The sequence below is a fragment of the Hetaerina americana genome, unplaced genomic scaffold, assembly GCF_022747635.1.
Source record: "Hetaerina americana unplaced genomic scaffold, ioHetAmer1.1.p SCAF_10, whole genome shotgun sequence".
Classification (NCBI taxonomy): domain Eukaryota; kingdom Metazoa; phylum Arthropoda; class Insecta; order Odonata; family Calopterygidae; genus Hetaerina; species Hetaerina americana.
The window spans coordinates 6,448,144-6,592,322 of NW_027286070.1; the positions used below are offsets into that span (position 1 = coordinate 6,448,144).

At 37.0% G+C, this 144,179-nt stretch overlaps 6 protein-coding genes and 1 non-coding gene across 13 annotated transcripts; 5 read left to right on the forward strand and 2 right to left on the reverse strand.

Moving 5' to 3' along the window:
- The first annotated feature begins 4,527 nt into the window (after positions 1 to 4,527).
- Positions 4,528 to 4,599, forward strand: TRNAA-CGC (transfer RNA alanine (anticodon CGC)). The gene has a single exon. It is a non-coding gene; the product is annotated as a tRNA-Ala (tRNA).
- Positions 4,600 to 19,129: 14,530 nt separating this feature from the next.
- Positions 19,130 to 38,666, forward strand: LOC139699872 (WD repeat-containing protein 26-like). Its single transcript, XM_071598302.1, has 12 exons — positions 19,130 to 19,545; positions 20,129 to 20,228; positions 20,324 to 20,383; positions 20,515 to 20,651; positions 21,475 to 21,609; positions 26,754 to 26,873; positions 26,970 to 27,108; positions 30,116 to 30,376; positions 31,319 to 31,464; positions 31,794 to 32,002; positions 33,681 to 33,860; positions 36,649 to 38,666. The coding sequence occupies exons 1-12, from the start codon at positions 19,334 to 19,336 to the stop codon at positions 36,714 to 36,716; spliced, it is 1,767 nt and encodes a 588-aa protein (XP_071454403.1). The 5' UTR covers positions 19,130 to 19,333; the 3' UTR covers positions 36,717 to 38,666.
- Positions 38,667 to 44,906: 6,240 nt separating this feature from the next.
- On the forward strand, positions 44,907 to 49,074 carry LOC139699883 (tubulin-specific chaperone C-like). 6 transcript variants are annotated; one of them, XM_071598311.1, is made up of 5 exons: positions 44,907 to 45,010; positions 45,101 to 45,250; positions 45,358 to 45,402; positions 45,501 to 45,720; positions 47,775 to 49,074. In XM_071598311.1, the coding sequence occupies exon 5, from the start codon at positions 47,990 to 47,992 to the stop codon at positions 48,983 to 48,985; it is 996 nt and encodes a 331-aa protein (XP_071454412.1). In that variant the 5' UTR covers positions 44,907 to 45,010; positions 45,101 to 45,250; positions 45,358 to 45,402; positions 45,501 to 45,720; positions 47,775 to 47,989; the 3' UTR covers positions 48,986 to 49,074. The 6 variants fall into 6 exon arrangements, with proteins under 6 accessions (XP_071454412.1, XP_071454438.1, XP_071454416.1 ...); XM_071598315.1 differs by having other exon boundaries at positions 44,974 to 45,078; positions 45,170 to 45,250; XM_071598322.1 differs by having other exon boundaries at positions 44,981 to 45,078; positions 45,156 to 45,250.
- Positions 49,075 to 56,184: 7,110 nt separating this feature from the next.
- LOC139700207 (protein tramtrack, alpha isoform-like) lies at positions 56,185 to 78,953 on the reverse strand. The gene is made up of 11 exons (XM_071598797.1): positions 78,802 to 78,953; positions 78,512 to 78,713; positions 78,238 to 78,426; positions 76,759 to 77,068; positions 76,525 to 76,695; positions 69,750 to 69,824; positions 65,753 to 65,874; positions 65,027 to 65,177; positions 62,590 to 62,744; positions 58,468 to 58,699; positions 56,185 to 56,800 (listed from the first exon to the last, which is right to left on the reverse strand). The coding sequence occupies exons 2-11, from the start codon at positions 78,692 to 78,694 to the stop codon at positions 56,673 to 56,675; spliced, it is 1,716 nt and encodes a 571-aa protein (XP_071454898.1). The 5' UTR covers positions 78,695 to 78,713; positions 78,802 to 78,953; the 3' UTR covers positions 56,185 to 56,672.
- Positions 78,954 to 79,219: 266 nt separating this feature from the next.
- On the forward strand, positions 79,220 to 87,699 carry LOC139698043 (ceramide-1-phosphate transfer protein-like). The gene is made up of 4 exons (XM_071596906.1): positions 79,220 to 79,503; positions 79,586 to 79,800; positions 79,933 to 80,108; positions 86,572 to 87,699. Exons 1-4 carry the CDS (start codon positions 79,373 to 79,375, stop codon positions 86,701 to 86,703), a joined length of 654 nt encoding a protein of 217 aa, XP_071453007.1. The 5' UTR covers positions 79,220 to 79,372; the 3' UTR covers positions 86,704 to 87,699.
- An 11,673-nt stretch (positions 87,700 to 99,372) lies between these two features.
- Positions 99,373 to 107,199, reverse strand: LOC139699931 (uncharacterized). Its single transcript, XM_071598341.1, has 6 exons — positions 107,099 to 107,199; positions 106,685 to 106,902; positions 106,490 to 106,590; positions 106,316 to 106,412; positions 102,936 to 102,998; positions 99,373 to 102,484 (listed from the first exon to the last, which is right to left on the reverse strand). The coding sequence occupies exons 2-6, from the start codon at positions 106,748 to 106,750 to the stop codon at positions 102,308 to 102,310; spliced, it is 504 nt and encodes a 167-aa protein (XP_071454442.1). The 5' UTR covers positions 106,751 to 106,902; positions 107,099 to 107,199; the 3' UTR covers positions 99,373 to 102,307.
- A 21,295-nt stretch (positions 107,200 to 128,494) lies between these two features.
- On the forward strand, positions 128,495 to 143,025 carry LOC139699947 (polycomb group protein Psc-like). 2 transcript variants are annotated; one of them, XM_071598344.1, is made up of 6 exons: positions 128,495 to 128,582; positions 129,232 to 129,356; positions 130,815 to 130,967; positions 131,432 to 131,643; positions 137,281 to 137,466; positions 140,253 to 143,025. In XM_071598344.1, the coding sequence occupies exons 2-6, from the start codon at positions 129,245 to 129,247 to the stop codon at positions 142,407 to 142,409; spliced, it is 2,820 nt and encodes a 939-aa protein (XP_071454445.1). In that variant the 5' UTR covers positions 128,495 to 128,582; positions 129,232 to 129,244; the 3' UTR covers positions 142,410 to 143,025. The 2 variants fall into 2 exon arrangements, with proteins under 2 accessions (XP_071454445.1, XP_071454453.1); XM_071598352.1 differs by lacking the exon at positions 128,495 to 128,582 and adding an exon at positions 128,912 to 129,133.
- Positions 143,026 to 144,179: the final 1,154 nt, after the last annotated feature.

The following is a 144,179-nucleotide window of genomic DNA, read 5'->3' on the forward strand; positions in this document are numbered from 1 at the left end:
CTCGAGGAGCACAGATACCACGTTGAGAGGCGTCATCTGTCCCCACATGAGTTAGAATTCGTAGCTTGGGGCACCCCGCATCCTTGACCTCTGCCTTTCTCGCCTGGTATACACCAAGACGACAAGAATCCAACATCTCCCTCTAGACGGACTCAACCTCGCAGGGGGAAAATTATCACTGTGGAAGAATCTACCAATAGCATTTGCGACCATGGTAGCTCCATCGGTGACGCAAAACAACGAGGGTGGGATATGACGGACCACAACTCGAGGTGACCCCTTTGCGGCGAGTGAAATTCACACAACATAATCATCATCGGTAGATCTACCCATAAAAAGTCAGTTTTTGATGTTTTCTTCGACGTTTTATCTTGACTTCTCCTTCACCTATTTATTAATACCTTCGTCAACCCTTCGTTTTTTTCTACCTGCCTTAATGAAAAATCCAATTTTTTTCTCTTCCTCTCCCTCGCTTGCCCAACAACTCCTGTCTCCGACGGGTTCCAACCTCTGATTACCTTTAAACATCTTCCTAACTGCCTTATTCGGATTTCCCCAATAACTTTCTGTCTTCCCCACCCTATAACTTCATCGTTAGTCTTCTTCATTCAATACAACTTATTTTCTCCATTCTTCTCCAAACCTACATCTCATTATGACTCTAATCTGAGGTTATCCTCTTACCTCAAGGAATAGGCTTTATATCCTTACGCTGTGGTTCATACCATGCTAAAATCTCAATTGATCTTGAATGGAGGAATTGTATTCGCCAAGAAAATACATTCACACGACTTTAGTTGTTGTAATTTTTGAAACTTGGCGTGAACGCATTTGGTGCGACGACCAGTCCATCGCCGCTGAGGTAAAATGTGACCGCTGTTGTTGGTTGCTTGAGGAACCGTCGCAAAATGACTAGGACGTCTCTCTCGCCAGCAGAGAGCGCCAATGGTCGCTTTCATTGCACCCGTCGAAGGCAGATCCCCGAAAATCACTTGCTCTCTTCTAACTATGGCAAGAGTACGCCCTATGGTGCGCCCTATATATATACATACTACCTTGATCAAAAATTTCCCGGAATTTATTCAGAAAATTAAAAATACAAGTTTATTCATCTAAATCTATATTGTCCCCTTCAAAGTAATCCCCATCGACTGCAACACACTTATGCCAGCGCTTGATCCAATCCTCGAAACATTTTTTATATTCGGTTTTCGGTATGTCCATCAGTGCTTCCTGCGATTTTTCCATTACTTCCTCTCGGCTGCTAAAACGCGTTCCCCGTAATGGTTTTTTAACTCGATTGAACAGAAAGAAGTCACAGGGAGCCAAATCAGGTGAATTCGGTGGCTGTTGGATGGTATTTGTTGCATTTTTCGTCAAAAAATTACGAATAATGATAGCACTGTGCGACGGTGCGTTATCATGGTGCAAAATCCACGAGTTTTCTGCCCACATTTCTGGTCTCTTTCGGCGAATTGCTTCACGCAAACGTCTCATAACGCCCAAATAATAATCTTTGTTTACTGTCTGGCCTTCTGGCAAAAATTCATGATGCACTACACCGTTGTAATCCATGAAAACCGTCAGCATTGCCTTCTTTTTTGACTGAAAACGACGTGGTTTTTTTGGTCTCGGCTCATTTGGTGAACGCCATTCACTTGCCTGATGTCTGGATTGCGTGTCGTACTCATAAACCCACGTCTCGTCTCCAGTAATGATCCTTTTGATGAATGTGGGATCGGATTCAGCCTCGCAAATCATGTCTTTTGCGACGTCAACACGGTCTCTTTTTTGCATGAAATTGAGGTCTTTTGGCACCAACTTTGCTGCTACACGACGGAAACCCAAATCATTAACCACAATGTCTTGGGCGGATCCATAGGCAATGTTCAAGTCCTCCGCTATTTCTCTGATGGTTAATTTGCGGTTATTGACCAACATTTCTTTTACTTTATCAATTTTTTCACCGACTTTCGATGTCGATGGTCTGCCACTGCGTTCATCATCTTCGATTGACTCACGACCACTTCTGAACCCCTCGTGCCACTGGTAAACGACCGTTTTTTTTAGAGAATCGTTGCCGAAACACTTTTCCAACATTTCCAACGTCCGTGCGCCACTAAATCCGTTTTTTACGCAAAATTTAATACAAGTTCGTTGTTGCAAATTTAAATCCATTTCTGCAATTGTAAAAAATCGCCAACACACACAGAGATAGATGTACTCTTGGCTACGTAACTTTTGCAAATGTCAAGTTATGACACTAAGATTTAAAGGGAATATCAACAACAGATGTACCAATTTAACAAAAAAAACAGAACTCAAATCGGAACGATGGGAGCGCCACACGGTGGTTATTCCGGGAACTTTTTGATCAAGGTAGTATATATATATCATTCATTCCCTTCTTCCCCTCTTCGCCTGCCCGCTCTCCCAAAGGGCTCCCCTTCCTATTAAGAGCTCCCCTTGTCAGCATCCCACTCCATCACCCAATACGATATTCTCCTTTTCCCTCTTCGGATTTCACCAGCGCCAGACTGCTTCTATACATTCATGCACCATTTTTTTAAACTTCCCTGCTGTTGACCTTTCTCCCTCTGCCCTAATAACTTCTTAATTCTTCTCCACACCCACATCCATCCTCGTCCTCTCTCGCCTCGAAGACCAGGGGTCGAGTCCACGTCAATATACCCTCCATAGTAGTCTTAATTACAGAATAACAGGGTGAGCGGTGTAGTCAATCTTCATGACTTATGCCACTAGGCGTCTCCCACAAAGTTGCAGTGCCCTTCATAGTCTACATTAAGATGATACTGTGCAAGCCACCGCTAGGGGTGTGTGGCAGGGGGTGATTTCATACCAGGCATGAGTCATTGAAGTTGAAGTTTAACTTCGCCTGTTCCCAAGAAATAAGTCAAATAATATGACTAATTTGTAAATGCGCTCGTGGGTGAATGCATTTTTTGCTATTATATAAGCTGCGTTACTATTTATGGAAAAATTACAACTCGACACACTCCGCCACCCCATAAATTGAGGGAAATATTTTCAATCAGTTCATCACGCTGATTAACATCTCTCTACCTGCTTCATGCACTGACTCTTTGAAAAGACACGGCTGCCGGGAGAGAGAGAGAGAGGAGCCGGAAATATAATGCGCCGCTACATCTCGCGGCAGGTCGAGAAAGTGCTAGGACAACTGGCTTGTGAAGACGTGTGGAATGTGTATCGAGCCGTTTAGGGGTTCCAGGGCCACAATGAATACACCTACAATTTGTTGTAAAAGAAAAAATAATATAAACATAATACACAACCTATCTAGAAGAAAATGCAATGAATTTCACCGAAAGAGGAACTTCGCCAGTAACTCTTGAACCTGCCGTGAAGGAACTCAATGCTAAACTAGGTTCGGTGATTCGCCGATGATGATGCTCTGAATCGCGCTAGATGCGAGGCAGCTGTGTTTCTACTGTGCCCAAGGAAGCAGCCCTGGCATGTAAGCCAATGTATAATCAAGGAATTTTCGCAACTTCTCAGTAAAACCCTCCGAATACATAATAACCCTCGTTTGCGAAAAAGTATTCATAAATTGCATTCTAGAACGGAATCTGCACTGTTTATGGGCGCAGGTACCTACCTACTTCGTTAAACAACCAGTACATTATTCAGATTTTGCGCTGTATTCTTTATTTTACCCAGGAAAGCAAAATGAGTGTTCATCCTAGCAACTTGGATAAAAAGAGAGAGTTGCTAATTAAAAGACAATTTGCAAGGAAATTTCGCAGTCATAGTAGATACAGAAATTATTCTCATCGAGAGATTTACGAATGCCAGCAGGGATTGAGGCCGTCCAAACCTCATTTCGAATTCGGATAAACTATGATAAACTTGGATAAATTTCGCCGATAACGTGTATAAATATGCAGGATGCATCACTTCGCAAAAGATAAATACTACGTCAAACCACTAATCTGAATGCCAAATGCTACTATCAGTGCTCTCAAACGTTTTCGTATCAATTATGACTGCGAATTTTCTCGCAAATACTTTTCTTCTAATATGCCATTTGTTAGAAAGGATTAACATGGAAAACTTTATGAACCCTCATTTAGGCATTATTGTTGTTGCCAAAGTACGAAGGTACCTTATTATCTCAAAATAATCGGCGCGTAGTAAGGGCACAAATTTAAAAACGGGCGAATAACTCAATATTTCGAGTTAATAAGCACATGAACTTCATATGTTCAACATTAATTATAATTCTTGAGCTAGAATAACAGTTTAAAAATCCGACACATAAGGTTTCAATCTAGCGCCACCTCACTCGGCGCAGGAATATTCTTAAAAACTGGGTTTAATCCAATATGTCCGCCATAAAGAAAAAAAAGATCCAGCGAGGATGGAATTCTTGGCATCGCACGGTGAGAGTAAACAAATTAAATCAATGACATTGAAAACATTGAAGAATGCTGTGCAAGAGTTTTTCAATTGGTATATATTACTGTTTGACAGCACCTAATGTTCACCGGGGGTGTAACTCAGTGGTAGAGTGTCTGCTTCGCATGCTGAAAGTCCTGGGTTCAAATCCCAGCACCTCCACAATATTTTTTTTCAATTTTTGTTCCACTGGAAGTAATTGACGGCTAATTTATTTCGTTTGCGTTATTTGGGTTCAAGGAAAATGTTTTTCTCTAAAAAAATATCGAATTCATTAATTTTGAGATGGATCACCCTGTTCGCTCGCTGTGTTGAGTTCTTCTGCCACACTGTACACATTGTCGATTGGGAAATTATGATTGAAGCTGGGTAATGAGAAAATAAAATATGAAGAGGAAATATTTTTATTTTGTTTAGTGAAAAGACCACTTTATCCACAAGTTCTTGAAATGAATTCTAGAAGGGCAGCTTCCTCTATTGTTTGAGATTCTCACTTATTATTGTTACCACATGGATCACTAATGACTCTTCAAGTTCATTTAGAAAAATCACGACCACTAGTACTAAAATTTAAATTTTACGTCTTCAATCATGACGCATATCTTAAGACCGGTTTTTCATGGTGACGCCCTGAGCTTAGATGTCTAAAATTTACGGCTACAGCTAAATGATCTCGACATCTCTATCATTTTATACTAGTTTTCCGAACAGATAAGTGACTGAATAATAAAAGAAATTCACTTGCTTGTTGCATTACACATGCAAAAGTAATCCTTAATGTCGTCAGAGCCATTTTAAGTATATTACTATTACTTAAAATGCATTTTTTTATCAAATCGAACCCAATCGAGCAGTAATTAAGAACGTGTAAATTCCAATTTCATTACAAATGCTTAATAAATTCAAATCAATAACCTTGAAAGTGCAGTTATTTTTAATTTGATTCATTTCAAAAGTCAGTTTTCAAATTTACAATATACATAAAACCCTTCCGTTTGGCTAAAAAAGGAACCCTTTTAATGCGATTAACCTACACGAAGCCATCAACAGAGAGAGCATCTGCATAAAAACTTGAGAGGAAGAGCGGCAATTAAATTTTAGCACTTATATTAAAAGAGCTGGCAGTACACGAAAGGATACTGACACCGATTCTTTTTGAGGTCTTTTGAAATAAGTGCTGAAATTTCCATCGACTACTGACATGAAACGCTAATCAACCCGGATGCTGATTTCGATAAATAAACGGCCATGCGGGTAAGGGTCTTCCTGCACCCATGAAATTTCCGCATATTGGGAAAGAGGCGCACTGAGACATCCCGGCAAGTTGTGTTTTTTTCACTATCCGCCTGAATGATTGAACGCAGAGGCTGGACTGGCTGGATTCGAGCCCGGAATTCTAGCATCTGTAGCCAGGCAGGCTACTGCTCTTCGTAGGCGGTCGAAAATATGTCATAACATTTAATGAACGTATTATGAATGACAAATTCATCAATATGTCGACAAAATGCAAAACTATTTCTAATTTCAAATTTGCGCAGTGGAAGTTTAGTTTTGAACTTGATTTTCAGATACTACTGGGCAGCGCGGTTGCCTACACGCAGTAAAATGGGCTCTCGAGTGCATGGCTGTAAACTCGAATCTCAGCTACAACTGGAGGCCAGTGGGGAACTGCGGAAAGGGGGGGGGGTGGCCTTTCTCCATTCGCCTCTGAATGAGCCTATGTATTTAGTAAGCCAGGGGGCGTTTCTAGCGAGAACTGCGGTCGCTCACGCTCTACCAAACGCCAAATCTTACCTCGTGCCGGAGGATGGTTAAGCTGATCAGCGTATGGTTGATTATTTTAGTTCCACATTACATAGTATCGACCGATTATGTTACCCGATAAAAATCGTGTGATTAAAATGATGAAGTAATGGACAATTATGCAGTTGTTCAGCATACACACACTGACGTTTATCAATGATTTGTCATTTTGTTTGTGTCGATTATATGCGCTCAATAGGAGACAAATTTCGAATTCGCGGCTTACCCTCCACATATGGAACGAACTTTTTCGAGTTTCGTGTCATCCACTTGAAGATGCCGCGAAGTGTTGAAACCCGGATCGTGTAAATGTAAATACTATTGTGCAATTCACAATTGTTAATCATGAATTCTCCCCAATATGGAAAGTTTCCATAAAGATTAACCTGGAACTATACGATTCATATTATCATTATTAAAGTACGAGGTGTGTTTAAAAAGTAAAGTGACTTTATATTTGCATGAAAAATATTTATTTATTTTTCAATATTCAAATTGGCCCGTTCAAAGCAATCCCCCTCAGATTTAATACACTTGTGCCAACGCCTTTTCCATTTTTCGAAGCAATTCTAATAAGCAATTTTTAGTATCGCCTTGAGCTCTTCCAGCGATGCAGTCTTATCTCCTCAATCGTTGCAAATCTCCGTTCTTTCATAGGTCTTTTCAGTTTTGGGAACAGGAAAAAGCCACAGGGGGCCAAACCCGATGTATATGGTGGCTGAGGCACGATTAAGGTGTTGTTTTTGGCCAAAAAAGTCTCTCACAAGTAACGATGAGTGATCATGTGCATTATCGTAATGCCAAAGCTATAAATTCTTTTTCCACAATTCCGGACGTTTTTTCGTATTGCTTTTCGCAAACGGCGCATGACTACGAGGTAGAACTCCTCATTGACCGAACAACCATGTGATAAGAACTTCTGATAGACTACGTCGCGGTAATCGAAGAAAACAGTGAGGAAAACCTCGACCTTTGATCGAACCTAGCGTGCATTTATCGGTCTTGGTTCTGCTGGGTTCTTCCATAAGGACGATTGGGCTTTGGTTTCGACGTCATAACCATATACCCATCATTTGTCGACAGTTGTGATCCTTGTGAGCAAATCAGGATCATCATCGACGTCATTCAACAGCTCCTGACCGACGCTCATGCGACTGTTCTTCAGGTCAAAATTAAGCAGTTTCCGTACAAACTTCGCTGACACTCGTCTCATACCCAAAACATCTAAAAACATTGCATGGCACGAGCCAACTGATATGCGAACATCCTCAGTAACTTGAAATGATTCGACAATTTTTCAAAACAAATTTCATCACTGCTTTAACGTTTGCATGTGTTGTTGATGTGCTGGGGCGTCCAGAGAGAGGTTCGTCATTGGCATCTTCCAAGCCATCTTGTAAGATGCCAATGACGTATCGTATACCACTGTCACTATTTCAAGTGTTTTGGAGCGCTTAATTCCATTTTGACACAAAATGTGATGCAAATTCTTTGACCCATTTCTTTTTACAGCAGAAAATCGCCGAGCACACCGAAATACGTTTAACATTTGTATCTGCCAATAACAAACTAAATATACTATATTATTGAAACTGTACACAATTGTTTGGGACATATGTACCAACACAACAAAACAAAAAAATCGAAAATCAAATGTATGTTGTCCACGAAATTTGAAAAGTCACCTTACTTTTAGAACACACCTCGTATACACGTGCAAGTAGACAGTGCCAGCCATCAACAAATCGTTTGCATCACAATCTAGCGTGTCTATCTGAAACAAAAGCATCAAACATCTGGACACTAATATCTATCTCGAAAGAGACATAGCAAATAACTAACATTCATAAAAAAATCTAAACTAAGCTGTACTACGTATTAAGCTATGTAGGTTCAACAGATTACCAAAAAAAATAAACGTAAGTAATACAATAAAAGGGAACCGAACAACAATCTCTATCACAAAAAATTTCATCTCATTAGCAATAGATTCTCATTCAATATTAAATAAAACTTACCTGATACACACAAAGCTAATATTGCAGAAGGTAGTAATTATTTGTTCATTTACTTATCACTAAAAAATTAATTATAATTTAAGAAAAAAATTGCGATACATGTATAAATTATTCGCATTGGGAAAAATCCCTTTACACTGAGTTGAGTTAGAGAATTCGCACAAATGAACAAATGGCGGAGAATTCCCACACATTTTTCATACATACATTTTCCAAGATGACATAATTTATTTGTACAAATAACATACATTTTATTTGTAAAACGAATGTCCGATACTTATTCAAAGATTCACTTGAATTTAGTGACCCAAATTCGATGGACTAGGGAAACTCTCGAAATCTAAACCATCACTGTCGATGCCTAAAACCTGTCCTTCTGAGAGATTTCTTCCATCAGAGGTAATTTTATACGAATAACTATATAATTTGTTATTGATTTCAGAGATATGCGCTTGCCTTGACGTATCTTGAACTATTTCAGTATTTTATGAGTCTCCGTTAAAAGCCGAATATTAACTAACTTGGGGTTGACAAGAAAAAATTCTTAGATTTCCCCAAAAATTCCATCCTCACAAGCTATTGTCACGCAAGAAGTGCGAGTAGCGACATAATTCTTTATGTGGCAGCGTGCTAAGCGACATGTTTTTGGAATTTCTTACCCAAAAATGGTTGCATGGAATAGCACTCACAAGGGGGTAAAATAAATCATTGAGAACATTGTTGTTCGTTGTTACGTTGTTCAATTGACTGTTCAACCGCATTCATTACGCCACAAAATATACACGCTTTTTTATTTGAAAACATCTTTAAAAATTTATTTAGATTTCTTCACTGATGGCGTCAGAATCTGGTCAGCCGACCCCACTAACAAAGTTTAATCATTCAAATGGGCATCGCCGCCAGCATCGCAACTTTTTTTTGCCTTGTTACTACATATGCATTGTATTGCTTCATAATTTGCCAGCGGCCTCCCGTCAAAGCATCGCTCAAAAAATGAAACCTTTCGGAGCAACACTACTGACAGACGTCGTACCTTATGCACAACGAAGGACTATTGACTCTAAAGTAGCTTAGCGAGTTACGTGGATCCTTTTCACCAGAGACCAAGGTTGCCCATACGTAACTCAGACATCAGCGCAATTAGGCGCCGAGTGGATTGTCCGGTAAGGCTAGCAGGTAACGCACAGAGGCGTTGCGTGGTTTAAGAATCCACTTCGAAGGCGAGTGAACTGGCGTTAACATGCATCGCAACCACGCAATTCCATTGTCATTCTCGGAGAGGTTCGACTCTTGGATGGAGCAGGGGTCGTTCCAGTCGCTCTATTCGAGAGAGATAGATTATTTCGGTCAAATCGTCGTCGGATTGGGTAAATAAACAGGGTGTACAGCCCAATTTTATTATTCGTTGGCTTCGAACATTTTAAAAAGCATTAATTAATCCCATTATTAATTTTTAGCGTAACGCTTGAAAAGAGTCGCAGCAGGCCTCAGAGCAGCAACTATGTCGATGGTGATATTGAGCGTGTGTAGATATGACTCCATAAAAATCAATTAATTCGATATAATTCGAACACTATCGAGATCAAAACCAGTTTGATATACGAGCCAACACCTTCCCCGCTTAAAATCGATCGTCGACAGCTCGATGTCGTCGTCGACAGGGTTGCCGAAAGGCGTGGGTGGGATAGAGAGGGGTTCCGAGGCGAAGCACGAGACTCTTTGCGTGTGCGCTGGCGGAAACTCCTCTAAATGTCAAATGAGGGCAGCACTCTTTCTCGCCCTTGTCTCGGAATGCTAATACGGGATTCATTATCGTCGAGTGAGTAATGAATAGGAAGGATGAATGCGCATTCCTCCCCTTCGCCCGATCTCCCTCTCTCTCTCGCTGAAGTGGAATTCCCGCCACACCTGCTCGCGGGGGCCGTCGCTCCGCCTTAGGCATGCGGGAGGGAGGCAAACGTTCTCGCGGGAGCGTTGCATTCAGTGAGGGGGGGTTGGGGGGAGAAGAACTTACTGGCGCACTTCCTTCGCGCACAGGGTGGCGGAGGGAGAGAGACGCAACTTTTTGAAGAGCCAAGGCACGGATGGATGCATGGCAAAACTCCAGCAATTCAAGCGCGCCAAAATAGCTGCGCAAACATTTTTGCGCAATCTCCATGGAGACCGGAGAACTTAAAATGTGAGCGGGAGAGCATTTAACGCGTTTATCTCCCTTCGACGAAAGGCAAGAATGGAAGCTCAGAGGCGAGCGTGGGCAATGGAGCACATGTGACAAATGGGGAGAGCAGAAAAAGCCTCATTCGGAAGAAATTGTAGACTTCGAAGTAGCAGTAGCAGTCGCGAAAAATAAACCTGAAAACCCCTTTCTATTAGCAGTTTTTATGGGGAGTGACCGACAGCAAAGGTCATTTGCGCCATTAGGGATGGATGGGAAAGGAAGGGTGGAGAGAAACACAGCGTCGGCCAACTCTTAACGAAAGGCGCCAAGGGGTCCGCAGCTTAACGTCCCATCCGACGGACGTCGTACCGTCGTAACCCACTCGGTGGGAAGCCTGTGCGCTATCCACCGCACCATCTCGATCCCCAAAATCGTTTCTAATTCCAACTCAATATCTTTCATTACGAGCATTGGGGTCGCAAATGTGCAGTATCTTCAGGATATTGAGGGTGACCACGACAACGAAGGCAGTGCAATTGAGCATATTAAAGTGGAAGCATAAAAAGCGCTCTTTTTTATCGCGAAGTGGTCCGCCATACCACGCCGAAAATGTTTCCTTGGAATAGAAAAAATAGTCGACGAAGATAAGTTTGTCTTAAACGATCATTAAGTAAACGTAAAATCTCCAAATAAGTCATGCGGTAAAATATATATATCAAACTAATGTTTTATTCAAGCCCGATATTGATTGCTACAAGCTAGCGATTTTCCTGCAGTTGGCACCAAAATCGAATACAAAATACTTTTGCAAGTGCTCGACAGTGAAATTTCATTGGAGAAGGTCGTCCTGAGTATGTTCCGAGGATTTTAATACTAAACAAGACGTGGAGAGAGACCACTTCAGAGACCTCCTCATCGGTCGCCGGAGTATTCTGCAGCCTCACAACATACTAAAAAGCATTTCATTGAATATTCTACCGCGAGGACATCAGATACTCCTCGACAACCACATAACTGCAGAGCGAAATCTTATCACCCGAGGAGAACGCGCGGCAGAACTTTTGGTTGTTTGATTTGAACGGGTCGTTCACAGCCAAGTTCATGCATTACCAGTGATTGATCAAAAAATTATATCCAATACTGTTTTCTCAAATTACCAAAACAAAGTATTTGTTCAGAAATAAACGCAAGCAATCAGGGCTAATTGAAATCCTGCGATTTAACATCAAAGGTAAAACGATGAGGAAATCATGCAAAGCAGTAGGTTGTCCTAAATTTTCTCCCACCAAAATCCTCTGTTATCAACCCGAAGGTCGGCTTGATAGGTTATAGAGAGTAGAGCTCACCTAGTACTATGCCCAGCAGCGCGTGAAATTCACACATGAGCTGGGTGTTAAGGGGGGGCAGTTACTTTTCTGGTGCCGCCTATGGTTTTCCAGAAGCATCTGGTCCCTAAAAAGGCACAGGCTGTATGAGGGTGTCCAGTGGCATCACTTGGGATCAGAGACAAGAAGGAACAGCAATTACAGAGCTATTCCCTCACATTGTAAGTTCATGGAACATATAGTTGCTGGTTCGTTAGTGAGACATCTGGATATTCAAGAGTTAATGATGGCAAACCAGCACGATTTACGCTAGGGTAAATCGTACGAGACAAACTTGCGCTTTTTGTTCATGATATCTTTGGTTCAGAATAGAGCAATATTCCAGTGGATGCGGTTATTCTAGGCTTTAAAAAAGCTTTCGAGAAAGTATGTACATCACAGTAAACTATTCACCAATCTAGAAGCCTATGGCATAGATAAAAATATCCTGAGCTGTATCAAAGACTTTTTGAATGGCATACACAGGGTAGTCATATATGGTGTTAGCTCTAATGCAGTCGACGTTACGTCAGATGTTCCCAAGGGAAGTGTAATCGGAAATCTTTTATTCCTACTTTACGCTAATGACATGAACTCCGTGGTTAAGATACGATAAGATTAAGATACGTTTATATGCCGACAATGCAGTGGTCTACGGAGATATCCGTAATCCTGAGGATATCGTAGCTTTAGCAGATGATCTACATGCTATACAACGCTGGTGCAACACTTGGCAATTAGAATTAAACTTAAAAAGGCGCGAAGTGATGAATTGTTGGAATAAAACAGTTCCCTCCCGAACGTCGACTGCATCAGGAATGCCGAAATATGTGAAGACTAGATTAAATGCCTCGGCGTTACCCTCACTCACGACCAATCCTGTGTGAAACACATACGAGGAATATGTGGACAAGTTAACAAAAAATTAGGATTTATTAGAAGAGTCCTCGGTAAATTTGATGAAAAGATCAAAGAGAAATGTTATCTTTCGCTGGTAAGGCGTTATTTAGAATATGCTGCTGGTATATGGGATCCTCGTTAATTCTTGAATTGGATCGCGTGCAAAAGAGGAGCTAGATTTGTAAAACTTTGTTATGATAAACAGAGTAGCGTATAAATATTATTAGCGGAGCTAAGTTGGGATTCGCACAACAAGCGAAAGTTAAATTACAGAGTAAATGTCCTGCGTAAATTGGAAGGCTGTACTTAAGCGATAATTTTGAAAATAAATCATTAGCCCCATCGTACTACGGTAGGAGACATCAGATAAATACAGTGAGAGAGATTAAATGTAGTAAAGATAAGTTTAAGATATCATTTTACTACGAGCGATGAGGGATTGGAAAAAGTGGTGTCTTGCAGGGTTCTATAAGATTATAAAATGAATAACAATAATCAAAACTCCGGTCAATAGCCCAGCGCTTCACCAACTGGACTACCATGTCTTCGTATTTGCTCATACTTAGCAAAATTGGTGACATTACATAAAAGTACATCAATGTACAATAGTGTGGAATACTAAGATGCTTACAATTTATATCATAAGCAATTTAGGCATAAAAATTTGAAGTTAAAACAAAGAAACACGAAAGGGTAGTAATACATTTGTTACAATCTAATAATATGCCTTTCAAAATTCACAGTCCATAAAATGAAGCGGGTATTTAAAGAAGAGGTTCTGAAACAGGTCGTACCATACAACACCAACATGAGAAGCATCTCAATCCCACCGCCTTTAACGTATAGGTAAGCGTCCAAGAAGGGCTGAGATGTCGAGAATGCTTTCCGCTCGCGTCTCGCAGCTTAAATTTTCATACTTACTCGAAAACTATTGCATATTGCAACCTCTTGGAAGCCTACCGGGTGTTGAGGCTACTGACATGAGAGTCCCAAGGTCAAATCCAGGGAAATGCCTTAGGACAAACACATCTAGGCGGTGCGAGTTTCTGACCGAATGGACTCATCGCCAGGATCCCCCGTGAAAGGCGCACGCGGAAATACGCATAGAATCTCTTTTTCATGAATGCCCAGCTATGAAGTGAGCAGATCCACCCGATGACTTGGTTCCCACACTGCTCCACATATCGCGTGTTCCCAAGGTGGAACCTACTATATATTATCTGTCTATAGACAACTTCGGAGAGCAATGAAGGTTGTAACGTAATTGCCACGCTTGCCATGCCGAGCGTTCGTTCTCCCTCGCCAGGTACACAATCATATCGAACCTTAGAGTCAGATTATATTTACTTAAAGACTAAAGTTCACGATTAATTCAAACATATCAATTATTTCATGATGTAAACAGACACATACGTGCGAACGTGCACGAATTATTTTTTGCATGAGCTAATATGTATTAAAATGCAGTTATGAACAAATATTTGTGCATGTATGGCTCGTGTCCCAACATCCCACGTCAGATAACTACGACAGGTCGAAAGCGCAGTACATTTGTTTCGAGTTGCTATATTCAATACCATCTACTCTGCGTAAAATGTCGAATTTTAAGCGCTCGCCCATACCTCCGTGGAGCCTTTAATGAGAGTTTGATATTTTGGAGAAATTGATATTCATTTATGAAATTCAAATGAATTCCTTCATTGAATTCGCTTACGTCTTTGAGCCATGGGCGGCAAGGAGAGCAGGAGACGATCGTCCCCACCTCCCTCTAGGATGTGAGAGGAAGGCCAATGTCCATCACCACTTGCTTCTGTGTGAAGCATCGCTTCATTGGTCGCCATGGAACTAATGCCCATTATGTCAACTACTTTTTAGTTTCCATTTTTAACGTCTTCCCTTAAATTTAGCTTTTTAGAGGAATTATTTATATCGTATGTTTGAAAAATTGTAACAATGAGTTGATAAAAAAAAGTCCTTGTTTTAGTTTGAACACATACTACCTTGATCAAAAATTTCCCGGAATTTATTCAGAAAATTAAAAATACAAGTTTATTCATCTAAATCTATATTGTCCCCTTCAAAGTAATCCCCATCGACTGCAACACACTTATGCCAGCGCTTGATCCAATCCTCGAAACATTTTTTATATTCGGTTTTCGGTATGTCCATCAGTGCTTCCTGCGATTTTTCCATTACTTCCTCTCGGCTGCTAAAACGCGTTCCCCGTAATGGTTTTTTTAACTCGATTGAACAGAAAGAAGTCACAGGGAGCCAAATCAGGTGAATTCGGTGGCTGTTGGATGGTATTTGTTGCATTTTTCGTCAAAAAATTACGAATAATGATAGCACTGTGCGACGGTGCGTTATCATGGTGCAAAATCCACGAGTTTTCTGCCCACATTTCTGGTCTCTTTCGGCGAATTGCTTCACGCAAACGTCTCATAACGCCCAAATAATACTCTTTGTTTACTGTCTGGCCTTCTGGCAAAAATTCATGATGCACTACACCGTTGTAATCCATGAAAACCGTCAGCATTGCCTTCTTTTTTGACTGAAAACGACGTGGTTTTTTTGGTCTCGGCGCATTTGGTGAACGCCATTCACTTGCCTGATGTCTGGATTGCGTGTCGTACTCATAAACCCACGTCTCGTCTCCAGTAATGATCCTTTTGATGAATGTGGGATCGGATTCAGCCTCGCAAATCATGTCTTTTGCGACGTCAACACGGTCTCTTTTTTGCATGAAATTGAGGTCTTTTGGAACCAACTTTGCTGCTACACGACGGAAACCCAAATCATTAACCACAATGTCTTGGGCGGATCCATAGGCAATGTTCAAGTCCTCCGCTATTTCTCTGATGGTTAATTTGCGGTTATTGACCAACATTTCTTTTACTTTATCAATTTTTTCACCGACTTTCGATGTCGATGGTCTGCCACTGCGTTCATCATCTTCGATTGACTCACGACCACTTCTGAACCGCTCGTGCCACTGGTAAACGACCGTTTTTTTTAGAGAATCGTTGCCGAAACACTTTTCCAACATTTCCAACGTCAGTGCGCCACTAAATCCGTTTTTTACGCAAAATTTAATACAAGTTCGTTGTTGCAAATTTAAATCCATTTCTGCAATTGTAAAAAATCGCCAACACACACAGAGATAGATGTACTCTTGGCTACGTAACTTTTGCAAATGTCAAGTTATGACACTAAGATTTAAAGGGAATATCAACAACAGATGTACCAATTTAACAAAAAAAACAGAACTCAAATCGGAACGATGGGAGCGGCACACGGTGGTTATTCCGGGAACTTTTTGATCAAGGTAGTATTTCTAGTTTTAACTATTCATGGTATTCTACCGGTTAAGGTAGGTTTTGGATGAACACAGATTAAACAATTGCACAGCAGTTAATGCACTTGCCTCTCCTATGAGAAGCACAACCTGGCATTAGACACATTCAATTCCGCATACCTGCGAAGTTTTTCCTCAAACCTAAATATGCTCAAACAGAAATTTGAGACCAAAACCAACGAATTAATTTCCTTGCTTTACGGAAACAAAGAAACCACTCAAGTAATTTGAATACCTACATTCCAAAAAAATGGGTTTGATAATTATTCAAATCATTTAGTAGACTGGGTCTCACAGTAGTCTCCTCTCGTCTCTTTCTCCTTCCGTGATTGTCATTCACTCCACGTTGCCCTTGGCCGCAATACCCCGCGGCGTGTCTCGCGGGGGAGTACTTCAGCGGAAGGTAGAGAATGCCGTTCCAAGTGCCCAACCATTAGTGTTCTGATTTCGCCGTTCCTTACGCAAAAATAAAGTTTTAACCATACGCTTAAGTTTAAAAAAAACCGCAAGGTTCCACGTGAAAATTTGTAGGTACGAATTTCTCAAGAAACCTGGAGGAATTTTCTGCGTATGAGCTTGAACCACTAGTGGGAATGTTAGAGCCGTGAAGATATTGCGGCGAGTGGGTCGACACACTAGAATCTCGAACAGTTCAAACGGTGTCGCCGCAGCCATCTGAAGGGAATTATTCCGATATTTTTCGAACGCAACCAACCCCCTTCAGTGCATGTAGATTTGCAACACCTATTAGTAGGAAATGTTGGCTGCTGGCCTGGTCTTGCTGAATAAGAGATCAAGTATGGCGCCTTGTTTTTCGGGGCCTGATAAATAACCAGGAAGGTTTGAGATTTAGAATTTATGCACCAATTTTCTGTGTGACAATTTAAATTAATTTTGCGTTGGTCCAAGTAACTAGACAACACGAAAGGCCGGGAGCTATCAAAACACGCTTCTTCTTATATTTCAATGGTCTCAGTAAACTGGTTCGAGTAGGTTTGCGGATTTTAAGTTCAATGTACTCCGATAAAACGCGATTTCACTGGTTTCATTTTGATATGCTAAAATCCACTCCTGATAAAAAGAAAAAAAAACAAGGGAGCAGTCTTGACATAGATTTGACAAATTACTTAAGCGCAAATGTAACGTAAGTAATAAAATTCGCACAAACTTAACTTGGAATATGTTATATTCAATCAGAATCCTGACGATCCTGGTGCTTATATCATTTACTAATCAATTATCAGTTGAATTTTCCACTTCAGTTTACATCCATTATTTAAAATGAAGAACTATAAAGTGTCCACCATTGATCGTTCAAAATTTCAATGGTTGCTAATCAAACGAGACTCACGTAACCTTAAATAGTGCAATCTTTATTTTTCTGCTGACCCAAGTTTCAGATAGTTTACACGAAACAGTGGCAGAACGACGCGCACCCTTGCGAGTGATTAAAGGCAGTATCCATGAGGAAATCCGCTAAGCGGGCAGAATACCTTGACACCACCCTTATTTATCAACATGAGCTAAATTCACGGCTCAGAAAATCGTTCAAGAGTGGCTGATACAAGCAAACAGAGATGCTAATTGCTATCACTACAGGGAAGGAAAAACAAACCGATGGAAATTTATTATTCTTTAGACCGGTTGGCAATTTAGCTGATACCAGTGGATTTCCATAAGGATAGATACATATTGGAATGATATTTGGAGATCTTGAAATGCTGAAAGCCTAAAAACAGGATTAAAATTTAGTTGAACAATTTACGAGAGATTTCTGAGCTAATTCGTCCATATAATACGACACTTTCAGTTCTTTCTCCTTTCTAGAGCTGCTGTGGTATTTCCCGCATAAAATTGCCGATAGGTACAGATACACAGGTAATAAATAAAAATGTAATAAATGAGACATGGTAGACAAAAAACTAGGGCGTGATGGAAAAGCCTCAAGAAAAGGATCAAGGGGAATGAAATCTAAACGAGATCACCCTGTAGAAAAGTACAGCTTCCACTTGAAATGGTATTGTTGGACAATGCTGTCTTTTTGTACTGCAGTTACATTATTTTAATATTGAGAGACTACCGGAAGCGTTACTTTAGAGAAACTTTAAAGCGTTTTAACATATGGTAAACACAGTGAAAGAAAATACGGAATTAATATCAAATGCAGACACCGTAAGCCCTTAATAAACTATGCTTACTTAAGTCTCACTTAAAATATCTAAATAAATCATTAATTTAACTGGGGTTCTTGTAATATTCCCATAGAAGATTATTGTGATATTAATTTTCGTACCCTACCTTGTGTTTTCTGATTTAAGTTTCCAAGGTTCTTCGATAAATTTTTATTTTTCTATTGGCACCAGATATGATTTGAAATAAAAACCAACTTATTATGTATAATTCAACTGACCTTTGAATAATAAATTCATTCTCCAAAAATCTCAGATGTTTTAGGGTAGCCTTGATGATGATAAACTCCCTTTGTATATCTTGAGCAGTCAAGTATTCTACAAATAGCAATGCACTTTTCACCAATCCATCGGACCTCATTTACTCTTTCTCGAACATTAAACTTTTATACTATAGAGCGCTACTTTTTAAAAATAAGCGAAGGTGGCGCTGCGTTTGAGGTACTAACTCTTGAGCACAGCTGTTGCATTTCTACATAATGTGAATTTGCAGACACTTTCGCCATCTGTTGAGTATTGAGTTAACGATTACCTGATTGTCTTTCAATTTATGTAATAATCGATATTATGTATAGATTTCCTCATGTTATAGAAAAAATTAGTTTTAAAAAAGACTTAAAGGAAAAAATTTTCGCAATGACCAAATAAAATTGTCTTGAAATAAATTTTCATGCTATATGTGAAAGTAAAAGAATGCACTCATTTTTCGCTGCAACTTCAAATAAAGATAAAACACTTTAAAAGAGAAGAAGAAAAAATGCACAATAAACATATCGTTAAATTATAACCATGTCGATTAAATGATTAAACTCGCTGTTTATATTAACCAAGCTCCTTTAAAGGACGTTTTGCTGGTCAGCGATTCTTACTCCCAGGTTTCATCTGTGACGTCATCATCTAAACATCGCTCAGCTGAGGGAAGGTGTCTGTACTGTTGACTCTGTGAGTGGATATCTTGGCAATCGCGCAAGATTTCTTCGGAAAAGGGACTGTACTCCCAAAAATTTCATCACGGCGACCCTTTAGCAAGCCTGGCCTCGAGCGGGGAGTCAGACGACGGTGGGCTAGCTCCGCCACCGCGCAAAAAACAACGTACTTTGGAAGCTACAATGCAGCAGGCAACGAATGGCTGTGCGCAACACAATGGAGCGTCTGAGGGTCAACAAGCATCCTCCAGTCACCAAAATGGATCGGATATACATGGAGCGAATAATGCTGTCAACGGAGAAACTAATGGAGATATTGCCCCTAAGATAATAGACAAAACCAACCAAGACATCGTTCGACTGATCGGCCAACACCTCAAAAGTATTGGCCTTAAGTATGTATATTACCAGTTTTCCATGGGGAAATTTAGGGTACGCCTAAAAATTAATTCAGCTTTTCATGAAAATTTATGTCGTGCAATGTATTGAATAGATATGTGCTAAGTCATCGTTGGTCAATATTAGACGGTATAAAAGCATTTTGTTGACAAGTTTTTTTTTATGGTTGGAAACATTGTATGTAAACAAACATCGAATATTTGTTCGTGTATATGAGTCGAAATTTCCTTCATGTCTATGCGGATAACTGTGGTGAACTAAAGATCTAAACTTGAAAATGTTGTATTTGGTACGTATCAATGATAATTTTTGTTTAGAAGGTATGTGATCATGTGAAGAATATTTTTAAATGCGAGTGTTTATGGCTGTCGAAAATCATGCTTCAGTGTGGCCAAACGAAATAATATGGTTTTAATACCGAAAAGACACCGTTTTCTTGCGTCTCTCGGACTGTCCACAGTTAAACAAGTAATATGATTAGAATATAATAAGCATCCATCACGACATTTCTGGACCTGCATACTTGAGAATGGGTATTGGCATTATGAGTAATAAATGCTAATACTTTGTTTTCATAAGCCGAACTGCCGATCTCCTGATGCTTGAATCTGGTTGTCGGTTGGACCATCCTGCTGCCGCGAAATTCCGTCAGCACGTAATGGATGGCGATTGGACCAAGGTAGGTGCATTGGAAGTGCTTTTCAAAGTACCTATTTTTCGCTGTTTTTTCCTCATCAGAATTATAGACATACAATCCATGGAAATTCTTTACAGGCTGACAATGACTTGAATGAACTGAAGCCGTTACTGGAAGAATCTTCTCACAGTCTTATTGTAAGTCATTTATATTTTGTCATCTTCTGTCATAGCCTAATTATTAACCGAAAGTCAGGGAAAATATTGATATTTTTATATGATTCAATATGAAATTTGTTTTGTGCCTATTTTCCATTTTTATCCAACAGGAAATGAAGTTTTTGCTTTTGGAGCAAAAATATTTGGAATATTTGGAAGATGGCCGTGTTCTTGATGCCTTACATGTACTTCGGTATGAACTGACCCCGTTGCAGCACAACACAATACGAGTCCATGAGTTGAGCAGGTAAGGACTACTCCACCACCTCTTGCCAATTGGCCAAGTTCTCAATCACACCTCATGCCCCTCCATAATTCAAATGTTAACACACTTGTTTCCAACTGTGCCCTGTTCTAGCTCCTGTAAATTAACCTAGAGATGAGATTTGAGGTAAAGAATATTTCTTTTCCCCACTCATCTTCAAATTCAAATGTGATATTGTCCATGCAATGTCACTGGATGATAAAATGCTTCAAAATACACTGGTGAACTTGAATATTTGTATGAGATTTGAGGTAAAGAATATTTCTTTTCCCCACTCATCTTCAAATTCAAATGTGATATTGTCCATGCAATGTCACTGGATGATAAAATGCTTCAAAATACACTGGTGAACTTGAATATTTGTATGTTTTGCTACCGCAGCAATTCCATCAAGTAAGAATCATTCATTCAACTATCTGTATGATAAACCGTACTTTTTCCTCTTAGGAATGTAATTGATTGTTAATTTTATGCGATATATGCATCTCAGACATCTTTTGGATAAAGTGCTGGTCATCAAAACTTCACAAGTAATGGAAAGTGCAGTGCATGAGTCCATTGAGGGACAGCCTTTACAGGGAATGGCTTATCACTTGAGATTATAGATCAAGGATAAATATTTATTATGTTTATTTCAATTGTTTATTTATCTCTATTCAATTTGTGTGAAATAGCTATTGGACTTGATGTTATTGTATATGCATTTTATCCCATGTGCATATATGTGTGTTTTTGTATACATGCATTTGGGTGCCCTCTTTGGGCCTCCCAAATCTCATTTCTTCCCGCAATCACTTTGCTACAGTTACATGATGTGCAGTGGCCGAGAGGAGTTGCAGGAAAGGGCCAGCTGGGATGGTAAGGGGTCCAACTCGAGGGCCCTTCTGATGGACAAGCTGCAGCAGTACTTGCCCCCCTCCATCATGCTTCCTCCTCGAAGGTATAGTATCCCAAGGCATTTCCACCTTCATTCAGTGTGCTTAAGTTTTTTCTGTCCCTCACCACTCCTACCAGACCCTCTCTGTTTTTTGTTCTTTCACTTGGACCAATTTTGTCATAAGGATGGTTGGGAAAACTTTTAAAGTTAAAATAATCGTTTATTAAACACCTGGCAGAATCAAGTGTTGGTTGCATACTTTCAAACCTCGCCTCTCTATTTGGACCGAAGATCACCATCACTTCCAATCCTTGAATCACTCTTATGTAAAGCATCGTTAGACCCCGAGAGCATGGACTGAGAAGGCAGCAATTGCATTCTTTTTTATGTATTATCATGACAATGTTGTGTCAGAATTTAGTGGCAAATGATTTATTTAAATAATTAATGTCGGTTGGTTAATTCACAAGGTTGGAAATATTGCTTAGGAAAACTATTAATTCTCTTCCATCAAGGGTACTGGCTGCTAGAACAATTGCAGAGATGTCTTCAAGTAGGGGCATGGCATTAACTAATTAATACCCTACGATTATTGTCCAGGAGGGGTAGTTATTTTTGTTGTGCTCTAATCCTTTGCTGTGTGTTCATATGGGGGAAGCCCGAGTTTCCCCCCCACTCTGCACCATCACGCCCCCTCTTTACAACTCTTCACCCATCCAGTAGTTATCCTCCTGGTCTAAATGGAAAGGGATTGCCCATTGTTTGATGACAACAAAATCACTTTATTCATCAGGAGTAACAATCTGATCTAGCAGTGATTCTCAGCCCTGATTTCCACCTTTCCCATCTAAATATTTGCTCATGCCCAAGTTAATGGTGTAGTCAATGCAAGCTGGTCACTTTTCTAACTTTTTAATGTGTCTCAAAACCCTGACAAAGGTGTTATCTCCAAAGGGTGGTGCAGTCCATTTTCAAGTGCCTTTGACCTGAGGGAAATGTTGTGAAAGATGAATTACAAATTCATAATATTCAATTTTTAAGATCAGACAATGTCAATGGACTTGCAATAATGTAATGCTGGGATAATATCATGTTCATAGGAATTTTATATTATAGTTGAGGCATTTATTTTAGTTCTTTGTACACTTAAATTTCATTAAGGTTGGTCCTTACTCACCTTGTACTTGTCCAATTCCCTGTGTGTGTGCTTGGAATTATGTTGGTTAAATGTTTAATGGTTTGTTAAATGTTTTGAGACCATCACTTTGATGTGGCAGAAAGACTGCCAAAAAATCAACGGCTGCTTGTCTGATATATTCACGTGAGCCGTCTAGGATCTGTGCTAGGGGTTTAAATGTATATAACTTGGTTGGGGATATATTGAAGTTACTTTGGACCAAGTTACATGCTAAAAGTTTACTTGATCCACCTTGGAGATTTTTGTCTGTACTTGTAAATGTGTACATAGTATGTCCTGTGTTGAGTAGTATGTTTGAATAGTATTTGTTCATACCGATGGCTTGATGCACCATTACATACTCTATGACTCTATATCGATGTAATATGGTTTACAGTTTGCCCCAGGATGCCACATTTCATATTACTCATTAATATGTATCTTGTTGCTGTTTTGGTTAGCATTTAGTGTACTCAGGCCTGCATTGAAAAGTGTTAAATATGATGCATTATGTATGTTTAATGACAATTAGTTAAATGATTTTTTCCCTTTCTGTATTAAGCAGCTGTTGTGCGTATGTATGTGTGTGTATGTTCTTGACTCAGCTGTCTCATGAGCCTCCAAATGGTGTGCCAACACATGGTGTTACATTAGCAGGGCCACAGCGACTCTTTCTCCTCAAATACTAGAACATGGAAGCAATGCTCTCCTCAACCACTCCATGAACAGCCTCAACTCAACCACACCCACATAATGCCTGAACTTATCCGGAGAATAAAGTGCCACCAATCTAAATGAAATCATTGTCGCATTATTTTCAGTACATTGCTGGTAAAGTGAATACTTAATACACAAGCTTCATGCGCATACAAGTGTGATAATTCCAAATGTTAGTGTTGCTGAAGGATTCTCACTAATGAAATGGATTTTTAATGAAGGCAGCATAATTCAGGTTAAAAAAGCCAGTGATGTTATCAATTGGAAAGGTGGTTGTCACATTTTATTGTCCTTAACTAGGCCAAAGTTCTTATAGAACAATATGCTGAGGACAGTAATCAGTACTGATGGCAAGCTAATGCAATTGATTGCTGCAGTAATATTTAATGAAAACAAGATCAAATTTGTATTTTTAAATGATCTAAATCAAGTTCTGATTTTAATATTTATTTGGTAAGAGTGGAGTAGATAATGGAGGAGTTGGGTTCTATGACACAGTTTGAAATAATTGCAGTGCACTCATAGCAGAATCAATGACCCTCTTGTTGATACATTATACCTTTAGAGCCATTGTTCTTAGAGGAATGCTATTCCACAGAAATACATTCTACGTGAAGGTTTGCAAAGGTCATCTAAAGTGGCTCTCCAAACTTGGGTCTCATCTAGGAATCACTGATGTCAGATTCCATTCTCCAGTGTTGCTGTTGAAATTCTAAGTCATATCTCTGATACAGACAGCATTGACTCGATGAATCCACCAAACTCTAAATTTGACTCCTTACTGGCTACATTCGGTACTGGAACACTAAGAACTTACTACCCTGGTGCAGTAGCATGCCGTGGAATGAAAGGGATTGCAGAGCGATTGCTGGCTTCTGTTCCATCACTTCAGCCCCTCCCCCCACATTAAACCAAGCCATCCTATTGACAGCTCTGAAAGAGTTGCGGAAACCATTGGCTGCTAGGTGTTCTAGGTGTTGTGTCTCTTGACAATTGAGAGTGTGCCCCAGGTAGGCAGTCAGTGTCATGAGCAGGAGTGTGCCAATCGCAGAGGGGTGGCAGCTTTTAAGATTTGAGCCACCTACTTCATAGCTGAGTGCATGGGGTAGTTGGCTGCATTAACCAAGGCTCTTTTAGAAATGCAATATCTATTACATTGATGTATAAGCATGACTTTTACATTGCAGAAAAGAGCATCAGGTCTCATTTTCAGTAAGTTTTATGTGAATTCTCAAGCTGAAAAATATTTCAATATAATTCAGCTTCCTTATGGTATGAACAGATGAAATAGTAATGTCATCCATAGCAAAATATCTGATCCTGATTGTTTTATATAAGTATTCTTCCATTGTAAAGGTACAGTTTTACCCTTCTATTGCCTCATGCATATCTTGTGTGTTCCTTATAACCCCAGAATTTTAAAGATCCATGAAAAACTATTGGGAAGATGATTTTAAATGTGGTAATCTTTTCATGAGTGCTTTACTTGCAATTAGCTAGTGTTAAGGTAAGTAGGAAAGGAAATCTATAGGTTGACGATCACTACTCCTGCAGTGTGAAGGTTATTGGTTATAGAAAGGCATTCTTGAGACTTGTTGAAGTGCTTGGCAGATTTCCTGAATCCCCTGTGGGCATTCCTGGCCTTACTTTGAACCTTGGCCATTTCAAGCCTCAAAGAATTCCCTTTCTCTTAGCATGTGTGACCTTGTGGGAATGTTTCTATCTTAATGGTTGATGATAGGTTATAGATACTGGAGGGTAAATAGTAGTGCATACTTGTATCCATTACTGCATATCAGTCATCTTATGAAAGTTCATTTTTGTACAATTATAGGAATCACACCTTATAAATACTTTTGTCGGTTTTTGTCATTAGTTGGAAGTCACATAATTTAGTTGGTCTGGGTATTTTATTAAGGAAATGACTTTTTCATACCTTTGCTTTGTGCTCAAATCGGTGTCATTCGTCATGAAAATCATCATCCCATATTTTAAATGTGAATAAAAGTTGTTGATATGTTACAATTTCACCCACTTTTGGAATTTCATAGAATAGAATTTCTTAGGATATGTGATGCAATAAAATATTCCTATTTCAATCGCACCTCTCAATTTCCATTGAGGTGCTCTAATAGCATTGTGACATTTTGATTTAAGCATGAATTGCCTCATACTGCCTCCAATCAAGTGCCTAATTATTTTCTCTGCATAATCAAAAGTTAACCATATACACTCTGAAGATGCTCGAGAAGATTTTATAGTATTTTTTAATATAGCAAATATTTTTAAGTTTTAAACGCTCTCATTTTAATGAATGCATACAGGGGCAAATGAGTGCAGTACTCAATTCTTGGTGCCATCATTTAAATGTAGATTACGTGAGTGAAAACACTGTTAGGCGCATTTGCATAGAAATGTGGGCCACTCATAGATTTCACCTTAATTCTTTATAATTATGCTTAGTAGCTTACCAACCTTTTTACTTTCAACCATGGAATATTTCAGGACCATGAACACCACAGGTTAATCAGGGATACCTGTAATATAAGCATTAATAAATTAGTGAAAACATATACAAAGTAACCAACCCAAAGGTTGGTTGATGGTAGAGTTCACCCAATACAAAGCCCAACAACGTGTGTAATTCACACATCAGGGTAGGGAGGCCAGGTCCATACTCTGTGCCAGCTGTGGTTCCCTAGTAAGATCTGGTACCCAAAAAATCACATAGCTTGGGCAAAGCTGTAGGTGCCGAGAGACGCTTGCCCAGAATCAAACCCAGTTCTTCCAGTCAGTAGTCCAATGCTGTACCCCTGGACTACCCTGACCCATAATAAATTAGTAAGGACTTTTTTTCACATACTATAAAATTAATTACAGTAATGGATATTGAATCCAATATTACTACAGATTGTATTACTGGCTGTCAGTGCCAACATTGAAAATAAACTGATCTCTGTTGTGCTTTAGAATAGAGGGAGTCATCATATTACTGCATTTCTGCATCACTAGCAAACATTGCTGTCATGTTTACATATTCATATGTTTTCATAAGTGCAATCATTCTTGATATTTTATACCTATGAAACAGAAACTGGGATTAACTAAAAAGTCTATGTAATTCGAGAATTGACGGTTGTATTAATAATTGATTTATTCTTTGCTAGAGTTGTCATTCATGTGGTCATAAATTTTCTTCCTGAGCACTTGTGTGGTTGATCATCATGCAAGTAATCCAAAGCTGTATAATTTTAATTGATAAATGTCATGGTGAATTCATTTGAATGCTTTAACATTGTCTTCTTAACCACAGGTTGCACACCTTGCTCAATCAGGCTGTGGATTTGCAGAAGAACCGCTGCCCTTATCACAACACTCACTCAGAAAGTGGTCTGGAGAATGTCTCTCTCCTGGTTGATCACATGTGCACTAGGTGAGGATGGTTCTTTATTCTTATTCTGCAGTTCTACACTTGCAAATCTGGTGTTTATGCTGATTTTTAATTATGATCCCATTTCTTTTATTGCAGGGAGCAATTTCCTTGCGAGACAATACAAATACTTAATGATCATTGTGATGAGGTGTGGTTCTGCCGATTTTCTCCCGATGGAATGAAGTTGGCCACTGGCTCTAAGGACACCACAGTCATTATTTGGGATGTTGATCCTGTGAGTTTCATTTTGGGGAAAACTAACTACTCAGATGTAAAATCCTTCATAATGTTCCATGTAATGAGCAGTGTGCTCACTCATTCATGAGTTACTGTCAGATTGAAACAGAGGGACTTTCATACCTTCTTTTCAATGTGTTTGCAGTAATTGTTAATTACAAATGCAGAATCATAAACCTAAGCTGCATTATTAGTACTTAAACTGTAATGTTGTTTACACGTGTAAGCCATTGTTACCACTAAGGTATACATCGTGGCCAAAGTCATCCTATAGTGTAAATGAAGGCCTGAGTCAAATTTTTGAGTTCACCCAAGAGAACCGACCTCACTCATTGCAGCCAAGGTCACTTCGTGTTGTGGGTCACACTTTAGCCCCACCCATCATGTGAATGGTCACTTAACTTCATGGTCAGGCATTGACAAAGTTGCGGAGAAAACATGAAATGGAATGAATTTTATGATTATTATTTACCTATCTTCTAATAATTGATGGGTGAAATAACCTAAAACCCCTGGAGGAATATCATCTTTCATTTATTTGAATTCAGGTCCTCCATAATTTCATCCATGATGCCTTTTACAGATTTGATACCATTGTCTTAAGGCCATCCAATGTCAAAAAATCTCTCAAAATCACACAATTGCATCAGTCAAACTGATAATTTGCATTGTTTCAGGCGTGTTATGGTGGAATTCAAACATAATAATGAACAAATAATAACACTCTTCCCCTTGGTAATAATAATGATATATTTATTTGTCCAGCAGACACTATTCAGTTTATAGTATTAAGAATACATGACAGGTGTATGGGACACATCAATGGGATATACATCACATAATTGCTAAATATAAGTATTACATAAATATCACAAAATAAAATAAGTTTTACCTAAATATGCATTTATACTATGATAACACTAGTCTACCAGATATGCAAATAGATTCTTCTTGAATAGTGAGATTCTTGTCTCATTTTTTATATGGTTAGGCAGATCGTTTAACATTTTGTGCCCATTGATTTTGGCCCTTTAGCTACCATAGACAGGTTTGATGTTTTCACCTGTATTTTTTGACATCCTCTGGTATTGTGACTATGATAACTTTTATTCATTGTAAAGTCAATCTTGTTTTTCACGGCATAGGTAACCGCATGATAGATATATATGCAAGAGGTGCAGTTAATATTCCCAAATATTTAAAAAGAGGTCAATCATGTGTGCAATAAGGTTTATTACATATGAGTCTTACCATTTTTTTGTAGACTAAAAATATTTGATTTAATGAGGATGATGTTCCCCAGATTACAATTTCATAAGATGTTACAGAGTAAAGCTAGCCATAATATTACATTTTTAGGACATTAAACTTACAGTGTGTTTTAAAACTGATTTCTGGTAGTAAAATGAATTAATTTTATTAGGTACCTGGAAGATATGTTCATCCCACTTAAGATGTTGGTGGACATGTAACCCAAAACCTTTTAAATTTTCCACCACCATGATATCAGGCATCTTACTCTGGAATTAAAAGTTGTTAGTTACACACTGCCATGGAGAAAACAACATCATTAGTGTATTATCATTGTTAAGGAACATGCCATTACTTTAACACCAGTCATTGTCACCTCATTTATTAGTTGAAGAACACCTGAAGATGGTGTGGTACATTGAAACTGGTTATGTAATAAATCATTATCTAGTGGGAGACAGTTATCATTTGTTCATTATTAGAGTCAAACTAATGTTGGATAGAGATTTTGGTAGGAGACTGGAGATGTGCTATGCTTTTTTGGGATCTTTCAAAAGTTTTCATGTCGACAGAACAAATTCCAGCCCATTGATTTGATTGCTGCATGAAATGAATGTGTGGTAATATATTTTATTGTCACAATGTTTTCGTGAAAATGTATGCCCTATTTACAAAAGAATAGCTAAAAATATAATTCATGACATTAATTGTGAAACTTCCCCTAGCACTGTGAAGCTTCACCACCTATGGCATTTGTATATCACATTCCATAGCCTTATTGAGTTTTTCAGACCAGAAAATGCACATTCCTCTCAAAGTGCCGTGAGGAAAGGCTCAATGGTGAGTGGCGGTGTGAGAGTGTGTCAGTTTAGTTTTAGAATCCTTGTTTCATTAGCAAATGGTGTCTCTGGACACCATTGGCTTAACACATGTAGTTTTACATGATTGCATGGATGCCAGGTCTTTCTGGGAAACTAACGGTGGGGAATACAAGAGGAGGACATGCTCTGCTTTTTGCCACGCCAATGACATTTTGTACCTGGAATCGTTGGGTTGTTGTCCAGGTGATTTGACATGAGCGTTGGTGTTGATGACTCAGAGGGGTGAGGGAATTCTGCCCTCTCAATGGATGGGTTTGGATGAAGGGGAGGGAGGGTCATGTTCTTGAGGATATTAGTGCCCTTGGTGTAGTCACAGGGAAAAGATGATAAAAATGAAGATTTATGGTTTCCATCACAGGAGTCATAGCTGATTAATTTATTTAATTAAATGTTAATTGCTACTTTTAAAGCATGATATTCCCTACTGAATAGCTGTCATAGTATCCCTATTAAAAGATTTGCGCTTTTCCGCAGACTTTATTTTAGAGTACAACATGTTTCTCTGACTTGTGGCATGATCTGATGATAAAGGTGAAACACAATGTATCTTTAAATAAAGTCTATGCTAATGTTGCTTATGAGTTGTCCTATAATCCCCTGAATGACCACAAGGTTTGGCTTGGTTGGTGACTTCAATACTTAAGTGAGGATGAACAAACAAAATGTGGATGAACCATTGTGATAGACAACTTAACTGTAGACGTTTTACATCTCCCATAAGAGGCCAGATCCAAGAGATTTCCTCAAGAACTAGGAGTGCCTGGTAGTGACTGATCAAGTAGTTGAATCAAGTCAAGTATTATGAATGTATAGGTGTTTTCTGAAGTTTGAACTCAATCCTAATGCTCTTAACCTTAATACCTCAAAAAACAGGAAACCTTGGTTTGTAAGAACCGCAAGACCTTGGAGGGCCATTCTTACGGGGTTGCTTACCTGAGCTGGAGCCCTGATAGTCGTCATGTGATTGCCTGCGGTCCAGAGGACTGCCCTGAACTCTGGGTCTGGAATGCTGACACGGGTGAAATTCGTGTCAAAGTATCGCAGTCACCAGAGGACTCCCTCACTTCATGCTCGTGGCATCGGGATGGAAAAAAGTTTGTGACCGGTGGTATCCGTGGGCAATTTTACCAATGTGTAAGTCCAGCTACTGCTATGGCCAACTTGTAATTGTATCTATGGTTTGACTTGTGTTTATATAAATATTTAAAAAAATGTTTTGGACATTAAAATAATTGGAACGAAAGATATTAACCCCAAATATTTACTCTATATGGAGACACAAAGTGTTTTGCCTGCCAAGGAGGCTTCTTCATGTCCCCCTATCTAAGATTTGGGTTGTTAGGGGGGATTTAAGGGATAGTAAGTCAGTTGATCATTGGTTGTTATGAAGGTCAGTGATGGGGAAAAGCTGGTTCAGCATTTGTGTATAATTGGTGAATATAATCATAAATTGATGGTTCTGATTTTATTCATGAGATTATATTCCAATTTACCTATATAATTACTTTCGATGAAAAGGGTAACAGTTGTTAATAATTAGTAATTTGGATAGAAAAGTGACAGAAAGGTTCCATATTCATTTTTCATGAGATCCTATTTTATTTGTAATTTATAATTGCTTTCAAATAAATGGTGATGTTGATTTGCATGTCTAATTATTGCAAATAAAGATGAGAAAATTGATCCATAGTCATTGTTAATGAAATTGTTCCATTTTGTGTGTACGTAAATGCTTTTGTCAAAATCTAGTAGGTAACCTTGGGCATGTCACTGCCACCAAGAAAATTGCCTTAGAATCTTTACCTGATTATGGTTAAGAGAAACATACAGCCATAAAGCTTTATAAACAGGAAAGAGAATAATGCTTATTTTATTTATTAGTCAGTGTCGTGAAATAAATCTTTCTTTCATCTGTGTAGTGTTTCTTGATTTATTTGATAAATGAATTGGTAAAATTTTGGAGTTATTACTATTTTTCAACGTGATTTATTGTAATGTGTGTATGTAATATGTAAAAAAATGTAATATAATATGTAAAAAAAATTTAATTATTATTTTTCAATGTGTTACTTACAGGATCTGGAAGGTAATGTCCTGGATTCCTGGGAAGGGGTTAGAGTCAACTGCCTCTGGTGTCGTTCAGATGGGAAAACAGTCCTCGCAGCTGATACCCATCACAGAGTGAGGGCTTATAATTTTGATGACCTCACGGACTTCAACATGTAAGAATTTTAATTATCACCTTAGTGACTCTTTCATCTGCATGCCTGAGGAAACTTTTTTGAGAAGTTCAAGTGTTCTATCTCGGCTCTTTTAATTAATTAACATTTTTGGGTCACTCATGATGCAATGAAAACCTTTCATTTAATTTGTAAGTTACTCAAAACAGTGTTTGTGAAAGTGAAGCTGCCCTTTGCAGCCTGGGAAATCACCCATGAAACCATTCCTCCTTTTCCCAAATGGGAAAGAGGAGATTCTTGCTGTCTCGGCAAATGCCCTGGACACAAGAAAGCACCTCAATTTAGTACTCATCTCTTTTCTCTCTGTGCAGACTCCAAGAGGATCACCCAGTCATGGCATTTTCCGTTGACCGCATGGACCGGCTGGCACTGCTGAATGTGGCCACACAGGGTGTGCACCTGTGGGATCTCCTGGACCGCTGCCTTGTCCGGAAATTCCAGGGTGTCACTCAGGGCCACTTTACTATCCACAGCTGCTTTGGTGGAGTGAATCAGGACTTTGTGGCGAGTGGCAGTGAAGGTTAGCCCATCCAAAGAGTTTCTTTATCAATTTCTCAAGGATTCCCCTGTGATTGGAGGTGCAAGTACTTAAAACTCGCACCACCTTGTACTTCTTTGAATGTAGGGACACTTGAATGCAGCACTTAAAGGTAGAGCTCATTCATGCACCAGGCTAGCTTTTCCAGGGTAGTGAAGCACCAGATTTGTGAAAAGGGAAAATTAATGCAATTTGGGGGTTTCTCAATTCTTTTGTTGGATAGTGAATGTTGCATCAAAAAGAATTATTTTTCTGAACTCAGATTTTATATAAAATGACATAGCCTGGTAGAATCTTATTTTTATTAAATTTTTCAGTAATTATTTTCATCTCTTTATATGTGTAGTATTCCATGTTTATATTGCTATTTTCAAATTAATGCAACCAATGAATTGTTTATGAAGGTATGTTATAACCTCCTTTTAGACTCCCAAACTCTCTCCTGCGAATAGTGGTGTAATTACTTGCCTGTGATGCATCATTTTTCCCATGTGTGTCTGCAAGGAATGAGTTTTAAATAATAAACCAATCCTTTCCTAACCCCATTTTATGCGACATCTACCCCCCCCCCCTCCCCACTTCCCTACCCTCAAGCCTCCCCTCCCCTACGGATACCACTCATAAAAGTTTGCCTCCCATGCAAAAAAGAGGCAATTGGCTTTGTAAATACAAGGAAATCATTCTGCTGACTTGGTATGAATTATATCAATAAACTAGACACTTCCACCTCATATTAGCTTTCTACATACTGCCGTCATACCCATCTGTACTCTACCTCTTCACTTTCCTCTATTTCCCCATCATTATTGACAACAACATTCACTGGAATTTTAACTGAAATCTTACAATATTTTTATACTAGTATTGTGCTATATTTTACGAAAATGGTTACAATATTGGGGTATAAAATGAGGAATTAAAGAAGTGCTTAGCTTTTTTTTGCAATATTTGATAAGATTTCATTGCTTCTTCAATTTTATGTTTTCATGTTCTGTGTACTGTGGTATTGCATAAAATATACCTCCGAGCACAGCCCTGAAGAAATTGGATTACCAGAACACATTAACCTTCAATCTTATTTTATTTCTTTTGAGGTGCAAACATTGACTCGACTCAGTCTTTTTTTATTACCTGTTCACAATTTGATTGATTCATGTGGGCTCTTGTGTTTCTTTGGCTGGAGACTTTCAACATTTGAATCAGTAGTCCACCAATCATTCTTTATGTTTATAAGGCATGTAAATTTCATTCTAAAAGTATGCCAGAAACAATGGGCGCAATAGATGAAATTGCAAACTGCCTGCAAAAGTATGGAGGATTTCACAAGTTGTTCTAGAGTATGACTCCAAATTATTTACGGAATTATTTAGTATAATGTATGCCAAAAGGCATGTGAAACCATTGCCTTAGCCTCATAGCTACGAAAAAAGTGAAAACACTATTTTTGGTTTTGAAAATGAAATGGCAAGATTATACTTTTATTTCTGCTGCTTTATTTGGTTTCTTCCAAAATGTTATGTATTTTAAAGGACAATGTGAAGTTTTTTCATTAACCTCATTCTTATCAATTTTCTAGATCAATGATGATTTATTAGTAATGGTAATCCTTGAAAATAATTAAGATTTATTTCGGTTAATGTGGTTCCCTTAAATGTTGCAGATAACAAAGTGTATGTCTGGCATATAAAACGTGAGTTACCAATTGCAACACTCACTGGACACACCAGAACAGTCAACTGTGTGGCATGGAATCCAGTTTTCCACCAAATGCTTGCATCAGTCTCTGATGACTGCTCCATCCGAATATGGGGGCCAGCTGAGAAATTCCGGAAAACTAAAGGTATGTTTGTTGTCTTGATTGTGTGAAAATAAAGAAAATATTGATGATATTGCCACTCAGAAAATGCTGTCTGGAAATATCTATGCATGGCCTCCAAGGAGATGTTCTCACACCCTCCTGTTACTTCCTCGCTTATACTAGCTTCGGTGGCTGGAGGGCCATATGAGACTTTGCCTGGCCTCCTTTCCATACATGCACAGTGGAAGTTCAATACAATGAGAGCTCATGAGCTTAGCAAATGAAATTACTTGCTTAATCACGTTTGCATTTTTATCAATGCTGTTTTAATACTCACATATCAGTTTATTCTTATGACTTACAGGAAAAATAATAGGCATTCGTCGCCATATTTTAATGTTGTGTGAGGTAGATTCAAAGTGTAAGGGCCATTTGGTCATAAAAGATTTATTCGTATGAAAAGGTTTTTATTGACAGTTAAGTTTCCTACAAGCCTCCTTTACTCTTATACATCACCATTCACTTCAAAGTGCTTTTCGTAACTGCCCCAGCTTCTTTAATCCCTCAGCATAGAAGTTTTCGGCCTGGGAATTGAGCCAGTTAACAACAGTAGTCTTGAGTTCCTCATTGTCTTCAAACCATTGTCCACAAAGCCACTGTTACATGAGTGCAGGAAGAGGAAATAGTTGCTAGGTGCAAGTTCATGTCATCTCTAATATTGGTCCAAAAACACTCTTCCACTGGACATTCTTTGCTCTTCTTGTTGGTCGGTTAGCATTTTCGGCACTCATCTAACACAGAATTTGTGACATCAGAGCTTTAGACTCTTTGAAACTTTGTGTCATCCGAGAATTTAGCATACAAACCATGCTTTTTTTTGTTATCCAATTTAGGAAATTCCGGAAGATGTGTGCCATCAATCTGGTGGGATGTATTTCACTCTAAATAATAGTGAACATTCTGCTGATATAGCTGGTATAAAACACATTTTCCGGCTGATCATATCTGGAGTTTGAGAGTTAGAGACTGTTGAGTCACCCATCCTATCAAACAACTACTGTGGATGACATGTATAGGCCTCACCATTACTAATTTATGGTTCATGTAAATTATTAGGCGATAAACTGTGCCTTGGGTATTACCCATAATATTCTCATTATATACCTTACTCATTATATCAGGTTTCCAGGGTACCCCTTGTATACCTGTATGTATCTATAAATTCATATACATCATTTGCACCCATGTGAAATGCACTCCCTGTTTCTGAACATGAAAGTAATGGAAATCTAACATACTTGAGAATGGATAGTTTCAATGAAAGGAATCATTTAAGTAAGCATGTGTGATCACTATTGTAGAAATTTCTGGGAAAACTGTTACATCCTCAATCAGAGTAATATCTAAAATGGCATTTGGTAAATGAAATCATTGTTAAAGTCCTGCCCATTTAGAATTATTCTATTTGCTTTGGTCATAATTAATGGTAGATAAATTTATATGCATTTTAGAAATAAAATAATTTAGATTTCGTGGAGGAGAATGCATTGATTTATATGATGAGAATCTTGCATTCAGTTACACATGTTCCATGATGATTCCTTGTGCATCCCTTTTTTGTCCATTTCACTGTCTTTACAATCTTCAGAGCCAAAAGGTTTTTAATTTGTTTTTTCGACCATTTTGTCTCTGCGGTGCAGTAGTGTATTCATGTTTTGTCCACAGTTCAGTTATGTATCAATGCAGAAACTAATCAAGATTGCAAGAAAAAAGTGTCAAACCAGGTTCTGAATCGGCCTCACGATTGCATTCATTCTCCACTGAGAGCAAATGCAGAACCCATCTTGCTAAGATTTGTTGATGCTCAAGGGATGTACTTTGAAGAATTTTGAGGCATTGTAGCATTATCTGAAATAGATTTATTTTTATGAAACTGTTCCTGATAATTTTCATACAAACCATGTATTCTCCATTGAGAAAAAACCCGGCACCCATTTCACTGAGATTATTTTCACACCCAATTTTTTGTGAAAAATTGAAAACACCTTACCTTATTTTATGCATGTGGCCTCGACTATTTTACAAACTTAGATTCATCCATCTCTCAAAACCATATCATGTATTCTGACAGTCATTTTGGAGGAAGTCACTTCCTCTGGATTTTAAGAACGATGCTCGTCATTAGTGGATGTATGTTCACATTTAAGCTCATTTTACCAATTGTAAATAGTTGCTAATACAGGAGCAGGTGTGCCATGAACTTCATTTAACCCGGCTTTGATCTCTTTTAATGGTGTTAACCCTCATAAATAGGAGTGTTTCATCACCGCACAAAACTCATTTTTTTCCATTTTTCTTAATGAAGTAAAGTTTGTTGTTTCAGTTGACCATGAAAATGAAACCACATGGTGAATATAGCTGAAACTTTAATAAATTGTAGTGAGAGATGAGGCAAACTGTAAGCAAATCCTTTCCGATACTACCTGCTCCATCTCTTGGATTTTCTGAGGAACTATTGAACAACCCACATACATTGATCATGCCTGAAAAGTTAAATCCCTCAAGGTTAAAATCATGTATGAGTAAGGTTCTGAATCCACCCCATCTTTAAGCACCCTCAACTCCCTGAGTCTTGGTTTTGAATTACATCAAAGGTGCATATTGTTGACATTCTTTCACCTTAATGACCTATATTTAATACTCCCTCCCAATTATTCCTTTTCAGAAACTCTTTTTCCTTGATCTCTTGTTTGCCAAAGCAGTATAACAATGAGGTTTGACGGAGGAATTTGGCATTATCTCTCAATTGAAACATTGAATCTTGTTTCAGGGTCTTCTGGGGATGCATCATCACCATCATCATCCAACGGGAGTGTTTGGCAAGACATGATTTCGTAGCTGATTGTTGAGTTGTTGAAAGTCACCAAGTGTCTCCTACAAAAACAGTTGGGTTACTCCTCCGAGTGGTAATTGTCCTGTCGAGTTAAGTGCTATAGTTGGGTTTTAGGCAAGTAAAAGTGAATAAGCTGTAATGCACGATGGTAAGGAATGGTTTCACTTTCATTAATAGAAGCACCTAAGGCTTTGAAGTTGTTTGGTATATATATATATATCTCCAGTAAAAGTTTGTAATTAAGCCAGTGCAATATTGAGTGAGAAACATCTTTGAAAACTTTATGAGTGTGGAAAAAGTATCAAGACTGATTTATATGGCCTTCATCCATAATTTGAGGAATAAGGAATATCTACGTAAAGAGGTTCACTAAATAATTCAAGCAGCCAGCTTGTGTGATGGGTGCCAGTGCGATTTTCAACTGAGATTGGAATATGTACTAATATGGGAACACAGCAATCTTGAAACCTGTTTTAGTTATAGTTTCTTTTTTTTGGAACTTTTTGTTTGTGACTGTTGTCAGAGCTATATACATACATATATACACACGCAAATATATGTATATGTATGTATGTGCATGTGTGTGTATATATATGTATATATATATACATGTATGTGTGTGTGTGTGTCCATATATATGTATATATATGCACACATGCATATATATAAATATATAATTTTTTAAAGTCTGGATTTTCTCAGTCATACCCAAAGAATGAAATTCGGTCAAACCAAGGGAGGGGTTCAAATCCTTGGTGACCTCTGCAATTGTGGAATTCTATGTTCAACTGTGATTGCTAACATAATACTGTTACTAAATATTGACGTGGAAATCCTTAATAGCCCCAAGATTTGATTTCACATGTAAAAGCATTTTCAATCCGGTCATGCACTCTGATGGGAATTTTTACTCTCCAGGTAGGAGGCATTGCCTCTGATGACATGAGGCTTAGTTTTCTCTTAAAGTAAAGCAAGTCCTATGATGCTGATCATCAGTAACCATCTTGAAGAGCCAGTGGCGACTGTAAGCCTATTTTCTGAACACATTTGATGGATTCTCAGGTAGCAAAATGTTTGATCAAACACATCCTATCACTGTAAAAGTAGAGATACTTATGATTTTTAAGGTTGTCAGTCTTCTGTTGATGGTAAATGCCATTCTGATGGTGTGTACCTTTTAAACACTCCTCTCCATTGCTTGCTGGTATTATCTGGCATTTGTTTTGTTTCCTTCGTGAAGTGCGTGTTATGCAATAAATGTGTGACAGAGTGAGATGCAGGGGAAATTTTGTACAGTCATGTGTGTATATTTTTAATTCTCTTGTTAATTTATAATTTCTTCAGATGTCTGTGAAATTTTAAGATATGGAATTAAGTTACTGTAAAGTTATGAGATTTACTTCCTTATATGAAATAAACTTGGAAGTAAAAGTTTACAAGAATATCGTTGTGTTGAAGTGAATCTTTCATGAAAAGTGCTACTTGGATCATTCTTTGATTGAAGTGGAACTCGTGCAAATGAACTCATTTTGCAATATTTGCAAGTACGATATGTGAAGTTTTAAATCCCGAAGATAAATACCAAAGCAGTGTACCAGGTGATTGAAACTGTGGATTAGCACATGTTTTGGTGAAACCAATTTTTTGGCCTATAGAAAAAAATGAATGGTTCCTTTTTAACCATGTGGGCCATGCCTTGACTTTTGAATGCACAAAACTAACAATGTCTCTTTCTCTCTGTGTCGAACAGATATGTTCTGGAAGATATCTGTCATAGGCCAATGAACTCAGATTCATGTATCAATCAGCTTTTAACATATAACAAAGATCATTCTCACAAATACTATATTGAGGCAAGTTTGAACATGTAACATAACATAGCTATCTGTAGGATGTTACTTTTGTACTGTGGTTTTTTATTATTTTTTATTGAGTGAAACTTTGTCACTATAATATAATAAAAATTTTCTTTCTTTTAAAATTTTATTATGGATAGTTGAATAGCCTGAAAAATATAAAAACTCTTCTTAGAAGGGTAAAATTATAAGTAATAATTTGTCGATACAATTGGCTGTGAAGGAAGAGACAATATTACCTATGATGCATCTTGCCCTTTTATTGAGATTTTGATGACTTGATTTTAGCATCGAGTTTGCTTGAGATGATTAAATTATGCTCAAATGAAATAGATTAATTTATTAATTAATTTGTAAGAATACCTTAGGTTTTCTAAGAGAATTTAGATAGTAACCTCAATTCTCGATGCACATCCAAGCTAAACCTAAAGCTGAAACACCTTCCTCACCAATTCTCAGGCATTGTGACCGCAACTGTGTTGATGCCAAGACGCTAACCAGCACAAGCAAAATGTTTTCATGTATTGTAATTGGTAGAGCATACTTGTTCAAAAGGAAGAGGTGGATTTCATCCCACTTGGGAGCTTTCTCATCATGACATGCAAAATCCACAATGTAACCATGTAATATTGCATGCATGTGATTCTATATCCACCAAATGGTTAGGATTTCAACAATCTCAGGGTTGTGTTTTCAGGGGTTATTTCCTTGCACTACTCTAGGTACTATAACCACTTGCAATTGGTTGAGGTAAGAGTTAATATGTTCAATTTTATTTCAGCTACAAAAGCTGTATATTTATAAGGAATGTATGTCGTAAGAGAATTTATTTTGAAAAAATCAAGTCAATTGAGGTAAAATATAAACTTAAAAAGGAGAGATAACCTTAGTTTTACACCAGCAAAGTCCACCCCTGCCACACACCCTGGCGGTGGCTTGCAGGGTATAAATAAATACATAAATAAAAAAAAGTCCACATTTCAAGCACAAATGATTGCTGCTGCTACCATTCCTTTGTGATTGAACTCTATGGTGATACAATTCAATGTCAAATGGAATCAATAAAGACATGTGTATGGTGGCAAGGAAGAATGAATATTTCACTTTTTGTGCCCCAGAAAAAGATTCAATTCGGTAAAATGTTACATCAATGAAATGTAAATTGGGGCTTCTGAAATTCAGGATCTATGCTATGTAATAGAAAGAAGATGGGCCTAAATAATTGGAGATTATATCTGCATGTGTTAAAATAAAATCCTGGAAAAGGAGGCCATACTATTAACAAGTGCAAAGTGTACAAAGAGGAGAAATTTTATATCGCTATAAAATAATAAAATATATTTAACAAAAAAAATACAAAATTTAGGTTCAAATCCTCTCACTCTGGTTTGCGACCCTTGTTGAGTTGCATGCACAATTGAACATTTTGGGTTAATGGTTACTTCACTCCTGTGGCAGAAGCCTGTCAATTGTGCTAAAAAGCTATGCAAAAGGAAAGGAACACACTGCAGACACATGCACTCTCCCAATTTATTTGGTGACCCTCATGGGTCTCGCACTTATATGCTATAATGGTAAGAGTCCATGTCTGAAAGACACCTGGAGGTGAGTCAGGCAGGTGCATCTCAGAGATGGGAAAACGGAGGTGTCCGTAGCTGAACAGAGAAAAAATCCCACTGCTAACACCAGCCTGCACATGTGTGTTTTGGTCAAAGATGGTGTAAGAAAGATAAGTATGACATGCCTACATTAGGTAATGCTTTGCCTTTTATGTGAACCAGTCTATTAATTTGGGTACACTTCTCTTTGACCCTTATTTTCCTTCATTTAAACATGCCCTTGTCATGACAAGGATGTGGAGACATATGCAGGTTGAAAGTACGCCTAACAACAAATCATATTCTTTCATGAATCTAACAAAGCATAAGAAATTACAAATAGTTAAAATGCAGGTAACTAAAGGATTGTAACAACTTTGAGAACACTTCTGCCAGCTTGGGGTGGGTTTGCATTTGGCATGGCATATTTCTTGGAATCAGTGCATCCTAAATTCATCTTATCACTCAAATCTCTCATTTAGAGCACTAAATTTTCTTCTCCTTTGCCATTCTATATCATTTATTTAATTTCTCTGCTGCTTCAACATTATCAAAGCTATGAACACCTACATCCAAAATATACATTTACTTTGGTTTCTATTCTTGCCTAAGCACTCTGTTAGCTAATCACTTTTGTTCCAGGACTCTTCCCAACATGATTCCTATGTGTGCATTTCATTTTATAATCAAATAATGTCAAATGTGAAACTTCAAATTTCCCTTAGGGTACTACATTTTGCATAAAACAATTATATGGGTTAAAAGTGAAGAGACTAGCAGTTGGTGGCACATTTGTCCTCCAATGCCATCATGTCAATGGGTGAATTATCTCCTAGGATACAGAGAAAGCTTTCATGAAATATTTTATGAAAGTTCTTTCTCATGGGCCTTGTCCATACAAACATGAAACAAACTCTGAAATGCTTCGCATGGCCTTTCTTGATTAAAAATAGGCAAATTTGTGTGAATTGGGGATTAAGAAAATTTTACTGTATATTTCATTATAAATTAAGTAAGTTAGGCTTATTAAAAACCACTGTATTTTTCACTCATCATTCCCTTATTTCTCTAGTAAAGGCAGGTTTTGGATGTTCCTTCTTCAGTGCTTCATACTTCCTCCATGCTATCTAAGAAGCCTTTATCCGCCCCTCTTATCCTGCATCCTGCCTTCTCTATCACATCATCAATATCCACCCCACCCTCATATTTTGCCTTGATCTCACATAGAAAATTCCTCTCTTCACCCAATACATTTGAAACTATGGTGTTAATGTATCATACCTCTCCCTACAATGTATTTTCCTAATTCTTCTGCAAACCCATACCTCAAAGGCTACTAATTCAAGTCCCTTTTGCCTCAAAGATTATTTGGCTTCCGACTCTTATACTACCACACTTCATATTAAACTCTCTATGTCTTCTAAATATAAAATGAATGTACCTACGTTCTTGAAGCAATGAAAACAGGATAGCCGAGACGGTAAACGTGATTGGCACAAGATTCTTCTCTGAAGATGCCTGCTTGGCAGGCGAAACACCTGGTGTCAGGTTTCCTCTAGGCACTTACCTGTCCCCGACTGTTTCATAAAAATAAATCTATTTCTACTTCCTTATTTTTTGTTGGTGTGTGTGATTGACGGGTCCCTGACATAGGAGGACGCCTTGCAAACCCTTGGGGAGTGAGTGTGTGCGATTCACAAAGGTCTGATACACCCGAGTGATAGCGTGTTTACGTACATCCAATCTGTTTCATTTGTTACTTCTGTATGATTGATGGGTCCCTGGCTTAGGAGGAATCCTGGTAAACCCTGAACAAGTAAGTACGTGTGAATCACAAAGGTCACTGTAAACACACCTGAGTGAATGAGCAAAAGTGTGCATACATGTTTTATTATTTTGTATTCATCTGTGTGATTGGCGGGTCACTGACATAGGAGGGATCTTTGTAAACCCTGAGTGTGTGAGTAAATGCAATTCACAAAGGTAAGAAAAGGTATTTTAAAAATTTCAAGTGAACTATCGCTAACTTTAATGCCTCTCTGGCTTTTATCTTTTGGAAGTTGGCTTAAATGAAGAACATTTTCCTCTGAAGTTTTATAGCTTCAGAGGCCATAAGATGGAAGCGCAAGGCCACAATAGGCCAATGAGGACAGAGAAGTTGTTGTTTGTTGGCAGAGTATACTATGAGGTAAAAGATATGTTTTGATCGCCCTCACATTTATTTATGATAAAAAATGCATGGGCAAATCCCTTCCCGGAAGGTTCAAAGTTTAAGAGCAGCCAGTCAAAATAGAAGGTTCAGAAAAGTTGCACTCCATTTGATATGCAGTTGCTGTCAGATTAAGTGCAATGCGTCCTCATTAAATTTGTTTAACTGGAACTGAGCATTAAACTAGCAACTCAATAGCACTTAGACCTTTGATACGAGACAAAAAAATTAATCCATTCCCCTTTCTCCTAAAATCTGCATTGTTCACTATTCACTGCTTAAAATCTGCAGGGTTCAACCCGAGTTCCCACTAAAACCACTGTCATAGTTTGATAAGTGAGGGTAGGGCTCACGTAATAATAAGCCCAAGGTGTATGAAATTCATGCATTAGCAAGGTAATAAGATTCCCTTGCGACATCACCTATGGTTTCCAAGGCAAATCTGGTACCTGAAAAATCACTTAGTTTGGCTGCTGTTGAGGGTGTCCAGAGGCATCACCTAGGCTAATGGATATTTCCTGCTGCTCACCATATACTAATATCTTTCTCAAATAGTCCCATCTGTCTGCACATAAACAACATGAAATGGGGTAACACACACTATGGAGTTCAACATATATGTAAGTTAACTAACACTCCCGATATAACAATAGTGAGACTAGCAGCAGCTGCTGTACGACTGAGTGAAGAATGATTTTCGAAAATCAACTCCCATTATCGGTCAATCAAAAGTACATTCTAGTTTTACAAAACTGTAATTTCCGATCTTTCCCCATATGCTATATTAAGAGTTTGAGTGAACACATACTATATCTAATACTTTTTCATCACGACATTTGATATTTTGAGTGATCACATACTAATACTTTTTCTATTCAGTTATTCTACTTAACTGGATAGTCGTGGGCTAGCTCTCCGTGGGCCAAGTTCAGTTAAGTAATTATTCTGCCAGCGACATCTAAGAAAACTCCTTTGTGATCCTAAATAGGGTCAAAGCTTATGGGTTAGCAATCAGTGTTCTTTAAGTTCACTTTTTATGTTGTCTGCTACCACCCTTTCAACGGCATTTATTTTGGTAACGCTCTTTTATCATGTTCTCCTTAATCAATATACTTCCTCTATTCTCGCTAGCCTCCCCTACTTAAACCGTTTTCATCCCATTAAATACTATTCTCCTTCAGTTTCAAAATTAAATTTCACTCACAATTAATCCATAAGCATCCATTTGGTTTCTTTCCATTTCTCTTTTTATTCTCCAACTCACCCTTAGTTCTCACATTCATGGGATAGATGAATTCGCAAATGATTATTTGCTTGTAATAGCTTTCGTGTTAGTACCAGGAACTGCCTGGATCGACATCCACCGGGAGTTCCAAAAGCGATAAGTTTTATTTCCAGGACTTTTGTCACAAGATTTTCCATACCTGGTAACGTTTCATCCCATTGAATATGCAGAGGATCTTTGCCATGGCTTCCTGCTGCCTTCAGTACCATATCCTATTGACCAATGCCTGGGTCTTCCACCCTCAGAATTGGATTTCTTCTATTGAGGACAAAAAGTCTCTTACTCATCACGAAAAATAATAAATCTTATCATTAAAGTCTCTGATTTCCAATGAGTGAATCTTAAAATCAAAAGGAAAGTATAAAGATTTGCTTCTCACTTTTTTCTAAGGATTTAATTTTAGGCATAAGACGGTAGAAAATTAATTTATGAGGACTGAAATACTTCGCACCAAAATAAGATTTGCGGATATGGTAAATTCATAAAATTAGCCCATTTTTCCTCAATAATTCTTAATGTTATTCACTTACAGGGTGTTGTCATGCATACGTAACCAGTTGGGACACTTGTCTTCAACCCTATCCCTTTACATGAGCGGTAATAAAGGTTGGCAACCTGCTAAATTAATGACTATTCCTTGTATATATGAAGTTCATAATTTCAGGGGATCCACCGAAATATATGAACATCCCCTTTTCTGTTGCAGTAGATACAGGCAAATTTAAGTGGACAACCTGAAGTATTTGTATATAATTTAATTTCGCCGTAAATTATGAGGATGGATTAATAACATTTAATCGCCAAGGCGTTGATATGATATACCCTTCACGGAATTTTTCTTCCATAACTTTAGACAAAGGAACGCGTACTTGATTTGCTAGAACGTGAATTTAGGGAAAACTCTCGAATTAATTTTAGGGCACAGTCTCGAATTAAATGGGCACCAATGAAAAACAGAATCAATAACTCATAGGTACCAAATGAGTATTGATTATCATTAATATATGTATTGAATACACGGCTTTCGGTCAAGCACTGCTATTTAACTTCCTTGGTTACTGTTGCCACAGTCCCGAGGATCCATTAATAAAGCGATTGTAACAAGCAAGAAGTAAAAGGTATATGCATTCTATATTTCTTTGATGTAAAAAAACAGACACCATAGCAAGACCGGTTTTTTGGAGTGTTTTCTTCTACGGTTACTCACCACCTACGTAAAGTACCATATAATTTTACCACTTTCAAAAGTGACGTTCTACAGCATTATGACGTATTTACTGCTGGCAGGAAGGCGGAGTGTGCCCAAGGACAAATGACTACACCACTGCGTGTAAGGGTGTGTGTCGCATAGGTACTGCAAATTAAATCTTTTATTGGTTGTGAGTCATCGTAGATTTTCTACAGGGCCATTTTACTCTGGTAAATCTCTTTTGTTTTCCAGAATGTATTGTCGGTATAGCTATGATACGTAAAACTCCGAAACCTGCTTATCGTAGATATATTCGAACAGGTGCAGCTATTCTTTTCGTTGCAGAAGCTGTTGCCTTTGCTGGTACCTATTTCTGTTGGTATCGCATGAACACATCTCGAGGTTAGTTTGAATTATCTTATATATCTTTGGTTGCATAGATATTAGTTTATTTAATATTCATAAAATGGGTCTGAATTCTCCAGAGCTTATATTATTATTTTTTTTAGATTATAGGTTATTCATTCACAATAATTACCCTTGGGCTTTGGAAGGTTTGTATTTTATTAGTCAATGAATGATGATATTACTTAATTGATTGTAAATGTGGTATATATATACGGTAAAGTGAATTTTTTACATTCTGCTCTAGGTTATTACCGTTTTGGAAGCTTATTAGGAGGAGAGAGTACAAAAGAAAAAGATATTCTTATTTGGTCCAAGGAAGGAAAGCTCGATGATAATTGAGCCGAATTTTGTGGCTGCTTAATGTTATGGCTGCAGCGCGATCGGCTGTGTACATTTGTGGATTTGGAGCATTAGGCTACTGCTTAATGAAAATTCTTACACCCAATGAAAACGAGTTGAGCAAAGTAAGATTCTATCCATGTTTTTGCCCCACAGTCACCAATAACGAAATGAGCAATTTTTGACATGCGAAATGATGTAGTGAGTGGCGAAGTGGTTGTGATCCTGTCGGTCGTCAATATTAGCGTCCGAGACATCCCACGACAGGATTTAATTTAGTTTTTTTACTTTCAATGCATATATTCCCTTGTAATTTCAGTGAGATGGGTATTTGAGCTTGTCACTGTGAACACAATTTTACATCTGCCGGAGTATGGTAGAAAAGATCAATGTGAAATCCATGATCAATACTTTTCATTGATTATCTCTTAAAATTCTTTATAGTAAGCAAATTAGAAAAACACACTTTACCCATGAATTTGTAGCAAATGGTAAAAGAATATATATTGATTTTTTACCAATGGATTGAAACTTTGCTTTTTGCAGTTACCCAGAATTGAGATAATGGACCATCCCTAAGCTCTACTTCACAGATAGAATCACTTTTGAAGTCTAATAACTCATCCTTTTCTTTCGCTGATGTATTGAATTTATATGGTCTAATGAAGATACAAAATGAACTTCAAACCCAATCTCATTCCTTTATCTAGGCCAATTCAGAGTAATGACGTAGCTTTCCCTCTAGAATATATAGGTGTTGATTTTCAAGTTCTAGTAGTTCTTTTAGGATGCAAAGGAAAACATTCCCTGAAAATTTCAAGGGAACTATAAGTCATGGTATTGGTCCAAAGTTCAAATTTGCTTTTGAATCACTTAATTTTGTCTGTGCAAGTTAATATGTATTACCATGCTGCCTCACATATTTAGTTCATTTATGTGTCTGCATATCATAGCTGAGTTAGTCATTTTTAGGAACCAGATATTGTCTTCCAACTTAGCAATATAGTTAGACTTACCCAAATATATATTTTTAATTCTTCTTTTAAGGTCATGGACTCTGGACAGATCTCTCCCTCATAACCAACTCATTATGGAAAGATAAAGATTGATGGTCCAATTCTATTTCATCTCCTAAAATTTAAAAAGGGACCAATTGAAGTGGCCTATATTTGACCACATTGCCATTTTTATATTGTAGAAAATCTAGAAACAATTTTATCAACTTTTCCCATGAACAAGGATAGAGAATTCCCCTTGCAAAGATTAGCAAATAATTGGGATTCATTTTGATGTATGTGCCATTGTGGAAGCGTATGAATAATATAAGTATGTAAATATTTGGAATGTATGATTTGGAAAAAAATGGTCTAATGAATAGAAAAAATTAAGGTACATTTTTAATAATAGGATGAGTGGTTGCTCCACCGAAGCTGATTGATTGGGTCACTCCCAATTGAGGCAGAGGAATAATCATGCTTACACTAGAATAAATATTATGCTTCGAGGATAACACTTATCATTATAGTTATAAGTAATGTCAGTTATGATTAATATTGCACATCATTTCAGAACTTTTGTTTTCTAGGTCATTTTTTCACTGGGATGGGTGCTGAAGAAATTGGTAGAGAGGAAAATTGTTGGGAAAGTAAGGTAGATGTAGGAGAAGTGTAGGAATTTTGTTTGAACTTACATGGGATAGAAAGCATCCAAAGCTGAATGATAAGTTATTGTAGCATGGGGGTTAAGAGTTTGTGTAATGGTAATGTTAATAAGAGTGTATGAGTACAGTGATGTGCATTGCCAGGGTCTATGAAAAACTAACCCTAAACTGGTAAACTACTCCAAATAATAATATCTATGTCTCCTCTTCATGTACTATCATCCAAAGGCATTGAATTATTAGTTTTCTAGTCCACTGTATGATATGTTTGCAACAGTAAATTCTGACATCTTTCTGTGTTACTTTATTTATCAGATAGAGTATTTGCTTACCAACAATTCATGTATGCATATTTTAATTGTTTCATTTAACATTTGAAATGGCACTTAATTCCGAAAATTTATAGATTGGTTTGAATGATTTTTGTTTTTTAATTATTAAAAATTTGTTGTCATCTGCTAATAATAAGTATTACTGTACCATGTATTCAAATTGTGAATTTTCGTTTTTTCATTCCAGAAACTCCTTGAGGGTAGAAATGAACCCCAAAGTGATTTGTTGAAAAAACGTCAGACATTCGTTGACGTTTTGAAGTCAGCAGCTAACGATAAAGATCCTATCTACCGGCAGACAAAAGAAGAAATTGAAAAGGCTCTGAAAAAGTAGAGTAACTATTTGAGTGATAGTATAGTCATTATTTACATTTCATTAAAGTGTCTTAAGAAACTGAGAAGATGATGGACAAGTCTAATACTCACTTGCTGGAACAAATGACGGAGAGGATGAAGCAGAGGGAGAGTGAGCGGCTGCTTCAGATTGAATCAAAAAAAGAGACAAATGGTGCAACCTCCAATACTGAGATGGTGTCCGACTTTTCCAAGACATTCTATGAAACCAAGCAGAACATTGAGGAAGATTTGAGAAAAGCAGGTGATATGGACAAAAATCATCTCTTGGTTGCCCTTGTCACGATCAAGAGTGACATCCAGGATCTGCAGAAATACCTGTCAAATTCAACGCTCTTTCTTTGTCGATATGATATTAGGAGGGCCCAGGAATCTATTCAAGAACTTACCCGCCAGGTCCAAGAAATTGAAGAGAAGCAGTTGCCAAAGAAAAAATTTGCGTTTAAATTTCGTAAAACTAAGGAAATTTTAGATGGAGTCTCCAGTCTTAAAATTGAAGATACAATTGATTCATCTTCGAAAACAATTGACATTAAGACTTATGTGAACACTTGTGGTTATTCTGATAAAATGAATGAAATTCTTGTCATGCCCAATAACGAAATTTTCAAGCAAGATGTGATGCTTTCCAATCTTGATAGCTGCACTGTGAAATTGTATGGTACTCCAAGTACAATACACATTTCTTGCTTAAGTAATTGTACTGTTTTGTCCGGACCTGTCGCCACTTCTATACTTATTGAAAGCTGTTCTAATTGTACATTTGTTCTCCCTTGTCAACAACTTAGGATACACAATACTAAAAAGTCTGATTTTTACATTCATGTAACTACAAAAGCTATCATTGAAGATTGCACTATGGTCCAGTTTGCACCTTATAATTGGCATTATGATGAAATTCAAGAGCATTACAAGCAGTCTGGCCTGGATCTTAATAGAAATCATTGGGATGAAATTGATGATTTTAATTGGCTATCTTCTGATAAGCCTTCACCTAATTGGGTTATTCTGAAAGAGAGGGATCGGACTATAGTTTGGGATTAGTGATGAGCTTTGTAATAGTTATATTATTTACCTGGTATGAAATTTGTTTTGTATGAAATAAAGCTATTAAATTATTAACTAAGAGAAAATCTGGATTTATTTCAAATTGTCAGTATTTTTATTTCATTACCTTGGCCAATCTACTCATCGGAGGGTCTTGAGCAGCTAAAATTTTGGACTCTTATAGAATTTCCTTTTGGCGTGAGCTGCATTTGCATAGACAACTCTTTCAACATTAATGCTATCCAAAATTCCTATTCCCTTCCCCCTTATTTTCTCCTCGTGATCATGGCCAGTAATAACCAATTTATTATTCCGATGAACCACATCTTGGAATGGCTAGTTTGTTCCAATGACCAAGTGTTGGCACCTAGAGTAGTAATGATTACTTGAGGTAAGATCACACCTGCCAGAATACAAAAACCAGCCAGGTAAATGTTAACTGAAGTGGTATCTATTCCTCAATGTTATATGTAGCTGCATAGGCATTTGATTCCATTGGGATGTGCATTTTAAGCAGTGATGCTGCATCGAAAACATTATTGAGGAAGGATCATAAAAGTTAGCAATTACTTATCCCATGCTATCAAGACAAAATATTTAAATATTCTTTAAACAGTTGCATGTGTGTTTGGAGATGTGCTTAAATTAAACGTTATTACTCTTCATCTGCATCAATGGCATTGAGAATAAAGTAAATTTTAGTATCCGATTATTTCATCTTGGCCATTAATTGAAAATTAACTTTTCTAACTTACTTCTTTATAAATAACATATTCAATAAAACTGGTATAATTACTAGTACTTCCAAAACTCAGGATTTCATGCACCTTAAAACTTTCACTGGTGGGGAAATAGTGCTCTTATTAATTTGAACCCGTAGTGAAAATTATATGAATAGAAAAAGGAAAAAAGCAGGCAGATAATATTTTGCAAGTGAAGAGTTGCCCCAGAAACAGCTTATAATATGTAATGCCTTACCAGACCAATTACTACCATTGGGTCAGAGAAATGGACACTGGAGCTGGCCGATGAATAAGCCATTAAGATTTTGAGTTATAGTAGTTTTGAGGGGAGGCGACCGACAGCTAAGGTCATTTGCGCCATAGGGGAAGGACAGGAAAGGATGAAGGATAGCAGTGTCAGTGCAAATGAATAAGATATAATGCAGAGCTAGATTTCTAAATAGGATAAAGATTTGTGAAAGCTTGGTTGAGTGGTTAGGTCTTGTGGAGAGAAAGTTGGGAGGATATTTGAAAAAGAGTTCAGAGAAACACTAAAATAAAAGAGGGGAGGCCATGACAAAGCTTATATGATGCCACTGTAAATGTGGTTAATGGCCACTTGATGTAGGATTGGGGGGTTTAGTCACTGACGACAAAGATAGGTGGAGGCCAAGAGCTGAAGCTGCACCACCAAAGAACGATGTCATGAAGATATAGATGTCCAGTGGATGAAAGAAATTGATCTTCTAAACTGAATAATTAATTACTAATTTATAAAGGTATCAAACTTCGATTCCTGGCAAAGGATTTCAGAATACATCCAAATGAATACAAAAATCAATTAAATGTTTTTCCACGGTAAATGAAAGAAAGTAAGACACCATAGGAATGGGCCATTAAAATCAGTGAGGTAAAAAAAGCATTTGAAATGACAAATAACTTTTCAAGTACGTATATTTATGCACTTAAAACTTGTTTTTTTTTTTGCAGTTTGACCTAGTCATATCACAAGTACCCAGTCAAGCATATGGCGTACTAAATGGCACATAATGACCATGTTTTGGAAGTAGCTCTATAAAAAATTTTATTATAATGAGCCAAATAAAATATGCAAACATAAGGGACTCAAAGATATTGCAAATATAACTTGAAGATGAAGCAAAACTGCACATGCTAACTGAGAATGACTTTTGTTTTTGAAAAGCAAGCTTGACCAATGACACCATTGCGTGGTTTATACAGACATTTGCCTTGATGTGCACTTGGTGAAATGTAGATTTCCTGCAGAGTTTGGAGATGAGTTTTAATTTTGAAAGACGGAGATGAGTCATTCAGTCCAAAACTGATGCGAGGCAGTAAGCGTTGATGCCACAACCCAAGAATGGATACTGACTAACTAATTTCAAATCAATTAGGAGAGGCAGTGTCCAGAAAGAGATACATAATCAAATTCACACCTTAATGCCTATTCTAAGGAGACAGGTGAAATAAATCTTTAGCAAGGAAAATGAGAGTTAAAATCCTTAGGCTACAATGGCTTCATTTAGTTACACATTACAAAAAAATGCCTGGAAATTGAATAATTTAATTTCTCAAAAAGAAAATGTCAATTACAAGACAAGTGAATAAAATAACAGAAGTACTACAGGCTATGAAATCATACAAAATAGCCATATCAGAATGATAAAGGTGAAACAAATAGTGTGTAAACAATTTTAAATGTGTGGAAAGTACATCTTATGCTTACCATAAAAAAATGAGAACAAAAAATAAACTCCATTAATGAGAGTATTTAACTTGGAAATACATGTAATAAAGAAAATACACTTGAAGAAAATATAAATGTGAAATCAAAATTATCATCTACAAATCATCTTCCATTAGCTCCCCATTTGGAATTTTTAAACGTACATACATGAAAAAATACAGCAAAACTAAATATGTAATCCCCTAGGATATAATGAGGTGGCCAACCAAAATTTTGTTCAATAACATATATAAATATATAGGTATACCAATATAAAGGATAGAAAGGGAGAGCGCAGAGCCAAAAACACACTGAAGAAACACCCACAAGAAGACATTTATTCCACCACACAGTTATAATACTGTTACATGTGATATAGTTATATTTAAACATAACAATCAGGATTTGTTGAAATAATACATACAGTGGCTTGAAATAAACACAGGATATAGGTGCTTGTCAGAGAAGAATTGGTTAGTCACCTTTCCCATCACATATACATACATATGTAATACAGATAGCACACAATAAACAAATACATTTAGATAACAACATTTCCATTGAAATATTCTATTTTATAAAGATAGCTTATATCTCTAAAAATTTATTTGTGGCAGAATAAAAGCATACATATCATAAACAATGAATTTGTACTGCATTTGATTTTATTAACAAACTAACACAATTTCATTCCCTAAATTTCCAATTTTAAGGCCTACACAACTGCAAAAAACACTCCAAAGTTTTGTACTATGGTGATTCAATATGATTGGCACACAATAGCTCACTTTTGAAAGATGATTGGGCATTTTGTACCATATGTAAGTGGTTAATATTACAAACCACTGTGAATTTTTGAAAGCAGAGCTACTGTAAACCTTTTAAGATAGGCAAGGGATCAGTCACCCAGAAAAATCAAGTAAAACAATGCTTACTTTTCCTTTTTTGTCTCTCGATGCATTACCACCAAAGGAACTAGCACATGAGGTAAAATTGGTGCTTGGTATTGTTATTCCCTGAGGGGATTTTGCACTTTCATATTCCAAAATTGTTTTCTTAAAATTTTATCTAATAAATATAATTAGAGTTTAAAAAGTGAGTAATTCCACCTGTGTTCAACACTTTTGTAAACAAGACAGCAATTTATAATGGAATTTCAAAAACCTTTCCTTGAACTATAAAAGTATAGAAAAATTTGCATCACCCTCACAGTAATGTAAGATTTCAAAAAACTAAGAGATGCACAATTTCACTTTGTAAACTGTTTCCAAGAGATGAAAATGTACCCTGGGAACATGAATGATGCATCTAAAAAATAAAATATATTTCTGCGTTATATTACATATTTCTAATAACTTGAAAATGACAAGCACAAGAATTTTTTTTTACAAAAAATTACTGTCTAATGATGGATCAAGAAATAATATTTAAGCCATGGTCAAATTAATTAGGTCGTTATCCTGAGCAGAACCTGAGTGTATTAACAGAGGACTCCATGATTGACTTGACGGGAATATAGACACAGGCCAATCAGTCCAACAACTGCATTAAAATCATTTGCAAACACCTGGACAAATGATTTACAAAAATGTGAACATGTATTTAGTAGTCAAGACAGCATGTCGTATGTGCACAAATATTTTCATACAAACAAACATTAACTAATCGAATAATGGGAGCTTAGATCTGAGTATTTAATCTCCTCAAATTCCGGTCAAATTGTATATTTTTTTTTAGAATGAATGTTTACTGAATGTACAACAGCTGTACTTTTAATCATTCGTATGAAAAATACCCTAGCTTGTTTAGAACAACTTTTTCATAAAAGTAAAAAAATGCATGCCAAATACATGTTTGCACTATAGCAGTCAAAGCAATTACTGGAAGTCATTAATGGAAGTACATACAATTATCCAACATATATCATTTGGAACATTTTATCAATATATTTTGTAATAAACAACTTCATCTAAAATTTGAGAAATCATCCATTTAAATTTACATTTTATAAAAAATAATCTTACTAGAAGTCATGCTATAATCAATTTTCAAAAGACAATTGTTTAAGGAAGTTGGCAAGAGTACATTAATGTAGCAAACTTTGTACAATAATATGGCTTCTCGTTGGGGACAACAAGGAGGCTGAAGTTACTTCTTTAAATATGCTCATGGGAGAGGTAAACGCTCCTCACCTAAGGGTAGAAATGAGAGTGGGAAAGCCTGGCCATCAATTGAGCAGCAGCCAGTCAAAATTATAGATGACGTCAGAGGTGACAAACAGACATTATTTACAAAGATAACTGGAGATGCAGACACCAACAAGTTCTATTGACAAAATACTTTTTGTAATATCACCTACAACACCCTACTAATTGTATTATGATGAAAAGGCCTACCCCACACAATGAGTCCAGTTTTCTAAGATCATTCATCAATAACAATTATTCTGTAAATTGTGGGCCTATCAGTAAATTACGAAGTGGTGAAGGAGTAATTAAATACCATGAAATAATATTTTCAGAAATTTACAAAAGAGCAGCGCACTATACTCTAATAATTTCATCTAATTAATGAATATGTAATATTTAAAAATGTTGGGAACTTTTAGATAAAGTGAAAAGGAAAATATGCTTTCCTAACAATTCACCTAAAACTCTAGTCACAAGAGGAAAAATTTTTCATCTTATCAAAATGTGTTCAACGTTCAAACTGCAAATTTATCAAGAACACAATGTTTTCCAAACTTGCCCTAATCGAGTCAACAACCACTAAAATCAAATCACATATAATTACGATACATGGCATTTCCACATGGATTCTGGCACACAAATTTAAAATATATCAAGCAGTGAATTGAACAAGATATACACAATGATCAGAAGAGGGGAGGAGAATGAAAATGGGATGGATGTTAATACATTGCCAGCCACACAAAGGAGAATTAGAGGTGCAGTGGGCATGGGAATATATACCTATCTAAGAGTGAAACATGGATGCACAAAGAGGGCCAGACAAAAGATGCATAGGGCCACACACAAATGCCCATTGAATAAACCTTTCCGCTACAAATCTGAAAGGGTATCACTATTACGGCTAATCATGCAGTACTGAGAGGAATCTGTTACCTAGGAAGGTCCGAGTGGGAAATACAATTGGGGAATAAGTGACATTTTTAATACAATCTGTACAAGTAACATATGTCTTTGTGTTATATAAAAAAGGAGCAGCTGAAAATTAGTAATTTTTACAACACTTAAGTCACAGGCAAATCTGAAATCTTTGTATTATGTATTGTGCCCTGAAATGACACCTTAGATGCCCCCTTAAACATATTTCTCAATATCAATGGTATAGACGTGACAAAAAAGTTATTCATATATGTACACATACAACCATATATATAAAAAAGAAAGTTGGTCTGTGTGGCCTTGACCTCAATAAATATATAAAATGTGAGAAATTAAATTATTATAAATAACACCCATGCAAAACTTATTTCACACCCATTTAACTGAAACCTATTATTTGTCTCTATTTTGTACCAAAGTCTCATTTTGAATATATATATTTGTATTGGGACACACAAGCACTTCAACTTGCTTTCCATGAGACTTATTGCATTCTTTGCAGTAATAATAATGATGCTTTAGGACAAATATTATCAGATCTATAAGAGCAGAATAAGATTGGAGGTTGCATACCAAGTCTCTTGGATGCAAAATAGTACAATTATGTAGCATTTGTACATTCTACCTGCTTCTTTTAGCAGTATTTTATAAAATGTTCTTGAATCCTAATGCTCACAACCTCTATGTTAATAAAATTTTACATATTAATACAAAATAAATTTCTTTTCACACAAAACAATGCTTTGCCACCACCAAATATTTGTAATTTCTTTTTATTTAAAGTGATGGGAGTATGAATGATTAATTTTCCATGAATAATGAATACCAATGCAAATATCCTCATGGCCTTTTCTTTTTCCCAAAGATAGCCAGTACCTTAGTGATAATTGAATACTTACTGGCTATTAAATGTTAAGAGAGACATTCATAAGCCTTCAAAAAGATGTTTTTGATATTATACAAACAAGCCATTTTAGTACCTGATTGATGAGGGAACATGTTCTGAAAGTCAAGATTATGAACCACAAATATTTCAGTTTAGAAATTGAATAAATATGTTTGAATAATTAATTAAAGGAGGACTTTTGTGGTTTATGATGAAAATTAACATAATGGGTAAATATTTTAATCCTGCGTTGCAAACCTTGAAGCAAAACTGAAAATGCTTAAGCTTCCTAGCCAGACCAAATGGGATTTGGTCAAGAGTTCAGCACAGTGTGTAAATACTTTCAACTAAAATCAGAACATAATCTACAATGATAACATGAATTTAACAAACATGGTAGCTCATTGAAATATGGATGTGTGAGAGAAAAACATTTAAATTAACAATAAATGCCTTTGTTCTCCCAAAGTTAACAGTGAACAATGACACAAGGTTAATTTTTGTGCTCCCAGTATGAGAGGAGGATTTATGAAATTTTGAGAAAATGTTTAAAATACTATTTTGTCATCACTGATATTCTGACAACTATATGATCTAAATGATATATCTACAATATTTTTCTGAAATGTATTACTCATTTGATCTTATTAAAATTTAATAATTTACTATAAATATATTTTAGATCAAATAGCATACATCATTATGGATATGCCTTATCAATATGAACAAACCAAAAATGGCTATGATATGTCAAATAAATATGCTAAAAGCCTAATTAGTACATAGCCTTATTATGAAAGACTTTATTGACTAATTTAATCTAGATATGAAAAAGTTTCTAAAATAATTATTTAAAAACTTCATGTAACATCTATAAGCTGACTTCTACCCAAGGTCAATACTGTGCTATTTACATGGAGGAAGTTTCCAAATAAATACAAAGTAAGCTAAATATAATTATATTGGTCTTGAAAATTATGTAACAACCTAAAAAGGACCAAAAAGATATATACCTAGGAGGCTTTTTAGGGACATAAAAAAGAACTCATATGGCTCCCACATGTAAAAATATGCACTGAATAATTCAGAATAGTTCACCAAATATATATGTATGTGTATATATTTATATATAATTGTGTGTGTATATCAATCAGCTGTCTAATTCCAATCGCAGCACGTGCTCTGCACAGCAAACAACCATTTACTGTGGTAGCATGGCCAGCGTTGCTCTCCTGGCTCGCTTCTTCAGCTTGTCCTCATTGTTGAGCTTTACACGGATGGCTTCACGGACTGTACTAGCAGGGACATCAAACTTCTGCATCACAGTTGCTGAAATAGAGATAGTGAAAGTATTTAAATGCTTTACATCAAAGGATAATATGTGATGCTTGAGATATTAAACTTAAAATAATGAAAAACAAAAATGCACACATTCCCCCCTGCAGATTTGTGACCCACAGTGAACCCACAAGGTTCCATTGAGTCCACAAATCAGAGTGACTGCGTGCATGTCTCCAACGTGGCCTCCCTCATATTTGACCGTAGTAGATTAGTACTCCTGATGGGTCCTCGCCATGGGAATAAAAGCCCCATTAAACACCTGGGTGAGTGCATTCCTCTGACTCATGAGACTGTTTGCATCCATGATGTCTCTTTTGATATTATAATTTCACTGTCTAAATTTATCTCTGTCATATTTCCCTTTCTTCCCAATTGTTTCTACAGAAGGTGTGGCCTTAGGGGTTATCATATTCATTTTGCTTTACTGGCCTTAGGAGTGTAGTTGTACTAAGCTAATGGCAAATGGCAGTTATGTTTTTCTAATATTTAAAATCTTCTACAATATAATTATGATGTTTTATTTAATGCTGCTTGAAAACTACATCCACCAATTTTAGCACATAACTACTATTCATATAATGTGCCACCAACTGAATTCATGGCACAAATTCTGCATCAACTTCACTCCAGCTAGATATTGTAAAGTTTTAAAAGGCATTTTCTTGTCACTGAGATGTGTGGAAAATAAAAACTTCGACAAAAAAGCCCAGAGTTTGAAATCATAAGTGACTAGATCATTAGAGAAATAAAACTGCTCCATGCAGAATGATTTACTTTTGATAATTAAAACATAAAATAACTAATCTATGGCCATGGGGCTCATTTGGTAATAGAGCTACCCTTTCTTCATCTACAAATGGTTTTGCATATCTTTCTAAAAAAAATTGGAACAAAATTCTTTTTAAACTGGAATTTTTATTATCTTTATCCTAATTTTGTGCTTGGTATCCCTGGCACCTCATTATTGCTGTTGGCATATTTTCCGGTAAGTAAGGCTTATGTAAATAGCGTTGAAATGAACATTTTGTACATTATTTGTTCTGCAGAAAATGTACTTCTGCAGGAAATGCATACAAATGCATTATCATGACTTTAATGCACAAAACAAAAAGTGAGTGAAATTAAGGAAAAGCATGTTGAACTCCTCAATATTATATGTTTGTTTTAGGGTTTCTTGGTAATTTGTTTATGGTCCTAAAAAGATTCAGTATACGTACATGTAATTAATTAAAAAAAGCTGAGAGATACGGAATTCAGAAACTTTATGAGTCCAAATGAATAGGATCTGATCATTAAGTTCTTTCCCTTGCATCCAATATTCTAAATGAGGGAGAAGACCTTTTGTCTAATCCTTCAAGCCTGAGTTTGGAGAGGCAAGCTCTCCAGTATGCTCCAAGGATTAGTGACAAACGAGTCACTACATTCACTCATCATAGCCGTCACAGCCAGAAACAAGAACCAAAGCTATGGACTAAACCACTATTGGAAATGGCACATCACCAACTGCTTACAATCCTCTTCGTCACACTTCTACCTGGCACTGCTTAAATAACTGCTCCTTTTTCTAAATTTTTTTAATGAACACTTATGAAATTCCATCTCAACTGGAACTTAAACATAATTGAAATACCATACATCTAAATGGTGACACTCACCAATAACTCGAGTAACTTTATCTCGATCCAGGCGTGGTTTTGAACTTCCTTTGCTTCCATTAAGACAGTGGCTGGCCAACACATCACGACCAAATACTGCCACTAGAAGCATGTTTGTGTACTTTTTAAAATCAGGGCATGTTAACATCTTAAGATGCAGCTCTGGAGGGAGGTTGGGTACACCTACTCCAGGCATACCACTAACATCTGCCATACCCACTCCTCCATCCTGCTAATGAGACAGGGAAAAAAATTACTTCATCAACCTCTGAAACATTCCATCTTCATTTAATCAATTTCAATACATGTTATGATTTATATGACTAAGCAGATGACTCCCTGCTTCCATTATAAGATCCACTACACTTTTCTTACAATCTTGCTGGATTGGGGCGTGTGACTTCTACAAGTCAAGCCCACCACTACCATCAACCTTATTCTTCACAACTTCCATTCCATCTGAACCAACAATAACCTTTACAATTCCAAGAGGCACAAACAGTGGCTCCTGGATAAAAGAGTTGGCTAGCCCCATAATCAAATCGCTGGTGGGTGGGACGCTACCGACCCAAATAACCATAAGTATTGTAGCTTTAATGCTCTACTAATCACTCATAAAAACTAAATATCAGTTTCAATCAGATGGTCAGTATTGCAGGTTATGACAATGTTCTCCAGATATGGAAAGAAATATTTAACATCAATGGTGATTGAAATTCACTCATTGGAGCTAGTTATATCTCTCAGGGGAATAACTGGCTTATGCCCCTCCTGATTACCAAAATAACAAGCCAAACATAATTCTCCAGTGTACCAACAAATCAGTTTACATTGATAATAATCTTAGTACATTTTAAATCAAATTATAATTTACGACGTTAATTTTGTCAAAATTATTTGAATGATAATTACTGGAAACAAAATAACTGAACCAGTGAAGCTGATTTTCAGGAGATACCTCACTTATTACTATCACCTGGTTAAAACACTAGAATAGAATCACAAAGCAAATGATGGCACATAAAAATGAAAATAAATAATCCTTGACAAAAGTTCTGAAATATGAGCGCTGTTCAATAAGGGGTCATTATACATTTTTACTAATACAATTTGACTGCAAATGTTAAATTTTATAATTGTATGGTCCAAAGCCTTCTGTGTCCAAGTGTGCGCAACCAACAACACTAAATTATGTCGGCCCCAGTAGTGACACAGTAATGATCACACCTGCCAATCCAGAAGTCATGGGTTTGATTCCTGTTGCGATAGATTTTCCTACACCAAGGGCATGGATGCTTGTAATTGTTTTGATTGTATTGTCTAGGGGCTAGGTGATAGAACTGACTCTGAAGTCTCAATCTTGCCTCAATAAAGTAAACATTTTTGGGGTAAGATTGAGATAAGTTACTTCTTCCTGCTAACCCCTGCACAGTGATCCCGAACGAGGAAAATGTGATCGTTATTTTGTTAACTACCAGTCAAGGTAGGTTTTGGATGGACACAAACTTATCGAATAATTCTCGGCTGTTTATCCTAACAAAACACAACCCCAATAGCCTTCTCCACAACAAGCCCCTCTTCATCTTTGAATACTTCCTTCCTCCCTTCATTCCATCCAAAATCCCAATCCCCTATTCTGGCCCCTTCCTCACTTGCCTGACATCATTCACACTATTCTCCAGTATTCCATGGCCAATCAAAACCCTCTGCCTCAATTTTTCCTGTGCCCTTATGATTTCTCCCAACAATCCCCTCTCCTTTCTCACCATATCTAGCACTTTTTTTGTTTTCCTTTCTGTCCACTTCACCTTCTCCACACCCACATTCCAACCTATGCCTATCATCCTGCTTCAATGATCATGTTTCTGCACCGTACATAACTACACTCCATATCATCGTTTGGACGAGCCTTTTCTTAACATCCTAATTCAACATCCTTGTCATCATTCCCTCCTCCCTGTGAAAGCTTCTTTACCAAATGCAATTCTTCTCCTCCGTACTACTTTGACCGATTTGGTCCAAAACACTTTCGGCAAACGTTAACTGTTCAACCTACACTACACACTTTTTGCCCTACTTTTTTAATGTTTAACTTAGCCTTTCACTTTCTCAAAAACCTCACAACCCTTATTTAGTTTATATTTATCCTCATTCCATATCTGTCGCACTGAAATTCCAATGTGTTCCGCAATGTTTGCAAACCGTTGACTAACTGAAAACTAAAACTTGATCCTCCGCAACCTAACTGATTTTGTGAATTCCTCACCATCTTTCATTCCCATCTCCAATTCTTCCCATACCTCTTTCCCATTTCCTCCAGATATACATTGAACAGCACAGGTGATAATGGACAACCCTGCCTTATTCCTCTTCCAAACACTGCCCGTTCGGACTCTCCATCCCACACTCATACCTGAGCAGTCTGAGACATGTACAGATTGCGGTTGAAGTCCCCTACTCCTCCAATCTACTTCTATTTTTTTGCAATATTTTCATTAGTTTTTCCCAATCCACTCGATCAAAATCCTTTTCAAAATCTACAAAACAGGCAAATACGACCTAATTATATTCTACATGGCTCTCAATAAGTTCCACCCTATTATTGATCTCATTACTGCAATGGCATCATGCATGCCTTCCCTTCCTGAACCCAAGCTGATTATCCCATAAGTAATCATTTGCCCTGCTCTCCATCCTCTTGATGATCCTGCAATTCTTTGACTGCATGCAAAATCAAACTTTATGTTCTGTAGTCCTCACATGATGAAACCTTTATTTTTTTTGAAATAGAAACTAACACTGATCTAACAAAATCTACCAGCCAGATTCCTCCGATAAATTCCACAAATTAGTTCATTTAAACTCTTCCTCCCACATTAGCTTCAAGCTAAACCTTGTTTATTACATTATAAACGTAAACACATACTGTTCGGATTGATTTGAACTTTGGTAAGATTACGTTGCGGAGAACAATTCTGAAGTCTAAATTGGGGGAAATTTTTTTATCAAAAATTCCATGAATTTAAAAATATTTTTCATTTCTCAAAAATATTAATACCAACTTAATCAAATCTTATCCTATTGCTTTCATACTTTGAATTAATGTCTTTTAGAGATTCATAAAAACTAATATTAACTGAAAATGAAAAAATTAATATGTTTGCAAAATCTGTTAAAATTTATATATTTTTTACAAATATTTGAAAATACATGTTTTGATTTAATTTAAGGAGCAACTAAAAAAATTATTAAATTGCAGTAAAACCAAAGTTACTGAAGTAAAAATAGTGGAAAGACTTCATTTTTACACAATATGTAAACATTTTTAAAAACAATGAATTGAAATATCCAAGCAGGCATCATTGCAATGGGTGTTAACCACACAAGTTAGCACAATTACATAATGTACACTAAATTATGCTATTTTACATAAGGAAAATACTTTGCACCCTAGCAGCTGCTAAAATCAACCCTCTGCACCACATGGTGCAGTCATCTATTTCCAGTCTATACATGTATCATTCCCCCATATTTTTAGCCCAGTATCTACCTATTTCACACCCCTAAAAAATTTGGGCAAACTTTTAACTAGTATGTGCCTTGTCCAGGAAAGTAAAGTAGTTTCTTTCAAAAGTTATTTCGGCACATGAAACTTGGAAACATTATTTTAATCCTGAAAGGAAACATCTTTCTGCAGTTATTTTGAATGATGTATCAAAAACTGGTTGAAGGACATATAATAAAAAAAGTGAACAGAATCCAATGAGGACTACTTTTGAGGACTATCAAAATTTGGAAGATGATTAAAGGTACATTTGTAAAAAATATAGTTGAAGATTATTTACTGAACAGCCCTCTTCGCACATTTCAATACATTTTCAAACTTAATACTTACAAATACTGAATAATAAATTAGCATGACTGGAGTATTTTAAACATACAGCATAAATTCAACCACAAATTAAAAAAATATAAGTTTAAAAAATATACATAGTATATTAAATGTTTGTGCAACCCAAATCTGTTTAATCTGGTGTGAGAAATAGCATCACAGGCGATTTCTCACTCTGGCACTTTGATATTGAATGCTAAGCATAAGAAAACCATTTTAATGGAGCATACCTGGTGACTAGCCAACATGTGGTCACCATCATGATAGTGATGGCTCATCATGGAGTAATCTCCTTGCTGCACTTGCTGGGGCATGTTGTTTGGCATTGGGGGGTTGTTTGGATATGGGGCTGAATGCCGCATATTGACCATTGGGTCACTGTATGCTGATTAAAGAATAGAACATTTTATACATAAATGTTAATAACATGTTTGAATTGGTCCATCCTTTTGATTAACAATTCATATTTTAAAATGTACTTCTCATACAAACATAATATCATTGAAGTCAGACTTAAATGCTAGTGAATCAGGGTGGCAAATACTTGATGAATGATTTCAACTTCATTGCTATTCATGGTTCTTTTAAAAAAGGCAACTATCACTATTCTTCAGTTTATTTTGGAATTTTCCACAAATTATTCAAAATTATATTTTTTGTTTATAATGGTAATAAGCAAGATGATACTAATAATGGCTGGCTCAGTCAGATTCAAATAAGCCTTCACTATGGAACAAAGGGTCAACCTTATGTAATTTGTATTTCTAGTAGTTTTTGCAGTCTATTTTTACCAATTTTAAGGAAAACCTAGGCATGACATCTTCATACTAATACCCAGCAAGATGCTATGACGGAATGTTGCATGGGGCAAGTGTTCGGAGAAATTTCATTGCTCGAAGAAATATAAGTTCCGATGCATTAGAATTATAACCCGATCAACTAAAAAAGGAAAAGCTAGTTTTAGCGTGGATAGAGGCCAAAGAAATAGGAGCTGCTGAATCTACAGTATTTATTATCAGTTTAAAAATGTACGAGGGTCATCCGGAAAGTAGTACCCGTTCGTGCCGCATGAAGTGCTGACGACGCGAGTAGCCGCTGGACGAGGTCAGATAGCTTCAGTGGCTTGTCTGCCTTCTCTGAGCCAAGTTGCGTGACGCTAGCATTGCCTGTGTTGTTTCTGTGATTGTTTACAATGTTTAAAAAAATTGAGAACGCCGCCAGTTGTGAAGTGAGGGCAGTGATTAAATTCCTCAATGCAAGAAACGTTCGCCCATGTGATATTCATCGCCAATTAAAGGAGGTGTATGGAGACAATGTAATGGACGAGTCGTCTGTTCGGCGGTGGTGTCGCAACTTCAACATGGGGAGGGGGAACACACACGACGATGAGCGTTCGGGGAGACCGTCTGTCATTACAGACCAACTGGTGAGCTCAGTTGACGAATTCGTGAGGAACGATCGGCGCGTCACAATTGATGACATCTGTGAGCATTTTCCCAATGTTTCTCGAACAATTGTTCATGAAATTGTTAAACACCATCTGCATTATGCAAAAATTTGTGCAAGATGGGTCCCTCGCGTATCTCAATGAGCTGGCGGCGAAGGACTATGCAGCAGGAATACAGAAACTTGTCACACGTTATGACAAATGCCTAAATTTGCTTGGAGATTATGTTGAGAAGTAGTTTAAAGTATCCTCTTTTAAATAAAATTTTTTATGTTTGTTAATATTTACTTTTGTGTCTTTATTTCACGAACGGGTACTACTTTCCGGATGACCCTCGTACATTAGGTAATAGTAGTAATAAAGAAACTACATTTATAATTAATGCATAATACTAAACTGTTGAAAACTTAAGCAGTATGGACTAAAGAATGCTCCAAAACGTTGAAATAATTGGTTAGATCCATTTGCTTTAAATGGTTAATTTAAAAGATCAGAACATGACAGCCATTGATGGAGTAGTGAACCAATTTGGATGGTACTTTTTGATGATGACATTTTAACAACTGGTGATGAAATGCAGTTAACAATTAGTTAGACAACAATGGGAATACAGTGATCATCTAATGTTTTTGAGGATCAATATGAGAAGATGGGATAAGAGTTACCCCAGGAAAACACGTAATGTGATCCTCATGAAATAGGATGACTTAGAAATTATTTAATAGGGGGGTACAAACTAGAGCAGGTAGTAGTCCATGTATTCAGCCAGTATTTTGGAGGACAGAGGGCATAGAAGTAGGGACATTAGGAGAATTGTGAATGAAGACCCTGCAGGAAAGGGTATGATGACAGCTATGCTAAATAGAAGTAGAGAAATGATTAAAGAAACCTTTACCATGGAGCAGAGGGTTCCATGTTTAAGTATTAAGGGAGGAGAAGAAGCGTCTTAGGTGTGTATGAAGGTCTGAAGAAGGAAGTGATATCAGACAAATAAGATTGTTTTCTTTATGTCAAAGCTATGACTTAATTTACCATGTTTACCATGAAAAAACATGTTTTTAGGCCTGATTTTTTAAAATATTTACTGTACTTTTCCTGCTATTCGCACCACTAGCTAAAATGGCAAAGTTTTTAAAAGTTCATGTTTATTTAAGACATTACCAACCAAAAAATTTTTACTCGTTAGAAATATATTCAATAAACAAAATATCTTATCATACCTGCTTCTGGTTTTAATCTGTCAATGGATTTAATTCTAAGTCTTTCAGTTTCCATTTTCCTTTGCATGTCCATTCGATAATTCATGTCCATTCCATAATGATTTCCTACAGGTTTAACTGAAATATCATTCTGTGGATGACTTTGGAAGTCCTGAAATTGAAAATAAATGCAATTGTAAAGTAAAATATGGGAAAGTACAAAAAACCCTGGATAAATGATAGAACTTTCTTAAGAGGCTTCAACACTTCAGTTACCAAGGATAAATTGAGTTTTGAGTAGCAAAGTATGTTTAATACCACACACCTTCCAACTGTAACAATTAAAAAAAATGTAAGAACTCACAAACATTATACTTTAAAATTATGGCACCTAACTTAAAAGGGTCTGCAACCGGAAAATTAATATAATAAAGGCTAGGTGTAGGAATTATAGCACAGCAATTTTCTACAAAGTGAAAGATAAAGAAGTGAATCATGGTAAACTCTTTGCTCACAGATATGTTGAAGGGGCTGCTAAAACATTGGGAAAAGGATTCAGATAAATTCTGAGAATATTTATTGGGTCAAGTACAAGAATTTTAACAGCAGACACCTTTGTAGAAGTTGTTCCTGACCTTAATTGAAATTTGCAGTAGGTTGTAGCCAAGTAACAAAAACTTTTATAAGGTATGACGACTCATCTTTCTCCAATAAACTCAAAAGCTATGTAAAGCATATGAAACTCACCTGTTTCAAGTTCGAAACACCTTTTAACTGCCTAGGTGGACATTTGGTGGGTGTTATGTGGGTTTCTCCGATGATCAGCACATCCCCATGAGACAGGGTCTCGTCCATTTTCCTCAATCGTTCTACAATTCAGATGGGTAAGAATATTTATTTATGCACTCAGGCATTAATTTTGAGGAGTATGTAATGCTCACAACATTATTGCACTAACTAATAACAAATTATTAACACGAATTCACATTAATTTCTACAAATCTCTACTTATATGCTTAATAGCATGCAGCAGGGAAAAATTAATAATCAAATAATCATTTCATATTTCAGTAAAATTTTAAAAAATGTAGAAACAGTAATCCCTAAGAATAACTCTTTCTGGTATTTCAAAACTTTGTTCATTCCTAATGCTTGTTCTATGATTCACGAGGCTGGTTATACAGTTACATAACCTTGGTAATGCAAGTCAAAAGGAGTCATAAACACCAATTAAGGCTTCCAATAAATAGTACAAATTAAGTTTCATCATTCCTCATTATTATTCACTCGATATTCATCAATAAGATCAGATCCCTCCACATATACTCAGAGTGGCAACAATCAACCATTCGTACTTCCAATTGTATTGTAGTCATTATGAAGAGGAACTTGAGGACATCTGATGTCACTTGCACCATTATGGATGGGTTGGGATAATTTGGTGGAGTTCAGATGTTCAGGAAATGGAGTAAGGGCGGAGGGAATCCCAGCCTCAGTACTAGCCTACTATTAACAGCAGGTGGTAAGGGGTCACCCACAATTGGACGACCCATGTAACGGACAGTGTATAAATTCCTACATCCCCCCCCTGGAATTCGACCTCCAGGGTGCGAAACCAGTACATTAGCCACCTCACCATCTTAATCCATTTGTCATTTTGAGTGAACCTGCATTTAAGAACATGAGCAAAAATGCATTAGCAATTCATAAACAAAAGCCTTGGTGCAACTTGAGAATTATCATAGAAGCTCTTCTATTAAAACATAATAAAAAATGATGAAGTAGCAGTTATGTTTGGGGTGCATTGACAGTTAAAGTCATTTTGCACCACTGCCAAATGATTGATAACCTCAAAACCCTATTGATAAATAGATAAATAAATACATGAACATTTAAAACCAATAGCCTTAAAAAAAGGATATCATAACTATATTTTTCCTAATAGGCAAGTTTCCCTTAAAAAGTTTAGAACTCTGTTAAAGGAGTTGGGTCATCCTTTAAAATATTACTCAAAACACCACTTTTTTTAAAAATATCTCATTCCCTCTGATATTTGTCACATTGGGTCAAGATATAGTTCACCATAAGAAGCAGGCATCACTCTTTGAGCGAGGTCAGTGTTTTTTTTCCATGAAGAGGTATAAGTGTGTCAGGTCACACCGCCCTACCCTCAGGCATGCAATCGCTAGCTCTTCCAGACTAATGAGGGCTATGATCGTCCACTGACACTAACAAAGATTCAGTGTTCTGCATGTTTAAGGTTCCATTTGCCCGTGTCTGCTAAACCCCTAAATCCAACTTCTAATCTATTTTCCTTATCCTGTATAATGACAAAATGTTACACCAAATGTCCCTCTGTCATTTTCAAACAGCCTACTGACGTAGCAGGCATTCTTCAACTAAATTTCCACCAATTTGCAAAATCCAATGGCTCCTTATAATTGCATGAGATGCAAAACTTGTCACCAACACGAGCACAAGCTATTTTTTCTTTCACTCCTCCCCAGGGCACCTCCAACCTTCATCAACTTTATTAACTCTCTACAGTACAACAATCTCCCAATATAATCCCTTCTCCATTTTGAATATGCATCCTATGCAGCCCAGGAACATTTTTTCCATCCTTAATGGTTTCCCATCAAACTCCCTCACATTCCTAAAAATACTGGAGAGCTCTCTTTTTGCCATAGTTTGCCAGGTATGAGAGAATAAGAAGTGAGGCCATGTTTCCCTTCAATAAATCAAATGCAGCATAACATTTGGAATGAGGACTTAATCTTCTTTAGATTGAAAGCAGCTATTCTCAAATTGCATACATAGAGGAATGTGTCTTAAGAATTTTTTTTTCAATCCTGGAGTTTTTTTAAGATACAATTTGAAAAACATTAATTTCCAAAACCATAGGCATTAGTGCAAATGAAATATGTTAAAAAAGACTACACTTGCTTAATAGCTGACCAATGACACATTTAACATAAGAAAATTGTGATGACAATGTTGGATGCACCCAATGGCAGATTTTGAAAATGAATAGCACAACACAACAAGCACTACAGCACCCACTTGACAGAGCACATGAACAAGCCATCAGATAGATGACTACTTGACTCAGCATGACGAATATGCTTGCCATGAAGTTTCCTTGTAACTCGTGGTGTACTCTATGAGGTATTTCTTCGTACCTTTCTTCTTTGCATTTTTTTGATCCTGGGAGTAACAATGTCAGATAACAAATAGTACGTTGGCGCCTTCTTGTTCATTCAAGGATTTCACTATTTAATAGTGCTGATTTGTTGCACACTTTTGCATAACCCATGCCCCTCAGACAAAGAATAGTGTGCACCTATATCTCATTGATAGATAATATTGCAGTATAATTGGCTCTTTTCAGTCACTTTCTAACTCCCGCACAGGTAGCACACATTATCCTCCTCTTTCATGCTGAATACTGCTTTCTTACACATTATGAAAACAATGTAATGAATTATAATGCCTGTTTTTAAGTATCTAAGTAATTTCAATTATCACATTTTAGTCCCTTTGATGTACAAGCTTACATTGTCTTCTGGTGCTGGAAGTTCATTTGTTATCAATCACAAAATGCCTCCATTACTATGTATATGTACCGTGTAATAGTTTGTTCCCAAATGCACTTAGAATTGCAGTCTTTTACAGGCTGACAAGGTGATGATAGAGTTAAATAATGTGTACCGGTTGCAAGTGATTTCGATCATAATAAATTTTCTATACCAGAGAATCTCTTGAAGCTGCATCTGCTACTAACTTAGTTCACAACATATTTTGCAAACTAGGGAAATTAGGTATCGATAGAGGAGTCACTTATACCTCAATATGATTGAGTGTGGATGAATGCGTATAAAACTGCTTGTCATCGCAAATCAAAATTCCACACTAAAGTTTTAGGCATTTCTTGGACATGACTTGTTTGAATTTCTGATAATAGTTTGTAAATAATACAAAGAAAGGTAGTTCTCCTTACATTAGCACCAACTTTAATTTTAGAGTACCGCAAGGCTCCCTTCAGATAAAAAGAACTCAATCTAAGATAAAATGCCCAAATTAACTGATGGAAAAGCATATTTCTGGTATATTTCCCGTAACTCCTATTTACAAAACCCAACCAAATGATATGTAATGTGCTATGAAGCAGGAGTGTACGATGAAACTGTTAACTGGTCATATAGCCATACATGTCAACATTCTATATTTTACATACAAGGTCTGTATGGACAAATAATGAAGCTCAATTATTCAGATATAAGGAACAGAGAAAAAGAATATAACGAATGCAGAAAATTGACAAAAGTTACATCCATAATAGATTCAAAGCAAAGAAATACAGCATGCATGCATGAGGTAAACGGCACTTCACTACACATTAAGAGAAGATGTTAAAAATATTACAAAAAAGGAATTTTATCTACCTTTGAAAGCATTCAAAGGGGAGAAGATTTTTCACTTAAATAACACTTTTTATTGATCTGAAAATACTCCCTATGTATAGTGAGTGAAGATATAACTATCAACAGTCATGCCTCTTCATAATTATCATTTTGAAATACATGCATTTCTAAACAATACTTCAATGCAGAATTGAATTCAAACGTTGCATTCTCAAGTAATAAAAGTTTAAATCCACATAGGAGATATGTGAGTAGTAAACTACTGTCCGATAAATATGTTCAATTTAGTGAGGAGATCTACACAATGCATACTTCCTTACCTATTTCAGATGTGTTGTGGGATCCTAGGGGAGGAAGCATCACTTTGTTTGGAGTGGGAGGCTCATAATTTTCACCTAAAACAATCAGTGACATTACCAATAAATGCCTAGATTACGCAACAATAATTCTTGGTGGAATTTAATCCTACATTGGCACACCAAAAAAACCTTGGCAGGGAATATACACACACATGTCAAAGACTGAATGACAATTATCCGCATATTAACAGTATCTTTTTCTGAAACATTTTTCAAAATATTAGGGTGTGTATTATTGAGCATTAAAAGCATGCAGCATTTTCTTTAGGGAAATAGTAGATATACTGGATCATTTTTAGGGAGTTAATACCTTACTTAAAACCATTAATAACCCACCTAATGCAGTAGATTACTGCTGATAATAAAAAAATAAAAATTATTCCTAACTCTTATACTTTTTGAGTTTTTACATCCAATCAATTAAGCAATCCTCCCAAAAGGGCAATATGTTACTGGAAAAATACACACTTGGAATTAGACTAAATCATTGCTGCTATCGCCTCAATTATGCTATCAATTCACATATCCTTTGGTCTCCATTGGCTCCTCTTTTCAGTATACCATTAGGGGCTATTGGAGGTAGGCTAATATATGATATTTTGTCCGGCCAGGAGTTAGATGGTTTCTGATCCTATCCTATATCTCAAGGACAAAAGTTACTTAATCAAGGTTTCGTGCGACCATTTTTAAGAGCTCTTTTCCCTGACACACCTGATCCAATCAACCCAGCTAAATTTATGTATACAACTATTTCAGAATTTTCCCCAGTGTCATAGATTGATAGATAGATAATCAATAAAAATAGTCTTTTGGAATTTGATGGGAAAAATAAAAATTCCAATGTCAAACAGAGAACCTCTCAGTGATTACACATTTTTCCAAACTTTTGTCTAGACAAATTCTTTGTGATTTTTTGTGTAAAGTTTAATGAAATGCAAAAATGTCACAGGAGATAAAGTCACAAGAAGACAGCCATGATAGAATAAAAATAAACGCAAAAATGGAAAGTAAAATCATTGAAAAGATAGAATGAAATGTGAGTGCGGCTGATATAGCACGCATATACAATTGGTCTACATCAGCAGTTTGCACTATCGACAAGGACAAGATTAAGGAGCCAGATTCCTTTAAAGGAAGTGACAAGATATTAACAAAACAGTTACATATTCTCAAAGATATTGAAAGGTTGCTTCTTATGGAGAACAAAAACAAGCAATTGTAAACGATGCTATTAATGAGACCATCATTTGAGAGAAAGTATAAGTGATTTTTGCTGACCCCATTAAGATGATGCCAGGATCATCAATAGCCAAAGAACAAGTATTTGAAGGAAGCCGCGGGTTATTCAAGAAGTTTAAGAGAAGAACCTGCATCCACAGCATTGTAAGATACAGCATGAAGGCCACAGAAAACTTTATCGACAACTTCAAGAAGCTCATGGTTCTTAAGGATTACCAGTTACATTTGGTTTTTAATTGTGACGAAATCATCACTCCTGGAAAAAGATGCCGATGTGAACTTACTCAACAGCAGAGTAGAACGCAATGCTCAGCTGCAAGCCTACGCAAGACCATCTAGTGCTGCCATTTTGTGCCAATGCAATCAGCGATTTGAAAATTAAACAGCTGCTTGTTTGCCATTCATAAATTTCACACAAGCCTTTAATTGAGTGTCAAGACCCTAAGAGCACGCTAAATGCGATTTGTTTTCAGGAAATTGAATCTGCATCCAAGTTAGTTCAATCCACATTCGAAGAAAAGATGAAGATGATTCATGATCCTAAAAAATGAGTACGTGATTTTCTTTGACGAACCTGATACATAATTAATCTTTTCCAGCATGGAACATACAATATTTTACATAAATTTATACGGGATCAATTGTTTTGCTTAACGAGTGTTTTGTTTAACAAGTGAGTTTCCGGAATGAATTATGCTCGTTAAGCGAGGTTACAATGTACATCAGATTCAAAAGTAGAAGATATGCAAGTCATTTTTTCTACTATGGCCTAACATGCACTTTCCAGAATAAAATTAACTTCCTAAAATTTCAGTTTTTTTCATGAATTCACTCCCAGGTTTGTCCCACCCACATTTTTTTAATGCTTCACAGTTTGTTGACCGCACACTGATATGGGAACCAGATTATTGGAGCATAAGGTTAATGGATGCTAAATGAAAGATGCTGCCTCAAAAATACCAAATGGTACACTTTTCATCATTGTTATTTGGTATTCAAACAAATCGATATATGAAAATTAAAACACAAAAAGTTGAAAATGACCTTTAAATTAATACAATGCCATGGAAGCTTTATGTAACACTAATAAATTATGGAATTCTATGAACCTATCATCAACGTTTTCTTTGAAGGTGATTATGTTATGTAATGCACCTTAATGTTCATGTAGCAATAACTTGTGATGAAATTAATGCCATGCTCATTTGTGCACTTTTCATAAACAGATATTAGTATAGATTTTTAAGCACTCTCAGGTTCTCATTAATTTTTAACATGTGCTTTAATTTTTACTTAGAAGAGACCCCAAATATGGAGTTTCCGAGGTTTTTTCCCAAATTCAAATTAATATCAGTGAATATTAGGCGAGTATGTATAGTTGTGTTAACACTGATAGAATTGTGGACTTGTTATCATTTTTAGAGAGAACAATATACATTTCTGCATCATTAATCCCCAAAGACTAATTTATCCAACTTTCTTATGATCCAAGGTCTCAATTTGCCTTTCCCATTTGTGTTTTCACACAAGTTCACAACCAACTAGTCTCAAGTCAACTTTTTCCCCACAACAATTTTCAACACTGCTAGATAAAATTCTTTCTTCTCTGAATTCAACAACTTTTAAGGAAATATGTGGGTCTCTAGCTTGAATCAGCAAAGCAGCTTAATATAGTTTACGCATTTCATTATTAATGGATTTAGTCTTTGAGGATTTGCCTGAGGGCCAAATCATAATGATTATTTTCAAACTATACATCCATTATTTGCCTGTTGAACTAGTCTCTAAAATAATTTCAAAAAATGCAAGCTCTGCTGTTTTTCCCTGGTGATTGGCCAACAGTGAGCAAGATTATCAGATTTTTCTTAATTGGGATCATTCAGCTAGGATGTTCCACACTTCCATGCTTTATTTTTTCCCTGCTAATACCTGAAAATTCTGCATTGCCTCAATGTCTTTTTTTTAATTGTAGTCATATGTACCTGGAGGATGGGTGAAATGTTCCTGAGAGAGGTCTTAGGAGACCAAGAAGCTTTTGGAGCCATAAAGAGCCTTTTTTCGTAACTTCACAATGCAAATTTTGTACACAACCATGACACCATTTCAAGAGATAGCCAAAAATAGTGAATAATGAAGAATACAGAATATAAGATGCTGCAGGGATGGTGAGAGAAGGTTGAAGGTACAGGGTTGCAGATAACAGAGTTATTTTTTACCTAACACTTGCCCACTGAGGTGAGCACACAAATGACTAAAATGGGTTGTTGACACACACAGGATGGGAAAAATTAGCATTATATGCAGTTGGTGTCACATCTTAAGCAATAGATTTTGCTATTGCCTCTATGAGGAAGTTCTGGGGATTGGGAATATTGCTGCTTATAAGGCATCATTTTAGGTAGGTTAAATTATATCTATGCATTGTGCAGACATATATAAATTTAATCTTTTCTTTCCATTTATCATATTGGATCTATTTTCCATAATATATTGGATATGCCAAATAGGTCAAACAGGATCGAGTGATAGCATGGATTAACCCCACTGTGCCAAAATGTGATTTTATTGTGACAAAATAATGACATTTTATTTGGGTAGCCTAACAAAATTCTAAGGGTGCCTCAAGTAATTTTCTATCATAAATCATTTCATAAAACTAATTTTGATCATACAATTACTACCGACTTCCACCACAACACTCTACATTTAATTCTAAGGATGTAACTCAGTGATATACTGCTTCCTACATGTGATACCCAAGCATTGGGTTTTGATAATATCGGGTAACTTATATAAAATTTGCCATTCTTCTTACTCACAGGGCACTCAGAATCCCTAAAATATATTTCTTCCGGCAAAGAAGGAAGCAAATCTCTGCAATTGGTCTGTCATCAAGAACAATGAAATTCCTTCCTTGATAATGATTACATAAGATATTTTGCACACATTGGCATATTTATAATGTCTCCTTGCACACACCTTAGTGCACTCTTTCTGACATTATAGAAATTTCTTGCCATTTTCATCAAACAGCCACCAGATTTGGCAACTTAGAACAAAATAGGCTATTTATTATCGCACATACCTTCAAGGACTAAATAGGAGGCAATTAACTGACCAAATTTTAGCTTTATCTGGAGTTAATATCACTCTTGCCCAAAGTATGTTTGCTTTGCCATAAAGCTTTTAACTTTTCCTCTGAAGGGAGGAAGCACCTGATACCGACTCTTTGCTATGTACACAGTTTTTATAATTTACAATATAGTTTTAAGTTTGAAACAACAAAACTATTCCAAATACTGAAGCTGGAGAAGTATTCTCACTTGCAGTCACAACACAACACCTACCAATCTCAAGGAACTATTAAGTGTTGACGTGAATGGATTTCCTGACAAAACTCAACTGATGGTAAGGAGGAATGCATATGTTTTCAACATCCTTCTGCCATCCATAATATACAATTTAATAATGTATGGTAATTTAATAATTTAAAAGAATCACCCAATATGCACGGAATTAACCAGAACTGGCAAAAACTCAACATTAAAAGAATCCATCAAAAGCCACCTTATACACTTCAAAATTACTAATATAATAAATCAAATTATGGATAACTTCTTAACATTAAACTAAGCTTAACATATTAAACAAATAAAATGTGTTGAAGCTACAGAACTTACTAATCTAAGAATGGCCCACCTAAGATCTCCAAGATCTTTCTTTCCACTATAATAAATTTTCCTCCGCAAAAATAAATCACTGAAGGGCAGGCTTGTGTATCCCATTATTGTTTCACTCTTTATTTTAGGAGAACCCAACTTTAAATGTGAGATTTTGTAAGATGTCTAATCACAACTCACCAAAAGGCTCAAAATTTTCCAAGTTTTCATTTTTGTCACATTCTGTTTCATCATTAATTACAATGATCACTATATTTTATGCATAAAGAGTAACTACCTATCATTTTGGAGATAATCTAACAAGGGTTATCTAACAATTTAAGACTTCTTTGGTGGCATCTGGTAACTGATCTCTCACATGCATTCAGGCATGAAACTCACATGGTAGTAGTCAGTTTTTTTTGGGAAGTAAACATCTGCTGAGGTCATTAGTCATTTCATTCAAAACAGGCATTTAAAAATTATGAAATAAGGAGAGTGAGGACGGGTAAAAGAAAAATAAAAAGTCCAGTCACCATGCCTGCGTCTGACCAAGGATACTCCTCTTGGCTTCATCAAAGCAAGAGAACAGATTGGAACACTATATCTTAAAATCTTTTGTTACCTTAAATGTACCGGGAATCAAGCCTATAACCTGAGCATAGAAAACAAGTCAACCCAAAAATCCATTTTCCATAGCATGGGATACTCAACAACAATTTCATTGAACAAAGGCTAACACAGGTGGTTCTGCCCAATTCCAGACATCTCATTTCTAGATGGTCAAATCTCTCATTTACACTTGATGATACTGCTAAGCTAAGTACATCACTGCATGAATATCCGAAAATTGCAGAAAAAATTTTATTAAGGGCAGCCATCTGTATAAACGAAACCAGACTACACATCATTATGCACTGTGTCAGCAGTAGAGCGATCAACTTGGTGATCCTACTTCTTGTAGAAAAACTCATTCAACCTTGATTCAGCCACCTGACAAGGAGTTGAAACCTATGAGGATCAGCAGACTGCTGAAAAACTACATATAATGAAGGTAAACTTAAAAAGCATAAGTTCCATATTTTTCGAAAGAGGTCCATCCATATACAGCCAAAGTTTTGAAGATAATTTTATTTGAAATAAGGAAGAAAACTAGTTGAAATATGTTACCACCACATAAATGTGGTACAACTGAGACTGACCTTACCACCAAAGTATTAGCCTAGAAGTGTCTCACAACAGATTTTATGACTTGAGCTCAATCATCTCCAAGATCATTTTTTCTCTCTACCTAAAACTGGCTTTTACCACTTTAGTTTAATCACCACATTAAAGGTAATGTTTATTATATTTTGACTTAAATTCAATTTTACCAACATACTATTATTAGTACTAGTACTTTCTGGAATTTTTCATGCCCAACTACCCACTTAATGTATATTGAGGCAAAACCAGCAGAAACCCCATGACATTCCAGACTGCTTCCAGCATTTCCTGCATTTCTTTGGATTAAGAAAAATGTCCAATTGAGTCCATAACCCTTAGATTAGTATTTAAATGAATTATAAAAAACTTACACTTCACTTGGAACATACTTGCTTATGCCCATTGGTGATAAGTAGAATAACAAAGAGAGCCACAGATTATCCAATTTACTTTGCTATCTTTGCATATACTAATGCTGATTCCATTATTGGTTGAATTCTGGGGCAAATGATAAATTTCGGGACAGGGCTCCATCAGTATCTGGCCAAGCCAGGACCAAACACTCTGGTTCTAATCCAATGCCTACACTAATTAATCCTGCCATCAAGTGGAGCAGAAGAGAGGGTCCTCACCTTTGGTATGGCCAGCTGAAGACTCCTTGAGCCGTGCAACAGCAGACATGAGGGGCTCGAGGGGAGGGGGTCCCCCTGACTGGTTGTCCTCCATGACATGGTCCTCCTCCCCATACCCATCGCCCCCATCATCCACATCATCATCATCCATGCCCTCATCCTCCTCCTCCCCCTCCTCATCTTCCCTCTCCTCCTCCTCCCCTTCCTCCTCGCCCTCCTCCCCCTCCTCTTCACCCTCCTGCAGCTCCTCCTTCACCTGTGACGACGACATAGCCTTGCGCATCTCTCCCATATCGCCCACCTCACCACCTCCCCTCTCTTCTCCATTCTGCCTCTCCTGCCCCAATGAGGAGGAGGACGAGGATGATGAATTCTCCCCCTGACCTTCCGAGCCATCCTGCTCTGGGTCATCGCAGTGCTTGCCATCTTGAGACATTCCCTGAGAGGAATTGGTCAGTATGGATTGGAGCATTGGTATGGGCCGCTTCTTCTTTGAGGGGTTACCTGAGTCGGACATGTCTCCACCATTTCTCTTCCCTTCCCCCTGAGGGTAAATGTTTTTACGGTTTTAGCATACAAATAAGGACACAAAATAAAGGTCTTCCTTTGGACCTATTTAACACTTAGTATATTCTTGTCAGTCACTAGCTAGTTCCACATGTGGCAGTTGACTATACTTCATGCTAAGCACGCAACTCAGCTCATTGCACAAAAATAAACAAATTAGAAAAAGCTACAAGCTGAGTATTCACCATGCATCACCACGAACTTCGGTGCCAGGATTTCACATAATCACTAAAAATATTTTTACACCAGTATACAATATATAATTAGATCGGGAGCCCTTATCATGCATTTCTTCTGACGAATATGGGGATGAACATTCTTACGTTTCCCCTTCTTGATACTGATTAAATGGAAAAGGAGAACCTTATGATTAGCAAAAAGCCTTCAGGATATAATAAAATGAGATCCCTTATCCACCTTAAACGGGGTACACAACTCTGGTGCTCATCTCATCAATTACAATAACCCACAAGCAATCACTAAAAGATATTGATGCACTGAAAGCTTACAAAACATAAATAAGTGCATAAACAGTAATCTATATAAGGGAGGACCAAATAAGTGGACGAGTGACACCAGTAAATGAGCGAAATTGCGAAGAACGAGGGAGAGAGACATTTTCCAGAATTACGAACTTGTGGTTTTCCCAATGCACAGGTAATTAACACATTGATGTAATGAAAAATTGTATTATCAAACAGCGTAAAATAAATAATGTTCGCCCTGGACAAACCAGAGAGTTAAGTACGCCTTCATATCTAATAAATAACCACGTGAACTTCTTGCAAACAACGGGGCATTGAGCTAAGTATCGAGGCGATTATATTTAACACATTTTTTGTGAGTTGATACGAACATTCGGTGAACTGGTTGATTACAAAGGTGGAGGAATTCCAAAATTTGTGAAAACAGATTCCCCTGGAAAAATGACAACCCGCCTTCAAGTAGAATGCTTCGACTACACAAACCTTGTATTTTTAATGCAAGTGGCGCACAAATGAAGATTGCTAATGTCAAAATTAGGCCACAATTGGCTAGAGATATTCCAATTAAAAGCAATTATTTGATCAAAACTCAAAAGCTATTACGTATTAAATGCATGGCTGTATTAAATGCATGACCATATAAAACACGCATTATCTTTACCTTCCCTTTGTTGTGCTTGGTGACATCCGACAGTCCATGTATCTCAAGCATCTCTGCTGTGTGAAGAAGTATAGGTATCTGATCTTCCTCGACCATAACGTGACCATTGTACATAAAATTCATCAAAGCTTTCAGCTCCGGAAGGCCAACATCTTTGAGAATGATAATTGGATGTTGACATGGATTCTCCTGAAAAGTCAACCGACAATAGAAGCTTACGGAAAATACATCTGTTAGACGAAACTGTCATTTTTCACTTTTTAAAGTCACTAACCTTTAATAACCTCTTCATGTAAGAACTGCATGCTGACAAAACTACCTTATGTGCTTTTAAACTTTGCCCATCACAAGCAATTGTTACGTCAACAAAATCTTCATCACCCCATAAATTTTCCAACGAAGTTAATATATTGTCTGAATAGTTGTTCCATTTCAAGCAATATTTCTTTGCGTCCATCGCTGAAACGCTAATTCCACTAAAAATCGAAAAAAAGTGAAAGTGACATTTACTTCAATGGAAGGATATGTACCAGCATAACACCAATGTTCATTAAAGCAACTAACATTATTATTTACTCAATTCTTCATTTATGATCAAGTTCTTTTGAAAAATCTTCGTCTGTACAGCTAGAATTTTCTGGCACTTTGCATTACACAGCCAGGAATCGATGGAATCCACAGAATGTACAAAATAAATAATTTCAATTTTTAAAAAATAATTTGACCTGTAACGCGAATGACCTTGTTACACCTGACATTCAAAATGGCTTCGGCTTAGACGAAAGCGGTATTCATCCATCATGATCAGATCATCATAATAAATATTAGCAATAATTTTATCATGTTTATTATATATGAATCATTTGTAAGATTTTATATTATAAATAACTTTAAGAACAATATTAATTACCCCTTTTTACCTCAATAGACAATGTCACAGCAATTTATATCTGAAATCCAGTAGTGTTTTGTTTTATTCAGCTGATTACAGTTTCAAGTACTTGACGTATTCGTTGTAATAATCATACAACTTAGGATAAGTTACTTTGGGTTTGCTAATGTTCTGACATTAGGCTATGGTTAGGGAGACGACAGATGCAATTTTAGAGATCGATTAAAGCTTAACTAATACTTTATGATGGCAACTTCGGAACCACCTGTGAAATTTGATTTAAAATCTGTCCATGATGGATTTTCGTCTTCTTTATTGGAAAATGATGATGTTGATATGAATTTCTACCTCACTGCTTACAAGGAATTATATAAGTAAGTTTTTCTCCCAGTTCCGGTGACATGCTTTCGAGTTCGTGAGACGTTTAATGATTTCTGTGAATTGTATCCCTCATAGGTTTTGTAACCTACTCGGTACAATATTCGGGTTTGTTGGGTCCGACATTAAAGCAAAAATAGATATATTAGAATCGCTCGTAAGTGAAGATGCACAATCTGGTAACTTTTCAACCTTTAAAGCCATGGTTGAGTACGAAAAACAAAGCGATTTAATTAAAAAAAGCGATTACGTTTCGGGATGCCGAACCCTTCTTCGTCTTCATCGAGGTCTAGGTGAGGTTTTGAACTGTTATGTGCTTCATTTTGTTAATTTAGAATGCTTATATTTTTAATTCGATCTATATGTTTGAGTAGGCGTATTGTGTCATTTATTCAGGTGAACCAACTCGAGTTCATTTATTTCAGACTTCATAAGGTTGTTTCTCAAAAGAGTCGGTGAATTAGAAGCAAAAGATAAGACGAGCATTGTTGGACAAGAAGCGTATAATGAAACGCTCGCACAATTCCATCCGTGGTTAATTAGAAAGGGTGTAGTTGTGTCTTTATATTCATTGCCTACCAAGGAAAATTTAATGTTGAAGGTACGTCTCTATTGCCACTGACACTACATCATTTTGATCCAAATAAGGTGCGTATTCATGTTCTTAGCCATTGTTGGTGGATGTGTACTTTTTATTATATAATTAGTTTTACTTTAGAGAAAAAGCCTTATTTAACGCAGATTCAAGACCTAGGCCTGAATTGCTTGTTTGTCACTCTTGGATGAAGTGGTAAAACTTCTAATGACATGATTTTCAATTTTTTTAGAATTGTTTTATAGCTCAATATTTCATTAGGCGAGCGCCTCTCTGTGAAACATTTAACAATATTTGTTTTTGGGGGTAACATTTTTACAGTTTGCGAATGTGCAGCGAACTATAGTAAAAATATCTCTCCAGAAACTAAAATGAAACAATTGGCACTTTCTTAACCACAAAGTTGAACAGCTCCATTGTTTAATATAACCTAAACATAGTAATCAACCCGAAGGCCGGTTTGGTAGGTGATGGCAGAGTTCACCTAGTACTAAGCCCGACGGCATGTGAAATTCTCGCATCAGTTATATATATATTCCAGACTGATTTGATTGTTCTGGTAGTGCTTGGATTACATTTTCAGTTATTGGGTCATATTTTAGCAAGCTTGCCTTTTCATGAAAAAGACATTATCCACTATGGATTGGGGGATGTATCAGAAGACTTCCATTTGATGAAGAGTAATTAACTTTGTCAATGCCTGACGCCAGGCAGTAAGAAATGAATAAGTTGGTATTTCATTATAATCAGATAAGTTGGTAATTGTTTGTGTTGATGTCTTAAATTTCGTTAGTCTGAATTCCAAGAATGATAATGTTTTAATACACTGAAATTAAAGGTAAGTATAGGCTAGCGTAGAAAAATAGGCAGATATATGCTACTGTCAGTTACCAAATTCCAACTAATGTTGAATGGGAGGCATTAAATGGCACTTGCTGTCCTCTTGCATGAGAGTTTGGCAATATAGAAATTGTACAGGATGTGTTCCGGGAACTTAAACTGTAGTTATAGCAATGATAAATTCATGGAATTACAGTAATTTATTAAATACGCTTTATGAATTAATAAATTGCCACCTCAATTATTTTCTCCTGCAGTTTGTAACTAAATGTGTAGCAAAAAAATGAATAATGGTTAAAAAAAGTTGTGCACATCTAAGATGTGAATGTTCAAACAACATTCGTTAACATTCAATACTGGATGTTATTTTTACCCCAGATGGTCAGTACTACCTATTTCACCTCCATAATATTTAGATCACTATATTAACTTGTAAATAATGTTTATTATCCAATTGAGGAATGTTGTAATTGGAATTATTATTATTGAGTTTATCATTTTGTGTGGCATGAAGATTGTCTGATCATAAGAAAACAGTGTGTGCTCTTCTTACAGAGTGGGAATGTTTTTCAAAAATTGCCCCAATATATTATCTGTGCTTTAGCGTGGACTGTTGTTACTTTTTTCTTGTGTTTGTATCCTAATAAAATGAGGGTGTATCCTATTAGCCATAAAATTGGTATGAATGTAAAACTCAAGAGACCAACTGTAACTGATTACTACAAACATCTGTCAATGGGCTCACTGTATGATATTTTCACAGCATGTACAAGTAGTTTGTGAAATTGGTTTCGCAATATTATTGGTTTGGATTTTTGACTGGGGACCGCTATATAGTATACAGCAACAAAAAAATTATCTTTTATGACCACTGTAACTTTGGGGCTCAGATTTTCAATGAAAGACATAATACTAAGATTTTTGGACAAAATATATGTATAAGATATTGAAAAAAATATGGAAGTCCTTCTTAGAAACAATATGCTTTGGAAATAAAACATGCGAAGTCAATCATAGTGGTAAAGACTTACTCTGTTGCAGGTAACAGTGACGCAAGGCAAGTAAACATTAAAGTTCATGTTGAAGCACACTATCAAATCTGATAACTATGCAGTAAAGTTGCCAGCAAAAACTTCAATCCATTTACACAATCCAAAAACGTTTGTGCTCTACTCATTGTAACTTTAAAAAAGGACTAATTACTTGATGAAAACTCTCAAGAGATTTTGGTCCTATTTTTGATAGTTAAAGTTAATTTCTCAAGATTAAGAGTTTGAAAAACCAAAATTCAATATTATTTGTAGAAATTATAACCAAAGCTAACTTCTTGAATAATGATATAACTTCTTGGTATATGATAACTATGGCTCTAAACCAATCTAAATTCTCTCTGGCATCAATGTACATGCTCTTGAATGTCATACTCATTATCTATGGTACCAGATAAATTCACCAGAATTCTAGCACAAATGCTGAGAGAGTTGGTGTTGGAAATTGTCCCATTTCTGGAAAACATATTTCATAAAACCCTATCAAAAGGTTAAGTATCCTAGGAGTGAAAAATTCCCCCATACCCATCATTTATAAAAGGAAAAATTAGTAGTTGTAGTAGTTTTTAAGGGAGGTGACCGTCAGCTAAGGTCATTTGTGCCATAGGGGATGGACAGGAAAGGGTGAAGGGAGGAGAGAAACCCGGCATCGGCATTAGCCTGCTCTTTACAAAAGGCGCCAAGGGGTCCGCAGCTTAACGTCCCATCCGACGGATGGCAGATTCTTGAATATTATTGAAAGAATCACATGCTGAATTATTTAACAAATTACTGTGTGAAATATAATGCACTTACTAGGCAGTCTTTTAAAGTTTTATCACAAGCCTCTGCACTGGTTCTGAAGCAGTTCTTGTAGAACCACTTTGTTTACAGAAGCAAGGCTTTCTCTATAATAATTTTATTTCCCCAATTGACAAGTACATAGTATGGTACAGAATATCATACAATTAAGTAATTGTATAGGGTACGTCAAGAAGTGCAGTAACTGGATTACTAGCCAGAGAAAATAAAATAGAATTACACCTACACACATAGTTAAGGATTTACACAATATAAAATTCAGAATTACCCAGAATTGAAGTAGTTGTTCACACTATAAAAACATTTTTCATTTAATTACAAAAATAACTTATTTTTAAAAATAGAGAGTGATTTCTCATTTTTTAAACTAATGGGAAGCCTGTTGAATATTTTGATGCACAGAGAACGAGGTCCCTTGGACATCATTGTCATGCTAGCAGTCACTACACACACATGATTTCTTGTCCTAGTCCCATAGGCGTGTGTGCCATTATTTGATGGGAATAGATGCATGTTCTTTTTTATAAAAATTATCGAATTATAAATAAAAACACTAGGGACTGTTAAGATGCCAAGGCTTTGAAAGAAAGGTCTGCAGTGTGGGCTCTATAGGGTTTATTGCGCATGGACCTAAGCAATTTCTTTTGAATAATAAATATTTAACTTAGTTGATGACCCACTTCCCCAGATTATGATACCATATGATACAAGAGAATATAAAAGACCATAGTAGAGTGTTTTTAAAACATCCATACTAACAGTATGTTTCAGAATTGAAAGAAGATAGTGCACAGAATTTAATTTTTTACTTAGGTCTAAATAGGGTCATAATGGAAAATTCAGGATGCCATTTTCTAAGCCTTGAAAACAGCCTCTGATCAAGTGTGCATAATAAGCTACTATAAAAGTAACCAGCAGTGTCAATGATTCATTAATTGTACAGTATTCAACTATGAGTCTTTTTAGTGATCACAATATTAGTGCTTGGTGTCAGGAGTGGTATCTCCAGTAAGATCTAAAAAAATGCAAAGTATGTAATGCATTTCTGCATGTAAGTAATGCTCAGTAATATAATGTAAAGAATATGTAATGCATTCCTGCCTAAGAAAAGAAGGCCAAGTAAAATGTTTGGGAGGCACACTGGCATCAGACTTAACTTGGAGAAAGCAAATGAGAAGCATCTGTGGATCTTCATCGAAGCAACTTCACTTTGATAAATGAAGTTTTATTCAGCAAGATGTTTTTTCATGGAATAGCCTGGTTTGCGAGCTGTTAAAAGAGCAAAAGACTGCATGTACTACTCGAACTGTTATATAAATAAAATATATTAAGGATAACACAGGGATAGAGTGAGAATAGTGTTATTGTGGCATGTTAGTGGTAGGTGAGACTACTGTGAAAAGTGAGGGAAATCGACTGTGAAAACTAAAGCAGGTGGAAGAGTTTGTGTCTCAGAAGTGTTTTGGACCAGAATGGTCGAAGTAGTGGGGATATAAAGAAAATAATTGCATTAGGCGAAGAAGCTTTCTAAAGGAGGAGATCATTTATGATTGGAGAAAGGAGCGCGTATGGAGAAAGTGAAATAGAAAGGAAAACAAATGATGAAACTCAAGGCATATTAGGGGAGGGAGATGGCCGTTGAGAAAAATTCATAGAAGGCAGGATAAGTGGATGCAGAAGATACTGTGGGGCAACAGGATGCTAAGGACAGTAATAGATTAAGGGAGGATGCTGGGAAAGTGAGGTAAAGGGAAGAAAATAATGCACATTTGAATTGAATTAAGGGAGGTAGAAGGTATGCAGAGGTAAAGAATGAGTTATTCTATTATGTAATATGGGTGTAGAAGTACAGTAGTGCCAAGGTGCATCATGAACCCACCCAATGCAATAGACTACTGTGAATAGTAAAAATAATAATTATTCCCAACTCGTATACTTTTATTAAGTTGTTATATCCAAGTAATAAAGCAAATCCTCCTAAAAGGGCAATGTGTTACTGGAAAAATACACTCTTGGCATTGTACATGCACATGCCTTCAGCTATGCTGTCCATCAACTCACCCTTGGCATCACAAATGCTATTCTGATGCATTAACCAATTATTAGTTATAAATAAGGCATCCATTGTTTTTTCCAATAACCTGACTGTAAAATTCAGAATAAAAATTAACCCTAGTGAAACAGTATGGATGCTTCTCCCAAGAAGATAGACTATGTTGGAATGGAGTTCTAAATGGCTGAAGAGAGAAATGTTCAGTGAATGTTAGGCCTGCAGTCATGTTGAGGAACCCCTAGAAAAGCATGACTACACCTTTTGAATGTCTTGGCCCCATGCTAAAAATTTCGATTTCTATATCTAATTTATGCTTCTTGGTTCTAGCCCGAGTTCCCATCACCTTTAGTGAGCCTTTACTGGTGTTGTCATTTGTAGTTAGATTTTTGGAGTGATTCCATGTTGTCATTGTTGATTCTTTTTTTATTTACTATTTTGTGTATAGGCCTGGATCCCACCCAATGCAAGCAATTACATAATGCTATTTAGCCCCCATGTTACTGACAATGTAAGTTGATATTTCATTGACAGTGTGTTTCTGCCACCTGGGCACATGTAAAGTTGCCGCCTCAGAATGCCAGTAACCACTTATCTTTGGAGCTTTTTGGAGAGCTTGCTTCTCCTAACTCAGGCTGAAAACATTAGCCTTACCCCTGTGTTATGTGCAAGACTCCTTGACTCAACTAGAATAAAATGTAACAAAATCCATTGAAGAATTGCATCTGATTGAGATGCTTAGTTTTCTTAATAAAATTCAAAGTGTGTTAAGGGAGTATGAAAGGTTTTTTTGGTTATTTATGATTGGAGATCCTAAATATTATTTTTTCCATGTTGTGGAAATATCGTATGTTAAAAATATGGTGGTAATATTTTAAAAATATTTTGTCACCGGCATGTGTGGATTGATGCCTGAAATTTAAGGAAGTGGACTTGAGGTAGTATCACATTATTGATAATTATGTGAAATACTTTTTTATTTTATCTTTTCTTCTTTTAAACAGTAATTTAATTATTCAATTGTTCCCGGCTCAACCTTGTGGAAATTCATTTTAATTAAATGTAGAATACAATGTATCCTTCCCCTGTCCTTTATTCACGTACCTGATGATGACGGTTGAGCGTTGAAACCGGTTGTACGTGAATAAAGGACAGTGGAAAGTTACATTATATTCTTCATTTAATTAGTAATTTAATTAATTGCATTTGAGTGATTTTTAAAACAGAATCACAGAATGTGCAATCAAGAATCAAAGTGGCAATGCTGACCTGATATAAAATTTTGGGATAAACTCATCACTAAGTGCAGCAAATGTGTTGTGTTACACTGGGCATACAGGGGAAGTTATAAACATAATCGTTGATGCAACAAAAGTATTACATGTGAAAGATGTTCATGCGTAATTTCAAAAGGTGATAATAAAAATGAGGTTATGGTAGTTGAGAGGGTACTGACCTGAAGGCCTTGGTCCAGTTCCGGAAGATACCCTTGGTACCCTTTCTATGTGATTTTTCGAGCACCAGAACATCCTGTGAAACCAAAGGCAGTACAGGGAAAGAAACTGCCCCCCTTATTGTTCTGCTAATGTGTGACACGCTATTTAGCGTAGGAATAGGTGTGCTCTACCCTCACTTATTGAACCAACCTTTCGGTTGATAACTGTGGTTATAGAGAAAATATGCATTCATGATGAGTTTTGGGACTAACATTAGATGATTTACTTTTTAGGTATGCAGTAACAATTTAGAAGATATCCAGACAACCCTTGATGTTTTACCCAAAATGCTGTTGGTTACTGCAGAGGTTTATAACCGCACTCAGGCCATTTTCGAGGAACACTCCTTGTTGGATTTACCATAGCTGTCACCATCGAATTGCTTTAGCATAATGGATTAAGTGAAATTATATGCACTTCTCATTGTGAGGATTACATTTGGATGTCAGTGATACTATTATGAGGCTGTGACTTTATTTCTAAAGGTATCAATATTTATCTTGTGGCCACTTGTTTTTTTGATCGCTTATGGTTTTAAGGAGTACTTATGGAAAGACACATGAAAGGAGGCAAAAATATGATGCATTTAATGGTAGGTGTGATACTCAAGTAGTGGTATGATTTTAATATCTGCATGGTGAATGGATATGCCTTTTAAAGGATTTTCACACATCTTTCTAGAGAGCATGATCAATTTCTCTCACTGGATGGTCATTTCCATAAATTCAAAGAAACTGCAGGAGATGTCATGACCATAACTTTAGATGTAATCATCCGCTAATGTAAATTTCAATTCAACAATTTCAAGTGTAAAAGCCGTTCGCCTTATCGCAGGCGAAAATCATTTGTCACCAAAGCACCCTGTTTGAGATGAAAGATTTTTACTCCTTGAAATTGTTGCATTAATAGTTTCCATGTTTAAAGTTATGTTCTACTTTGGCCATTGGATCTGTAGAATGTGATAAGGGTTAAGAATCACTAATGAATTTCAATGGGTGCAGAAGCTTTAAACAATGTGGTATGTTAATGAAACTTTTCAATATTTTCTTTTAATAAGCTCAGATGTGATGGGACCAATTTTTACGTGAAAATGGAAGAAATTGTGAAGGGTGCTTAGGTGTGCAGGTATATTTGAACTTTCCTTTCCTCCTAAGTAATAGGAATATCATCGAAATGGAACGCATGAACTCTGCCAGCAAAATTACATAATAAACTAGTTCAAAGTTATACGATAAACCAATGAGTGGAAATTTTCTCACATTAGCATAGTAGCATGTACCAGTGCGTATGGTTGTATTCACGATCCATTGCTGTCTGATTAATTTATTTCCATGAAATAAATAAAGTGTTTATTTCTTTCAGCTCTTTCTCTATTCTAGTTGTATTTAATTTATTTTTACCAAGTAGCATTAATACATAAAAATGATTTTGAATTATTTTAGTTGAAGTGACAGGCACCTGATTTTTCTTACAAGCATTCCTTTGATTGTGTTCATATTCACAAGGGAAGTGGATAATTTAAATTTCATTTTTATGTATAGTAGTGGTACTCTCAGAAGCATGATCATGTAACTATTCAATTGGCAATATGTATTAGCAATAAGTAATACATCCATAACATTTACCAACATGAAATATTGATCAACGATTAAAATATCACTATGTTCAAAAGGTAAATCGTGTCATTTTATCCTTTTTAACAATCCAGAGCATATCCCACTAATGCAGACTCAGTTATTCGCATAGAAAAGAATGTGAATGCAAAATTATGATGCATAATTTCATTCTTGCTGTGTGCATATCATGGATTTCAGTTCACTCCAGTCATAAGTTCCGTTTTATTACTTTTGAATGAAACCCCCTACTTCACGAGCCACTCAAAGACTAGACCTCTGGCCATACAAGCAAGTAGTTAATTAGGAAAATTTTAATATTATTTCAGATATTTAGTCCAGTAAAAATATTCGTTAGTCTTTTTTATTGTGAGGGAAAGGAGTATTAATGAAAATGCCCTGTTTTACCTTTGTACTGTAATACTGGGGGTAGTCTAATGGAAACCAAACACCCGCCATAACACACAGTCCACGAGAAGGGTGACAACTCATAGGCACACACAGTTGTTAGGTTATGTCCTTGTTGGTGTGCGGATTGGTCTAGTGCGTTCATCTGTTAGGTTTTCATTTTTCTGCCCCTCATATATTGTAACATTTTGTTCTATTAAATCTTGTGTTACTTTGGTGGAAAAAGCGCCATTGCCATATCATAGCATTAGTTTATTTTGAATTAAGAACTCAAGGTCTCACCAAGAGATGCTCCTTGTTTTCAGTGGCCGTGTCCTCCAAAGCCAGTAACCCAAAGACTAAGTCATGTATTACCTATGGAGGAGCTGATATGGAATGAAGCATTGGAAAATTGAGTCCGGATAAGGAGGATTATTTTGTAGGTGTAAAGATAGTGGATGCGTATGATGAATAGCAGCAATGAAAATGAGGAAAATTATGTAGTTGTCCCTGCATTTTGCTACTCTCAATAATAATTGGCTTTTTCCCTTGATATTTATACTTAAAACTCCTGCCGACATTATGGCTCCTAACACTTGTCAAAATGGCTGGACTTTTTTTTGTCAAGGAGGAAACAAAAATTATTGTTATTAGGTAAGCCACAGGTAAGTTACTGGTAGATTTTAGATGAACACAATTACCAAATAAATATTTTGTGTCTCCTAACAAAACACAACCCAACATACTACTCTATAAGTCCATCTTCATCTCTGTGTACTTCTTTCCTCTCTTCATCCCATCCAAAATCCCCATCTTATTCCTGCCCCTTCCTTATTTGCCTAAAATTCGCCCCTCTGTCACAGTCTTCAGCATCCCACTGCTGATCAATATGTTTTGCATCCATTTTTTTCCTGTCTCCTTAAGATTACTCCCAACGATCATTTCTCCTCCCCTACTGAACCTAACTCTTCCTCATTTGTTTTCCTTTCTGTCCTCTTAACCTCTCAGTGCAGTTCTCAGTACGTGATACATCGCAGTTGGCAGGCCTTATCGGCGGATCGATGAACGCTCCCTCGGTTTTGAATTTTTTTCTGTGGCCCCATCAAATTTTTTGAATATATATGGTTGCCCTAGGTCTCTTGGATAATGAGTCTTCCTAATTATTCTGTTTCGGCTACATGAAAAGGTACTCTATAAGGAAGGTAAATCTATTAAGTCAGTCCTTATGAGATAAGCAACTTCTTTACATGTACGCTTTGTCCTCAGGTTCTGTTTGTCTTTATTGCTTGAAATGATCTCCCCATGTAATTCCTCTGGAACCATTCGTGTATCATTCTTTCTTTTTGTTTCCTCATAACAGTTGCAGGGGCAAAAGGCCTCATCACCGTCTATAGTCTCAGTTGTTAGATTTCTTTCTGGGGGCGAGATGGTGCGGGGGCTACCATACTGGCTTCCCACCCAGAGGGCCCAAGTTCAATTCCCAGCGGTGTTGAATATTTTTCAGAGGTATCTTGATCCCTACCTGAGGTACTTTGTGGAGGGCACTTTGAGTGAGTACGCCGTCCGTCAGATGGGACGTTAAGCTGCAGGCCCCTTGGCGCCTTTCGTTAAGAATAGGCTAATACTGATGCCGGGTTACACTCCACCCTTCATCCTTTCCTGTCCATCTCCTATGGTGCAAATGACCTCAGCTGTCGGTCACCTCCCCTTAATATTACTACTACTACGATTTCTTTCTTGAGAAAGAAAAGTAAAAGAAGCCTTGTATATAACCCCCGTAATGCATTCCAAGAGGGATAAGCTTTTTTGAGTGAAGATAACATTGAGAATTTACTTGAAAACCTGGACAGAGAAAGAGAAGTGAGCATTGGATGTGATAGTGCAAGTTCAAGTGAGGAAGATTGGTCGAGAGGCACTTCGCTGAAAATATACGGCCAACCGGGAAGAAGTCCATGCTTCAAAAAAGATGTGAGGTGTGCTTCGTTCAAGGTAAAAGGAGGGATGCAGTATACTGGTGCCCCGACTGTAATGCAGGCCTATATTAAGAGGATTGTTTGAAATAATATCACACAAAACAACTTTTATAATGGTGGTTTGAAAATTTAAAATGAATTAATAAGTGAAATTTTAAAATACAACATTAGCAAAATTTTTACTAAATTGAATGAGCAATTTAACCTAAAGTAAATTTTAAAATACATTTTTTAAAAGATAAAAATTATTTTCAACAATGCTGCAACAGGGAGAGATTTTAGAGAAATTAAATGCCGTGTATGGGGCCAAAGCATTTAAATAATTATACCGGCTTTAGGGGTTAACCTTCTCCAAACCCACATTTCAAAAGCCTCCAATCTACATCTATCATCCTGCTTCAGTGACCATGTTTCCACATCGTATATAACTACGTAGCGTATCAAAGTTTTGACGAGCCTTTTCTTAACATCCTCACTCAACATCCCTGTCATCAACTCCCTCCTTGTGAAAGCCTCTTTGTCTACTGCAATTCTTCTCCTTATGTCCCTACTACTTTGACCATATTAGTCCAAAACACTTCCGAGGTACATAAACCGTTTCACCTGCTCTAGTTTTTGCCCTCATATTATAATGTTTACCTCAGCCTTTCTCTTTCTGGAAAATTGCATAACTTTTGTTTTATTAATATTGATTCTCATCCCATATCTGTCGCACTGAATTTCCAATTCACTCAGCAATGCTTGCAACCCCTCGGCTGATTGACAAGCTAGAGCTTCGGTATCAGCAAACCTGACTGTTGTTATGAATTCCCTGCTGACATTTATTCTGATCTCCAGTTCTTCCCATGCCTCTTTAATCATTTCCTCCACATATATGTTGAACAGCAGCGGTGATAGTGGGTAACCCTGCTTTTCACCTCTTCATAACACTGCCCATCCAGACCTCCCGTTCCCCACTTGCACCTGAGCAGTCTGAGACATGTACAGTTTGCAAATTAGCCTCCTGTCCCTCCAATCTAAACCTATTTTCTTTGATATACTCATTAGTTTTTTCCCAATTCACTCTATCAAACGCATTTTCAAAATCTACGAAACAGGCAAATATGTCCTGATTGTATTCTATATTCCTCTCGATTAGTGATCTCATTACTGCAATGGCATCATGCGTACCTCTGTACCTCTCCCCTTCCTAAACCCAAACTGATCATCCCCTAAGTAATCCTTTGCCCTACTCTCTAACCTTTTGTTGATGATCCTGAGAACAACTTAAGCTGTGTGGGATATCAAACTTATTGTTCTGTAGTCCTACATGATGTAGCCTTCACTTTTTTCAGAATTGGAACTAACACTGATCTCTCAAAGTCTTCTGGCCAGATTCCTTCCTCATAGATGCTAAGAATCAGCCCATATAGACTCTTCCGTCCACATTTTCCTTAACCTTTTAGTAGTTCTGTAGGAATGTTGTCTACCCCCACAGCCATATTTAATTTCATCTGCTTCAATGCCCTTTCTATCTCATTGTCGAGTATGCCTGCATCTAAGCTATCTTCAGCTACGTCATGTTCTCTTTCTATGTTTAAGTTTGTTGGCCAAGTTCTTTACCATACAGTTTCTATATCTATTCCTTCCATCTCTACATATATCCCTCATTTCACTGTTATTCCACGAAGTCCCCAGGTAAAATGACTTCCTCTACCTCCCAGACCCCCTTGAGGGCAGCATAAGATTGAAGGAGGGATTGTGATCATTTGCATATAGTGCAGTTTTGTTCTTAAAATGAGTAGATGGAAAAAGTAGTGGACTGTTAATGGAAGGGATAACTGAAGGTAATCAAAGACACTCTTGAAGTTCAAATTGTACTGTAGGACAAAGCTACAACTCTTTATGACCTTGCATAAGGAATTGTAGGAAGAGCACGTTTGCACTTCTCGCTACTGATAAGCAGAGGAGAGTTTCTAGGGGAATTGTGGGAGTTATCCTGTCATTGAACAATGGCTAGCCAAGTGCATGAATGCAGAGATGACAGTTTGATTCCGTAGTAGTTGTTGGCAGAAATGGCTGTGCTTTGATCTGTGTCCCACTGCAACAGTGATATTTCCATTTACCAGCTGTTATTACATTACATTAAAATGTGTATGCACACAAATATCCTTTAAAACCACGGAACAATTAATATAAACTAAATAAAAGTATGGACTCACAGACCAGGAATATTGTTGAGATATTCATCAACAGAGTGGAACATGTTATGTACATTGTAGATATCTTTTTAATTTATATTTGAATGCTGTAGTTCCCTTAGCATCTTTTATACTTTTGGGTAATTTGTTATACTTGTGTAATCTCATGCCCATTATGCTACTTTGATAAACTGAGTAGCATATCAGAAATATTAGAACTAGGTTTGAAGTCACTCACGAAGTGAAGGTTAAATTTCAGATTAAATCTCTTGCATCAATTGGGAGGATGTTTCTTTAGCAATGAAGTTGAAAATGTATTATCAGGCCCTTCGTACTATGGCAGGCAAGATCATGTCTCTAACATTGGAAAGATTAGGTGTAGAACAAATAGATTTAAGATTATTTTTTCCACGTATGAGGGTGATTTAAAAAGTTTTCAGAATGGAACTGAAATAAATGACTAACTTCGGTGAAACTTTTTTATTTTTCAATTTCTGAAATGTGATGAAGATTGTCTCAAAAATACCCGTTTAGCATCAAATGCTTGCATAGCACCAAATTTAATTAACTACGCAAGGTTTGCCGTTTAGCTGAATAACTAATGCTAACTTAACATCTAACTTAAGGTGCCCTTCATCAAAGTTCATGCCTTAGAATGAACACTTTTCACCCACGAGAGTAATTTGAAAAGTTCTCAGAATGGAAAAGAAATAAACGGCTTACCTCTGTGAATTTTTTAAATATTTAAATATAGTATCCCTGTACACTAATGCACTTGTTCCAGTGATATTTGAATGCATTGATCCCATCTCAAAAATAAGATTCCTTCAGACCTGCAAAATACGAGGGTCATCCGGAAAGTAGTACCCGTTCGTGAAATAAAGACACAAAAGTAAATATTAACAAACATAAAAAATTTTATTTGAAAGAGGATACTTTAAACTACTTCTCAACATAATCTCCAAGCAAATTAAGGCATTTGTCATAACGTGTGACAAGTTTCTGTATTCCTGCTGCATAGTCCTTCGCCGCCAGCTCATTGAGATACGCGAGGGACCCATCTTGGACAAATTTTTGCATAATGCAGATGGTGTTTAACAATTTCATGAACAATTGTTCGAGAAACATTGGGAAAATGCTCACAGATGTCATCAATTGTGACGCGCCGATCGTTCCTCACGAATTCGTCAACTGAGCTCACCAGTTGGTCTGTAATGACAGACGGTCTCCCCGAACGCTCATCGTCGCGTGTGTTCCCCCTCCCCATGTTGAAGTTGCGACACCACCGCCGAACAGACGACTCGTCCATTACATTGTCTCCATACACCTCCTTTAATTGGCGATGAATATCACATGGGCGAACGTTTCTTGCATTGAGGAATTTAATCACTGCCCTCACTTCACAACTGGCGGCGTTCTCAATTTTTTTAAACATTGTAAACAATCACAGAAACAACACAGGCAATGCTAGCGTCACGCAACTTGGCTCAGAGAAGGCAGACAAGCCACTGAAGCTATCTGACCTCGTCCAGCGGCTACTCGCGTCGTCAGCACTTCATGCGGCACGAACGGGTACTACTTTCCGGATGACCCTCGTACCTATCTACTTCGGCTGTTAGTTCTTTGTTTGAAGAGAATATCTGCCCACCAAGGAAAATTTTGTGCTTGGGGAAAAAATGGAAATCTGATGGAGCCATATATACAGCCGATACATGCAAAAGATCTAGAACCCTTGGAATAGATAACTCTTAAGTGACTGTGCCCATTTATCACTGTAGAGAACCCTGGTCCTACCTATTTTGCTGTCAATTACTTATAACGTATGTACACAGTGACCTGATGAAAACAAAACTCAAATTTAACATGTTTCAAAAACTTACAAGTATTATGTACATAAAAAAATACTGTTGAAAAGCAAGATTTTTCATAAGAGTAATGATAATGTAATTTTGTGTGTTGACTCATTAGGATATACATAGCTGTGTCACACTGACATAATATTACACTGCATTTCCTCCTATAAATCTGCATAAGAGACTGGAGCAGTTGAGTGATGCTATTATAAGGTCATGACCTAGGAGACTATATGAAATGCAGATCAAATGTAGTTGCATTTTCTGCTGATGTCTAAGGTCTTTTGCAATAATTGTTTACTTCAATACAGATGGCTATTAAAAATTGCTCCTATGTTATGAGTGAAAGAATTCATTCACATAACCTGCAATGAAATGGCACATCCTGATGTCATGGACAGTGTACATTTATAAATGAGGATATCTCAGTATATCAGTCTGCTATTGGTAATTCAGAGCCTAGATAATAACCTTGCATAGCATGCATCTATTTTCTTTTCAGTTTCCTGATATCAGTTTGTATTATGCAATCCCCTAATGATCAAGTTTGTGTAATGATTAATGAATTACTTGCCTTTTGTCATCTGTACTCGTATCAGTGCAATGCCATCTTAAACCATAGTGGTGTGTTAGTTGACCTTGTTTTGTCATCTGTTATGGACCAGTGGGTGTTACGTGATTTATCCTTTCTGTTGATTACCATTATCCCCCAATTAGCAAAACATAGAACTTTTCATTTGCAATGAATTCTAGTTAGAATACATGATCTGAATAAAAAGTATCGGGAAGCATTTCAGGAAAAGATTTATTTCAGATATTGTGAAAATTCTTCAAAATACATCCCTTGAGCATTGATACCCTTTTGCCTACGGATTTTCCAAGACTCTATGGCTCCCTGGTAGACAGAATCCAGAAGGTCCTTAAGAGTATGCTTGCAAGCTTCTTTGATGGCACTTAGGGTCCCATGGTGGTGTCTTTTGAGGGAGGATTTCGCTTTTATAGGAAATAGTCTGCTGGTGCTAAGCCAGGACTGTAAGGGGGTTGGGGAACCGTCACGATACTATTGCAGAAGGTCTTCGCTAACAGATGCTCGACTGCTCTTGGTTGTCCATCAAGACCTTCAGCACGAGTTGAGTACAGATCTTTTGAATTGCCAATTTTTCATTGATAATGGTGAGCACTGTCACCTTATCAATGCCAATACAATCTGCAGTCATGCAAACTCTGAATCAATGGTCTGAATTCAGCCCTTCGTGCACGTCAGAAAAAAATTGCTACCGATACTTTTTATACATACCTTGTAGCCCTATTAGTAGATACAATTTTAACTATTGTGATTTTTTAGAGATCTCTGGTCAGCAAAGGATTAATTGGCCAGAAATGTCATGTCAGCTTAACACTGATGATGCTGTTTCCTTATGATCTAATAAGTCTGTTTAATTAATTAATCATTTCAAGTGTAACTTTTCCCTAGGTTTCATTGCAGTGCAGCATCATCAGGCATCTGCACTGCAGGGACACCTGGGTGGCGTGGAAGTTAATTTTTCATGTGGATTTACAATGTTTTATTCTGACATTACTCAAGTCTGTATATCCTAGTCACTATGATGGGGAAAAGCATGTATCTCAATTAGTTTATGAAGAAAATACTAAAGTTTGCTGTCTCCGGCGTAACTTTATGGAATTTACACATATTTAAAATGAAAGAAGTAACTTGGTAATTTCACAAAAACTTTTTTATAATATGACCTAGGTTTTGCCATTGAACATAATCATAAGTTTTTGTTAGGTATCATCAGGTATTTTCATTTTAAATAAATAACTATAAAGCTAAAAACAAATTCCTCATAAGCGTTTTAAAAACTCTGAAGACTTGCACATCTACTAGAGCTTCTGTGAATTATGTCAAAAATGTGAACAGTTAAGTAAACAATGTTACCCAAATGTATCAACACTGGAAGAAAATATACTTGGTAATACCAAACATTTCTGGAGTGACATAAGTAATCTTCATGATTCTCAAAGTTTGCTGGATGAGATGTTCTTAAACACTTGGAAGGGTGTAAGAACCTATGATACAAGTGATCTGTTTGCTACTCGCTATTTGAAAGTGCTCAACCATGCTACATCCACCAGACTTTACTACCTGATTTCCCAATATCAGTTGATATTAGCTCCCTTAACATCTTTTTTTTTTAAGGTCAGTCCACTTTTCATAATCTTCCGAATATCCCTAAGTATTGCAGTCAGTCCGGATGCTTTCAAGACAAGATATGTTGTTCCTATACACAAGAGGGGTGACATAAGAAAAAAAAGACAATAGTAATTATCGCCCAATTTTCATTCAATGTTAGCCAAAATTCTGGAGAGTATTTTGACTGACAAGAACAGTCCTTGGATTTGGCCAGATCCTTCTAACTGAACGAATGGGTTGTTCATCCTCCACTAAACTATTGATTTTCCTACATGAATCTTCTCATATATTTGAGCACAGTAACTAAGTTGATTTGATTTCAGCAAAGCTTTTGATATGGTTCTTCATCCCCCCCTCTTGCTAAGAGGATTTTGTCAATCTTTTCAGAGGAAGTCACTTCCACAGGACTTCCTGAACGATGTTCATTATTTGTCGATGTACGGCCACGTTTGAACTCACATACCCAATTGTGAACTTTTGCAAACAGAGGAGCAGATGTGCCATGAACTTCATCCAAATCGCCTTTGATCTCTTTCAGTGTTAAGCCTTATAAATAGAAGCATTTAATCACCACATGAAACTCATGAAGACTGCACCCATGACTTAATTTATTAGATAAATACAAATTATTTGAGATGAATACTAACAGAAAGGGAAGAGGGAGATTAGCTGCTGTTGTTGAATTAAATGGTACATCAACATTATGTCACTGAACTCACCAATATATTAAGAATCCTTCTTCTCATACACACATTACAACAGTAGGAAACATCATGACAATTAAAGCTTCTCAAAACCTAAATTATATGAAATACAAATGGCTGATGACAAAACACTTGTCAAATGCTCTCATGGAAGCTTGCTGGATATATGGTCTTGTCTATTAGAAGTTGACTTTGGAAAAGAACCTGTGAAAAATTGATGTTTTGTACTGTGTAATTCATTTTAAGTAATTAAGGTTCTCAAGTCTTAAAAATGATTTCTCTATGGCTATAATGACATGTCATCCTAATTTCATTGGGAGAAAATAGAATATGCACAATAGTGTGCAATATCCTAAGGAATAAAATCATGCACAGTTTGCATAATTTATTTATTGCATTGCATATTTTGTTTATATTTTTTGTAAGAAAGTCTCACAGATGTTAATAATAATTTAAATTAAGTAGCGTTATGGTACTAGCAAACAAAAACACAGAAAAAACATACAGATGACGCTCTTATTCTGAATTTTTGGTCACCAAACCACCTTTCTCTGCGGAAGTCCCTCAATTTCTTCCTCCTGAGAAAGATGGTTTGGCCACCAAAAATTCGGAATAAGTGTGTCATCTGTATGCATATATATATATTATTTCCAAACTCTTCTCTAATTGTGGAAATTCTTACATAACTCCTGATTTTCCTACTTCATTGACTACTTAAAACATGCCCATCATATTCAACGCATCTCATTCGTAAATAATTTCTCTTTATAAATGATATATTTCTTTATTAAACCATAAACGCAGTAATCAACCCGCAGGCTGGTTTGGTTGGTGATTGTAGAGTTCACCCTGTACGAAGCCCAACAGCATGTGAAATTCACACATCAGGGTAGGGGAGTTAGTTCCTTACCCTGTGCCAGTTATGGTTTCCCAGGAAGATCTGGTACACAAAAATTCATACAGCTAGGGTTGAGCTGATGGTGCCTAGAGAGGCTTGCCCGGGAATCAAACCTGGGCTCTCTAGTCAGTAGTCTAATGCTCTAATCCTAGATTACCACGACACACATTTCCATATTAAAAGATTACTGTAGCCACCAACAATGGGAACAACCCGATTCTAGTTGAAAAAATACTTCGGAAAAAGCAAAAAGGGATGGCCTTAAATAGAATTTCCTCTTCTCAGTCTGCTGCATCAAAAGTGGTTCCTGATCCCATACCTCTCTACCATAAAATGCTTATCTCCTATACCATAAAATCTCCAATCACTCACCTACCTCACTCAAAGCAGCCTTTTACTCACCCCTTACTCTCTCCAATCTTATGGCTAATGGCAAAGACAAACAGGAAATATTCTCAAATCAAGAATTTATAAACTGAATTGCGATAGTTGCAACATCTCTTCATGTCGAACGGACGGGGAGAAATTTCAAGACAAGCCAAAGAATTCGCTAGGTGTCACAAAAATCAGAATTCCAATGACTTCTTTGCAAAACACCTCAGAATTCAGCCAAAAGAGTAATTTTTCTCCATAAAGGATTAGAAATGGATGCTCTTGAGCAAATCAAAATAAAGAGGCAGTAGACAGACATCAAAAAGATCCATACAGTGCAATGAGCAGTTGTACCCACAAAAATCCCCACTCCTTCCCAAGAAAATTACCTTGAGGGAAAATAACCAAAACATCTGGTCCCCTGCCCCAACCCTTCCCTTGCCACTCCACCCCTCTGCCACATCATGGCCATACCACTGATTCTTTCCCTTCCCTTAACTAAATAACCCTGATTCCCCACCTTCAACATCCTACCCTTCCTCACCCCACCCATTCCTCTCCTCAGTCCTAAGCATATATACGATACAATCATATTCTAGTGCTGCATGTAAATGAAATTTGCAGCTGATGATCCTGCAAGTCAGTAAAATGTTGTACCTTGAAATAAAGTATGTAAAAAATCTTTTAATATGGATGTCAAATTCTTCCTCAAAGTGAAGCCTGAAACCGTAGAGTATAATAATATATTTTCCAAATTGCATATGCTGCAGGAGATTAAAACTAATTGTCTACCATTTAGGTAAAGAGAATAAAATTGTACGCACCACAAATAAATGGTGCTCAGGTATTTTAATGGTTAATCATATGTCATATTCCAGAAGAAAATATATTTATATCACAAAAATACATTTTTTCACTAGGATCTTTATGATGATAACACAGACAGAAGATACAAAATAGCTACAGCACAGACCTTAAAAAATTGTGGCTAACCACTAAAACAGATTAGCCTAACTGCATTTAGTAGACGGGCATTTAAGAATTTCTTTTAAGAACATAAATCTTTCGTAAATTTAATAGAGAAGTTACAGCATTATCATGGAATGTATAAATCCCCTCATATAGCATCATGAAATGCACACAAATAAGGGTAGCATCTATGCCTTAGCGAGATTAGTATCGAATTTGGTTATTGCTGCTAATTAAATCATAAGTGAGGAGGTATTGAATAACTGGCATGAAAATGACATTTAAATCTGACAGATACTTTTATCAGGCTAGAAGATGCACTATTGTACAACAAAGCGACACTCATTTACTTTGAAGGGTGGCACTGCTAAGACAACCAATGTTTAAAAGCCTACACGACCAGTGAAAAATTGACAAATATCTAGATGAAGTAATCTTTCTGAGCTCACAATTTATGCATTTACCTTTGGGGGAATTAGTATGGTGTTTTAAATTGTTCCCTGAATTCAAATTTACAATTGAAAACTACTTTATTTAAACAGTAATTTAAATGCAATAATTTTAGTTCTTGAAGAAAAATAGAAGGTAAGGCTACAATGGCATTGTAATAGTATGTTAGGATTTTTGCAAACGTACATACACTATCATATGGTATAAGCTCAACATTAAAAAGCTAAAAATTGAATCAGTGGTGGCATTTATGTTAGGTCAACATGAAAATAATAAATTCTATACATTTGAATGGTTATACCGCTTTAATAAACACCATTGCCTTCGGTGATGACAATAATGATAATTGCTTATTTAATGGTTTTATGAGTAAATTATTTAATATCTTCACGAAAACAATTCATAAACCAAATTAATTATTTTCAACTTTTCTTATTGGAGTACAAAAAAACCGAAATATATGATTTAACAATGATCTCTTTAAATGTTGTCTCAAATAATATTATATCTGATAAGTATGAAAAAACAAGCATCACTAGGCAAAATAGGTAGTACTAACTTGCACCTCACATTAAAAACAGCTAAATGTTTTAACTACCTACACCAACACCTATCACTTAAATTTTCTTAAACCAGAAGCAATTATGAAGACTTACGTAGAAGTATGATCAAGAATCAAATATGATCAAAATTAAAGGAAACTATTCACAGTTTTCCCTAACTGTGCCGCATGTTTAAGGTTGGACATATTTTGGAACTTTTTGTAGTTGAGGGAGAAAAGCATTTTGCATGGGTGTCTTCCATTTGAAATCAAAGAGCCATTGTTTTCATTATTTACCAGTCATTCAGTTTTAAAAAGTTGAATTGTTCAAACAATATTTGATGGTGGCTCACTTTTCAGTAAATAATAATCTTCATTTGTTAAAGAGCAGCAATTGTCACTATAAATGTCATCATAAGAAAATCACATTAAAACATTCATTCATTACCACAGTGAAGAGATACCCATGGATTTATATTTCACTCTGGAGAAGTCCAGTTCACAATATTTGCTTTAAGAATGCAAGGGATTTGAAATCAACAATCCTCGATTACATTTTTAAACCTATTATAGCTAGTCAGTCCTGCAGTATGGGGACGTTTGTAATAGAATTTTAAGGTTAAGTTATCTGCTTGGTTGAAGGTTATGGACAATCTGCATTGGGTAATGTCTAACATATTGCCTCTTAATACAAGGTTATTTACATAATATTTTACATAAATTAAGCACTTGTTAATATATATGTTTAAGACCTTAATCACTCTTAGCCTGACAAATGGTGGGCGACAATGCTCATGATGGCCAGAGGTGGTTATAACCCTAATTGCTTTCTTTTGTAACATAAACCTAGCTTTTGTGTCACTTGCATGTCCTCAAAGCCTTAGGCCATAACTTAGGTGACTTGGAAAAAGGTAAAATAGGCAAGTTTCAAAAGTTCCTCAGGCACTTTTAAGTTTCCTGATTAGGAAGAGATTCTTGAAAATTATTTTAGAGATTGCAGTTACATGACTTTTCCAGCTTTACCAGTACCTCTAAGGTCACATATAAGATATCGTGTTTTTTCACAATTTAAAAATATTTTCTTCACTGAGAACCAGTCCCTTGCTTGTGGTTGTATGTGTTTCAGTTCTTCAAGTGCCTGTTCAGGATTTTTACATTTATTTACAAAAGTAGTAGCATCAGCATACAGGATGCAATCAGTAGGTATGTCACTTGGTAAGTCATTGATCATCAGCAGAAATAACAGAGGACCAAATATAGAGGCACACTATTTTTTACTGGGCATATCCTGGGGCACACTATTTTTACTTGCAAAAATTTTGACTTATAGCCATTTACTTCTACCATTTGTTTATGGTTTTTTAAATATGAGGTCATGAATTTTAGTTCAGAGCCCTAGATGTCATAATACTTAAGTTTTAGAATGAGGATTTGGTGGTCTACATAATCAAATGCTGAAAAGATGTCAAACAATGAGAGAGATAAGCACACCCTATCTCCAAAAAAAAATGATTCAGAGATAAATTTTAAAAGAATTGAAATAAATTAAAGATACATACTTCCTTTTAGGGTAAATTTTTCTTTGTCGGTAACTGCATCTATTAGCCGAACAAACACAATTTTCACTTTATTGAAAAATCACATTAACTCAGAACTTCACGATAAATAAAATAAAAGGCATGGCACTCATTGGTGATTGGAAGCTATGTTACACCAATTGCATTACATCAGCTAGGCTGAGTTAACATGCAAATTAGTTGAAACCTATCCATCTTGTCAATCAGAATTTGAAGAAAATGCTTGCATCCAGCCAACAAAATGAAGTATTTGTAGCCTCATGACCATGGGGTGTCCATCTTGAGAGATTCTGAAGCCTCTGGTTCTTTGGAGTATGGTGGAGGTGGGCCCCGGTCCGATGCAAAATTGATGCTGTGCTCTCTGCTGCCATAAACTTCTGGTGGCATTTGGAATGTGGAATCTTCTTCATGAAGACGCTCGCCATCTTCACAGGGCTGTAAACAGGGGGGAAAGTACTTATGGAGTGAAAATACTTATTAAGTGAAAGAGTTCATACTCATAAAAAGATAAGGCCATGCAAAATGCTAGGCAAGCCAACGAAGAACATCAACAACATCTCCAGCATGCTGTGAGCAGTTTCAAGTCAATATGAAATAAGGTTGGCCATTATGAAATGCCATAAGAAATAAAGGGGCAAAAGGTGAACAATGAAGTCCATCAGGCATGATTAGGGTGGCACTCTTTAAATCTGTACTAAAACTGTTGACAAGACAGGAATCAGAAGCTTATTAAACAGGAACAAGTACCAGAGAGCCCATATGATAATGAGCATTAATGTACTGGCTTGACAATCAAAAGTAATACATCTCACAAATAATGCTACAAGCAGGAAAACAGTCAGATTTATATTACAGTGGAAATGATTTCATATATTAGCTGTCTTACATGGAATTGCTGTGAATCATCTGATGCAGATGGATCACTTGCCAAGGGCACATAGGTGGCTGCCTGAAATGAATGAAGATAGCATTATAAATCAAGATTGGAGATTGATCGACTCTTCTAATCTAATCGAAATGGGTACTGTGAGGTTTCAAGTTACTCATCCATAACAGCAATGAAAGAAAATACGCATAAATTTATCCCTGAACAAAGATTTTACAGGGATGATTGTTTTTATCATTAACAAATACTCAAGGGTGCATCTTGAACTAGAACAGAATGATCGAAAAGCAAAAATATTAAAGTTTGAAATCCTTCTTTTATGAATGCTCCCAAAAATGAAAGTAATACAACATCAAATGCAGTGCTATACACCTGAATACACACAACTAAATATATACCAACTGAATTTAAAGACATTGAGAAAATAAAATTAATGATATGAGGTGTATTAATTTACATATCTGCATTCATGGCTGATACTGTTTTTCATAGCACTTACAGAAATATCCTTTTTGAATGAAAAGCCATTTTTAAGAAATAACATATTATTAGCATACCAGCTAAATTGGTTCGGTATAGTTAGCAAAATTTCCAATGATAACATTACCAATGGTGCAAGGTGTATATCTGATAAGTACATTCAGTAGACACTTAGCATTTTTAAGCCATAGAATAGAGCAATCAAACAAATGTTAGTGTTTTTCAGTTTATTAACAGAAAATAGCAATATTTATGACCATGGATTCCGACAAATGAAATGGAAGAGAAGATTTTAACTGTTTCAATAAACTTCTATATGATTGATAATGACTTCCTGAAAATCATAATGCAATATTTTTATACTAACTAGTGACTCTTTCCATTTTAGATGAGCTACGTTACAAAGTACAAATTTAAAAGGAAATCCACCAACAAATGTGAAATAAGCTTTGCTCTAATCAACTTTGAAGACATGGTATTGCATTTTATACACAGAAATTTTCTCTGAATAAATTATAGTAATGTTATTATTTAATGGCAAATTTACTTACATGCTATGAAAATTACAATTGTACAAGTGAGTGCAGAAGACATTCTGCATAGTATGTTCTCGAAATGGTATGGTAATATGACTTCAAATCAAACTTAGTCTAGGGGAATCACACAGTAGCATTGACAACCAAAAAATCACAGTAATATATCCAGAGGTTGTTTTGATAGATGAGCCTAGCTAACCTAATACTTAGCCATTTTATGTCCCATTTGGTATGTGAAAGTCACACATCAAGTTAGGGGGGCTAATTCCTTTTTGTACACTGCTTTTCCTGTGATTTCCCAGGAATATTTGATAGCAGAAAAATCACTCATCTCAGACATAGCTGGACAGTGTTCATTAGAGATGTCAGAATCTTGTCAGGGGCCAGGTACTCATGTCAATTGAAACCTTTGAAATTCTGAGACCACCCAGAAAGTAGTGTAGTGATTCAAACATTGACTTATAGAGGAAGAGAGTGAGACTTGACAGATATTGCCTTAGTGATTGATATGCTCTTCCTACTAGCTCCCCTCCCATTATTGACCACAGCATTAACAACCCTCCCATTCATGGCCACCATCCCCTCCTCCTTTCTTCAACGCATCTTCCTCTGCCTCTTAACCAATGCATGTCTTTTCCCACTTTCTTCTCTGTAACCCACTTTCCCTTTTTCAGAAAATTTGTATGTATATTTCCGAGCAATTAAAAATTTATTGTGAAAATGATTATTGAATGAGTTGTACTCATTCAATTATCGTGATTCACCACACAGTTGAGATGATTGAATTCTTTCCAAGTTGAATTAATTATGGAAATGGAAAAATTGGCAGGGGCTCAGATTGAACAATAGTTTGTAGGGCATATGGCCACACCATGCTAATTTTTTTCCTGAAATCTGTGGATAAGGAGCAACATGTGAGGAAGTGCACTCTTGCGGTGGAGCGATCAAGTCTGGTTTCACATTTTGGGCCTCTCCCTGCACACAGCCTCCCTCAAACACCTTAAAACTGACTGTTGTTACAAATGTTCATTTGCCTTTAGAACAAAAGGCATAATTTAATACAATGGACAATGCCTCTCCACTAAAAAAATACATGCAACATCTCCTTGATCTTTAACTAACTCATATTAGCTTTTTTGGCTGAGGAGACTCTTTCCCCAACCACTGTGATGACTGCACTTGGCTAAGCAATATCACCATAAACTCATTTCTTATCTCCTGTCATAATGATCATAAAAAGTTTTCATTGGAAGCAGATCCAAACTGATTGGCAAGGTTTTCTCGCCAACTGTTTGGCAAGAAAATGGCCGACAAACATGGCAAGAATTCTTCCATGATGTGATTCAGCTTGAGTTTTTCAGTAAAGAGGGCAAGACTCCATCCTGATGCCCACTTCTTCGGCAGTCAAACAATGATCTCCATTAATCACAGCACAAATTCTCTGCAAGTTGTCTGGACTTCTGATATCATCTGTTGATGTGTAAGATTGCTCAGACCTGAGATCTTCACTGACAAAGCTCTGCACCCTTTAAAACACATGAATCACTCTCAGCGCTGTTTAGTTATCACAGACCTCCCCATACGATTTTACCCCTGTTCTTCAACGTTCTATACCATCACTCTATAACTTGCACACCTGCTCAATGCAGCAGGAACAGCTCAAAGAATAATGATCAAAATGGAATGGGCAAATGGCAGCTTGTAATATAAAAATACTCATAGACATGCTCAATATCTGTACTTTGCTCTACATGCCAGTTTGTATTCTATTTTAGATGTTTAGTCTTTTTCAAAACAAGACTTGCATGCTTGGAGTTAATGTGGAGCTATACTCTGATGAAAACAAATCATTATATTCACTTAATCCAAGAAATTTGGCATGACTATCAACAAAACTGATGGGATTCAAGGAAAATCCACATATGGAGGTTAAATGATTTAATGTTTGATATCCAATTCTGCTCTAGATCAAAAAATGAGCAGTGAATTAGAATCACCTCTGTAAGTGACATGAAAAATCATCAGTTTGGACTTAAGTAAACCTGAAGGCAGGAGTCTAATCATGTACATTAAGCCTGACATTGTATATTATGGATAAGCAGAAATCCAAACTGATCACTGACGAATCAAGAATCGTTGGATATCTCAACAAGTTACGTATTATTGGGTAAATGGATTATTTATGCCATTTATGTACACTAAAAATGGAGCATAAGTAAATTAAATTATTTGTGTTGATGCTGATTTGGGAAGCCATCAAATAGATCCGAAAACATATATAACACGTAAATCTCACGTGGGCTTCCGAAAGTTTGAACGGATAACAATTCCATATATTATGGGGGCATTGAAAATAGTTCTCACCGGTTTTACGACAATCTGCGACCTTATGGCAAAGCAGTAACGTAAAAGTCCGCCACCACACGACCAGAGCATGATCGCAAGAATCACAATTCCAGCCCTGAAATGAAACAATCCCGAATCTTTAAATCATGCACTTAAACATATCGTCATTCATTAATCATTCTCTTTCCTTACCAGAAATACCATAGGCTGTAAACAGAGTTACAACAATAATTTTCACCGCAGCAATATTCATCTGGGCCACATAAATTCCACTCACAATAATATGCTAAGACCTACGAAATTAAAGAAATTATATTGTAATGAAAATTGCTCACTTGAAAAACCGTAAACCATAAGACATTTATGCGAAGATCTCTTTACACTTACTATGCCAAATAACAGAGATATAAAAATCGTTATGATTGTGACAGTAGAATATACTGTGCGGGCCATGGATATAATTATTTCATCACATGTAATGCAAATAATTGAGTATATATTTTGTTTCTTATGAGCGGTATTATTTACGTGTAGTACTTGTTAATATCGCTCAATCCATGTTTCAAGTGACTATTTATTATTAAATGCTCCAGATAACAGAATTGCTACAATCAAAGATAATGAAACAATTATTTATCGCACATTCAGAACTTTTCATGATCAATCTCATTACATTCACTGAAGCACTCGATCAGCTGGTGTCGAAGGTTAGACAACACATAATATTATATGACAAATATGTAATAATTCATATTATACTGATTCCAGCAAAAACAGAAGATGTTAAGCTCCGATGAAAACCTTTTCTTCCGACACAGACGCTCTGTCGAAGCTTTAAAAATCCGACAACACGTTTTCGCTGAATTTGAAAATTACGTATGTTGGTTGCATGAATGGAAATTGATATTGCGTTGCTTGCTATTCGTTTGATTTCTACCGGTTCCTACAAATCCAGCGAAGCGGTTTAAGTTGGGGACTATCTGCTTACAATCCGTGGGCAACAGTGTAGTGAAACTGGTCGACACAATGAATTCTTTCCCGTGGAAACGCTAAGTCAATGATTCTTTCTTCGTGCGTTACAAACGGATTTCCACAAATTATGGGCCTCAACCATCTCTCAAATTATCACCCGAGAAAACTTCATCAAGCTAATACGTCAGGATCTACCGGGCACCAGAACTACATTATCACTGTTTTAACAATTACGGAATGATTTAAGCGCAGAACTTCAACATGAAGGAATATGAAAAGATCTGATGCTTTCCCGACGTATGCTGTTAGAGAAGACTTCCGAGTTCTCCATCTGGTCAAACATGGGACTCTATTAATTAGAAATAGGTTCCAGAGGCTTTGATGGTAGTAGTTGATGCAAAATTGCTGTATTTCCTTCAATATGATTAATGCCACATGTTGGCGTATTTAGTTTTAATATTTGATGTGTAATAGGACATTTTCATATTTACCCAAGTTGTAGTCGCTTTACTTATTAAAGTGAATAAGCAGGACGATGGCCGTTGCGACATTAACAGAAAAGTTTTTATTTCGCAGTCTGTCTTGTCAAGCGTTCAAACTACGATACACGACTTTATTTATATTAACTTGCATTTGTATGTATACATTATTCCATGTGGTTCGTTTTTAAGTTGATTGCTTTCGAGTTGCATCGAATTTCATTGGGATAAAACGGCATAAAGCCATCGAAAAAATGTGGTTAACGATTATCATTCTCTATCTATTGCCATACAGGCTGCAGTGTTCATGGTCCGGGAAATTCCAGGAGAGTGGTGGCCTACCAATCCAGCCAAAATAGCACATGATCAGACATTCTGGCTGAACTGATCATGGAGGTACTAAGTGCACTGAAAGGAACTGTTCTGATCTTTACTGCTACTCTTTGTGATATTGGTTGGGACTATATTAATTCTCTGCAACTTTTATGAACTACTTCCTCTAATTCTTTTCTGTTTATTCCTCTTTTTTTTAGATTTTTCAAGAATATTTTCCTTAGGCATTATTTATGATTCCCATAAGCACTGGAGTTAATACAATGCCTATGGTAACCAATTGGGATAGTAATAATTTATTCTCACCAGGCGAACAGGATAGAATAAACACGAGGTCAATTGTACATGATATGAGGCATTTCAGATAAGATAAGTCACGAAGTAATAATAATAATAATACTTTATTCATTTTAAAAATGGTACAACCATATTAAATGTCGTCAATATAAGTATTATTTAACATATAAACATACTTTCTTAAATGTGATGAAAATTGTCACAAAAGAATTCATCCAATGAGTATAGTGGGTGAGCAAGTAACCAGGTATATACCCTATTCTTGAAACTCTGGACACCATCTGATTTCAACTGAGTAGGCAGATAGTTATACAGTCGTATGTTCATATTGTGAAATGTGTTGTAAGTTGATGACAATCTACAATAAGTAGTATTTAGATTCGATTTACCTCTTGTGGAATAGTTATGGAGGTTGGATCTTAATTGGTAAGTTTCTAGATTAACTTTCACATGAATCAGAGCCTTAAAGATATACAAACAAAATACAGTCATGATTCTATACCTAACAAAAAAAGGTTTGCAGGAATCACGTGTTGGTATATTAGCAAGAGAGCGAATAGCTCTCTTTTGCAGTAGCAAAATTTGTTTAACATGAGGGGAAAGACCCCATAACTCAACACCATAATTCAAACGACATTGAAAGAAGGCATGGTAAAGTGTTAAACGATACTCATTTGAAATGATAAAGTTGAGCTTTCTTAACATATAAACAGCTTTACTAAGTTTATTACAGGTCTGACTGATGTGAGTCTCCCAATTAAGTTTTGTATCAATATAAATTCCTAGTATTTTAGCAGTTTCAATATCAGTTATTTTTGATTTAAGACTGCACACAATATGCTGAGTTTTGTTAGTATTTAATTGTAAATGATTAACATCAAACCATTCCTTAGCCTGTTTTTGGGTAGCGCTAGATCGTAACTTTGCATCTTCTGGATGTTGACACTTTTGCACAAAAGTAGTGTCATCAGCATATAAAACAGATCTAGGTTTCATATTACAGGGCAAATCATTAATCATGATAATGAAAAGTACTGGGCCAAGCACAGAGCCCTGTGGTACACCACATTTTACTTTAAGAGCTGCAGACCGACAGCCATCAAGTTCAACCAATTGGTGGCGATCATCCAATTATGACTTCATTAGTTTCAGTGCAACTCCCTTAATACCATAATATTCTAGCTTTGTTAGTAATATTGAATGATTAACACAGTCGAAGGCCTTACTAAGATCACATAGTGTCACTGAGACTGATTCCTTTTCTTCAAATGCATTAATGACATAATTAACTATGGACTCTACTGCCAAAATTGTAGAATTCCCAGATCGAAAGCCATACTGGGATTTGGAAAAGAGATTATTTAACTCAAAAAAATTACATATTTGATCATTCATAATAGCTTCAAAAATTTTACCAAAAACGGGGACTATGGAAATGGGGCGGTAGTTAGCCAAATCATCTTTATCACCTTTAAGTAAGTTAAAGTACTTGAAAATTAGCAGGGATAGAGAATCATATGGTTTCCCAGAGACAACCCTCACTGCCCATTTTTTCAAATTAAACACATTCTGCGATAAGTAAGAATATCCCCAGGAAGGAATACTATAGATAGAATAGGAATAGAATTCACCCTAATAAATATCTTATAGCCCTGTTTTGGTAGTTGTGTGTCAAATTAGTTGTAGAAGACAGCATGTGGAGGTCAATTTGTTACAAAGAGATGTAATATATTCTTCCTTAGAGATATATGAGCTAAATTGGAAACCTAAGAATTTTATTACAGAGGCTTACTTTACATATGTACCATTTGCCTTCAACGGTAAACTTTTTATTTATTTATTCAACACTGATCCAAAAGCAGCCCTTTTTGGCTTTTACATTGGACTAATAACAATGATTAATATTATAACACTACTGCACTAGGGAACTACTGCATTCAGGCATAAATTAAAAAGATATTTACAACGTAATATGTTCTATTTGGTTGACAAATATCTCAATAATATTCCTGACCAGCAAGTTCATACTCCTAGTTTATAGCAATGGTCATAGTCTAGTTCATATTAATGATCAATGATTTTTCCTAATTTATATTTCATGTGCATGGTACAGTCAATGTTCATGGGTTTATGGCTATTATTATGTAACTGTGAGTGCCTTATATCATGTACATGCACCCACCTAGTATTTTTGTATTATGATCTCTGGCCAAAGAAAAAGTAATACTGATAATATAATGGACACAATTACAAACACCCAACCCCTAGGTGTAGGAAAACCCACCCAGGCGGGAATCAAAACCGTGACCTTAGAGTTGGCAGTTGAGGATGTTACTCCGCTGCCACAAGGGCTTGTGATTCTATCAATCTTTTTGAATAAGAAGTGTACCAATTTACTTTTTGGTATATGAAGGTTAATAAGATTATCGCTGCACCATCTGTTCAAATGATTGTATACCATTCTTCACTATAGAACTTGGTTGTCTGATGAATTTGAAGATATAAGTTTGTTTGTATTATCTGCATTTAGAATTGTTTTACTCCAGGGATAATGGTCATAGGTAATGGTAGGTCATTTATGCAAATCATAAAAAGAACTGATCCTAATATGGATGCATGAGGATGCCTAGAGATGTGCCATGAAGGTCAGAGGTGTATTTGATGCAATCCATGCGAAGAGTGGCTACTTGACATTACTCTGTTAAATTAGATTCTAGTGGAACTCCTCTGATTCCAATTTGTTTCATTTTTGCTAGAAATCGAGCATGATTAACATGATCAAATGCTTTTGGTAAGATATAAAAGAGACCCAATTTTTCTTGTTTGTTGTAGAAAATATTTTTTATGGCTATAAACCTGTAGTTTCCAAAGTCATCAGAACTGCCACTGTATTTGTGAACTGCTATAATTTTATTTATCTTTAAGGGAGGAAGGGACTATGCCTTTTTTGAGTGATGAATTTATGAAATGCCTGAATAAGGCAGGAGTGCCTTAATAAGAGAGGAGACTATGAGAGGAGTACCTTAATAAGATCAAAACAATAGTTTAGGGCTATCATATGGACCAGCACCTTTCTTGTGAAGTGTGGTAATGATACTCTTTGGCTTGGTGAAGAGTTTTACGAAAAAGAAGAAGAAATCAGGGTGTTAAGTTTGGTAAGGAATGTGAAGAGATGTTAGACCTGAAGATCACATGAAAACTGATGATTCCTCCACCTAACTACCTTTGAGTTAAATTATTTATTAACCATGTGATTTAAATAACTAATCAGTTTACCCTTTTACACCATTATGATTTGTATTGATATTTAAATTGGCTTTAGCTGCTGTATTTATATCTGTATTGTTGTTAAATATTTGATTTGTGATTTTGCCAAAATCTCAATCAAATTTGATTTGTATAGTACTTTATTCTCACCGAGGCTCATTTGCCCCCGGCATTATTCCAGAAATTGTGGAAACATGTGTATTTAGTAATCATATTGCTACAAGAGCATGTGCATTGGAAGAGATGAGGTATAAAAATATTTGCTGCTTTAAATGATATTTAATATTTTTCAACATAATCTGTATCTTGATTTTGTTGCTGGGGATATTTTGGGCACTGCATAATTACTAATGAATGCATATTCTACTTTAAAGAATTTTTTTAAAGTGATGAAAATCAAATAAAAAGATGATTAAATTAATTATTTTATGGAAATCTCCTAAGTTTTGAAAAACAGAAAAAGAGCAAATTAATTAATTCAGTAATAGGTCCATAAACCTACGTTCAATATTGAATGATTAAACAATCAATATGTTTAATCAATGAGAATATAGTATATTTTAACTAGGTGTAAATCTCAAATTTTTATGACATTCAATGGATAAACAAGAAACAGTTGGTTTTACTTGCTCAGGTAAATAGCATACCTGAGCAGCATTGTTTTAGTCTTACTGCCATGTGTTCACTGGCTCTCTGGTATACCATTAAACTTCCACAGATTTGGCCCCCAACATTCCAATTTCTTTGGTAAATTTAAAATCAATTTCTTGAGATATAATCAATCTTATCATCAGTTGCCTAAACTCTCATTTTCCAGCATTCCATTTCTTAATTTTTTAATCTAAAAAAGTGAAAGCAGTTTAAGTTTCAGTCTTCCTCTCTTTCCTTCGTTGTGTTGCTTTGCTTGATTGAAGAATATAAGATCATTCATATTAACAGCTACCATAGAGTTGGCTGAATTTAATCAAAATCTTGGTTTATCATGGTTATTTTGTCATTTACAGTTTAAAAATGTCAACAAATAAAATTTATAACAAAAAAAGGGAAATTTGATCTCTCATACACTGACAGACCTGTTCTACTCCTAAGTTTTGTCTCTTAATATAAAACACACCATTTTCCATAGAATTGGTTTAATTCCCTTCGGAAGGAATTATTGGAAACCTTTGAAACCAGCTGTTTATTTTTTAAAGAAAACCATTTGAAGACCACAGACATATAAGTCTTAAAGGTTAGAAAATATTTCATGTAGTGACTTGAGAGATCAAAGAGGTCAGTAGTAGGTGTTGTGGCAGCTGTGAAGGAGGAAACACTTTGCACCTCTGAAGTCAATCTGCCGAAACCCTTAGAGACAATAGCCACCCAAAAGGCCATTCCCATGATTGCTACAATGTATACTTTTAGGATTGGGAACCTATGAACCAGCATAATCTACAGTTTCCTTGCACATGGAAGATTTACAGACCACAGCCATTTCTTTAAGATGAATCGACATCAGACGAATTTCATCAGTGATCCATTTTTTACGCATTGGCTTTGGCTTGACTTTAATTTGCAGATTAGGATAGGCTATATCAAAGTAAAATAGAAATTTGCTGTAGAATGCATCAAACTTGGTTTCTACAGTTTTTGCAGAAAAAACTGCATCCCAGGTTTCTGTATCTAATATTTGTGAGAAATTAATATTATTCATCTCTGAGAAGGAGCGGCGAGTAACTGTATAACATGGAAAAGAGAGGCCTATTTCTAGGCTTGTTAGTGTGGGGTAGTGGTCTGAAATATCCGACAGAATCACTTCTGATTTGGCACAGTTGATGTTGGTTGCAATTACATCCAATAGGGATGCTGAGTGGTTAGTTACCCGAGTTGCTTCCTTATTGATCACCTGGAGATTATAGGACATAAATAAATTAAGTAAATCACTCTTGTTCTTTGAGTTAGTTAAAAAGTCACAGTTAAAGTCACCAGTAATGGCGAGGTTAACGTTAGGTGAGTTTTTGTGAATAATATCTATCAGACATTCAAGTTTGTGCAGAAAAGAAGTAAAACAGCCAGTTGGCGATCTGTACACAGTAACAATACACACTGGACCACTGTTGGTGTTGATCTTACATACAGAGCATTCGAAGTCACACTCTGCATTCAGACTTTTATAGGATAGGCTAAGGTCTTCGGTTCCTAGTCCATAATAGGTCCATAAACCTACAGTTTACAGTAATAGGTCCATAAACCTACGTTCAATGGTAGTTACATATTGTTCATCATTTTCGAGGGGAAATGACTTTTTGAATTAAAATCTCAGATTACAGAAGTGATGACTTCTTCCAGTGCTTTAGGAGAGTAGTACTGATCCGCTCTTCTTTTTTTTCTCTCTATGCTTTCTCTACAATTCTGCAAATCATCAGTTGTTTTGATTCCCCACTGAGTGCTACAATGGACAACCATTGAAGTTGCCAATCAGAAATGAGTCCTCATGTGGACACTGGAAAGCAGCCCTTCCCAAAATCCAGTCAAAGAAGTTCCTCGGAAAGGTAATCCTTACTCCTTCCGTTTAGCATTTTTGGTTGGGGTCTGTCGAAGTGGAAGGCCGCCCCGTTCGCGAATCATCATATGTCGAGGTTCTGCCCGATTAAAAATGACTGTACCACTCAAAACACTCTATTCGACTCATAGCTATACAAACAAAGGCTTGCTGAATCATTCCAAATGTCGCCCTAGCACTTTTGCCAAGTTTGAAACAAAATGTCATGCATATACCCTGTTCCTGTAGCCCCTTCATTGCTGCCATTGCACGTGGCAACGAACAGATTAAGACGCGTACCGCTGCTGCTGCGTAAAGACTCGATGTAAACAAATGCAATACCTACCGTTTTAGTTGTAAGATGTGTCGCTAGGTGGCGCACTGTGTCTTGTTTCGATCCCTTGAATGGCTTGCGCAGAATAAAATCAGTCTGGTCTTTTTTTGATCACACCTTGTACAAATCATGTCAATTAGCTGTCTATCTGTCTGACAGACTTAGCTGTCTATCTATTAGCAATCAACTGTCTGACTCTCACACACTGACAGACCTGTTCTACTCCTAAGTTTTTAATTGTCTCTTAATATAAAACACACTGTTTCAGCAGTCTCCATTTTTTAAAGAAAACCATTTGAAGACCACGGACAGATTAGTCTTAAAGGTTAGAAAATATTTCATTTAGTGACTTGAGAGATCAAAGAGGTCAGTAGTATGTGCTGCGGCAGCTGTGAAGGAGGAGACACTTTGCACCTCTGAAGTCAATCTGCCAAAACCCTTAGAGACAATAGCCACCTAAAAGGCCATTCCCGTGATTGCTACAATGTATACTTTCTGGAGTAGGAACCTGTGAATCAGTATAATCAGGTGGTTAGTTGAGTCTGTTTTGTTGGAAGATTTTAATGCCAACAGCACCGTTTGCAGTGACAGAATGGCCTGCAGTATTGAACAGGACAGTCTTTTAGTGAACCTTTTAATAAATGAATATGATTAATGATGGCAAGAAAAACTGCTTCAACTCCTTTCATGGAGAGTGCTGTAGAGCATGCCTTTTTAAATGCTGAAGAACAGTAGCTCCACTCTTTCAGAGATCCATGCATGACGATTTATGTTCTAGGGATAATTTTCCTTCTCTCATTTCTAAATAGGGTTTCAAAAATAATTTCAACTTTAGTTAGGTTTAGGTTTTAGAAATAGCTTTAACTATAGGATTAGCACTGCTCGATCAGTTACAGAAAATGTGGTGTCCTTTACATGTATATTGGCCGTTGTTAAAGCAACAAACTATAATATTCCATTGCTTTCTGGTAAAATACATCAACCTCCCATGAATGCCATTGAAGAGGAGGAGATCCCTTCTCCTCTTTAATGAACACTCAATGAGTAACATTCATAAGTGCAGCTTTCAAAGGATAGGTGCCAAAATAAAGTGGTAACCAAAATCGTTATGCATATAGCAAAACTACTTCAAAAATATTTAATATTCATAAAACTGGTCCATCAATCATCTCTTTGATGATTTAATTATCTGCCAAAATCACGTTATATTAAGTTTCATTATTGAACAAATCTCATTCCCATCTATCCTTATCTGCCCTGAGTAACAATTATCAAAATGCAGTTGTACAGCTCATTAAATCCTTTGGAGTATCCATGTCAACATCATTACTCCCATCTGGCAATAGAGGATTGCTTACTCTTTTTTTTATGCATAATGGTGAATTAGCTGGAACTAATTACACAAAAGCAGAAAGTAACCGCTCAAAATTTCCCTCTCTGAGATTTTAATAAATTTTACTTCTTTCTTTGATTTTGACAGTAATCCAAATTAATTAGATGCGTATGATCCAGACCTTTAAACTTGATCATTAGTTAAGCCAAAACTCCCTACCAAAATGCAGTTTTTTAGAAAGAACTCTTTGTTATGGCAACTTAAAGAGCTTAAGATTCCTTTCATATTAAATTCTGCCTGAGGCTCTTTTGGTTTATTGAAGTGGCATCTTAAAGCAATCCATGGCATGGAAATAGCATCTCTCGATGTTGTTGACTTGTTAACAATGGCTCCATAGGCAGGAAGGCCCTTCGTTTATTGTTATCATTTCAAGACAAATATCAAACCTACTCATTCACATTTCTTAGACATGTTTCACAGTTTGAATTTTTCTCTTTTCAATTTTTAGATTGTAGATCCTTGGGACTAATTAATTAAAGTAAATATCAGTAGCTGTTGAGCTGTAAACTTCCTCCTTGATTTGATAACATTAGCTAGGAAATACATTTATCAAACGTTCTATTGGGATGGTATCACTTACAACTGCACCAGTAAAACCAGTCAAAGATAACAGTATTATAAATTTCGGGTAATAATTAAAAATGAGCAAGAAGTTCCTACTTTCATAAAAAACCTCTATAATACAATCTTACAGAACAGGAGCCATAGAGATACAAGACTGGGCGCAGGAGACATTTTAACTTGTATTGCTATATTTTTCATGTTTTCAGAAAGTATAACAAAATTATCTATGAATGCTGTGCAGTTTATTTCAATATGTTTCTCTTTTCTGCCAACATAACGGGTAATATTTAATTTGTGTTCCTTTAATTTTTCAATCCAAAATTTTTGCTATTTTTTTCAAGTCACAGTTGATAAGAATTAGTGATAAACCGTCACCTACCCTCACTTATGTGCTTGTTATGAAAGGTTTTGGTATTTTACTTTTAAATTTTAGTTTTGATCATGTCTGTTAGAGTCTCACAGATTAGGTTGCTGATTTACATTTGACACTTAATTCTGATTATTTTATGCTAGGTTTCCCTATCAACAATGGAAAATGCTTTTTAATATCTAATGCTGTTATAAAAATATTTTTAGAATGCAGTAGCCTGTGACTTTAGGTGTAATATCCACTTTGAGAAAGATCTGCTCTTTAAAATCCACTTTGATATTCACCTCAAGGGGTCTCGGTAGTACAGTGGAGGAGCATTTGATTCTGGGTGAATTCTGGCATTCTGAGTAAATCAAGGTAAATCCTTGGAAGTGCACTAAAATTTCAAAATGGTGTCCCTCTATCCTGTTAGTTGGCAATAGTGATAGCCACAGTTTGATGAGGGTCCCACAGTGAGCAGCATGATGCCAGAAACAACAATATGGTGCAACAATAGTGTAAACACAGCAGCTGCATTTGCAACATGCACCACAAATGAATAGTATACTCCCTTTTTTTGTTAATTAGTTAATAGGAAAAACATTTGAATTCGTCAATGAATGAAAGTTGGTGATTCATCTCTGTCACTCTAAAAAGTTTACATATGAACGGGGAAGTTCCTAAACAGCATTGCGTACTTTTCTAAGACTCCCCTTGACCAATTCAGGCACACTAAGTATTGACGCCACTGGCCTTAGTAGCAGTCAGAATTTCTAGAGTTATCATGGACTTTCAAAGTGCTGGAATATTTCAGTTGCACACCATGGAGAGTATATATGAAAATAATATAACTGAGGATCTTTGCTATTCAAGGGGTGCATGGTTAAAAAGTTCCAAGGTTTTAAATTGAGTCTCCCTAGTATATAAAGTGGTTGATAAAAATGTTCTTTCCCAACTGAATATCTTAATGATAATGAATAAAATGCTGTTTGGCAAATTATTGCCACTATTTTGCTTTTAAAATAGATGAAAGGTAAGAATTGGTGTTAATGCCTATGCTCTTACTTTGTGGTAATTTTTCTTATCTACTATTTTTCAAACTTCATAAAATTATGCCATTCCCTTTACATTTTGAAAGAATTCACTCTTATTTAACTTAGTGTATAATTGCTTACGGTAATAGTGGGGAAAGTTATTTTAAAATGCCAAAAAAACGTGTTAGGAAACCAATGTAATTAGAAGATTAACACAATATTTTGAGAGTTGCCTTGTATGTCAGGACTTTTGTATCCTTGCCTATGTAAATATCAATTACAACTTTGAACACAATATTTTAATCATTGAAAATTAAAGCAAAATGTGTAAAATGATGTGGAACTCAGGTTAAACTGTATAAATGCATCAACTAATTCCAAGTTTGATGAACTTGAAGAATTATTGAAGGCCTGGTTTTAATTTTCCAGAGCTGCAAGCTTAGTGAATAGTAGAGGTTTTGTCAAAAGGAAAGACACTGCATATGGCAGCAAGACTATACATAAATGTAGATTGAAAAACAGCAAATGGCTGTTTTTCAATGGCTAGAAAATTTTAACATTTGATGAAATATTGTCTATAAAACAAGCTATGGTGACTGTGAAAGTGTAGTTCCTAGAACAGTGTCTCACTGAAAGTGCACAGCTCTGTGAAATCCTGGTGATGGCCCTATGCTTTTATTATATTTCTCTGGTAATATTCTTTTAATTTTAGGTTATTGCACACCTTTGTTAGATGTATTTCTCTTCAAGCAATAATTTCATTTGAGGCTTAATTTATGAAAATGATGGCATGCAAGTACAAGCAAACCTATTTATTTGTGCAAAGAACTTATTTATGTTTTGGGTAGTACAGCTGTTTTTATTATAATTATTCCAACTTTTTTTGCTCATTTATTTCTAACATGATTTCAGAGACTCATCACTTTTTAAGTAAATCTATTAAAATTATGGAACATTTAGTTACGATTTCGCTTCCATTTCCTGCAAGTTATTATGTCCCTTAATTCAAACTTTTCCATGGCTTACACATTTTCCCCCTCAAATGTGTAATAGAGGAGTTTCGCTGCCATTATTTGCAGCATAATCAAATAATATTGATATAGGTAATCAATCGGTTAAGGTAGGTTTTGGAAGGACATAAACTACCAAAAAATTCTCTGTTGTCTCTCCTAACAAAAACAATTCAACATCCTACTCTACAATAAGACCCTCTTAAACTCCCTATACTTCCTTCCTCCCTTCATTCCATCCAACATCTCTATCCTATTTCTGCCCTGCCCCGTTTGCTAACATTCTCTCCTCTATCACAGTCTTCAACATCCCACTGACAATCAATATCATTTGCATCCATTTTTCCTGCCTCCTTATGATTTCTCCCAACAGTCCCCTCTCCGCCCCCACCATGCCAAGCACTCCCTCATCTGTTTTCTTTTCTGTCCACTTCACCTTCTCCTCACCCACATTCCAAGAACTTTTAATCTAAGCCTATCATCCTGCTTCAATGACCATTTTTCCCTTATTTCACCCTTTCATCGTACGACCTGTTCATTCTGGTGTGGACTAGCTATTTCGCCAAGAGATCGCGTTCACGGAGGTCTTCCTGTGTGGAGGACCTAATTGTAACCACAGCAATTGATCTTGTAGGGACGGACTGCTCTTTTCCCTTTTTGACGGGTTCATCGTGAATTATCGTTGCTTCCTTATTGACATTACGCGACGGCTTCGATTATCCCTGAAGTTATGCAACTTAGCGACTCATTGGTGTTTTGCAAATAGTATAGTACGGGAGGATAATTTTCCTGCCTGGCCTCCGCGGCCTGTGATGCGTGTTCGATTCTGGACTCACCAAAACAGAAGAAGAGTAGGGATGGCCATAACATATACTAGATTACTCCATCTGCATTTATTTATGTAACAATCGATTTTTGTTGCCCTTCTGATGAATCGCGTGAACCGATATTATTTAATGGTAACATTTAGGTTTTGAAATGACGCGTCAAATTAAATACTTTTTCACGCGGTATTAACATAATTAATACAAATGTGCTATGAGAAAAATTAATTCATTTATCCGAGATACTTTAAATATGAAAAAATCTGCTTATCCCCACGACTTCGGTTTCGACGGGCTCCTTCAACTCGTGGGGCCAATGCGCAGACCACCACGGTACTAGGAACACATAATTACTATTGAAATCCATGGAGGTTTATCCACTTAAAGTCCCGTATTTTGACTCAGATATGGAGCTCGAGAGTTATTTCACACACTGGATAAAACAATGGACAAGTACAATAATAGGAAAGGATAAAAGAATGACAAATCTGGTTCAGGTTTATTGGTGGTATCTTCATCTGGAGCCATGGCAATGGAACCTTAATGAGCTTCCTCGATACCCCTCAACGCACCTTTTCCTCGATACTCTCCACCTCTTGCCTCTTATCAACTCGGCACATAATACTTTTCTTAGCGTAGATATCCACTCGAAAAGCAGTACCACCCTCGAAACCTCCGACCATTTAACATTGTCTAATGGACGACTCGACTTGTACCTCAACGGCTTTCATCCCAGACATACCAAACACTCCATCCCGTTTTCATTGTCTATCTTTGGCAATTGTATTTGCTACAAGAAGACAAACTGAATGCATATTTACATAAGCTGCTGACCTCCCTAACAAACGGGCGGTATCCATAGCTTCATCTTGAAAAACGCATTTTGCCTCGATATGTTAACTTCGTAAAAAGAAAGTCACTTGCATCATGTGTGTATACTCCACATTTTCCCCGAAACACAGAAAATAAGCGCTCTTCATTAAATGAAGAACACAATGTATTTTTCCAATGTTCTTTATTTTGGTACTACTACTACTGCGGTCCATTTAAGTACCATTCTTGTGGGGAAGGGGTGCGTGAGATAGGGGGAAGAGGGTGAAGGAGAGGTGGGCCGCAACTTGACTAATTTGTACCTGATGATGACGCCTAAACGTTGAAACTAGTAGTACCACAGTAAATATCAGTGGAAAAATGCATTGTGTTCTTCTTTGAATGAACATGAACTTCCACAAAGTTGAGCAAGAAAATATCGAATACATTAGCGCTCTTCTTAAAGAATTTTCTTAAAAATTGTGTTATTTTAGAAAACTAAAAATCGACCACCGGCTTACAACTAAAGCATTATGTTGCCAGTGTCGACCCAATTTAACCAACCTTCTAAACAGCAACCCTTTCCGTGCACTGGAAATAGGACGCGACATCTTAGGTCGACATCCAAGAGCGCTGCCACAATCAGCACCGTAAAAAATGCCTGACTTTTCGCCCCATCATTTCCTTCAAGGGTCCACGCACAGTCGGATCCTCGTGAAGTTCGGGGCCGCCGGTAAATTTATTACCAGAAACGTAGTTTACTCACCACAGTGCAACCTTTACCCTGCATGTTACATCGGTGACTCCTTGTCCATCGAGGCATTAATGAAAAGTCGTCCTGCTGAACCTCCCCTGCCCATTTCGCCTAACGCAACGACACGCGGAAGAATTTTCTACGACTGCTTCACAGTCTTCACGGACACTCCGTTTCCTCCTCACTTTGGTTTGGCTCTCGACTTCTTTTTGGTTAATGGAATGGCCATAAAAATTTGCATAGTAATAGCTTTTACTGTGTGAAAACTTATACAAAACGCTACTTATGCTGTTCAATTTCCATTTTATAATATTTGAGGGCTGTCCAGACAGTAACCTCCGTTTTAGTGTAGCGTGATAAGTAGTGGAGGGAGCAGAATGGTTGCTGTCTGATCCACACAATAGGTCTGTGCGCCTCGAGTTGCAGTGGTTTGAATGTCGCCAGCTTGTCGTTTGTTGACAATAGCGAGCCAAAATGAACGATACAATTGAAATTCTCACCAAATGTGAAGTCCGTTCAGTGATCAGGTTTTTACTGATAGACAACTTCAAAGCTGCTGACATTCATCGGGAAATTTCCGCTCTGTACGGACAAAATGTAATGAGTGACAAGAGTAGTGCGTCGGTGCTGTCGTTCGTTTAAGAGTGAACATAATGTCCAGAATGATGACAGAAGTGGCCGTCCGTCTGTGGTGAACAATGAACCGCACCTGAAAATTGATGAAAAAGTTTATGAAAAGGTGTTTTAATGCATCTGAAATCTTTAGAAAGTTTTCCACCGATTTAGACGAATCTGTTGCATGGAAACACGACTGAAAAGTTAGACTACTACATGTTTTCTGTCCGTCTCGACGATAAACTTGTGGGGTGCTTGGCACGCGATACCGTGAATCCCATTCCATCCAACTCAGGCGCGTCTCGAGCGAATAGATCCACGGCACAATTGCCAGGAACTCGACTGTGTCACCACATCGTTCTAATTTGCTTTCCAGATTGCTAAATGTGATAACTTGCTCTGGTACTGCGAGTCCACTCGGAGTCCGCGCATTGGTTCCAGATGACTACCGTCGTCGACACTCCTGTGACGGAAAATAAATTTTTCACACTCTTGTCGAAAGAGTTGGGTGAAGATTCGGGCAAAAGCGGCCGCATGAAAGCAACCCCTTATTAGTGGGCATGTAAGCGTAGGCAGTACATGCCCACTAATTAAATTAACTAAACTACATTGTTATGTGAAATGTAGTAGCCACACCACACACCGGTGGTGTGCTTAATTGTCTCTCTCCTGATACTCTCGATATTTCTATAGAGCCTTTAAATGAACGCTTACGGTATCGATTGGTCTTGCACCCAATGTAGTAATGATTTTCCGTCAACGTCGCGACAGAACATTTCCTTTGAACTGCAATTAGGTGCGTACCTCGCCGGGAGTACTACTGTAGGAGTAGAGTTTAAAGGGCTATAAAGTGGTCCAAAAGTCTCCTCTCTCACCCTCGTCCTTATTCAAGGGCTTAGTGATTGTTTTGGGTCTGCTCCCTTCGTCTTGGAACCCATTCTCCGCTAATGGCTTCGCTCGCTCGGAGCTTTTCATTATTCAATTCTCCCTCGTCATCTTTTGCATTGTACATATATAATAAGATCTGAAACGCGAGTTTCAGATCTAATAATGTTAAGTCTCAAGGTAGGTTTTTGTTGTATCTAAAGACTGCTTCTGAGGTCAGATTAACAAAAGGCATTGGAGCCAGAAACAAAGAATTAATATAAACCATTTTTTAATCCCATATATTGTCTTCCTCCTTCACTCTGTTCAACATATTGCCTATTTCAATGCAACAATTGCAGTGTAAAAATCATTCGCCTTGACCGGGATTCGAACCCGGATCCCTCAATGTCCGGTCGAGTGCTTGACACACTTTTTACACTATGAAATTGTTGCATTGAAATGCATATTGGCGGATGAATCCGTTAAAAGTCGCTGTTGCGGAATGTCCCGCAGTTTCTTTGGAATATTGCCTATTCTCTAATCCCTCCCCGACTCAGATTGCTCAATGTTGTTTCCTCCATGTTTCAAAGTCTTCCATTAATGCAATCAGTATGCCCTGCATTATCCTTCTTTCGAATTTCTCCCATGACCTATCTTCCCCTATCATGCCCAAATCTACATCAATTGTTTTTATTGCCGAAAATTTTAACTTTTCTGTTCTTTTCTGCACCCACATCTCAAAAACCAGGAATCAATTCCCTCCTCTTTGTGATAATGTACCTCTCCAGCTCTAGTATTCTACCTCATCGGCTCTAGTTTTCTGCATCACAACTTAACTGTTCATATTAACCCCTTCTCGGAAACTCCATTATCATACTTTTCTTATGAATGATTCTCATTCCATAGTTCATTAATGCGCATGAAATTGTTATCCACAACATGGAACAGAGGCGTTTAATGGTCACGCTGTTGCTTTTAAAACTAGAATTAAAGCTCAATTTTTTATGCATCAGTTTAATGACAGTTAATTTGATTATGAAGTAACATCGAAATTTTGGTAAATAGCTGACTTACGTAGGACCTTGTGAGAATTCACTATTGGAGTAAACTAAATTGAAAATAACTCTATGCATGAATTAGATGGGTGGGATAAGCATAAGGCACGAAAGAGCTGTTCCCTCCCGAACGCCCACTGCATCAGGAATACCAAAATAGAAAGTGTAGACTCGCTTTAATACCCAGGCGTTGCCCTCACTTACGACCTCTCCTTGGTGAAGCATATGTTTACGGAGAACATATGGACTAGCTAACAATAAATTAGGATTTATTAGAAGAGTTTTGGGTACATGTGATGAAAAGATTAAAGAGAAATATTCTCTTTCGCTGGTTAGGCTTCATTTACAATATGCTGCTATGTGGTATATGGCATGAAGTTGAATTAACTACCGAATTGGATCACGTGCAGCGTAGAGGAGCTTTTGTAAAACGTTATTATAAACTGAGTAGTGTGTCAAAATTATTAGAGAAGTTAACCTGGGAATCACTCTTGGAGCGAAGGTTAAATTACATATTAAATCTCTTGCATAAATTGGAAGGATGTCTCAAAAACAATGATGTTAAAAATGTGTTATTAATCCCATCGTAATACGGTGGGAGAGATCATGTCAAGAAAATAAGAGAAAGTAAGTGTAGAACAGAGATTTAAAATGTCATTTTTCCCACAAACGATAAGGGATCAGAATAACGCTGTCCAAGCACGCTAGCGGGGGAGAGGTATTTTGTGTCGAAATCAGTCTGGTGTGTAATCACCTCCTGCCACATACCCTATCGATGGCTTGCAGAGCAATAAGTAGTGTAAAGTGAAGCATTTGGGATTGGGACGCGATGGTAAGCGCGGGGACAGATGGTGCTGATGTAGGGTACTGCCACTTGAGATCAAGGTATAACCCTGGAGGAGAAAGCAATAGATTTCTGCAGAAAACGTTGTTTAATCATAACAAACACTTGGTTTAATCATGACGAATACTTGGTTTAAATAATACAACAGGCGTATGTACCTGGGATTCAGAAAGATATGAGTTCAAAACTATATTATGGTTGGGCAAAAATTTAGGAACAGCGTGATTCTCAATTTCCCGGGAGCGGATGCAGACTTGGATCATAATATAATCATAATGAAGCGCATGGCTAATTTAAGAGAATAAACCAGGAAAGACGGTTAAGGAAATGGAATTTAGAAGCATTAATCGGGACGATAAGGAAGGTGTACCAGCAAGCTGCAGAGAAATTTATGAGTACAGGGAGTAAAGTAGATCAAAATAAAAATGGATACATATTCAAAAAGGGATATCGAAAGATTAAAAGAAACTATAGGAACAGTAACTTGGATAATGGCGATGAAATGAATTACGGACGAGATGATCAGAAAGGGACACGAGAAAAGGAAATGAAAGATGTAATATTAGAGTTAGATAGAAGATAATACAAAGATTTGAATGGTAAACTGAATTGGAAAACTAAAGGAGGAAAGAATCGTGATGGAGGACGCAGTGCGAGGACATGGAAAGCTTGCAGAGGAAGGGTGAAATTGGTGGCCTGTACAGGACGGTGAAAGCACTGACAGAATGTAAGAAGGAAAATTCCGGCGTACAATCAAAGATAAGTCAGGAAAAACATACTCGATGGCGAGATATAAATGGTATGATGGGAATTGAATTCGAAATCGTGGAAGTAGAGTTGAACACCTATTGTATCAGGAATATCGTTCCATTGGAGGGTGTACTGTGTGTCAATACTTGTTTCGAGGTTGTCCGTCAACGCGACCGCTATCTCATTCACAGTTGGAACATTATAACTCCTGTAATCTCTACTTGTGTTACACATACATATTTCTAGTGTAGTCAGTACGCGCAGTCATGTGAGTGATCCAGTAGCCAGCCATATTTTCAAGTATTTACCTTTTAGTGTCGTTTCCATCTTTTCACATTTTAAATGACTAAAATAAATAATATAAAAAAACATTCATAGAACGCATATTGGTGCCAAGCCTCCTTAGAATAAATTGACATCTTATATCTTTGTTATCATTGCACCTACACAGAAAAGCTTATTTCACGTCGAGGATGTACAACTGCGCATACATGTGGGGTTAATTGTCTCTAGGAAACAGGGATGAGGTAGTGTGGTAGATTTGGCCTTAAATTTTGAAACAGTGTGGGTCTTGCCGGGCTGTATTTATTTGGGAAGCTCCCATAGATACAAGGGCTAGTTGCCGTATGACCTCGTTATCCAGAACTTTACTGCAGCGAGAATCTGCACCACATCTTAAGTTCTGCAAATAATTGGGATATGGTTTCCATCCATCTAATTTCAAGTGAGCGTTGCGATAGCCCCTTGAAAAAAAATTATTTTTAAATTTTCTTGAATAAAATTATTTGATAAGCAGCGTACGTTACGCATGTTGTGGTCAAAACACCTTAGTCATAGAGGATACATACTTAGATGCGTGCATTTTCTATACAAGTGGAAAGGTCAGTATTCCTTTAATCGATTTCCGCCGATTCGTGTTTGAATCTGTAACTCTGGACATTTTAGTACCCGGCAAGCCACCACTAAGGTACCACATATGAGACTAATTCTAAAATTTCGATCATCCACACACTCATTTCACCTTCCCACACGCACGTTTAATATATTGTATTCAATCATTCCTTTCTTTCAGATTCTGCTTCATTAAATCTTATTTTTTCAGTTCTCTGCGGCAAAGCAGAAAGACGTGCATTAATTTCAAATTCAGACTCATGATCTTGTTTTTCTCTCTCTTCGTGCCTTTGCCTTGAGCGTTTCACTTCTCTGTAATGCTTTGATGTCTAGATAAAAATTTTCCACGACCTTTATAAAAAATTTACGTTTCCTTTCATACTTATTTTTTCTAATAGAATACCGTCTTCGTCACGGTGCCTTGCTTAGTATAAGTAACAGTTTCAGCTGATGGAATTAAAAAATACAATCAAAAATTTTGCATCAAGTAATAATTGGTGAAACTGAAGTAGATAGAAAAATATAATGAAAAATTTTGTAACTCCCTGCACTGGCAAATCGAAAGGCGAGTTAAACGAAAATGTAATACTTACACTGAGGCCAAGTTCGTTGGGATGTCAGCTGTTCCAAATTGACCGTCAGAAGGGTCAAATTTAGGACAACCGTTTTGCTGGAATGAACAGATGTATTTTAAACTTACAACGGATATAAAGTGTGCAATATTCTAAAAACGAATGATATCATGACTGTTTGGTGCCACTGTAGAGTTTTCTCAGAACATAAAGTAGACATGAATCGTGCCCACCAGGTCTCGCTATACATTCATATCATTTTCAGTCTGTTAAATGCTAATCTTTAACACGAGGAGCCAAAACCGTACATATTATGATTGTTGGACCAAAAACAATCTTTTTATTAGAACATCGAAATAGCAAACATGTTTCCGTGGTTACTCACGCAAAATATTGCGGTGTTATCCTTATCACTTCATTTTAAATGGAAAAAATACTCACTCCTGCTTTCAAAACCGGGTACAATCGATATTAGGAATAAATAAAAAAATTTTGGGAACGTCTCGTGGAAACCGCACCAATGTGTTTGTTATGGTTCTCGAGTAATGAGTGGAATAACAGCTTGGCACATTGAAATTTACGCTTCATAAAGTAGCTCATTTGACATTCGCGCGGACAGTGAAAGGTCCCTGATCCGATTAACGTATGTGCTGCATATTTTCTGTGGGAATTTTATTATTCTTAGTGCAGCCTATATGTTTCCTTCCGTTGTCCTTCGTACAAAAAATACGTTTTTAACTTGTCTACCACATGATAGACAAGTTAGTTTGATTTGAATATTTGGTGCGAGTCGCCATCTTACACCTTACCTTGTGGTCTTTTTGTGTGTCTATGGGTACTTGCGTGTGTGTTCCAAGTCGGAAGTGAGTTGTTTCATCGAATCTTTCTCCTTTACTTTCCTTTTCGAAACCTCCTGAACCCAGAATGGCACCAAGGACCCTCGGCTTGTGACACCATTGCGCAACGAATTGGTCCGAAAAATGTCTTTCAATCTTCGAGTCTTCATCTGATGTCACTTTTATATCTTTGATGCGACCTTTTCAGAGCATTCTTTAGTATTAAAGTTTATAAAATTCCAAATACCTGCTTTTAAAATCCCGCCACAGCATAATATCTCAGAGGTACTTGATGGTATATATAATTTGGGCAATAACAACGCCACAGTGTTCTTTCAAAGAACTACAATTTTAAAATGCCATTATTCTTTCGTAACGTTTGTTGAGTCTAAATAAAACTATAATTTAAAATACATAAATAGTGCCTATTTACCCTATTCATTTTATTCCACTGAAAACAACGAGGCATTCTTTTATCAATTTCTTTGCAAAAGGCGGGAAAGGTGTTTAGGGGTTTGGCGAATATAGCTAGTCGCGCTGGGGTGCGGACAAGTTTCACATCTGTGAATACCGACAACTTTACCCGCTGTCGCTAGACTGTAAACAATCCTTTTCCCAAATGTTTCTGACAATCTGTTTCTTCTGCTCGAGCGTGTGGTTCACATTATCGTGCTCATATTACTGATGGTCTCAGGCTTCTTTGAGTCATTTCCCGCGTGTGAGAGTCACTCGCATCAATCGTGCTTTTTTCGTGAAGCTGACAGACATATGGAGGTGTGTCACGTGACAACTCCCAAACAAGCATCGATGTTCATTCTTATTTGAAGGTTATTTTGTTTTCTGTTGAGTTGCAGGTGGCGTTGGCCTGAATCAATTCTCTGGTTATGGTGTAACTAGATTGAAAGAGATTTAAGGTATAATATGAAGATGTTGTGCTCAAGTTGATTACATTTTCCTCATTGCTTACTCCCTTCATTTCGCGCTCTCTTTTTCAACCGTACACGACATGGCATGAAATCTGATTTTCAATATGGCTGACCTCGCTCTTGGTATCGTGCATCTCTCAATCTGTTGTTATTTTTCTCTTTGCAAACGTGTTATTCATTGCTCTTGTATCGAATAATGCTTGAGTACTCTTCCGTGATCATAGCTGGCCAGCTTTACGTACTGTTAACGTCGATATTTTAATTTAGAATGCAATTTATTTTGCTTTGTTGACACATTGGAATCACATTCAGTTTCATTTACCTGGCTTTTGTGCTGTGGGTAGAGTTTACTGTTGCTTCATTTAGGTGTATGCAGAATTGAGAGTAGGAAAACTGGCACAATTTGTGGCTCATTCGTCAATATGTGTTAGCAGGTTATCCATAATCAATAATTGTCAAAATGAAGACCAGGAGGGCAGTCACATCATATTTCTCCCAGCAATGAACTTGCCTTAGCTGTGAATGTTCCGTAGAAACATGTTACTCCTTTTTTATTGCTTGTGTATTATGACCCAGCGTTTAATTCCCTCAATTAACCGTGCCCCTCATGTTCTAATGGAAGCATTTGTGTTCGCAGAAGTTAATTAACAATGAATCGGCCGTCAAGACTAAAATTGTCGGATGTCAACCCGAATTTGATATGCGTGCTCTGTGGAGGTTACTTCATCGACGCTACTACAATTGTGGAATGTCTCCATTCATGTGAGTATATTTTTGTTTTATTTTGAAACAGTGTTATACCAGAAGTTATTATTGTAAACTGTCTGAAGTAAATTGGCAGTGATAAAGCATTTTGACAATTACGTTTATTAAATGATCAAAAAGATAGAAGAAAATATCTTCAGTTAGCTTTGACTATAGACAAATTTTGGGATTTATGGGAAGTAAACACTAGGATTTCCATGAAAGTTAAGTTTTACTGTGCACTCTCTTGCATCCCAAGCCCCGGCAAAGGTGATGGGATAGTGATAATCGAGTCGCATAATTGTATTAATTTGTAAACCTTTGTTGTACTTTTGGAGATAGTTCCAAATTTTCAACTGATTTTCTCAACTATTAAATGAAAGAGTGCTCTCTCTCTCCTCATTGCCTTCCAGCATAAGCTAAATAATTGTATGATTGAATGAAACAATGGTATTGGAGTAGACATTATCGAAACTGACAGAGTAAATTCGTGTGTTTTGTCACCACCTAGTGAATTATATCTAACTCCATCACATTTGATTATCTTCAAGTTCATGATGTCTTCAAATGAAAAATAAATACCAATGTAAAACCCCGAATATCATTTAGCTTGATGGTAACAGTAATTGTCAAAATAGTTAAGTGAGAAGGAAACATTGAAGGAAGTGCGTACAGACTGGTTGAAATCGTAAGTTTTAGTTCAAGAAATAAAGATTCATGAGCCAGAAAATTTGCTGTGTAATGACTGAACCTGCACTTCTCCTGGTATATGTGTTAAGTCACATATAATCATGATGGCATTCACTAATAACATTTGGTGAGGCTTGCTAGGAGAGCATTCAAGAACATTCTCATTCTAATCATTTGTTGGTGCCGTGCTGTTTTGGACAAGGCTTGAGTGTTTGGGGGAAAATGAATCCTTGGATCCACATGATGGGCCTTCCCCTAGCTTTGTCTTGATTGTCTGAGATGTCACTTTAGTGCGCATCCACAAATTGATGGTTCCATAGGCTTTAGTCACATCTTTTGTCACAAAACATACCATATTATTTTCAATTTATATTAGTACTTTAATTCCTTTTTTTAAATGTAACTATTTTATTCCAATCTCAACCCATTTTTAGCACTATTTTGATTTTTTTTAAATGCCATGGGAGTAGCCCCACCATTTGCTGGACTTATCACATGCGTCATGTGAGTGATTCATCAGCAGTTAGTCATAATTTATAGTCAGCCAAGTTGTTGAGGTCATGACCAATAGAATGTCCATTAGTGAAAGAAAAGTAGTTATTGACTATGGCACATTATATTGCAATTATTATCTAAATGGTGAATATTTAATCAGTATTAAAATTATATTTACTAAATAATTTATGATAAAGTTTATGGCCCATCTACTCATAATGAATCGGTGAGTGGTTGGGAAGGTGTTGGTTTTTGTAGCCATTTAACTTTTGAGTTTCATTTTTCTTTCAGTCTGTAAAACATGTATCGTCAGGTATTTGGAAACGAGCAAATACTGCCCAATTTGTGATGTGCAAGTTCATAAGACTAAGCCTTTGCAGAATATCAGAGCTGACCATACTTTGCAAAATATTGTGTATAAATTGGTTCCTGGATTATATCAGAGTAAGTATTTTGATTTTGAGTTTAAAATACCAAAAAATGGCAAAAACAGTATTCGGCAATTATTATTCAATCTGAAATGGAACAGAAAACTTGGCCATTCATTCTAATGAAATATATGAGTTTTTAAAAGTAAGTTCACATTATTACCGTAGTCACTATCTGGTTATGTATGTGACCAAGCAGTCTTGTAGCAAGCCATGCTTGGTTCCCAAATTGCAGGAGAACTGAAAGATACCTGCCAAAAAGCTGTATTCCTTATGGGCATGCCCCAAAGCTAACATCACTACACTATTGGGCACATTGGTGCCCAGTAGGGTTGTAATGGCCTCACAAGCAAAAAAAAATACTATTTAATGATTCATTTTTGTGGGTAAACTATTCTAGATAATAAATGGTGGAATACAAAGTGCTTGAACTTAAACTGATATTGATTTTCTCTAATGTTCTGTATATATTGTTTGCAGATGAAATGAAACAAAGGCAGGAATTTTATGCGTGCCACCCTGAGGTCCCTCCTACGTCTGAGTATGATGCAGGTGCAATAAATGAAGAAACATCGTGTATATATTGTCCAGATGAAACTGTTGCTTTGTGTCTGGAATATTCTGGGAAGGCCTCTTCTAGTTTGTCCGTTGATGGAGCAAAATTAGACCATCTGTTTCCTCCATTAAGCAAGGTATTCAGTTTTTTCTTTTGGTCTCGCTCATATCAGACAGCACATAGAAACACTATGGTGTTGATATTTTACAGAAATACGTTTCTAACGTGTTGCCTTTTTGGCCATCAATCTAATTCAGAGTAATTCTCATTATTATTTTTATTAACTGATGAAAACATGCAGCATACATATTTTTTAAGAAACATACCGTTAGGGAAATTATTACCAAAATTCTCAAATTACATATAGAAGCCTAGTGATCAGATGACTTTTACCAAACTTAGCTTGCACTGCAGCCTGGTTTTAGCAGTGCTACTTAGTTTTCAGTTTGTGTATGTTGGATGAAGTGTGACTGTCCTGGTTGTTGAAATTGATATTTTATGATTGTTCCTGCTGTGCGAATTGTATGCTCTCCTTGGTTTTCAATATTAGAGTAGACTATGTTTTACTCTTAATGCTGGAGTGGTACCAATTCTTTTGGATGGACGGAATTAGTGTCACCCAGGCCATGGGAAATGCTGCCCAGAATTAAGTCCCATTATTTCTAAATGATATTGTCCACATGCTGAGAAACGGGGTGCATCTAGGTAGTGCAAAATGAATTCCAAGGCATGAAGTGTTTTATCTAGTTATTTCCTACGGTACTTTCTTTTAATGCAACTACAATATTCCGGTTTAATTCACAAATTTCAGTGTTTTCTGCTCAACAAAGTCTGAATATGGTGTCACATTATGCAGTTATGTTAATGTATATGTCATTTTATTTCCAATAATACAAGTAAATTGTTTCTCTTCATAATTGGCACAGTGAAAGTACAGTAAACATTGCACTAGTTCAAACTCAAATTTTAACTCTCAAAAATAGAATTATATGCTTTCATTCCTCTAGTTTGCAAACTTGCTGAAAGTTAAGGAATGCATTTCAATGCCAACCATTTTATTGGTATTCTAGTGATTATTTTTCTATTCTATTTCTAATTAACCTTCCTGTACTTGCCAATATATTATTTGAATCAGTAGCTACCATATTTCTTCGAATCTAAGATGTCCGTTAATTAAAGACACACCCAATTTTTAAAACCCTAAAACAAAAAAAAAAGTCAGCCGGCGATTCTAAGACGGGGTCAAACATGTGTTGGCTCTCAGGGATCCCTTGATTAGTGTTAAGTGGCAATCCGTGTTTCAGGGGATTAGTATGTGGTAATTTCCCGGAATTGCGGTGGGGCTATTGAACATGTGCAAAACATGTACAAGGGAAGGGAAAAGGGTGAGAATATTTATACTGTAACACTTCCCATGTGGGTGATCCCTCAATTTTTGTTGGTCAGGGAAATGTTAGACTCCGTTTTGATAGCTTCCTTAGAGCAGGGTGATTCAGCATGAGTAAATAACCTAGACCTGGCATGTGTCTGCGAGAATTGTACCCCGCGAGGTTCAAAAGGCAAGTTATCTTGTTCGTGGAAGAAAATAGGAACACAAGAGCAGCTGCAAGATTTCGTGTAAACGGCTGCAGTGTAAGACAATGGCATCGGAAAAAGTTCACTATTTTGCAAGTCTTCGTGAAAGAAGTTAACTGAGCCAAAACATGGAAGATCCCCGAGGTCGAAGCAGTGGTGTTGGAATATTTCAACACAAGGTGGACTTTTTGTGAGTTACAACCTACTGTGACGAAGCCCATGATGATCATGAATCTTTGGGCATCCCTCGCACACAATATTAGTTGAGGATGGGTAGAATGATTCATGCAACAAACAGGGCTAGCTTTGCAGTGGTGAACATCAATTTGTCAGAAGCTCCCAGTGGGCTAAGAACACAAATTGGTGTCTCACCAAAAACATGTGCTTGATCTTAGAAAGAAAGGGAATTTCATGCTGGGGCAGATGGCTAATGCAGATGAGTTAGCGAGTTATGTAGATTAATGCCAAATTACATGCTCAAGTAAAAGAGGGTCAAAGAAATTCCTCTGAATACAGGGTATGAAAAATTATGAGTTACGGTGTCGTGTGGTTGGCGGCCACGATATCATTGGTGGAAGCATAGTACAGAATGAGAGAGTCATATTTGGTTTACGAGCGTTTATTTAACCCTTTTCAAGCTATGTGGTTCAGGCACTGGGGAGTAGGGGTGAGTGAGCAGGGCTAGGCTGGGCATCTCTGGTATGGTCGTAGGCTTGACTGACGGACTCCAGAGGTGGTACGGAACGTCTGGAAAGGTGCAGGGTAAGGCTGGGTGTCTCTCGTGTGGTCGTAGGCCCGACCAATGGACTCGGAGGCAGGGTATCGGGTGAGGAATGGGTAAGGGAATGGGTCCCTGCTCCAGGATCATCTCACTTTATAAGGCATCAAGATAGCGTGGCCATCACGCCTTCGGGGGGAGGGATGACTTCAAAGTAGCTAAATTGTAGCAATAAGGGAATTGGGTAGCAGACCTTGTCTTGGTTTCCGAGAAACCCGCAAAACCCACATTACATCACCCTTGCAGCAAATTAGGCCTGGGGTGGGGTGTGTATGCCATGACATTTTTTGTCACCGTCAACCTTTCACTCAAACGACAATACAAAAATAAAATAGATGGTTGTTGGGTGCCTTACCGATTACAAAAATGTACACCATTTTCGATATTGCATTGGCACAAGTAATGAATTAAAATCGTACAAATAACTAATTGAAAAACATTCACCTTCACAGTGTTCACTCGTTTACACTTCTAAAATTCATAACACTACACTTATGCTGTGCCTTCGACATTTTCTTAGGCTGATTGTTTGTAGAAAAAGTCATAAAATTACAGCAAACATTGGAATATAAGTACATATCACTAAGATTAAAATGTAGAAGCACTCCGTCTTTGGTGATATTTCACAGAACGGCACTTGAAATTAATTGAGAGGTCGGCAACATTTTCAGTCGTATGAAGTCTTTTTCATGGGACAAGGCACCACCTAAGCGCCTGGGAAATTTGTTACTCGTACACCTTCTCCTCTTTCCTCGAAGCTTGCACCAATATTCTTGTGAGCACTGTACTCACAGTTTGGAATAGATCAAGGAGCATGCAGATGCAGAGTCCGCTTGTCCAGACGGTCTTGTCCTCCACGAACCACGTTAACTCCTCGATGCAGCCATAGAAGAAGGTCTGGTACAATAGAGAGGCAGTGATAGGCTTTTCTAGATTTCGGTCTTCCGGGCAGTGTTTGCGGCTTCATCTGCGATTGTTCTTATGGTGGGCGTGGCGGAGAGGTTTCTGGCTCTCTGGGAGTTTCCTGGATGCTTAGGGAGTGCATCAAGGGGCCTTAAGGAATTAAGGGAGTAAATGTTGGGGGTAGCCCATCACCTCACCAAAGTGGGTGTGCGCAACAGGGCCCAATCGATGTCCTTCCCAGGTGTCGGAGGCCGTCAGGTGGTTGTGGTTGCAACACCAACATTGCGTCCTTCGTCTTCCGTGCATTGGGCATCTTCCAATGTGGAGGCAGCCACGGTCATCAAGGGTTGGGTCAGGGATGGCCTCAAGTACAGATCCTTTCCAGGGGTGGGTGGTTTCTCAGGTGTGACTGGGATACTCCATTCTGCAGACAACAGGTCACTTTGCGGACATGTTTCGGACAAAATTATGCCTCTTTGATCGAATTTCCATTTACAGTTCAATTATACACTTTTCTTGGTACACTGGTAGTTCTGTTTCTTTCTGAACAAACTGCTCGCCTGTGATGTTGGCTGCTACATGTGATGGTCGCAAGTTGCTGCCATTTCTTATCTTGAAAAGAAAAGCGATCCCAAAAGATGTCATCGTTCAGGCCCAAGAAAGAGGCTGGAAAACAGAAGAATTAATTGTGCACTGATTAAACTTGGTGTGAGGACGCAGACCAGGTGACTGTTTGAATCAGCCCTCCATGCTTGGAATGGGCTCCTTCCTGGGCCATTTTACTGATGCTCCAAAAGATAAAATCAGAATGTTGAAGTCAGAACTTCAGGTCATTTTTGCGGGAATGACATCCATAGTGCAACAGATGGATGTCAGAATCAATAAGCTATTCAAGGACCGACTCCAAGAGCAGTACATTTCATGGTTGTCTGCACCTGAATGTGAGTTAAGTGCTACAGGAAAAATCAAACAAGCTTCTCCTATTAAAGTGGCATGACGGGTTTCTATGGCTTGGAGAATCCTTTCTAAGGAAAAGATCGTGAAGACTTTCAAGAATTGCTGTATCAGTAACAAGCTGGATGGCACAGAAGATGACGTCCTTTGGGGGAAGGATGATGAAGATAGTCTTTGCCAACAAGGATGGTGAAAGTACATGTGTTTTTAATATGCTTAGGTTGTTACTCGATCTGTCCCTTCCTCCAGCTTCACAACATGTGTTTACATGCATCTTTTTTGCATCTTTTTTTGCATCGAAACAGCAAATCAAAGCAGCCTAAAGAATGACATTACCTTGTACCAACTTTTCCGTTATTGTGCTTTTACTTAAGTTCCTTGTGCAATCAGTAACCAAGACGTTTGTTTCATTTCCATTACACCTCCAAGCTTGCATGGCTTTACTGGCTGAAGCACTCGACCGGATATTGAGGGATCTGGATTCGAATCCCAGTCAAGGCAAATGATTTTTACACTCTGAAATTTTTGCATTGAATTGCACATCAGTGGATGACTCCATTAAAAGTTACTGTTGCGGCATCTCCCACAGTTTCTTTGGAATTTGAAAAAATGGCTCGATGAACAGTTAATAGAAAAAGAAAAAGATTTTTACTGGCGTGGTTTCCGCAAATTGCCTGAAAGATGCAAATAATGTCTTAAGAGCAATTGAGCAAACTTTGAATAAAGCTCTTTTTATAATTGTTTCTAATTATAATTTTTTTTTTAAATCTGCATTTTGTACTTGTACAAGATCTGAGATATCATCACCTCTAAAAGATGGCGGAAAACAGTAGTAGTGTTGTTCAACCCATGGGCAACATCGCATAGGTAGGCTAGGTACCAATGCTATGATCATTGCCCTGGGCAATGCAACGTGTTGTCCAACTCCTGAGCAGTAATGAATGCAGTGTTGGCCATAGCTTGGTTACCTGTTTATTTATTTAATATTAATCTGGAAACAGCACTTTTTGGCCCTTATATCAGACTATTAACAATGGACACAATTACAAATACCCAAGGCATAGTTTGAGAAAAACCCACCCAGGTGGGAATCAAACCTGTGAATTTTGGGTTGGCAGATGAGAACATAACATAACAGGGTGAGTTTATTTAGTAATGAAATTCCCCTCGCAGAAAGTATTGATAAAAATTTTAGGGTTTTTACAGCCATTGCAGCAGGTAAATACCAGGTGCCATAAATAGAAATGTGCAAAAGTCTTGCTAGCCATTGAATAGCTAATAATTATTCCTTCAGGCCGTCTTTGGGCAAAATATTTTGCTAGTTATTCTTTGTTTTTTGATGTTTCGGTAGGGATCCCAAATGCATAAATGTGAGTCCTCCAAATTTACCTTGGGTGTTCCATCTTTGTTTGAAGGAAGGAGCCTTTCATAGTTGTTGTTGTGACGTTTTGACTATTATCACCAATATATTTGCTGATGATTGGCATAGAAAAAATTACTAGAGTGTTGATGCAGTTTCAGCTCTGATTGATACTATTTGCTCTGTCCCCTATTATATTTCAGGATTGTCATCCCCACCGGAGGTACTTTAGATGCCCTGCTGCTGTAACTGTCTCTCATTTGAAGAAGCTGTTGCGGTCCAAATATGGGGTATCAGCAGATCATCGGGTTGACATAATGTACAATGATGAGTTACTTAAGGAGGAATATTCACTTATGGATGTGGCTTACATTTACTTATGGAAAAGAGTAAGTGTTTTTTGAGTTCAGAGAATTGTGGTTTTGAAATTTTGATTATTCAAGTCAAGTTTGGTGTATGATGCATAGAAATGCTTTGCAGTACTAAAACCATGAACATTATCATTATGAATAAATGGAAGTTAACATTATTCTCAGGAAAATTCGGTTTATTTCTCAGGGCTATGCTATGCTCATAAAAAACATTTTTCATTAAATTTGAGAGATATTTTTATTAATTTTAAAAAAATAATTATTGTTGGTTGAAGTTACTCTCTAGTATTAACAAAATAAATTCCATGTACACTATTAGAAATGGAACTTGTAATATATTAATGGAAGAAGAAGTTTTCCCAATAAACAAAGAATATATAACCTTCAAGATAGAAATAATAGGCCAGGTAATGTGGATGTAAAAGAGGAATATGCTAAAAATGAGATTTTAAAAAAAGGAGTACTTTTACTACTGCAAGATGGGAAAGGTATTAAAGCAAATGAAATCCAAGAAGACTCTACTAATAGATAACATCCCTGCAAAAGAGTTAAGGAAAATTGGGAAGAAAGATTTTATATAGCCTAATTTGTGACATTAATTAGGGAAGACATTCCGAGATGTCTATTGATGCCCATCTCAAAGAAAAGGAAAAGCAAAAATTGCTATAAATAATAGTTCTTTCATTTCTTCATTATTGTTTCAATTGTTTCCTGTTGGCAATGATTGATCTCACAGAGGGAAGTGGGATGTTGTCAGTAGCAAAAGCTTGCCTAGCAATTTTTTGCTTAACTTTGTTTTTCTGCAACTGAATTGCTTAGTTACCCCTATTTTTTATGATCGATTTCCTTCAAATACCTATGCACTGGTCATTTGAAGCACTTATCAATGAATGCAATTCGTGACTGCCTGGCTGATCTGATTTTCCACAAACCTAACTTCTTTGGTGAGTTCCCCGTCACTCCTGCCTCCATTCTTCCCATACCTCGCTTACCATTGCCTCATGTATACTTTGAAGGGGGTGGGAGATAATAGTCTTTTCTGCCTTAATTCCCATACTTACCGTGCTCACTCTGAATTTTAATCCCCAACCTGTCCATTTGCAGACTGAGAAAGGTACAAATTTTAAATAAATTACCTAAACTTCGTTTCCACTCCTGTCTTCTGCAATGCATTCATTAATTCGACCCAATTCAATCGGATGTCTAAACATGCAGGCCTAATCTCGGGTAGGCTTTTATCTAAGCTAATAATACTCTTCCCCCAATCTTTTTGCTAGATACTGGTGCTGCTTCACACTGGCCCTCTTCCCATTCGCTGTATATTTTTCTGTAAACTTTGCTCTTATAATCACCAACATATTTCCATTTCACATCTCAGAGCTCTACATATCTACATCCTTGCTCTCATCATCTCTACTTTGTGTTTTCTACGAGGGTCATCCGGAAAGTAATACCCGTTCGTGCCGCATGAAGTGCTGACGACGCGAGTAGCCGCTGGACGAGGTCAGATAGCTTCAGTGGCTTGTCTGCCTTCTCTGAGCCAAGTTGCGTGACGCTAGCATTACCTGTGTTGTTTCTGTGATTGTTTACAATGTTTAAAAAAATTGAGAACGCCGCCAGTTGTGAAGTGAGGGCAGTGATTAAATTCCTCAATGCAAGAAACGTTCGCCCATGTGATATTCATCGCCAATTTAAGGAGGTGTATGGAGACAATGTAATGGACGAGTCGTCTGTTCGGCGGTGGTGTCGCAACTTCAACATGGGGAGGGGGAACACACACGACGATGAGCGTTCGGGGAGACCGTCTGTCATTACAGACCAACTGGTGAGCTCAGTTGACGAATTCGTGAGGAACGATCGGCGCGTCACAATTGATGACATCTGTGAGCATTTTCCCAATGTTTCTCGAACAATTGTTCATGAAATTGTTAAACACCATCTGCATTATGCAAAAATTTGTGCAAGATGGGTCCCTCGCGTATCTCAATGAGCTGGCGGCGAAGGACTATGCAGCAGGAATACAGAAACTTGTCACACGTTATGACAAATGCCTTAATTTGCTTGGAGATTATGTTGAGAAGTAGTTTAAAGTATCCTCTTTCAAATAAAATTTTTTATGTTTGTTAATATTTACTTTTGTGTCTTTATTTCACGAACGGGTACTACTTTCCGGATGACCCTCGTATCTTCCTTGACCTCAACAAGGTCATAGCATTTCAAGTCCGTTTTCTAACAGTCGGTCTTCTTCTGTGCTTTTTTACAAGGGTCTACTATCAATTTGACTGTACAAGGATTTATTGTGATATGATGCCTGATGAAGCCTTGCCTCCACCACTGCTGGGCATGATAATTGCCCTAGGGTTTTGAGTCCCTTAGTTGCTCATTATCATAATTATGTTCTTCATAAAGTTTTGGATTAATGATTGAGAGGGTTTCCCATTGCCTTCCCAATAGTAGTTTTTACTCTGTGAAGTTACTGCCTCACTGAGGAACAGACACAGTGCGGACTGCCTTTTGTCTGGCTCCTAACCTTTAACCTCTACCTGGAGCAATCATCATTGCTCACGCCAGCTTATTATTGGGTGAACTGTGCCATTAGCTATCAAACTGACCTTCAGGTTGACACCTGCAGTTGATTTTTTTTATGTAAAATATGTGTGGGCTTTATCGTCATAATTTCTCTTTATACCTGTAAAACTTGCATGATTTTTTCCTCCTGAGAGCTTACTGAATGTTATCGTATACCTACCTTTTCAGTATTTTCCATGCAACTGGCTCATTTAACATTGTGATAATCTTTTCAGAAGGGTTTCATGCGCTTCACATACAGGATATTTGAGTGGCCACACAAAAGGAGGAGATTAGATCATGAACGATACAAAACTGTTCCCAATTTTGTCATGGATGCAGCAAAAAGTGAACTTTTGGGTAACGTGAGTGAGATTAAGGCTGTGGAAGACAGGAAGCAAGATAGTGAAAGGTTAGTTCATGACCAAGTCCCATCAGTGTCGGAGTTGAACGTTAAGGCTTCCGAGATGACCAAGGCCAATTGTGATACGTGTGTGGACAGAGGAGGGACTGCAGTGAGTGCTCCCTCAGGTGAAGAGTGGAAGGAAGTGCAATTGCAGATTAGTGAGAATGGCATCATGAGTGTGAGGAACATGGATGACCTCGTGTCGGCTGTGGAAGGAGGGCTACTGAGTGGTGCTTTCAATGAGACTGTAATCAGCAGTGGGAAAGCAGAGGAGAATGGTGGCGAGTTGGGTAAGAGTGAATTGGATAACGCTGTGCCTGCAGGAAAAGAAGGTGCAAAATCATCTGGGAAGATAAAAGAAATCCCCAAGAATTGCAAGGGAGCCACAGGTGATGACCAGAAAACCATGCAATGTGGTAGTGCACATCCAGAAGATGCAGTGGTGAAGTCTGTATCCCCTGTTGAAAATAACTATGTTAGCACTCCCTCAACCCCCACGTTGCCTGCCAAGACAATTGGATTGGACAGAACATCTGGACTGAGAGCCTGTGCCAGTGGCGTAAGGTTTAGTTTTCCAAAGAAGGAGTTGAGTTCAAAACCAAAGGATATGAACAATAAGGAAATGGGTGGTGAGATAGGAGCCAGTATGCCCTCATTGGAGTGCCTCTCTCCACTCAACTCATGCCCCCAGCCATGCACAACACGCACCGCAAGTACCGTCACCCCCAATGTAAGTTTGACACCAATCCCTCCCAGTGTGGTGGCATGCAATTCTCCACCCAGCCCAGCAATTCCAAAAAGATCAAATTCTGCACCAGTTGGCTACAAGACTCTGAAAACTCCACCAAAAACTTGGAATCCCAGCATTCCAAGAGCCAGGGTTTTGGCAAACCATTCGTCCTTTGGGAAATCAAATGTGGGGAACCTCAATGGCAACATTGGCCTGGCTGGGCAGTCCACCCCATCGAAAGCTGATGGCAGAATGGATGGCAAAGTCAATTCGGTGGGTGTGGAAGGGGCTGGGTGTGGTGCTGTGCGGTTGCCTCCGACGTCATCCCCAAAACCCCTTCGCTTCTTCAAGATACGAAATAACATGCCCAGATATTTGGGCAATCCCTCATCTGGAGTGAAACCAATGTACTCAGTGCACCCTGGGGCAGGTGGTGGGGTTGCACCAGTGACACCAAAGCCCTCTTTGCCTTCCCCCAAGGTGGATCTCAAGGCCAGCCCAGCAGCACCACCCCTGGCCACCTCAACGTCGATCGAGTGCAAAGTGGAGAAGAGCCCGACACTCACAACAAAGGTGGCATTTCCAGTCACTCCAATGTCGAGGAGCAGCCACAAGCCCCCTAGTGGGGCAACGACGACAGCGGCAGCAAGCCATCCCCCGCCCTCTCCCCCATTGCTCCTGCAAACTCCACCCGTGGTGGCCTCTCATGCCTCCTCGGCCCAATTGCCAATGTCCCGGACCACTACCACCACCACCCAGAGCATGCCGCCTCCCATCAGCACGATGTCCTCCTCAGGCTATCACCCCTCGCTTCCACCCATTATCAGCATGAAATTTGGACAATCAAGATCTACACCAGCCGAGAGGGCCCTGTCGCAGACCCCTCCCCCCCCTCCACCTGCTGTGCAGAGGGTGCCTGCATCTCTCCACAACTTCCATCATCCCGTGACGCCAATCCACTTATTACAGCACCGGCAGACACCCAAGACCCCAGGGAAGCTCAATGGTGAGATCAGCAATGGCAGCAGTGGTGGTGATGCCAGGACCTTTGCCAAAAGTGAGAAATCCATTGATGGCCCCCCTGTCCCCAAGGTTGCTTCTCCACCTCCCGAGGCACTGAAAGCGAAGGCAGAGCCAAGTCGTGAGGTGGCAAAGAAGGAGCCTGTCAATGGGCAGATAGAGGGTAATGGTGTGCCGGCTCTAATACCCCCTCCCCCTGTCGTGGATGGAAAAAGCATGGCCCCCAGCAAATGTTGAGCATGTAACATATATAAGAATATTAATATATATACATATATATATATATATGATGCATATATATTTTTTGTGTGTTGCTTTTGGACTTATTTCCTCCTTCCTAGTGAGTAGGTGGTGATATCTTCATCTGTGATTATTCCCACATCGTACTGTGTGTGTGCGCACACACCAGTGATTCCCCTCTCAGCGCCTGCTTGGAAGGCACTCCTTTTTTGAACCACCCTTGCCTTGCGACCTTTTTGCATCAGGACATGTTATTCACGATGTTAGATTTTACAGAAAACTTTTTAAAGATGTTTGATTCTCCTTTGGAGCATAAAGCAAATTTGTGTTTAACTTTTCTAGTCCCTTGACTATATTTTGATACTTATTGTAAAGAGGACGAATGGTTGAAAATCATGTTGACTGTTGTAAATTTGTGAAGTTTGAAGAGTTTTAATGATGAATTTTGAATGGTATGCTGTATATAACATAAGCTTTTAAAGATGCAGTTATTTTTATGTATAGTTGACTGCTTTCTCGTTAATAAACCAACAATTATAAACTATGTTTTGTGATGTTTGTAAATACAATATAAACTTCTGCTGGAGTACAAAAGGGTGTGGTGATTGATTATGTTTGTCTTCAATTCCAGTACTAAACCCTTTATTTAATAAAAATATGTTGAATTTTTAATTGTGAATTTTATATAATTTAATCTCATTACAGTTGCATCTTATTCTTTTTATTTCAATTTTATCTTAATTAGAGTTTATTGATACTAGTTAAGAATTAGTATATTTTCATATGAATCATTTTATTTCTGGGTTCCTGGAGCACATTAATTAGGTATTTATGAGTGGAGGTATCTGCTTTTTGTCATTTAAAAATTATCTTTTTGAAAAAAATTGCCCACTAGAGGTGACATTCTTTCAAAATATTAATTCACCCAAGTCTTCCAGTCACGATTGGGTTTTTAATGGACTTTGATGCAGTATTGCAACTTCATGGGGCCAAAGCACAGTGCTAAACTTCAAAGCCACCCTGCTGAACATACACTAAACACCCTATAACATGCTCCACTGCCATAAACAATTCTGTGTATATTGCCAATTTTCTTCTCAATAACCTAACAATTTTCTCTCTAAGTCTTCTATATCCCTTGTCTTGATTTTTTCTTAAGTCACTTATCCCTTTGAATGTTGTGCAGGTATTCTCTCTTTCACTATCATGCCTATAAATTCATTGGTTTCCTTTCCATCTATTTTATTTTTCCCATAATCACTCAGTATGTTTGTGGGTAGGAATTTCAACTTAGGGCTAGGAAAATCTAAGTAAAAAAAGCTAAGTGTAGTGTAGCTGCTAAGTCTAGGTAATGTGGAGAAAGTCAGGGAATGCTCAGTTTCTGCACCAATCAGAAATAGTCAAAATTTCAAATAATTTTGAATATTATCAGTGATTAAGGAAATTTTGATGGGAATGATATTCCATTTATTGTCAAGACCTGTTCTTTTTGGCTTTGGCTATCACTCATGGAGGAACATTGACAAAAACCACAGTTGATGCCTGCAGATTGGAGCAGCACAGCTAGGGAGGATGAATCACTGTAAGTCAATAATTGGGTTCCAAAAACTGGAGAAAATTTAAGAAAAAAGTTCCACATTTAAAATGGAAACTGACTGCAAATAGTTTACTAGTTTTGACTAGCAATTTATTTTTCTGTTATTATTATTGAATATCCATCCCCATGGCGTGGTGGAAGGAATTGTACCCATGCCAGATAGGTCGAAG

Coding starts and splice junctions, on each gene's coding strand:
- LOC139699872 (XM_071598302.1), top strand. CDS start 19,334: ATGCAGCAGGCAACGAATGGCTGTGCGCAACACAATGGAGCGTCTGAG. Junction 30,377..31,318: donor GTGGGCAATTTTACCAATGT/GTAAGTCCAGCT, acceptor TGTTACTTACAG/GATCTGGAAGGTAATGTCCT. Junction 32,003..33,680: donor TGTGGCGAGTGGCAGTGAAG/GTTAGCCCATCC, acceptor TAAATGTTGCAG/ATAACAAAGTGTATGTCTGG.
- LOC139699883 (XM_071598311.1), top strand. CDS start 47,990: ATGATGGACAAGTCTAATACTCACTTGCTGGAACAAATGACGGAGAGG.
- LOC139700207 (XM_071598797.1), bottom strand. CDS start 78,694: ATGGACGCAAAGAAATATTGCTTGAAATGGAACAACTATTCAGACAAT. Junction 78,427..78,511: donor ACATGAAGAGGTTATTAAAG/GTTAGTGACTTT, acceptor TTGACTTTTCAG/GAGAATCCATGTCAACATCC. Junction 56,801..58,467: donor TAAAGTTACTCGAGTTATTG/GTGAGTGTCACC, acceptor TCTCTATTTCAG/CAACTGTGATGCAGAAGTTT.
- LOC139698043 (XM_071596906.1), top strand. CDS start 79,373: ATGATGGCAACTTCGGAACCACCTGTGAAATTTGATTTAAAATCTGTC. Junction 79,801..79,932: donor TCGTCTTCATCGAGGTCTAG/GTGAGGTTTTGA, acceptor CATTTATTTCAG/ACTTCATAAGGTTGTTTCTC. Junction 80,109..86,571: donor AGGAAAATTTAATGTTGAAG/GTACGTCTCTAT, acceptor TTTACTTTTTAG/GTATGCAGTAACAATTTAGA.
- LOC139699931 (XM_071598341.1), bottom strand. CDS start 106,750: ATGGCCCGCACAGTATATTCTACTGTCACAATCATAACGATTTTTATA. Junction 106,591..106,684: donor TATCTCTGTTATTTGGCATA/GTAAGTGTAAAG, acceptor TTAATTTCGTAG/GTCTTAGCATATTATTGTGA. Junction 106,413..106,489: donor TACAGCCTATGGTATTTCTG/GTAAGGAAAGAG, acceptor GTTTCATTTCAG/GGCTGGAATTGTGATTCTTG.
- LOC139699947 (XM_071598344.1), top strand. CDS start 129,245: ATGAATCGGCCGTCAAGACTAAAATTGTCGGATGTCAACCCGAATTTG. Junction 130,968..131,431: donor GGTTCCTGGATTATATCAGA/GTAAGTATTTTG, acceptor TATTGTTTGCAG/ATGAAATGAAACAAAGGCAG. Junction 131,644..137,280: donor TGTTTCCTCCATTAAGCAAG/GTATTCAGTTTT, acceptor ATTATATTTCAG/GATTGTCATCCCCACCGGAG.